Consider the following 134573-nt stretch of genomic DNA (forward strand, 5'->3'; position numbering starts at 1 on the left):
ATCACTTGAGGGTCTGAAGTTAAGGAGTCATCATCTTTAAATAATTTCCGAATTGAACTTTTCTTACCTCTGGAATTTTCCAAATTTAAGAAATATTTACTATTTTTTTCACCTTGTTCATACCTGCACTTGCCACAAATGACAAGAACCCGACGAGCAGGTATGATCACGTGATAATGCCACTTATGACCGGCAGGGGGAGGGGTTACAATTAATTAGACTAAAAAAGGAAATGTTTAGTGACGAGGCAAAATGTAGGAGTGAAACACGATCGCCCCTAAGAACGACTGCGTGGGAGGCTAGGCAAAATGATGAGTCATCTAACATTAATATTTAGAAAGCCGGATGAATTTTCGTCAGATCCTGTTAGAACGAACTCCCTTGTTTAAACTTTACACAGAGCAGTCGCTGGTGTGTTTTTTTATGACAGATAGGATGCAGTGCAAAAATAGCGAGCTCTCTTTAGGAACTGAGATGCTTTGTGTTTTCCTAAGAGTATTATTTTATTTGCTTGTTATATTTTTGATTGATAATATACTTTCACTTAGTTTGCATTAAGTTCATCACGGAATTTTATACTACTGTCTTCCTGTTTTGATCAAAGGTCGTGTTATTGTAAAGTTTGCAACGTCACAAGAGGGGCACAAGAAGATAATTGAAGGGAACCAAATTTAGAACAATCTCGTGAACTGCACCTGTGCACTGTTATGCCAAATATGTTATTTAGTTATCTATCAAAGCAGGTGTTTTCAAGGATTATTAAGACGCTTTCTCCCCAGTGGTATCTCTAGCTATCTATGACTCGATTTTTTTTTCTCGGTAGTTCTGTTTCACCCCTGGGCCCGAAAAACTGATGAACCGGGACAAATTACGTTGCTTATTTGTTTCCCAATGAAACCCGCTTCTCTGATCAAGTACTATAAAATAACGTGGTCAAGGTTTTCACCATACGATTCTCCATTAGGATTTTTGTAAATTGTTTTTTAGGGTGTTTCCCTTAGGAATATTTTGTACAGACTTCCAGAAATACGTTTGATCAAGCATATTGTTACTTGTCTCATCAGGAGAGGTGATATAGGGGTCTGTAAGTGCATACAATCTACGCGGTTGAAGTGCGAATCTTTACCGGAAAGCGATCAATATATATTGTGTGGATAAAGCAGTAGAGAATGAAACAAGGAGCGGCGTGTAGAAAACTACTTGAATTATTTACCCACAAGTGTGATTGCATGGCATCACTCGGACAGGGAAAGTGGTTATACCATTGTAGTTTTTTAATGAGTGGGAACAAATGGTCGTTGAGACCCCATTAACTACGTGTATGACTCGTGTTACCTATTGTGTCCTCCAATTTTTCTTTCCGGTTACCGAAAAGGAAAACATTTTTAAGATTTCATAAAGCAGTCGCTTTTATACCACTTTTTGGTTGATAATGAACTTTTACTTAGTTTGCATCAAGTTAAGTCTTTACTGTTAACACGAAATTATACTACTGACTTCCTGCTTTGATCAACGTTCGTGCTATTGTAATGTGTCTTTGGCTACATGAACTGCACTTTGGCTACATGAACTGCACCTGTGCATACGTACGTTAAGAAAACCCGTTTATTAGTTTATTTGTAAAGGTGTCTTAAAGGTATTTTAAAGAAAGCTTTCTTCTCCATGATATTTCTAGCTATCCCCCAGGGCCGGATCAAGAGTTGGAACGTTTTCCCCATACCAGGCCCCCAATACCAGGCCCCCCATATCAGGCCCCCCATACCAGGCCCCCCATATCAGGCCCCCCATTTCAGGCCCCCCATACCAGGCCCCCCATAACATACAATATCCAGCCTTGAACAACAATCTACGATATCAGGCTCCGAACGACAACATACGATATCAAGCCCCGAAGACAACGTACGATATCAGGCCCCAAACTATACATAACATACAATATCAAGCCCCGAACTGAAACATACAATATCAAGCCCCGAACGACAACATACGATATCAGTTTCCGAACGACAACATACGATATCAGCCCCCGAACGACAACATACGATATCAGTTTCCGAACGACAACATACGATATCAGCCCCCGAACGACAACATACGATATCAGCCCCCGAACGACAACATACGATATCAAGCCCCGAAGACAACATACGATATCAGGCCCCAAACTATACATAACATACAATATCAAGCCCCGAACTGAAACATACAATATCAAGCCCCGAACGACAACATACGATATCAGACTTGATCAATCGAGAAAGGGTAGCTGCGATATTTAAAATGCATATTGCTTTCTATTTCATCTTGAAAGTGCTTTAGCCACAATTACTGTCTTGATAGTACATTTTAAAAATACGAGTGGGTTAAAAAAATTGTAGGCCCGGGCCTACGGGCCTATAGGCTAGATACGCCCCTGGTTTTTATTTTATCGATGGATTTCAACAAACCTTAAGTATTAATGTACCTTTAAACTTCTAAGTATATTTTCTTCCATACACTGTATTGGAAAGGCAGCTTTGGGTAATCAAGTCGCCCAATGACTCCCCACGACCTTTGCACAAATTCTCGACATCACTCATGGCAGTTTCCACTCTTAGTCGTATTTCCCTCTTCTTTGTCGCTGGGGCATAACTTGTAATATGTTGTGTAATCGAACAAAATCGAACATCTATTTTCAAATATTTTCACATCGCAAAATTAAAAGTTTTGGATATCGCTGTAGGAATTTCTTATTCGTCCATAGCCACTGATAATATCGGAATTAAATGTTTGAGTCCGGAGTGCATAACATAAACTAATGGGTTCCCTATTCGGATCAATGGTCGTTTCTGGGAAACTGCCCACCTACCCCTCCCCTAACCTAACTTTAACACTGACTTCTTTCTTTGGGCAAAATGTTAGGGAAGTTGATTTGTGGGCACAGAGTGAGATTTTGAGTATGATTTTCAGTTTATTGTAACACCGAAGAAAAAACCTTCCGCTCCCCCATTAAAAATTTAAAAATCTGTAGTAGCTAAGACGCGTTGTAGAGACATGTCGCCCGTCGGAATTTAACAATGACAGGGCCTTGGTCTTTGGAACCACCAACTACAGTCAACTCTAGTTATAGCGGACATGTTCGGGAGTCGTTTTGCATGAGTCCGTAATAGCGAAAGTCCGTAATAGCGGGGTGTGAGGGGAAAAAGTGCCGTTAACATGCGTTAAACAGTATAGACCCCGCTTAATACGGACAATTTGGATTGTCCCTTTAGTGTCCGTATAACGGGGTTCCACTGTACCTTTCGCCGGGGATCTGGATTTTGTCTGTAATCAGGTAATAGCGATTGTCCGTAATAGCGGGATGTCCGCAAGGCGAGAGTGGGCTGTAGGTATTATATTTCCGGTGTAATATTACTATTCTCGATACTATTCATTTTGCTTGAGCGAAAATTAAGACGTACAGTTCGTCAGACTCTAAGGCCAAACAAGATATCACAAAAAAAAGCTTTTAGTTTTTAAAGGCGAATATTTAGCTTGCTAACAGCATCAAACTAATTAAAATAACATATAAACAAACCTGTATTGTCCACGGGTAAACACTACTGCAGGGATCCGATTTAAAAAACGCGTTGCGTGAATCTCTCGGCTAGTTCTTATTTGCCGGCATTTATAGACTTAGGAGAAAGTTTAACGTGAATGATGTGTCAGAAAACCTTTGTCCGACTAATAGATAACATATAATACATAAAACTGTTCAGTACTTAAGTATACAAAGTGATAATTTGCCTCTTGTGACAGGGGCCTGATATGGTAGGTCGGGGCCTGGTATTGTAGGTCGGGGCCTGGTATTGTAGGTCGGGGCCTGGTATTGTAGGTCGGGGCCTGATATGGTAGGTCGGGGCCTGGTATTGTAGGTCGGGGCCTGGTATTGTAGGTCGGGGCCTGGTATTGTAGGTCGGGGCCTGGTATTGTAGGTCGGGGCCTGGTATTGTAGGTCGGGGCCTCATATGGGGGGGCCTGATATGGTAGGTTACGTTCCAACTTTATTAGCTGGCCCCAGTTGTTTGAAGGGTGGATAGCGCTATCCGCCGGATAAATCGCTGTCCAGTGGATAGCGTAGTATGTTTTAGCAACACTTATCCACTGAATAGTGATTTATCTGGCGGATAGTGTTATCCACCCTTTAAACAACTGAGGCCTGGTCATTAACGCGTTGGCGGGGCTGCAGATAATAGTTACATAAAACATTGGCAGGGAAATTTACACTTGATCACCCTTTGTCAGCAGTGTAATCATAGTTAGTAGAGGGAGAGTCCCCTCTACTAACTATGGTGTAATGGATTATTAAATCTAGATTTAGGTTTAATCAAACGTAGCATGTTACTCGCCAAATCAACAGCTCCCACCACGAAGCGATTCTTTCTACTGCAGAAAGCATTTCCGCTTTAATGGAATCTTTGTTTCACTTTCAATATATATATGGCTTCTCTTTGTCGTTTACACTTCCGCTTTCAGACAAGTTAATAAGATTTTCTTGCTGTCTATGCTCATAAGAAGTCACTGCTACTTTTGGATCCATAAATAATGAAATCAAATTTATCCACAGCAAATAATTTTAATCACAGATAAGCTTTTCCATATTTTGCTTGCGATGCCAACCAATTGTGATTACGTTTCATAATTTATAATTACACGCATCTACCAACCTTTTTGCTGAATGCAAAATTTCCCTTCGATTTGAAACGTTTTCTTTTGATCGCAGTCACCTAGAAGGTCCAACTGTGGACCTCAAAAGCGGGCGTGTTGCTGTAGAAAACGAACAACTTTCGTTAGATGGAGATAGAAATAATGTTCGTGCAAAGAACCATTCATCAAACATTTCGTCTAGACATGGCGTACAAGTCACGCGAAGTAAACAATTCCTTGTTCTTTTTACGACTGAATTTATTCAGGAGTATTGTAGCTAGCCCAATGGCACTCGCATGGTTGGTCGTTCCATCATCTGTAGACTTCTCATTGCAACTCCGCTGACCAGCAGATATACTTGTAGAAATAGTGTAGCAAGGCGGCCGTATAAAAGCGGCCGTATAAAGGCGGTCTTTTAAATTTAAAGGGGTTTACAAGAAAAACCAGAAGCAAAGAAACAAAATATGGCTGACAATTACGTGAAGAATTAAGTAATCGACCGCCAAAAAAGTGAACATTGAGAGCCAGTAATCTGCATTAATCGATCGATGACTTTCGTGTCTATCTTTCGAGCTAGCGTAGTACATGTAGTCGAATGTAGGAGCATTCGAAAACTAAATCGGGTTTCACATAAGCTTCATAAGCGATGGATCTATCTAGAAACCAGAGCGTTGGCTAAAATCGAGTGCGTGGCTGCTTGTTCCCAAGAAAAGGAAAAGCTTTTCAGATGAAACAGCACAATATTACATTTGTACCTGAATCAGTCTATTATATTTTTTTTTTACAGCGTTATTACTTAACAGCCTACATGTAAATTATTCTGCAATGCATACCTACGGAGCGATATAATAAACAAACCATTTTAGTGCTATGGGTTAAAAAAAGAAAAAAAAAAGGAAAAAAAAATAACCCCCCCTCTGGGACTCGAACTCGCGACCTTTCGATCCGCAGTCAGTTGCCTACCCGACTGCGCTACTTAGACGTACTTAGTCACGTGAGACGAAAATATCTTATATCAATGTAATCGACTTCCTCCGTTTATCTGTTATCATGTGCATCAAAGGAATGTTTGAATCACCTTGCTGCTCATAAATTTTCAAGGAATGAAAACTAAACTTTTAAACTTGGCAAAAAATTCAGTCGTGGCTCGAAGAGCTCTTTGATTCTTACCTTTGTTGTCAGTAACGTAAATGTTTCTTGTAAACGTTTTCTTCTGTTAAGGACTTCTAAAACTTCAGCAATCTGTTTCATTCACGTTCGCTGGAACACTGAAAAGCCACTCCCGATCAAACCGAGGGTGTTTACTGTAAATTTGCTTTTGATCACGAGATCAAAAGCACTTATCCGGTTTCAATGTGACCAAACAACTCCATATGTCACGCCACCTTAAAATGGATAAACTCGGAAATCTTTCCTACTCAAAATGTAAAACTACATGTATATTTACACCTTTTTTTTCGAAAAGAGGCAGCATTACAGGTCGGGGATTGAAGAGAAAGGCGAGCGACCGAAGAGGAGGTGTGGGGAGGGAGGGGGAGGGTGGGGGTAGCACACAAAAAACGGGAAGGGTAGGGTGCTAATTGTCCTGACTTTCCATGGCCTGTTAATTTCCCCTTTTCCGCCACCAAGGAGCTTGTTCACTGGTTGAAACAAGAGATATTGCTGGTGCAGCCAAACGTCATCAATAGCATTGATACTTGTGTAATTATAGCGTGACGAGTCCAGCGTGACGTGTGTTGTACAAACCAAGTCACGCATGATCTACGAGAACCGCACACATGACATGACACCGCATATGACAATCGCATATGACAATCTCATTTGAGGAAACTCCTTGATGTTTGTGGCTTTGTTCTGACGAGTCAGATCCGAATAATGCAACAAATGTTAGAAAATAAGAAAAACGAATCAGTGCAACATGCCAACGAAATTTTGTGTTTATGTTCAGTTATGTACACACTCTACAATAATTTGTTTAGAATACGTAAATTACATATGACCTGTAATCAGGTAATAGCGATTGTCCGTAATAGCGGGGTGTCCGCAAGGCGAGAGTGGACTGTAGGTATTATATTTCCGGTGTAATATTACTATTCTCGATACTATTCATTTTGCTTGAGCGAAAATTAAGACGTACAGTTCGTCAGACTCTAAGGCCAAACAAGATATCACAAAAAAAAGCTTTTAGTTTTTAAAGGCGAATATTTAGCTTGCTAACAGCATCAAACTAATTAAAATAATATATAAACAAACCTGTATTGTCCACGGGTAAACACTACTGCAGGGATCCGATTTAAAAAACGCGTTGCGTGACTCTCTCGGCTAGTTCTTATTTGCCGGCATTTATAGACTTAAGAGAAAGTTTAACGTGAATGACGTGTCAGAAAACCTTTGTCCGACTAATAGATAACATATAATACATAAAACTGTTCAGTACTTAAGTATACAAAGTGATAATTTGCCTCTTGTGACAGGGGCCTGATATGGTAGGTCGGGGCCTGGTATTGTAGGTCGGGGCCTGGTATTGTAGGTCGGGGCCTCATATGGGGGGCCTGATATGGTAGGTTACGTTCCAACTTTATAAGCCCAGGGCTCTCTGACAGCTTCTGACTTGAAGATTTCACGGTAATTCTGTTTTACTTTAAGACCGTACCCGTCCTGTTGTAAGCGTTGTTGTGAAAGAGAGGGTTAAGTTTAATATACCGAGGTAAAAGGTAGGCCAACGCTTATAAACTTATCAGCGGTTGAACTTTAGTTATAAGCTTTAACAGGGGGGCTAGTTGTTATTTATTATTTCCAACTGGAAATGTTGCTATAGCATGGATAGTGTCAAAGTTATACCGGTGCACGTCACGTCTGTAATTTGCACGTCCTGTCGCTGGAGAGGCTATCGTCAAATTTCGTTTTCATGTCCAATACTTTCAGTTTTTGTAATTGGGCCGAGTTGGGGGGGGGGGGGGGGGGGGGGGTTGAACTTTAGTTATTAACTTGAACAAGGTGGATGAGTTGTTATTTCAGCCTTTGTACAGGGGGTTAAAGTTAACTCTAAGTCGTATTGTACTCGTTTTAGAGCCCCCCACCCCCCTCCCGATAATTATTGCACAGTATCTTATGTGTTCTGACAGAATTCGAACAATACACAGAACTTGGGTCCAACAGCCACTTTAATAAATTTACACTCAAGTTTTAACGGGATTTACATCCAATGGAACTGAAAGGCTGTTACGAAATATATGTACTTTACATGTGACAAAACATAGCCTTCGCTCGTACCGAAGAAAAATAACAAAGGCGCGCAAAAAAACATCTAGATGTATTCCTCCGCTTCAAAATACTGCGGTTTTGCAACGACAGGTATAATAGACTACAGGTAGAAAAAAAGTATCAAGTTAAAAAAAAATAATTTGCTGTTGGCTTTTCTAATAGAATCAAATGCGTAAATGGTTACAAGCAGAAATTAAATAAAAGCGCCTCATTATAATTTCTCGCCTTGCCTTCTTCTTCACGGTGCTCGGTCGTGCCAAGAAATCATGTACAATTCTTTTATCATGTTAAGGCTTTTTTAAGTTATCGTATACCGTGCGTGGTATGCCCGTGCCTTGAACCGCGGCATATTACCGAGCAACCTTTGTATAGCGGTCTCGGGGGTTCAAAATCATCTCTTTTAGCTGATACATTACGCTAATGTCTCCCAGCATACTCCGCGGGATAGACGTCTGAGTCTCAACTGTCTCAAGCCTTAAAATTGATACTGATGGCATAGAAATCCGTGGTCACATGACACTTGACAGATCTGTGCCCTACTACATCTGGGGCTAGTGCTAAATTCTTCTGCTTGAATGTAAGCCGTCTCTTACAGGGGATGTTGCACCTATGTCTATTTTCTGGAGCTAATTTACTTTATCTATTTGAATCACCACTCTAGAATATATAAACAGTACTGTAGCGATGCTATCATTAAGCATTTTCTACTGTTTTAAAGTTTTCTAGCTACTATTTGAGTGTTAAACTCAAGACTACAAATAATGATACTGAAAAAAAAAACTGCCTATCGTTAAAACTTAGTTAACGGCAGAAAGTCACTCATCGCACTCAAAAGTCACTACAGTGGAACCCCGATATAACGATCTTCGATAACGATATTCCCGATATAACGATGAATATGTTATGTCCCGGCAATAGTAAAATGTATGCGACGGAACCCCGATATAACGATTCCTCGATATAACGATATAATTTTACTGCCCCCTTGGCATATCGTTATATCGGGGTTCCACTGTAATAGCAATCAGGTCACTCCGGCGAAAGGTAGATAGAAGTTTGCGTTTGTCACCGAACTCTAGCTCGTGAAGGCTTCTCTATGTTCAACCTTCCTGGAGTTCTTTATAAAGTTTTATCAGTTTGGCAGACTCCGCTTTCAAATCTTTGGCTGAATTGCGGAACTCCTCAGCTAATTCGCTACCGTTTTCTATCTTCTTTGCGCCCTCATAGATATCCCAGATGCCGAAAGCTATTCCAAAAACCGCCATAGAACTAGATATAACTTGCGCACTCGTTGTTCCGGCAGCCACGAGAGTATTCCCCAGAATTGGAATAGAGACTGCTGGCGAAGCGGTTTGTGTGGCAGTGCCGATTTTGGCTCCGTGAACCAAGTAATAATCGGCCTGAATAAAGTCGACGAGCCCTTTTATTTGTTTGGCTTTTCTGAACTTTTGTACTCCTTTATATACGGTGTTGCCGATTTTGAAGGTACTCGAAGCAGCTAACCCGGTATCCTTAGTCGCCTCTGCAATTGCGTATGCATCTTCTGCTACAGCTTCTCCCTTGGGTGTTTTCAGAAATTCAGCTGCTTCTTTTAAGTTGTTGATATACTCATCAAGGAATCCTTGCAGACTCAAGGTTGCACGGAGAAGAGGTGCTGTGGCTTTAGTAATTTTCTTTGCTTCGCTCTTTTCCCATACTTTGTTGACCAGAGAACAAGTTAACGATGTAACTCCCGTTGCGGCACCAGTAGCAACTCCGGCCATGGTGAGGCCTATGCTGACGCCACCCGTGAATGGAGCTAACGCAAGACCAGCTATAGCCATCCCACCTGCAACGATCGATACGCTCCCGCCAACTGTCCCTACAATGCCAGTATCTTTCGCCAGCTTGTCCAGCTTGCTGGAACATCCATCCATGATTTTAGAAGCTTTGCGAACTTTGTCCTCATAATCGTCAATCTTGTAGCCAATAATGACGTCAAGGTGGTTGTCAGCCAGGGTTTTCCAAAACTGTGCCTTGTTTAGGGGGTTTGGGTCAGCTTGTACGAGTTTGAAGTCGTCCCATGCGTTTTCAGGAACGAAGTACCACTTCTGTGTTGGGGTGTCGTTAACTTCATGCATGGAGACCGGCAGGCTCGCGGCATCAATAACAAGGTTATTCAAGTTGCTCTTTATCGCTCCTTCTTCAACCCGCCACTTCTGATCAAGGCCATCGTGGGCATTCCAGGCGTGACACCGGGGTGACGCAGTTTCTGAGTTCTTGATTACGATAGCAGCTTTATAGAGAAGTGTGGAAAGGGTAGGGTTCTGGATATCAGCTACCAGGCCAAGTTTGCTGACAAGCCTGCAATCTTCATCCCATCTCCACAGTTGACTGAACCTTCCATCAGCTTCACTCAGGACGAGATCTCCCCCTTTCTTACCAGTAGAAATATCAAGAACCAATCCTTTATCCTGGTTGACAATGAAGAAATACCGAGCTGAAGGTATAACCAGCCCTCCATCGGGCCTCATGTTTTCGGTAACAAAGTACCACTTCTGAGTTAGAGTGCCATTAACTTCCTGCATGGACACTGGTTGTGTTACGGCGTCGATAACAAGGTTGCTAAAGTTGCTCTTTATTCCGTCGTCTTCAACCCGCCACTTTTGATTAAGGCCATCGCAAGTATTCCAGGCAATGCAGACAGTTCCTGCCTTCTTTTTCTTGCCTTGGATATCAGCTACCAGGCCAAGTTTGCTGACAAGCCTGCAATCTTCATCCCATCTCCACAGTTGACTGAACCTTCCATCCGCTTCACTCAGGACAAGATTTCCACCTTTCTTACCAGTAGAAATATCAAGAACTAATCCTTTATCCTGGCTGACTATGAAAAAATACTGAACCGAAGGAATAATCAGCCGGCCATCCGGCCATGCGTTTTCGGGAACAAAGTACCACATCTGAGTCAGAGTGCCATTAACCTCCTGCATGGAAACCAGCTGTGTTACAGCATCGATAACAAGGCCATTCAAGTTGCTCTTTATTGCTCCTTCTTCAAACCGCCACTTTTGATTTAGGCCATCATGAGCATTCCAGGCATGGCACACAGCTCCAGCTTTCTTACTCTTGCCTTCGATGTCAGCTACCAGGTCCAACTTGCTGACAAGCCTGCAATCTTCATCCCATCGCCACAGTTGACTGGGCCCGCCATCCGCTTCACTCAAGACGAGTTTTCCGCCTTTCTTACCAGCAGAAATATCAAGAACTAAACCATTATGCTGGCTGGCTATAAAGAAATACTGAGATTCACACATTTTTAAAATTTGTTTGGCGTCTTTTTCAATCGATTTGTCGCCTACGTGCAGTACTGTTCTCTTTGTAAATGGGTTGACGGTTAGGTCCGATCTTCTTCCTCAGTTCTCAAGGCTCCTTTGACAGAAATCTTCACTGCCTAATTGGTCTGAAAGAACAAAACTTTGTCGTAAGCGAAAAGGGAGCAACTGAAGAATACCCAACAAACCTTAGCTTGACCAAGGCGCTGCTCGTGACAGAAATCAGGGGAACTATAATTGGGCCATAATTACGCAAAGAGTTTTACAAGCGATTACACACTGTCAGTCTAAATCGCGGCTGCATCGTCGGTAAATTTATCAGCATCCAGAAACGTTTAAATTTGAACCATTCACTTTAGCGTCGTGAGATTAAATAAAAGGGGAAAAAGCAAAGTGTGAAATACAACAAAAAAAGGTTCTTCATCGATATCAAGGAACAACTTAATCTTAGGCTGTGTTCACACTTGGTGCCTGGGCACGGTTCCCGAGTACGATTCTCGCTGGGCACTAATGTGAACACATTCGTGCACAAGGTCGAGACCTTGTTCTCAGGCACTTAATGGTACTTGGGTACTTTGTTTTTCTGTGTGTGAACACGACGCTATTTTCTGCCGGTGCTCAGGTATCAGTGCTCGGGCACTAAGTGTGAACACGGCCTTACAATACAATACAATACAATACTTTATTTAAAGTGGGAAACATGCTTAGCTTAGAATAGCTAGTTTACAGATGTTCCACTAAAATAACAGATAAAAGAAAACTAAAATAGAATCTATAAGAATGTAAAAATATATAATCTAAAATCTAAAATGTTTAAATGCACTACCTAAAAATATTATTGTGTCTACTATGTTAAAAATTCTATATATAAAAAACAATTTACATCTACTCGGCTAAAAAGTTTAAAAGTTTACAGTGCGTATCCTTCGGACAAATTCATTTTTACCAACAGTGGCCCTGATTTCATTTGGTAGCTCGTTCCATATTTTTGTGGCAAAGTAGCGCCATGACTTTAGTGCGTACTTGGTGGTATTTACTTTCGGCAAGGCCAACATATTTTCACCCCTAAGATTGTAACTACAACTTCTTAATGAGACTACGTTCTTAATGCTAGGTGGGGCTTTGTTACTTAGGCAGTTATTTATAGTATACAACATGTCCTGAATTCGTCTATTTTGCAGTGTGATCTGGGAACTCATTCGTTTCAACAGTTGTTCGTATGACGATATCTTATCTTTAAAAACATAACGTAATGCCCGTTCATTGACTTTTTCCAGTTTTCTGGTGTTTCTTTTCCCGCAATGGTGCCAGACTTGAGAACAGTATAAAAATGTGGTAAAATAAAAGAACGATACAGCGACTGTTTTGTTTTTAACGGTAAAATGTTCTTCAGTCTATTAAGAGCATTAACTTGACTGCTGACTTTTCGACATACGATGGCAACATGGGCGTCGAACTTTAATTTACTATCTAATGTCACCCCTAATAGGCTGATCTGGTCCTTAATAGGAATGTTAATATCGCCGGATTTAAGGCTGATTTCTTGAGAGTTTTTGCCGAGTACTATGGCTTGATACTTGTCCGGGTTTGCTTTCATACCATTTTCTTTGAACTACGTAGCTGCATTGTTTAGGTCTTGGTTAACAGCTAATTCGACAGCCTTAAAGCATGTTTCATGGCATACGCATGTACTTTTAATCGACACTGACTGAATATGTTTTAAGCATCGCAGTGTTCTCGAGGCTACAAGTAATTACAAAGTACACGTTTCTGGTGATAATTTATTTTTCTACCATAGAAAATGATCTGTACTCATTTCATGGAAATAATTTGATCGCTACTCTCAAATGCGGAAGGCCTATCCTGGGTGCCCGGAGGGTTTTTTCATACGGAAGTCCCAGTTGGAAATCTGAAGCGAACGACTTTAGAAAAGTATATATATTTATCAACGTTCTAAGCTGAAGCCAAAGCAGCTAGTGTATTTGTTTGAACCTTCATGAATATCCATCAGCGAACTGTCTGAAACTTTGCAATTGACACAAATCGAAAACTTCGCTCATAATCTTAGTTCACATTCGAACATGAAATAAAGATTAAAATGATTTATCTTTTAATTTAGATATCTGTTGCCTATTAAGAGTCAGAAGAAGAAGATTGGCCAAAACACAATGCTACACACTAAACTAGCTTATTTAAAGTCTACCACCTTTTTGCTTGGGTTGATTCAGTTTAAGGCTCCAGATGACATGGATAATGTCATAATTTTACCACTTGAACTCTTGCATATGCACTTCACGAAGTCCTACTAGTACTTAGCCCTATACCACTTTAAAACGGTCTCCGCGATTCCTACCTCCGATCTGTTGTACCTAAATGTTAGGGTACACTAAACTCACTCAATGTATCGACAATTCCAGGTTTAAACCTTCACTCGCCCATCGTGTTTACACCTCATTCAAAACCTCGTGTCCCTCTAAAAATCTCTGACGATTACACTGGGGGGGGGGGGGACAGGGGGGTCTGAACCTCCCGCCTCCCGTACCTTTTACTCCCGCTTCCCGTACCTTTTACTCCCGCCTCCCGCCCTTTTCCGTGGCGGTTCTCTCCTGTTTGTTCCATGTCCATTGCGAAATATAATGAAATGTTACAAAATTTCACTCGTTTTCTCCCGGTTCCCGCCACCTTAAAAATCCCGCTTCCCGCCCCATCTCCTCCCGCTTCCCGCGCCTTTTCTCCCGGGCTTCCGCCCCCTGTCCCCCTCCACATTACAGCTGTCAATTTTACGCTTTCACAAAGTCTCGTCCGATTAAAATATGGTCACACAATTTCCTGTCACTGTTTAATATATCGACCTGGTCAAGTACTGTACATGTTCCGATTAACAGTCGTATAAAAACAAAAAAAATATATACCAAAGACTTTTCAAGGCGAGATAGACGACTAGTTTTGCCAGCGAAGAGAACCGAGGAATACATTCCACTTCTGATTTTATGCAGATCACAGGTAAAGGGCAACATCTTCGACAATAATACTGATAATATTGAATCGCTTTCGATTTAGTTTCTTTATATCAAGCAAGATACATTTAACAAATGTAAATCAACGAGTAATGAGGGTGGTGAATAGGGGTATGCAAATCCGCCGATCCGGCACAATTTAATGACCGAATCCGTCGATCCGTTGTAATTTAATGACCAAATTCGATTGAAGGATCCGAAAATCCGTTTAAAAATATGCTCTGAATCCGAAATCCGGGCCAAAATATAGTCAAAATCCGTCGATCCGTTTTCCTATTCACCCCCCTCAGTAATGGTAATCTGAGATGTACATGCAATCCTTTCGAGTAGTATACTACAAAATGTCACACGCACGAGCAAGTACACTGAGCGCTATTACGGAATGTATTCTTTACGAGTTAGTTTGCAATCCTTTTATCAGTCTACGCAATCGCTATCAGCTAACGAACAAAAACGGGCAACTACATCGAAAATGATATCTGTATGAGCGTATAACACAATACTTGCCTGAACGGATTCTCTGACTCCACTTAGTGTTAGCACTGCTTAGTGTTGGCACAGTCTGAGACTGAAAGGCCGCCTGATTTAGAGCGTAATTCTCGGGGGTATTTTACAGCAATCGCTCTCTTCATGCAGTCGTACGTAAGATATCATACTGAAACAAAAGACTTTATACGCGCGCGAACACGTTGGCACTGCAGGCTAACCAGGCGAACCGGAGTAAATAGTAGGCTGACTGGTGTGGATGGGGGGTAGGCTAACCGGAATGCTTTTAATAACTAATCATAATCGGAGGTCGGAGGTCGGAGCTATTCCTGTATTTAGACTAAGCGCTCGTTTAATATGCATGTCACTTTATACTGAAAGCGGCATTGTGCTTCAATGATCTTGAAATGGAATTCCATGAAATCAATACTGATATTCCTAGTGACCTTACTGTGGAAAGTTATGATAGTAGAGCATCCTAGATTAGTAAAACAGTGGTTTTTCCACAGACTTCTCGCCTTTTCGATCGATGCAGTAGAGATTTCTAGACTGACACGTCTGTTACAGTTGTTGTTTAGTTATTTGAGCGTTCTGGCATTGCGTGACGTAGAGATTTAGCAGTGATGTAATTTACTGAATGCAGACTGTTGACAAGTTGTTCGATGTGGCTGTTGTAGTTGAAGCTAATGTAGTAGCCGAGTCTGATCAAGATGTAGTGTAGGATCATTGTAGTAAAAATAAAGAAGTCTGGTGAGATTATATTGTGGAGTCAATATAATTGGAGTCAAAACACGTAATTTTATCACCTGACAGTCTCGATATTGGTTGAGATCACATAAACATGATAAACACCGCTAACTACAGTTTGTTCTGGATAGTCCTGTAATTCTGGTTAGTCTGCCAGGAGTGCAGGGACGAAATATTCACGTGCGAAATGCGCCTTTTGACGTAGAAAGTCGCGTTGGGTGTCGCAGGCTTTTTAAAAAGCCCTGACGAAAGGATCAAACGTTTTTGTCGAATATCGTGTTGGTTGAACATGTCTTACCGACAAAAGCTTAGATTGTTGTAAGATTTTACAAGATGAAGTTGTAAACTACAGAAGAAAAGATGAGATCAACGCGAAAAACGTCTCATGAAACTCGCTGCGGTTGACACATTTTAATTTCGGATCGGGGGGAAGGGGGGTAAAAAATTTTCGGTGCAGTATTTTTTTTAAAGGCCTACTCGTCTGCAGGATTTTTATTTCTCCGTTGCACGAATATTGTTTTTAGGCACAACCGCTTGCAAGATTTTTTTTAGACATGGTTCCCTGGCAGGAATTTTTTTTTGAATTTTTTTTGAATTTTTTTTGAATTTTTTTATTTCTTATTTGTGGATAACTCGTGTGGGTTTCAATTTTTTAAAATAATGTTTTGGGACATTGCATATCAACTAGAAACAGGAGCCCATTAGTAATGGGCTCCTGCTAGAAATCATTGATTTGACTTATTTTTTTCAAAAAAAAAAGTCCACTCCCAACAAGCTAATGTGCAGGGTTAAGGTAATGTGGGCACTATTTGTGTTCCGATCAGGACCCTCTGTCCCACTTTAAACGGTTGCAAATGAAAATTTTTGGTTTATGACAGAAAAAGACTGGAGCCAAGAGTGTTGCCATGGTTACATCAAGATATGAACCATCTTGCATCTTTGAGGAAGGCCATTGCCGATGCCAAGTTTAAAAAATATCACTCCTATATTTTCAGAGAATATCCTTGGTTTTGTGATCTGTCATTTATTGGAACGATTTATGACGCCATCACTTTCCTCATTTGCATAACACAAAAACTTGAATATCTCTTACACTAAAAGAAGATTTTTCAAAACGGAAAAAGCCATTCTCCTTTATTTCTAAAAGAGTATCACATAAGCAGCAGTTAATTTTAACTTCATAGGCACTTTAAAAAGTGCTAGGAACGACATCAGCTTCACAGTGCGGGACTGCAGGAGAAGTCGTTTTATAGTCTTAATTTTAATTATTCTGCGACTTCGGAAGTGCGGGACTGTTCTGCAGGCCAGGAGTGGTTTCGCTTCTCTTATTTTAATTATTTTTCGACTTTGGGAGTGTATGCAGAACTGCAACGTTAGAGCCCTCAATTTGCCGACCACGTGACCAAAAAAACGAGAGCTCTTGGAGAAGAATGGATATTTTCATGTCAAATGTATTCGAAAGATACAGTAATCGGGCAAATGTTGTTGACCAGTTATGCTTAGCAGAATTCGCAGCTTGCTACTATAAGAACTACAAACAAAATCCTGATAAATCCCGACTTCTCGAACCCTCGGTTTCTCGAAACTCCCGATTTCTCAAAACAACTTTAGTTTCCCTTGGATAGTACTTCTTTGTAATTTTACCCCCGGTTTCTCGAACCTCTCGATTACTCGAAGCAATTTCCATTTCGAGAATTCGGGAATCTACTGTAGATGAATTTGATCAATGCGACGAGGAATTACCTGGACTGTTGCTAACACTTCCAGAAACATGCCAAACATCTCCAGAAGTTTCATTTTACAATCAGCCATCTGCTATAACAGATGAAGTAATTTCAATGTAAAGCAGCGTTTTACTAATGACATTGTCCTGTCTTGGTACAGAAACGTGATTAAAATGTAAATTACTTAAATAAACAAGTGTTAAACAATAAAAATGCAAGCAAGTGATGAATCCCCTACGTACGATACTTAAATTTGCATTCAAAATAATAAAAGGAAAAAGCGTAGTTGTTGTCTTTAAAATATTAAATATCGGGCTGTTTAAACATCGCTAGAAATCGCGGACATTGAAGTCGGCGAATTTTGATGCATCTTACATTAACCGCTCGCGAAACTTGGTAATAGCCGCTGATTCGAAAGCCTGACTTTGGGCTCATATACATCTACGATGATACACAAAAATGCAGCCTACACAGAGTAATATTTTGTGAAGTAGGAAAACCACTGGTCATAAATATTGCCTGATAATAAAAATGGAGCAAAAGATCTTTCAAACGATGGCTTTTGCGGCAAAATTGGAGCAAAGACGGCTGAAATATCGTAGCTCAAAGACAGCGGATTTTGGGATTTCAATGTGAACTGCCGCCCGGTGTTTACAGTATGCGATTTTTTGTGGTTTTCTAACGGCAAAGATACAAATGAAATCTAATCGGAAGGAGATGTAAATCATTTGGTGAGTTAGATTCATGTATAGTTTTATCAAATCTGCTTTCACATTTTTTCGATCACATTCAGTTTGCCGATAATCCCCGTTTATAAACTTTAAGTTTTCGGTTTTCGCCATACATTTCTCCTCTACGCCTTATAATTTTGGTCTCAAAAACTGTTCGCAGAAAACGTTCATGAATACAAATGAAATTCAAAGTCTGCACTTCAATTCTTGTACAATGTGGTTCTTAATACATCAATCTATTGTGTTCCGCTTTCACATTTTTACATTTGTTAATTTGTCAAGAAATATTTAATAAAACATTTCATTCTCCATACATTTTCTTTGTAATTCTTGCGTTCGCTTCTACGGTCAATGTACCGCAGGACATACTATTCGCGGACTCGGAGGTCCGCGATTTCTAGAGATGTATAATCTTTTTAAGTACTCCAAACATTAGTTGTGAATAGCGTTACTGACTCGCTCTCTTAATTTAGTTGATCAAGTAATATCTTCTCCCTTTTCGATGTTTTATACACACAGATGTTGCGTTTCCTAGTAACTAGTTCTTCGGTGAAAAACGTGCAATTAACTTTACTATTTTGTTACGCTAGATATCATGATATGTAACTTGATTATTATATCTCGGAAAAACTTGGGTTCATTCATGTTCTCTGAGCATCGTTGCTACACTGACATATTTTCAATTTCTAGCTGTGTTACCTAGTAAATTTTTATTTATCCACGGATGCGGAAGAAAATAATAAGATAAAAATTAAAACTCACTTTTTGAAAGCGCTCTTCCCTGAAATAGTGGTTTTGGGTTTGATAGTTTGTTAGGAAATTTCTATCTAATTTTTCAGTCAAACCTTGCTCATTTTGATGACCTTTTCAGACGTTTAAGTAGCGACGTTTAATAACTTATGTATTTCGTTTGCACTTTGCACATTAGGTGAAGAAACTCTATTTTTAGATTCAAAGGATTCATAAGAAAAGCAATGGACGGCCGATTAATAGTTCGGGGTTGGTTGGAATAAAATAGCGCGAGCGAGATCTTGGAATCAGAGTTGTAAAATCCAAGTTAGAGATTTAAACAGATGTACAGAGTCAGGAGCTCCTGACAGAGTTGAATTAAGCTGAGTTGCAGTAAGTTGTAATCGATGTAAAAAACTGATGTAACCGGGTAGAAGAAACACGGAAGCACAGGTTGGAGAAGCACGAGGCTCAGTTTTAGCGACCTGAATAAATAATTGATGAAATTTCAATGGTTTCAAACAATGTGCAATTGCATCCCAACAAAGTTTAAAATAAATTTTTGGAAGTCCAAGCGCAAAGATATTTGCTGTTCTATAAGCAATATTGCTGTGGGCGATTCGCACCAACACCACCTATCAAACAAAAACCTATTTTTTCTAATGCTAATGACACATACAATTCATTACACCCGTAGCATGCATTCAAGATAGTAGAGTTGAATCAAATTACGAGGCAGGAGGGCGATCAAGCTTTTATTGAGCTCTAAACAGATTGGGGATCGGAAAACACTCAGTAACCGACATATACACTATGTTTTCGTTCGTATTCTGAGAAGTATTAAATGAGATATTTCGTGGAAATTCTATAAACATTTCAAACTGCCGGGTCTGTCTGTTTCTTTTATAGCGGAGCTCCCAGCGGCCCGAAGGGCCGCAGAGCAGAGCCCCATACCCATAGAAAATTAACAGAACCATGAATTTGAGTTTTCATGGTCATCATGGCTAGCGGCACGGTTCGCGGGCGCGTACGACGTACGTCGTGCAACATGGCGGCCATAGTCATCCGGGATTTTTAAAAGTCTTAAACCGAAACGAGGCTTCGTTTTTCGCGCGCTTTCCGCGGCTCCCCGCGGCGACACAACCGATATGTCACGTATAAAACTACAGCAGTCTACAGTGTTTAGATGAAGAAACGTTTTGGGAAACCTTTCTTTCTGCATTTTTCAAGCGTTTTTGGAGGAAAACTTTTTCCCTACAATTTTACAAGCATTTTTGGAGGGACATTTAAGCATAAAGCTGAGTATCTATTTTTCATTGTTGAAGAGCTGCAAGCTGCTTTTAAATTCTTAAATTCTGCTTCTAAATTTGAATAACTAGTATATTGCCGTAAGTCAATTTTCTTTGGCCGTCAATAAAGTCGAATCCTAATCCTTTGCCGTGAGAGTTTTATATTTCTTATTGCTGTGAGTTTATCCCGACTTTTAGCCTTACATTTTCTCGGCGGAAGAAATTCATACAGTATAAGTGACGTTATTCGAAGTGCTAAACGACGACAAAGCAAAAAGCTCGAACAACATAAATTTAAACTTCGCACACGGTAAGAAATAAAAGATAAGTTTTTATATTTGCGTACGTGACTGAGCAACCCATTTCAGTGCGCCGATGTTGAGACAAATAAAGGAAAGAAAAGTAAGACGAAAATATGCCCACAAAATAAACTGAAGTCATTTTGAATAAAGCAAAATGATAAGAGGATCGTAAAACTATTTTCTATTCTTAGAAAGCAGAGAATAAACTCTTAATTTTTATTTTGGCCATGAGTTGTATCAAGCAAAACAATAAGTGGATCGCAAAACTATTTTCTATTCTTTAGAAAGGGCTCGAGAGAATAAACTCTTAATTAATTTTTAGGCCATTAGTTGTTCTGTCTCGAGATTTTGATGGATTTATATTTGTCTTGCAACTGTGGTCCAGCGTATACATTAAAGCTTTGACCGCATATTTATCAAAATGAAAACATTGTTACTCCAGCAAAAAATAAATAAATAAAGGGGAGCTTCGCTTTTAGGCTTGCCTAAATCTATATATTGAACACTTCCCGGCTGCCGCGTATCTAGACACAACGTTTATAATTGCCCGATTTTAATCGAATTTGAACACGCTGAACACGCGCTGTTAGCGATCGCTAGCGCATTCTTGCATGCTTCCGCAATGTTCGCTTTCAAACCTTTTGAGTCCAGATGGCTGATTTGGCGGTGGAATTTCTAAATGTCGAACACTAACAATCGCAAAGAGCTCTTCAAGTTACCTAGGCTATATAGTTAAAAGTAATCCTTCAGGGAGAATTTTTAGGCAACCCCCCGTTCCTCTCAGATTTCCAGGGTGTCCCCCCGCTCCCAAGATAAAAATTCCCAAATCCCATCCGTCGGGGTACTGTTGATTTTTTTTCTGGAATAATCCAATGATTCCAATCGGAGAACTTTCATGAGAGAATACACGAAAGAGAACGAAAAAACACACTCGGAACGAGAGACCAAGGCTGTATGTTGCGGGACAAAGTGTATTTCCCAGCAAAGACTGTACTAAATATAGAATTTGTCGGATCGATGATTTGATGTAAACGGGCTTGGTAGTTCTCATTTCTAACTATATTTAAAAAAGCGGATATTTTTTAGTGTTAAAATTATAATTTTGTCCCCGAAACTTGTCATAGTTTGACAACATATTCGCCTTTCTTTACTTATAGTATCATTTATAGTAGACAGCTTCGATATATTTGTTATAACGACAATAAAATATTCTGCCCAAAAAAATAGTGGAACATTAGCATATGGAGTGCCTTACAAAATAGTGGAACATTGGCATATGGAGTGCCTTATGCGAAACATCTCTAATAATTTTAAAAGGGTTGACAATGATATGATATGAAATCGCCTGTCAAAAAGAAAAACAAATTTATGCAAATTTAATTTCTGTTGAAATTTGACCCGTGCTTTGAGAAGTGAATTTTGGTTGAAGTTCTAGAAAGAGCTGGCCGCTTCATGATGATTACAATACTACTATGACCACCTCCTCATCATTCATCTGCAGCACTTAATTTGCTGGATCGAATAATCTTCATAGACTACATAATATGAATGTTTATTGCGCCAACATAATAGCGGAGCTCGCAAGGCGCCGAAGGCGCCTTGTGCGGAGCCCCATAGACAGGCAAATGGTATGAAAGAAGGAACACTATGGAAATGAGTTTTCATGGTCAACATGGATAGCGGCATGGTTCGCGGGCGCGTACGTACGGCGTACGGAGTCGCGCAAGATGGCCGCCATAGTTTGATGGTAGAAATAGTGAAGCAAGAAGGCCGTATAAAGGCGGCCGTATAAAGGCGGCCTTTAAAATTTAAAGAGGTTTGAAAAGAAAAACAAGAAGCAATGAAACAAAATGTGCCTGAAAATTACGTGTAGAAAGTAATCGACCGCCAAAAAAAAGTGGACATTGAGAGCCATAATCGATCGATGACTTTCGTGTCTATTTGTAAGGCCAGCATCGTACATAAAGGAGCATTCGAAAGCTAAATCGGGTTGATAGAATAAACAAACCATTTTATTGCTACAGGGTAAAAAAAAAAAGAAAAAAGAAAAAGGAAAAAAGAAAAAAAAAAACTTGACCCTCTGGAATTTGAACTCACGACCTCCGGATCCGCAGACTGGCACCTTTTTTTTTTTTTTTTTTTTTTTTTTATTTCTGCTAAGACAGCTCTTTTGTGAGCTGTTTATTTACAATTTTAATACTTAACTAGATAGTTTTCAGAGCGAGTACATTAAGTTTGTATTCGTTATTGCTATTTCTACAGATAACTTACAGCAGTGTTTTTCGTTGTTTTACAGGTTGAACAGAAAGTCAGCTTATTGGTAACCACTAAGGACTACTAAAGAGAGATTCTTACATTAAATGTTAAAACATAGCTTATCATTAACTACAGTCACGATTGTGTTATTGACACACCATTTGAAAGGGAAAAGATACTGTGTTCCTTTCGCGTTGTGTAATTTAAAATCTTGAGCTATAATTTGTTTAATCATAGACTTAAAAATTGCTGAGATAGGAAGAATGTTGCTATGAATACGGTATTCTACCGCAGATTTTTGAATGGCATACCTTGCTATATGTAATAGAAAGTTGATTAAATGGATCTTATTCCTTAAAATATATCCTATATCAATGTAATAGATATTGTGGAGTCTACTAAACTGCTGCGAAACTATAACAGGATCGCGAAACTATTTTCTATTGCTAGAAAGCAGATAATTTACTGTACTCTAAAGTAATTTTTCGTGCCATGAGTAATGATTTTGCCCCGCTTTAAGATTATTATTTCTGTCGTACTGCTGACATTCGGTTTAACCATGAGCTATTTAAATTTGTCTTGAACCTATAAACCGCCATAAACATTAGTACTTTGGCCGCTTATTCACTAGAATGAAAACATTGTAAGCTCCAGTGAAAATTAAGGAGGTTTGAAAAGAAAAACAAGAAGCAATGAAACAAAATGTGCCTGAAAATTACGTGTAGACTGAGTAATCGACCGCCAAAAAAGTGGACATTGAGAGCCATAATCGATCGATGACTTTCGTGTCTATCTGTAAAGCCAGCATCGTACATGAAGGAGCATTCGAAAGCTAAATCGGGTTGATATAATAAACAAACCATTTTATTGCTACGGGGTAAAAAAAAAAGAAACAAAAAAGAAAAAAAAACTCGACCCTCTGGGACTTGAACTCACGACCTCCGGATCCGCAGACTGGCACCTTACCGATTGAGCTAATCCGACAGACTCTGCGTTACTCGTTGAATATATCTTATATCAATGTAACAGATATTGTGGAGTCTACTAAACTGCTGCGAAACTATTTTCTATTGCTAGAAAGCAGATAATTTACTGTACTCTAAAGTAATTTTTCGTGCCATGAGTAATGATTTTGCCCCGCTTTAAGATTATTATTTCTGTCGTACTGCTGACATTCGGTTTAACCGTGAGCTATTTAAATTTGTCTTGAACCTATAAACCGCCATAAACATTAGTACTTTGGCCGCTTATTCACTAGAATGAAAACATTGTAAGCTCCAGTGAAAATTAAATAAATGGGGAGATCCGCTTTTAGGCTTGCCTAAATCTATATATTTATGCATGTTCAAATGAGTTGCATGGCCATACTAATTTCAAACAGAATAGCTACTTGAAAGATTTTGTAGCCCTTGACAGTAATGGCTGATGTCCTTTTAGGCATAGAACAACTCCATAGTTTTGTTCAGTCAGTTTTTGCCATATTCTGGCAGTTTGCGGACATAAAATTCGGCGTTACCAAGCGTTTTCTCCCGAAATTTGAGCGGTGCCATTTTCTTCCTTGGTAACCAGAAAAAGCACATTCGACAAACATAGCTAGTAATAACAATTCATAACTGACATGGATGTTTTCCTGCTTTAGAAATCCGTCGAGTTGTAATCCATGTAGTCGAACAGTTTCGCCAGCGAAGAGAACTGAGGAAAATATTCTATTTCTGATTTTATGCAGATTACAGGTGCTAAATTAAAGGGCAACATCATCGACACTGAATAATATTATGTTGAATCACGTTTTACAAATCAAATTACAGTTAGTTTGCAATCCTTTTATCCTTCTACGCAATCATTGTCGTCAACAAACGGGTAACGACATCGAAAATGATATCTGCATGTGCGCATAACACTGACTACTTGCCTGAATTGAACGGATTCACTGACTCCGTAGCCTGCGTACCCAATTCCCCCGCGGCTTCGCAGCTCGACTCCGCTGTTCGCCGTATTAAAACAAAGCACTCGGTCGCGAACGATCAATCCCGCCAGCCACGCGGACTACTGACTTCGTTGAGTGGTGATACAGTCTGAGAATAAGTAGGCCGCCTCTCTTCGATTAGATATCAAACTGAAACAAAAGGCTTATGCGAACACGTTGGCATGCACTGAAGGCAAACCGAAGTGAATGGTAGGCTAATTAATAACAATAATAATAATTTATGTGAAAATATTGAGGGGCCGCAGCCAGGATAAAACATGTTATAAAATTTGAAAACGATCTCTGGCTAAAAAACCTTAAAAATACGAGCTTTCGGCTGTTTGAACTACAGCCTTCGACGGGTAAAATGTTAAAAAGGGTAAAAAATGCAGTGTGTGAAGTTGGGAAATAAAAATGCTAATAATAATAATAAAAAGTATATATTAGTCGGCTAACCGGAGTGAATTGTAGGCTAAACGGAGTGCGTTACCCCGCGTAGTAGGCTGACCGGAGTGAACAGTAGGCTAACCGGAGTGAACAGTAGGCTAACCGGAGTGTAACCTGCGATCAAGAACGCCTGATCGCAAATTAAGACTATTAATAGCTAACCATACTCGTTCCCAGTGCAATCGGAGGTTGGAGTCATTCCTGCATTTGGACGCATTACTGAAATTGCGGCAGTGTGCTTGAATGACCTTGAAATGGAATTCTATAAAACCAATTTGCAATACTGTGCTGAATACTGATATTCCTCGTGATCAAACTGTTGAAAGCTGAGATAGTGGAACAAATTTCTAGAGTAGTAAAACAGTGGTTTTTTTTTCAGAGACTTCTTGATCGATGCAGCAGAGATTTCTGGATACGTCTGTTAATACAGTTGTTGTTAACACAGGGAGCCCACACAAATGGAGCGACTGTTGATATTCAAAAGTTATAAAGAAATGTATGGGAAACGTTCGAACGTTCCTATTAGCATGAACTATAGCGAGTAATATTCACGTTTATGTTCCAAATAAACGTGACAAACGTAAAGTAAGCTCAATCGTTGTGCCTCGTCATCCTTGTAGCTCAAAACGGCGAATTTTGGCGATTAAGTGGGTTATTGCGATGCTGTCTACTGTTCCTCTGACTGAAGATGGCGCATGTTTCGCGCAAACATGTTATTGTCCACATTTATGTCCATAACTGCAATTTTAACGAGCAATTTGTCTGTGAGGCTACTTCTTTGGGCTAAACAGGAAATCATCACATCTGTGGCCTCTGTATGCGGTTTCTTGAGATGCAGTTTCATCTCGGAACGAAATTCGTTTTGTGTTTACATGATACCTCAGAGATACCGGAATGAGATGTCATTGCAGAACGGAACTTTCATTCCGGATTGAAAACCCAAATGAAGTCATTCCGGAATGACTTGTGCGGAAACAAAATTTCGTCTCGGTATCATGTAAGCATAAACAGAGAAATATATATGGGGATGGAATGAACTCGTTCCGGAACGAAAGTCATTTTGGAATCATGGAAACAGGCCCTAACATAGATGAATTTAAACAATGCGATGAGTAATTACCTGAACAGTTGCTAACACTTCTCTAGAAACATGCCAAACATCCTCAGAAGTTTCTTCTTACAACCAGCCATCTGCTATTGCGGATGATTACAGATGATGTAATGCGAAACTCCGTAAGAACTTTAAATGTAAATTAGCTTTTACGTATGACATTGTACTGTCTTGGTGCAGAAACATGATTAAAATGTAAATTGCTCATGAAACATAGTGTTTTTTAAGCAATAAAAATGCAAGCAAGTTATTTATTTTTTCGATATTTATTATGGAAAAACGTAAAACCGTAGCTGTGGCTTTGGAAATAAATCTTTTTAAGTTCTCGAAACATTAGTCGTGAATAACGTTACTGACTTCCTGACTTTTTTTTAGCTGATCAAGTTATATATTCTTCCTTTTCGATGCTGTATACACAGGTGTTGCGTTTCCTAGGAAGTAGTTCTTCGGTGAAAAATGTGTAATTTACTTAACCATTTTGTTACTGTAGAAATAATATGAAGTAATTTGTTTGTTTATCCACAGGTGTCGATGAAAATAATGAGATAAAATTGAAACTCACTTTTTTGGAAGCGCTCTTTCTGGAAATAGTGGTTTTGGGTTTGTTAGTTTATTGGGAATTTTCTGTCTAATTTTTCAGTCAAACCTTGCTCATTTTGATGAGCTTTTCCGACATTTAAGTAGCGACGTTTAATTACTTATGTATTTCGTTCGAACTTCGCGCATATGATGAAGAAACTCTATTTTTAGTTTACAAAGGATCTATAACAAAAGCAATGGTGTCTTACATAAAATGTTTGTACACATGCAAGAACACGTACATTATTGATATGGATAACTTTTTACTTGAAGTTACGTTCACGAATCTGGAATTTCGCAACCTATTTTTATAGCACCTTCGAACAAAAATTTCAACAACTTTTGTTAGAAGTCTCAGCGCAACTCTTAAGTTTTATTTCGTAAAAATGTTCTCTGAAACTTTTATATTGCTCATGCTGTTTTGTTTGGATCAGGCATGTTCGGGATGGCAGTGAAAATTCAAAAAGAAAAAGAATTTGGCAAAATAAATTGTGCGAAGGCATATGCATGGGGTGATCTACTGCGCACCCGCGCTTGTGCGAAGAGTGCACTACGCATAAGTTAACGTAAGAATAAATTTAATTTACAAATTTGCACTTTTGGCGGCTGATTGACAGTTCGGATTTGGTTGGAATGGAGCGCAGGCAAGTTCTTGCAATCAGAGTTATAAAATCCATGTTAGAGAAAGGGATTAAAAGAGTTAAATGCCCCGGATTCCCTCTATGTGGCGCGCGCCTGCGCATGCAGGGAATTATGGTAGTTGTATTAATCCCGCTACTAAGTCCGTCGCTTGGTTTGATGAATACAATTACCAAAAATGTTCTCTGTAACTTTTTTATTGCCCGTGCTGTGACTTGCATGTCACTCTGTACTTGCTCCAAGTTGATCACGTGTTCTATGCCAGGAGCATGAGCGCTACGCGAAAGTATGATAGCAGAACCATACGGTTAACCAGCCATTTTGACTCGCGCTTCACACACATAAACTGGCCCTTAGAAAGTATCGAAAGAGTACCAAGAAACCATGTCGGTTGTTCAGTGGCCATCAGAAACCCCTTATTAGTAAAAATCAAAACGACCAAGTTGGAACAAATATTATATTTTACCGAGTCTGCACCGTACGCGCTGTGATCTTACGCGCTTATGTGTCCTACTATACTTCAAACAATACACAGAACTTAGGTTCAACAGTAAATTTAATAACTTTACACTGAAATTTTTTATCTCATTTACATCTAACGGAACTGAAAAGTTGAAATTTTGAAACGAAGTAACGTACTTTACATGTAAAAGTGTTCAGAACATAGCCTTCGCTCGAACAGATGAAAAATAACAACAGACCGCACTAATAATAATCGTCGAAAAGTATTTCTTCAAAATACTTCGGTTTCGCAACGACAGGTACTAAGGTAACAGTATCAAGTTAAAAAATCTTGCTGTTGGCTTTTCTATTAAGATCAAACACGTAATTATTTACAAGCAGAAATAAAATAAAAAAGCCTCATAATTTCTTGCCTTGGCTCTCTTTACGGTGGTTGGTCGCGCCAAACAATATTGCACAATTCTTTCATCATGTGTAGGCTTTTTTAGATTATTGTATACCGTGCGTGGTATGCCCGTGCCTTGAACCGCGGCATATCACCGAGCAACCTTTGTATAGCGGTCTCGGGGGTTCAAAATCTTTCCTTTTAGCTGATATATGAATACATGACGGTAACCTAAAAAATCACCCAACATCCCCCGCGGGATGGCCGAAAAAGCCGAAAAATTGATACTGATGACGTAGAACGCCGCGGTCACATGACACTTCATGCACAGATGTCTGTGTGCTACTACATTCGAGACAAGTACTAAATTTTTCTGCCTGAATCTAAGCCGCCTCTCTTACAGGGGATGTTGCACATATGTCTATTTGCTCTGAAATATATAAACATTACTGTAGCGATGCTATTACAAGCATTTGCTACTTTTTCAAACTTTCCTAGCTACCTGGCTACTATTTGAATGTTCCACCGAGGATACATGGAGTACAGTTATAAAAGGTTATAGGTCTTATAATACTGAAAAGAACAACCCGATCGATACACACAAACTTTATCATCGCGCTTATAAGTCACTTATCTTGCACACTCAAAAGTCACTCATCACGCTCAAAAGTCACTCATAGCACTCAAAAGTCACTCATCGCACTCAAAAGTCACTCATCGCACTCAAAAGTCACTCATAGCACTCAAAAGTCACTCATCGCACTCAAAAGTCACTCATAGCACTCAAAAGTCACTCATTGCACTCAAAAGTCACTCATAGCACTCAAAAGTCACTCATCGCACTCAAAAGTCACTCATAGCACTCAAAAGTCACTCATCGGACTCAAAAGTCACTCATAGCACTCAAAAGTCACTCATCGCACTCAAAAGTCACTCATAGCACTCAAAAGTCACTCAAAGCACTCAAAAGTCACTCATAGCACTCAAAAGTCACTCATCGCACTCAAAAGTCACTCATCGCACTCAAACGTCACTTATACATACAATTTATTGAGCATTCCTGCCAGGGATGCTCAATAAATTGTATGTATAAGTGAAAAGGGATTTTTTTCTTATCGCACTCGAAAGTCACTTATTACACTCAAAAGTTCTTTTTTACACTCAAACGTCACTCATCCCACTCAAAAGTCACTCATCACACTCAACAGTCATTTATCACAGTCAAAAACTACTGTAATTTGTAGTCCTGCTCATCGCACTAAAGTCACTTTTCACACTAAAAACTGAGTCGTTCATCGCACTCAAAAGTCACTCTCTGCGTTTGCCATCGATCTTTTGTGAACACTTCCCTCAGTTCGACTGACCTTACTGGAGGTCTTTATAAAGTTTAATAAGCCTGCAAGACTCCGCTCTCAAATCTTCGGAAGACTTGCAGAAGTCCTTGGCTAATTCACTGCCGTTCGTTATCTTCTTTGCCCCTCCAACGACATCCCAGATGCCGAAAACTATTCCAAACCCGGCCAACGAACCCGATAGAGCTTTTGCACCCGTTGTTCCAGCAGCCACGATAGTTTTTCCAAAAAGTCTGACTCCTGGTGCTGCGGCATTTGTGGCAAGGCCGATTCTTGCCTCGTTTACGACATGATAATCGGCCTGAATGAAGTCGACGAGCGCTGCTATTCGCTTGGCCTCTTTCAGGTGTTTTACTCCTGCGTATACGGTGTCGCCGCCTCTGAGGGTATGCCAAACACCTAACGCGGCTTGCCGAGCCATCCTTTCACGAGCGTATGCATCTTTTGCTACAGCTACTCCACGGGGTGTTCTCAAAAATTCGGCGGCTTCTCTCAAGTTGTTTATGTACTCGTTGAGGAATCCTTGAAGGCTAAAGGTTGCACGGAAGAGAGGTGCAGTGACTTTATAAACTTGCTGTCTTTTGTTTTTATCCAAGACATGGTTTACGAAAGAACTTGCAGACGATGTAACACCCCCTGTAGCACCAGTCGCAGCCCCAGCTATAGTGAGGCCTAAGCTGACACCACTTGTAATTGGAGCTAATGCAAGACCAGCTATAGCCAACCCCCACCAACGATCGCAGCTCCTCCACCCACCGCTCTTCCAACACCGGTACCTGTCGCCACCTGGTTCAGCTTGCTGGAACACTCCTCCATGATATTACAAGGTTTGTGAACTTTGTATTCATATTCATCAATATTGTAACCTATGATGACGTCAAGGTAGTTGTCAGCCAGATTTTTCCAAAACTGTGCCTTGTTAAGGGGGTTTGGGTCAGCTTGTACGAGTTGGAAGTCACCCCATGCGTTTTCGGGAATGAAATACCACTTCTGAAATGAAGTGCCATCAACTTCATACATGGACACCGGCTGAGTTGCGGCATCGATAACAAGGTTATTCAAGTTGCTTTTAATTGCTCCTTCTTCAACCCGCCACTTCTGATTAAGGCCATCGTGAGGGTTCCAGGCATGACACGCAGCTCCCACTTTCTTTCTTTTGCCTTCGATATCAGCTACCAGGCCCAACTTGCTGATAAGCCTGCAATCTTCATCCCATCTCCACAGTTGACTGAACCTTCCATCCGCTTCACTTAAGACGAGATTTCCACCTCTATAACCAGTAGAAATATCAAGCACAAATCCATTGTAGCGGCTGACTATAAAGAAGAACTGATTCATTTGAATACTTTGCCTGTACTCTTTTTCAATTGATTTGTGTATGGTCAGCACCGCGTAGTGTGATATGAGTGGAAGGTAAGATGCGAGGATATTTTCCCTTAGATTTCAAGGCTCCTTTAGTCTTCACCAACTGCCCTGAAAAAAAAAAGAAAGAAAGGAAAAAAGAAACGATGTCGTAAACGAAAATTTAAAGGGAGCAACTAAACAAACAAACAAATCTCAGCTTGGCCAGTCCGGGCCACAGGCATTTTTGTTTATGTAATTTCCCGCCTTCTACGATAGATCATTAAAAGTGTACTTATAAGGTAAGCTGTTAATTAAAGAATGATCTACTTGCAGAGTTCCCATCAAAAGAACATCCGGTTTCATTCGAAACAAATTTGACGGCTAAAACTTGTCAGACAACAGTTGAGTAGTCATTAAAAAATTTTTGACGTCTTTAAAACAAATACCGACTCTTCGCGATCGACGAAAGCGTAAAATGGCTTATAAAAAGTGGTTTTTATATCGCTGAACGTATCCAAAATCTAGCTGTGTGAGAAAGATCGTTCCATGGCAAGGAAAATACGTAACAAATTCTTGCACTGAGAATTTGATGTTCGACTAGCCGTCATCCGTATGAGAAAATCTTATCTTCTTCTGTCTACTTTGTCTTGCTCGAGCTTCAAAAACATTTTTTTACTAGAATTTTTACTATATTTACAAGGATTTTACACTATAATAAAATCAATTGTATTTACTTTCCTAAGATAATAATTAAATTATGTATTTTTTAAACATATATTATTATTTTTAGGTCTTTTATCCCCCCTTTTTAGTTTGTAATGTCTTGCTGTGATGGATGCCCCAAAACAAGATCCCCGCTCCCCCCGTATAGATGTAGAGTGCGAGTCTTCCCACAACAAAACTACCAGTTGCAAAGACATTGGCTGGTCGAGAATGCCACGTAACTGACTACCTTGTGCCAGGAAGTTTTCAATGCATTGGCCATCGACTGGAGCAAGGTCCCGAGAGATATGTTCGCTTGAGCCTAGCGACGCAAGCGCAAGCGCAAGGAGCTCGAGAACGGCTCTCATTTCACCACGAAAACGGCTTCGACGGAAGCATAAGCACAAGCGCATTGCATTTTGATCCTTGTTTGTGCTTGCCGCACACGGATAAAAAATTTCTCTTTTTCTCGTGCTTGCGCTTGTGCTTGCGTCGCTAGTGAAACCCTGGCTTTACGGCTTTGGAGGTCGATTGGCATCTGTCATGAGAGTTGGACTTTATAACTCGGGTTTGTGTTTAACCGTTCAGCTGCAAAATGTTGTGAAATGCAAACAAGAAACCTAGCTAAATACAATAATTCAGAAAAACTTAAATTTGGCGACTTCGCAACATTTTGACGCAAAAGGCCAGATTCTAATAGCAATTTTATTCATAAAGTTGTGTTCAACAAAAGTAACATCGCGCAAAACTAACGAACATTACATCTACATATTGACAAGCATATTATTCCTCGATAAATTACGTTTAAGGGCCCATTACAGTATCTTTTGGGGCCGTTGCTAGGGAAAATTCAAGTGGCTGTAACTTGATATATCTTTGCTTTTATTTAATCAAATTTAGACAGGAGTTTTAAAGTGCGAGTGCAAGTCAGTTGATGACGTCATCTGGGCACGTTTAATGTCACGTGACTCAGAACAAAAAACTGAGTTTTACGCAAGAAACTTACGGTCTTATTCATAGTTTATAGTATTATGTCAATCCACACGTTGATCTTAAAAAAATGTAAGCATGCGTTTTCCGTTTGCACAAAAACTTGAAAAAATAAGGACAGAAAATGTGTTCTGTTGACCACGTTTTTGAACACAACTTTTACGTTGTTTTGATTTTCCGAAAACGCATGCTTACGTTTCAAGAAAAATGTATTTTCTTTCGATTTACTGCAAAAAACAGAAGGTACGCTTTTTTCGTTCCGAGAAAAGTACGCATCTTCCTCCGTACAATTTTGCGGTGACTGATTGGTTGAAATCATCGTAATTGACATTGCCGCACTAAGTTGGCTTTCCCCCCGCTCATGTACGCTTCAAAAACTATAATTTTTTCGACACGGCAAACTTTACTCCTTACTTGTATTCGTACAGCTTTAACGACGTTTACTGTCGCTCAACTAACATGTACAGGCTGTGACAAATGTAAACAGAGTCGGTCGTAAGTATTAAAAAGAGTTAAGTGTGAGTTTCTTTATTTTCGGCTCGTATATTTGCGAATACAATGTACATCGATTCGGAAAAAACTGGAAGTTGCATGGAAGCGAGGCTAAGTGGCCCTCGCCAGCTAAAAAAGATGAAGTTTACATGAGCGTGTGGGGCATTTCAAGTCGGAAAAAACATTTCCTTCACAAATTCGCCACAAATCTTGATCCTTATACGTTCAAAAGTGTAAGAGAAGAAATTCATTTAAGGTCTAACAGGCGAGAGGTGAAATTTCACTTTTAGCCGAGCAGTAAGATGTTGTTGTCGACTTCTCTGTAATCGAATAATTTAATACTTCCTCGTCAGCATAACCTCAATTTTAGTCGTTCTTTGCTCAATTTTGGATTTTGTTGATCAATAAAACCCTTGTGATTCACAAGAACTTTAAAAAAACAGATTTTGTTTTGAGAGGCTCTTCGGTTTTCAGTCCGACTGAAATTACGGTATAAACAGATAATCTATAAAGAGTAACTATCGCTTGTGTAGGCGATGTCTCGCAAATATTTTGAAGATTCTAATTCTGTTGCTTGTAAACATGCGCGGCAGATTTTTTAGTAGAATTTCTGATGGGCATGAACTGTTTCAGGTGTAAATTGAATTGTATCTGTTTTTGAGTAGCAAGGATAGTTAGTTTAATATCAATTAAATAAAGCTGCCTTTCATATAAAAAGAAATATTTACAAATAGAGCGGTTTGTTTTAACAGAGAAACTCGCATGTCATGCGGTTTGTTGTGACATGTTTCAGTCAGGAAAATCGCTCAACAATCGAAACATTCAGCCGGTTTTTTATTAGTAACATTTTGCACAGACGTGAATTGCTTCATTTGTGAACTGGATGGAATTTAAGAGCAAGCGAAGATTGCATGGTGAGGCAACAACTCAACATTTGCGTCGAAAACTACACTGTAGATCAATTTTAATTATAATGTCTTACCGCATTTCGGTTACACAAATTGAAGAGACAGCTAGATATATATACCTCCACTTATATTTTAACAGTAACAGAATGTAGAAACTGTAAGATTGCGATACATGTTAATGCGAGCTTCTCTGTCTAAACAAAACAACTCTGCTTCGTTTTTTTTATTGAATTTAAATATTTTTTGGATACGAAAGGCGACTTTATTTTATCGATATTAACCTGAAGTAATTTTCTCTTGTTACACAAATGCATGCACAAAAATTCTCAAAAATATATGCTGTATTTTATCAGTCACATAATTACGGAAATGTCTGGCAAACAATTTGCCAGACATAGCTAGACATGTTTACACAAGTTTCTTTGTGAATACTGAAAAGTTTTTATTCATATCGAAAACCAAAGGACCTCCCAAAGAAAAATCTGTTCTTTTAAAGTTCTTGTGAATTATAAGGTTATTATTTTACCGATCAACAAAATCTAAAATTGACTGTAATCTACCTCCAGCCAGCAGCTGAAATTCATCCTTTGTTGGCGAACTTGGGAATATTCATTCGAGCTAAGAAGCTCAGAAGTTGGCAGCAAAATCTATCCGCCAAGCTGTTAAAATTTCACCTGTCGCCTGCTAGACCATAAATAACTTCTCTTGTACTTTTGAACGTATAAGGATCACGATTTGTGGCGAATTTGTGAAGGAAATGCTTTTTTCCGCCTTGAAATGACCCACACGCTCATGTAAACTTTATATTTTTTAGTTGGCGAGGGCCACTTAGCCTCGCTTCCATGCAACTTCCGGTTTTTTTCCGAACCGATGTATTAGCGTTATTAAACGGCGTTATTAAGCTTATGTTTTGAGCAAGAAGGCTACAATTCGTAGTTCGGTTGAATAAAAAGTTAACGTTTGTAAGCTGAAATGTTTTTATACAGGTGTTTTATATAGTTTATTTTTCGCAGTTTTGTACCTTTGTGAGTTTGTCATGTGGTAGGAGTAAGGACTGCTGTACGAATCATTTCAGCAGTTTCTGCAAGCAATTTACGGCAGATAAATCGAGTTCATTCCTAAATATATTTATTCAGTAACTGCGTAAAACTTACCTTATCTTCGTTTCACGGACAAAATGAATCGCCGTTTTTCTGTAAGCTTCGTTTAGTTCTAGTGACAATGCTTTAATTTTTGCCGGTGGCTTCCACAGATTTCTTCAGTGAGCTGAATAGGAAACCGATGAAAACACGGTAGCGCCGCACATTCGCATGTTTTCTAATGCATCGCCACTTCTCTTAAAAAAATATTTCATTTATGTTTTGCAATCATTTAGAACGACAAACGTTTTTTTAAATTTCCATTCACCCAGTTCGCTTTTACTGCAAAACATGTTTCTGTGATTGGAAAACGATTCTAACCGAAAAAGAACTAAACTTTCGTAAAATTTAGCCGCTAAGCTGATCACGAAATGCGGGAAAACCGGAAATAAAATTGCACTTACGTGGCAACCACGTAGCTTGGCAACGAGATACTGTAATGGGCCCTTAAAATTCGAATTCTTAGGGAAATCGAGCCAGAAAGCGGTTTATAGAGTTTTTAGACAGGCATACGGCGCGCCATTTGAATTCCATGCACTGCTTATTTATCCTTAGCTAGCGCTTTTACATTTAGAACGGATTATTTTTATTCGTAAGAGAAAAACCTCCAACAGCAAAATGCAAATGAAATTCAAAGATTTCGGTTTTCTAGAAAGTTGATCTCCTGTGGAGTGATGAGACGCTGTCTAAGCGTATCACGTGATTTCTAGGAAATTCCACTCTCCGTGAATTGAACCATGCTATGATAATGTGAATTTATCTACGAAAACAGTCTTATAACGAAATTGTCCGTTTGTAGACGTTTTCTACAGGCCCGCCTGGGCCGACAATTGACACCGTTTCCGTATATAAGGGAAACGTTTAGCAAAAAGAATACACATAAGAGATGTCTATGCAAGGAGTAGCTGAAATTAATAATAAATAAGTCACAGAATGTTTACCCATTTCGGATTGTGAACTTAACAAACTCTGATCAAAGTTCTGTAAGCCTAGTACATCCCCGAAACGCACTTACAAGACAAATCTCAACCACGTTTGCGTTGATTTCCAGAAGTGATTTATTTTGATCTGTTCGATGGGGGTTTGCGAATGTAACCTGGACTAAGCCGGGTCTACGCACGGCACATTACTACCAATAATTCATTCACCTGCATCTTAAGTATTAGAAGAGTCTCATTTTCTTAACGTCTGGGTATGTCAAAAAGTCGCAGTAAAGGCTTTTATCTGATACAGTAAAGAGCGTCTAAAATTAGTGACCTGCAGACACCTGCACTTAGCTTGCGGGAAGAATATTGTGAATTACGACACGAAACCACTTTCAAGTAAAAAACCTAACTTAATTGCTACTTGATTTAGACAATTTAAGCGAACAGTACTTGCCTTTTGGAGAATTTCAAGACCTTAAATTAATTACAGTTCCACAGCTTATTAATTTACCTTTTCAACTCCTTCTTCTCCTGTCAGAGAACAAAACATTCTCACCTCCAGAACCCGCGATTTATATTGTCTGCACCAAGGATCGAGACGTTTTAATCCTTGGCACCGACCAAATGAATCGCGGGCTTTGGGGGCGAGAACCGCCAACCCCGTGAAGAATGCCAAAGTGGAAGAGCCAATCCGATACGATGATACTGAAAACAAAGCCACCGGAAAACTCGTCAACAGCCAATCAAATTAAAGGATCTGAATCAGAGTGCACTGCGTGATTTCTAGGAAAAATTAAATCAGCTAAACATCACAGTTATAATGTCCAATTATGAATATATCTGAGATCGAATACAACCCTTGAAAAAAAAAATTGTATGCATTTTCTAGAGGCCAAAAAAGGAAAAAAACTGGCCTGGAAAATAGCTTTTTCTTATTTTTCTTAAATAGTTTGCCGTTGTTTGTTTAGCAAAGAAAGGTAGCTTCGCAAAATCTTTGTTGTGATACACACGCGTAACGTTCAACGTTGAGTCAGTTGGTAAACAAGAGTGTGATTGATCTGTCTGGTATACATAATAATAAAAGTGAGTCCGCAATGCGTACATGTGTGGACTTTCATTATTAATAATGGTAATAGGACTGAGTGGAGTCCAATTCGGTCTGTAATCATACGAGTGATTAACAAAATCGGACGACCGCGAAGCGGGAGTCCGATTTGTTTAATAATCACGAGTATGATTACAGACAGAATTGGACGACACGAAGTCCAGTTACCAATTAATCAAAACTATGACAAGATTTGAGAAACAAATTAAACTAATCTTCGGTTAAATGATTAAACGCCTTTAAAAATATTGAAAAACATAACAGTTTACTCCACGAAATGCACAACAACAGCGCGCGCAAAATGACGCGTACTGTCCAATTACACAGGCATGACGCGTACACTGTCCTATTACACTGTCCAATTACAAGTATGACGCGTACACTGTCCTATTAGTGCTCAAATCGGGCTGCTGATAACCAATCACGTTCAAGAATTTTGTTATAGTTTTGATTAATTAATTAACGAGTCACTGTAATACCAGTCAAATGTAAGTCGTTAGTCACTTGGAGTATCGACTCACAAGTCAACAACTTCAAGTTTCGAGTCAAGCAATTCGAGATACGACTTGTAGGCTTTTTTTACATTATGTTAGCATTTTTTTCGAGCATTTTAGGGAAGCAAAAGCATTGAGCATTATTCAAGCATTTTAGTGGCATTTTCCCGGAAAATTATTTTTTTTCCGGGAAAATAAAGAAAAAAATAAGTTGTTTTGGAGAAAACTCAAAATTCAACATCGATCAACAACAAAAAACTTTCTAGAGATAGTCAACTACTTTCTGTACTTAGCCTTGTAGATGATTTCGAGGATCATGGTTTTTGGCTGTATTTATGAACTTGTATACGTTGTTGTTACTTGTAACACTTGTATGTTTTTGTAAGTGTTAACAGTTAACACCATGTTAGAAACTATGAAATTAATTTAAAAAAACGTTTGTATAACGAGCATTATCCGAGCATTTTAGTGTCTTTTTTGTGGGGAGATCGAGCGTTTTAGCGGGAAAATGGAGCATTAAGGTGGAGCATTTAAGTTTTGCCTTACGCTTGCATAAACAATCATCGACAAACTTTAATTTCTCTCAATGCGTTGTTTTCATAACCTTTCTGGAATAAGTACGTCTCAATAAGCTTTCACTACTGAATAGTTTCTTAGTAGCTTGCCTAGAAAGGCAGAGGAATATTTTTCTCTTCAAGAAATAATCACTGTTCTTTAATTTTCGAGTCAGTGGTTTGAGAAGCGGCGAATGACTCAATTTCAACCAACAATTAAATAACTTTGTCGCGCACTAGTTTGATATGCATATTCTACGGTTCGATGTTATTTTTATACTTTTTAGGACAATGTTTTTGGACAGTTCTGAATTCGCCATCGGTCTTGCGTTATTCATGACTTGAGAGAAATAGAGCGCGTGAATTATATTCTGGAGTCCAAGACATTTTTAACAACATGATCAGCGAACTTGTTTATGACTTCTTGTGCATTCATGCTGTGTGTATTTTCGACAACAGATGGTATTACTTTTTGCCGAAAAATTTAGTTTCACCCTTCTCTCATTTGAACACGTGAAAATATTCTGCTTCCTGAAAGAGTTTCATCCTTTTAACATGATATACGAGTTTCTTCTTTTTCAAAAGGAAATTAATTTTAAACTCTTCGCGAACAAGTCTCTTGGGCAGTTCATTTCAAAACTCACGGCGCCGCTTATATGATACAATCGAGACTTGAACCCGCTTGTTACACAAGCCACCACACGCTCTACGAAAGCTGTGCCAAATAATTATGGCTTCTAGATTTACGAATAAAGTGCGACTTACTCGATGCTGATCGAGTGGTTCACTACTAGGCTTTTGCACATTATGCTAGCATTTTTTCGAGCATTTTAGTGAGGCAAAAGCATTGAGCATTATTATCTTTTTTTAGAGGAAATGAAGACTAAAACTCAAAATTCACAAAAACTTTTTGTATACGTTGTTGTTGTTGTTACTTGCAACACTTGTACGTTTTTGTAAGTGTTAACAGTTAACATTTTGTTTAAAACTTTGAAATTAATTTAAAAATACCGTTTGTACAATGAGCATTGTCCGAGCATTTTAGTGGCTTTTTTGGGGTAGACCGAGCATTTTAGTGGAAAAAAAAAATGGAGCATTAAGGTTATGCTTTTGTTCCCCACTAAAATGCTCCATGTACAAAAGCCTATTCACTACCCATTACATCTCACCAAATCTTCGGATTCCCCGAACACTATCGAATACTTCCGAAAGCACTTAATCGAGTTAATACGGAACGTGTCCCCCCAATCGGAAAAAAAAAACTGCATCACAACAATGTGTGGAAAGTCCACACAAAAAAGGAAAAACGAGCTAGCTTCGCCAAAATTAACCGTGGTCATGAAAACATTTATAAGGTAAAGATTGAGCTATGCATAAGGGGCAACCGAGTAATATAAAACAAACTCGTGACAAAATTGATTAAAAAATAATAACATGTTAAAATTTTCAACATTGCCAATTTTGAGACCACTGATGAGATTTTATGGCAGTTTGAAAAAAAATGAAAAATTTGTAGGCATTATTTAAATACAAATCTTATTTCTTAAAACAATGCAAATCACCAAAAACAGTATATTTTAACACCATCACTACAACATTGGTATAATAAAGTTTTCAAATTTAATCACGCTCATTTCAATTCTGACATCCATTTTGTATCAGGACCATTTTATATTGTCGGCAAGATCAGATTTCTTTGATTCATTCATTACGTACATTCATTTGCTGCGATTGTTAAAACTGATTATTGTGGACTTTGATTTTCAGCCAGTAGTTTGTTGAACTTAACTGAGTAAAACCTGGGGCGTTGTGGTACGAATCACTATTGCGGTGACAATGATTAATGCTTTCACTTGGATTAAAAGAAGATGAAAACCATTGTGGAGAATTGCACTTTATTGTTTTCTTTTTTTTTTTATTAACATTTTCTATTTAACAAATTATGTACAAAACAAAAATAACTGGCTTTTGACCAATGGATGGCGGCCTACATAAGTTAAAAAAAACACGGCACTACATATTTTCATTAAAACATTTACAGCAAAATACAATCCGAACACCAGCTGTGGCAGTTCTAAAGTACAGGAATTGCTTTGGCTGAATCCAACCATATGAATGCTTCCTTCGCATGCTACAAGGTCGATGTATCTCTCACATATCACAGTCACGTGTCCGTGGTAACATTCACCAGTCGCTCGTGTCTCTGATCATACGATGCTCGTCCTCTTAGTACCAGTCTCTGCTCCTCTTCCTGCAGTTGACCGCTGACTATCACAACACACTCGTACTCGACATTGTGTCTGCAAAGGTGGCAAAGAAATGAATGATTAGAAGATTAATTCATTTAGGTCACAACCAAAGAAGCTTGGTTTAGTTTTCCCTTGGTACAATACATCGATTCGCGAAAAAAACCGGAGGTTGCATAGAAGCGAGGCTAAGTGGCCCTCGCCAGCTAAAAAATATAAAGTTAACATGAGCGCGTGGGGCGTTTCAAGTCGGAAAAACATGTCCTTCACAAATTCGCCACAAATCTTGATCCTTATAAGTTCAAAAGCATAAGAGAAGTAATTTATGGTCTAGCAGGTGACAGGTGAAATTTTAACAGCTTGGCGGATAGATTTTGCTGCCGACTACTGAGCGCTAGCTCGAATGAATATTCCTTCGCCAACAAAGGATGAATTTTTTCGCCGCTCGCTTGAGGTAGATAACAGTCAATTTTAGATTTTGTTGATCGATAAAATGACAACCTTATAATTCACAAGAACTTTTAAAAAACAGATTTTGCTCTGGGAGGTCCTTTGGTTTTCGATATGAACGAAAACTTTCCAGTATTGACAGAGAAACTTGTATAAACATGTCAGTGGCAAACATGTCAAGTTTCCAAAATTCTGTGACTGATAAAATGCAGCATATATTTTTGAGAATTTGTGATAGGCATTAACTTTTTCAAGTTAAAATCAAATTAAATTTAACATGCATTTGTGTTACAAGAGAAAATTACTTCAGGTTAATATCGATAAAATAAAGCCGCCTTTCGTATCCAAAAAATATTTTTAGGAACCGAAGCAGAGTTGTTTTGTTTTATATAGAACTGTTATAGACAGAGAAGCTCGTATTAACATGTCTCACAATCTTATCGTTCACATTCTGTTACTGTTAAAATATAAGTGGAGGTATATAGCTGTCGCTCCAACTTGTGTGACCGAAATGCGGTAAGACATTAAAATTAATCTACGGTAAATGTATACATAGATCAGTTAGACGCAAATGTTGAGTTGTTGCCTGCCTGCCTTTCATCGCTCCCGCTACTAGTCTACTACGCACAGACCATACCTTCGCGTGCTGTTAAAATTCGATCCAGTTCACAAATGAAGCAATTCACGTCTGTGCAAAATTTATTAATAAAAAACCGGCTGAATGTTTCGATTGTTGAGGGATTTTCCTGACTGAAACATGTCACAACAAACCACATGCGAGTTTCTCTGTCAAAACAAACCGCTCTATTTGTAAATATTTCTTTTGATATGAAAGGCAGCTTTATTTAATTGATATTAAACTGACTTTCCTTGCTACTCAAAAACATATACAACTCAATTTACACCTGAAACAGTTCATGTCCATCAGAAATTCTACTAAAAAATCTGCCGCGCATGTTTAAAAGTGACGGAATTAGAATCTTCAAAATATTTGCGAGACATCGCCTACTGCTAGTTGCTCTTTTTTATAGATTATCTGTTTAGACCGGAATTTCAGTCGGACTGAAAACCGAAGAGCCTCCCAAACCAAAATCTGTTTTATAAAGTTCTTGTGAATCACAAGGTGTTTTATTGATCAACAAAATCCAAAATTGAGCAAAGAAGGACTAAAATTGAGGTTATGAGTATTAAATTATTCGATTACAGAGAAGTCAACAACATCTTACCGCTTAACTGTATGTAAAAGTAAAATTTCACCTCTTGCCTGTTAGACCTTAACTGAATTTCTTCTTTTATACTTTTGAGCATATAAGAATCAAGATTTGTGGCGAATTTGTGAATGAAATGCTTTTTCCGACTTGAAATGCCCCACGCGCTCATGTAAACTTTATATTTTTTAGCTGGCGAGGGCCACTTAGCCTCGCTTCCATGAAACTTCCGGTTTTTTCGCGAATCGGTGTATTAAGAATTTTTCTTTGTTCTGTTGTGTGGTATTATGTGATAATGAATATAAAATAAAGGGGAATACCAAATTGTACCAAGGGTAAAATTGAACCACAATAAAACAGAAAGCTAGTTATGTTATCAAACCTTTAATATATAAATTTAGGCAAGCCTAAAAGCGGAGCTCCCCAGTTAATTATTTTGCACTTTATTGAACTCTGAATTCTGGCCATTGTAAAACTTTAAGGCTAAGAATTTTATATTCGTTTTATTTTTTTAATAAATAATAATTAATATTTTTCCTTATTTCTTTTTTACCGTGTCCGGGGGGGGGGTACTCCCTAAAATTTACTATGGGGGTGTGCCGTTGAGTTGCTGAGACTCTGGACCTGTTCCAGAGACAAAAGGTTCAATTTGCGACCCTGTTCCAGACAAACACTGCAAAGTAGGTACCCTGTTCCAGCAATACCGTATTTATTCGATTAAGCGCCCAACCTCTAATAAGCGCCCACCTCGAATAAGCGCCCACCCTGAAGGTAGAAAAAGTTAATAAGCGCCCAGCCTCGAATAAGCGCCCACCCCCACCCTGCTTAAAAGAGGAATTTTGATTGTTGTTGAAGTTAAGATTAAAATTGACTTATTACTACTAAAATACTATCCCGAAGACCGAAATTTTTTATTGTTTTACTGAAACTTTTAATGAAAATTTAAAATTCAGCTTTGCTACACCTTCACGTTTAATTGTTATACATTGTTTTCTTGCAAAATAAACGTACTGCTTGCTTAAAAATGGTGAAAATTTAATAAGCGCCCAGCCTCGAATAAGCGCCCACCTCGAATAAGCGCCCACCCTCAAGGTCCAAAAATTTAATAAGCGCCCAGGGCGCTTAATCGAATAAATACGGTATCCACAATGGAAATATATGAAGATAGATATAAAAACACTACCGTACATCACAAAGCTCTCACTTGACTTCGTCTGTGGCTTGGAGATAAAGCGATGAAAGGAGCGGAGTTTCATAGCTATATACTTGATAGTGTTTAATCAGGATTCTGGGAAAACAATCAACCCTGTTCCAGAGTCAAAAGGGTGATTTGTATACCCTGTTTCAGAGTCAGAGAGGCAAAAAGCATACCATGTTGAGCGGCACATACCCGTATAGCTCTTATTTGGGAGTACCATCCCCCCCTCCGGGTACCGTGTACAGCAACACCAAATAAGAGAACAAACAAAATCAATCAAAATGTTATAATTCCACCGAAAGCATTATCATAAAGAAGTCTGGATGGGAAATTATGTTGCAAAACGGGCAATTATGTTACCTTCATGTAGAAAAAAAGGAGGGAGGAGTAGGGCTGCATGTCGGGGTAGATAGGCATATCACATGGCAAATTAGGCATTTTTGTTGTTGCTTTACCAGCTTTAAAAGAAAGAAAAAATCACTTTACATTTAGAGTATAAAGGAAATAACAAACATCTACATTTATAATAAGGTTGATTTTAATTTTTTTCATTCACTCATTTATTCATTTTCATTTTCACTATTTGCCTATATTTTAATTTTGAATGGAAATGGCAGAGGTTATAGCTAATGGTTTACAGCATGTTGCCCAAACCAAGCTAACTCCAAGCAAACCGGAGTGAAAGCTAACCACAAGCAACTAACTAACTCCGGAAACAAAGAAGTGACATTCTGTCATTCCACCGAACAGGGTCACCCCATCCCCAACCCCCCCCCCCCCGCCCCAAAAAAAAAAAAAGAAAAGAAGATAGCACCTTGTTCACTTTTACATGTCTTTTGACTCCCCTTCCTCTTAAGGGGTTTCACTTCACTTACAGAAAAAAAGCAAAAATTCTGGGAAGCTAGAATATTGTTTGTGAGTCTCAAACTCAGTTTTGTTATTTGATTACCCAGAAAAAAAATAGAATCATGTCTGCTTGTGTATAAAACTATGCAAGAAAAAATATAACATCAATACTTTGACTACTCTTTTAAAAATTTGTTTGTATTATTGTCCACATCTTTATGGAGTCATGTTGCCCATTTGTCATGGAGTTCACAAAGTAAGCAAGTGAGTCACAATTTGGTTGCTACATGGTACCTTATGGATACTGCAAATTTTATCTGGCTTTAGAATATTTCACTTATTTTAAAAATATAGCTGTTCTTATAAATTGTACACAGCATACAATACATAAGAATGAAATTGGTAATGCATATTGCTTGCAATAACGGTTTTAAACTCACCTATACTTTAGAATTACAGTACCACCAGTTTCAGCATAACTAATCCAAATTCAAATAATTACATTGCTTTGTAACTCCACTACCTCCCCCAAAGTCAACCAAAGATCTTATCATATAATTAGACAACTACATGTAAGTCCTGTGTAGTTGAGGGCTCAAAACATTTGGACACTTGCAGGTCATGTTAACTGGCCAAACAGATTTTAGCTTGGTCACATGTGGTTTCTTACCAGTCAAAACATTGAAAATAGCAATTTTAAACTACCACCATTTCTGCTGTTACTGTTTTCGCTGCATATTTTTGAAAAGATCACTTCATAATGCCCTTGTTACATCTAACAAGATGTGAAAGTGACAGGTCAATCAAGAAGTCGTTTTCTGAAGTACACTGTAAATAGGTTAACATTTAAAATCTAAATTTTGCTTATTTGCAGCTTTTCTTGATTTTAATTTACATGTAATTTACTAGTCTCTTAAAAATAGCATCATGACGACACCCAAACATCGAGCTGGATTTAATCTTTCCTGTTTTCTATTTATGTCCTTGTCCTTGTCTGTTTTTGTGTCTGTGGCACTGCAAACTCTGCAACTCATGTTAACCCTGAAAAAAGTCAAATGCCACAGATTAAATTAAAATTGATTAATTGTCATCAATATCAATAATTTATAAAACAAAACACTTAACTTGAGCTTGTTTAACTGAAGCCAAACCACTGGATGCAAAAGGATCCATTAGATATTTAACAGAGATGGATCAGCACAGACTGTTTTTTTTACTGATAACTGCAAAGTCAACTAAATATTTTAATAAACTCAAAGCATCACTGCAAACCCTAACACCCCCTCTTACCGGTAATTAAAAGGTTTGGCCTTTAATCAACCCCCCTCCCCCTCTCCCTCCCGCTAGCCCTTTTGGAACTTCCATTGACCTTACATGGGATGGATCTGAATATTTGGGTTTTCCTTGGTATAAGAACCTGTGAAAAATGTCTGTTTTGAAGCTATTGTTTTCCTGCTCCATGTTGTTTTGAGGCTCTTTGATGCCTTGTTTCACTGGTTCATACACTGAGGATGAGCTGGCCATGGATTTCTGCCATAACCACACATTGGAATTTGTGAGGAGTTTGTGAGGGGATGTGACATTCAAACCATTTAACCTTCCACAGTGAGGATAGGGTATAGATATTTTCTGGTACAAGATCTAGGCATTTCATGAAAACATACTTTTAGTGAAATATTAAGAGGCTCCGACTGAGAATATGAAGAATCGTTGGACAGGCTGGGGAAATCGAAAATCTTGAAACTTTGCCTGAATAACACCTTTGGGGAACTATGTTCGAAAATATTATTCTCATCTTCTAGGAATTTATGGTTTTCGAGAAATTAAGAAAAAACGAAAATAACGGTTTTAGCTCATTAAATATGCAAAAAATATGCGTAAAAATGGCAAAGTTCTCGATATTCCTATAAAAGCAATTTTCAATGCTCTGAATCGAAATAAACTTAGAATAATAGCTTGACCTTTCTTCTTTCAGGCAACATACATCTTTAATTTTTTCCGGCTATTTTGAGGTTTCCTTCGCCTTTTAAAATATTGCTTTATCAAGCACTTCGGGAAAGGGCAAAAATTGAAAAACTTTTGAGGCCAAAAAAGCACCTTGATATGTCCGATATCGAGTCAAACTAAACACTGTGCAAAAGCGCAATGTCTCTTCTGTTATAATATTAAATAAAAAATCTGGGTATCAAGATTCACACAAATGAGAAACGAAAGTTTACGACCTCCTCGTGTCTAATTTGCATAAAGCTAATTTTTGAATTCGTCCTCCGCTAAGTGATCTGGTCCGCTAAATTTAAATTTGGGAGCTATGATTTGCACAAAGAAAGCAAGTTTAAACTTTATTTGATTTTGTTGACGACTTATGCTTATCAACAGGTTATATAAACGCGAAGAAAGAAGAAAAAACAGTAAAATCATCGACTGAGCTCATTGCGTGACCTGCGTCACGTTATAAATTTTCTTGTCAACAATTGAATTTGATTTGTTTGTTAGTACTCAGTTGCATTTTAAATTTAAGATTAAAGAATGAGATAATAATATCATTCACTTACCTGAAATTGGGAATGATTTGTACTTTTTATTTACTCTGGCGGGTAACTCACGTCAAAGCCGTAACTTGCGTAGTATTATTAATTTGGAAGTTGACTTCAGTTATAAACATAAACGTACATAAATATTATGAACATATATCGCTGTTAGTTTCCGTTCAGTTGTCATTTATAATGGAAATAAAATACGAAAAGTTTCTCATCTTGTTTTAAAACAACTATATAAAAGGTTAAAAAAAAACCATTCATTCATTTATTCAGATGCACATCACAAAATTAAATTAATTTATAATTCAATTTAAAGAGACCGAACACGTACACAGCGACAGAACTCGGCGCCAGGACATTTAACACAAAGCACAAAATTATTCGGCTGAAATTTAAAAATAGAATGACCCTTTACAGTTGTGCCTCTCTTGTTGGTGGGGCTTCAGGAGTCCAAGCCCAGAAAATCCAGAATTTGTCCAGTTTGTAAATTACAAAAGCACACTTCAAATTTTGTTACATCTTGTCTGACAGATACTGAAAGCATCGATAGCGAAGGAAAATTGTTAGTTGCCCGTACAGGTAAGGTAATTTTGTTTTCTTTGAACCACATCTATGTTTGGGTAACTGAATTAATGCAAGCTTTACTATCCAATACCTTGGGATTTTTGTAGCTCAAGAATGCCAAGAACATACGACAGTTTGTCATAAATACAAGAACACGCTCTTTCGCTGGCGGACTGGAGAGCATGATGTTCTATACCAATGGAAATTGAGAGCCATAAGCCTTCTTTCACTCGGGAGGATCGCGGAATAGCAAGCAACCCTGCTCTGTTTTACAAGAGACGGGTATAGTTTGAGCTAGATCACATAAGCTAAAGCATTAACTTTCTGTTACTTAATTTAGGTTTAAGCCCACAGTAACAACTTCCAAGTAAAAATTTAATGAATAATAGCCTACATGATTACTATAGTATTTCCTAGACTTTTAAGTTAAAACACTTTCTTTAATATTGTAAATTTAATATTGGTTTTAAGTTATAAAATGACAGTTGACCTTACCCTACTAGCCTTCAGTACAAGCGCTTGCTGTTGGGCACTTTTAAAAAAGCCCAACAATACCGCAGGCTAATCAAAGTTTTGCGGTTTCGCGACGTCTCGGGTTTCAAGTTACAAGCAAATAAGTAAAATTTTATCACAAGTATTAAATGCGCCTTCAAAGGCAGAGTATTAGTTTTTATTGACTGTTCTCCTAACTATGCTTTAACTTAACACACATTCTACAACCCAAGATTTCACTTGTTTTGAAATCGTGCCCGGACGCTTGATTTTAAGCCTGGTTCTCATATGATCGTCCCGATCGTCTCTGTCGCTTCTGTCGCTTCAAAAAGTTTGCTTCCTCCAATCACCGCAGACTTTACAAACGACAGAAGCGACAGAGACGATCGGGGCGATCATATGAGAACCAGCCTTTAAAGAGCACAGGCGATGGAAAAATCACACGCAAAATTTAACTCATGCCTGCTGAAAATTTTGTGACAAACTGGACAAATTCTGGATTTTCTGGGCTTGGACCAAGCCCCATCAACAAGAGAGGCACAACTGTAAAGGGTCATTCTATTTTTAAATTTCAGCCGAATAGTTTCGTGCTTTGTGTTAAATGTCCTGGCGCCGGGTCCTGTAGCTGTGTACATGTTCGGTCTCTTTAATCTAATTTTGTGATGTACATCTGAATGAATGAATGGATTTTGCACGATCGAAACCTTTTATATAGTTGTTTTAAAACAAGATGAGAAACTTTTCGTATTTTATTTCCATTAATGACAACTGAACGGATCTAACAGCGATATATGTCCATCATAGTTTTAATAATTATTTACGTTTATGTTCGTAAAAAGTAAACTTCCAAATTAATAATAACTACACGATTTATATTTTTGACGTAAGTTTGCGAGTAAATAAAAAAAAGGTATACAAATCATTCCTAATTTCAGGTAAGTGAATGAAATTATTATCTTAATCTTTAATCTTAAATTTGAAATGTAAGAGTCCTAACAAACAAATCTTTCCTCCGATCTTTTTAATTCAATTATTGACAAGAAAATTCATACCGTGACGCAGGTCACGCAATGAGCTCAGTCGATAATTTTACTGTTTTTTCTTCTTTCTTCGCGTCTATATAACCTGTTGATAGGCATAAGACGTCAACAAAATCAAATAAAGTTTAAAATTACTTTCTTTGTGCAAATCATAGCTTCCAAATTTAAATTTAGCGGACCAGATCACTTAGCGGAGAACGAATTCAAAAATTAGCTTTATGCAAATTAGACACGAGGAGGTCGTAAACTTTCGTTTCTCATTTGTGTGAATCTTGAGTACCCAGATTTTTTATTTGATATTATAACAGAAGAGACATTGCGCTTTTGCACAGTGTTTAGTTTGACTCGATATCGGACATATCAAGGTGCTTTTTCGGCCTCCAAAGTTTCTCATTTTTTGCCCTTTCCCGAAGTGCTTGATAAAGCAATATTTTAAAAGGCGAAGGAAACCTCAAAATAGCCGGAAAAAATTGAAAGTTTATGTTGCCTGGTAGAAGAAAGGTCAAGCTATTATTTTAAGTTTATTTCGATTCAAAGCATTGAAAATTGCTCTTATAGGAATATCGAGAACTTTGCCATTTTTACGCATATTTTTTGCATATTTAATGAGCTAAAACCGTTATTTTCGTTTTTTCTTAATTTCTCGAAAACCATAAATTCCTAGAAGATGAGAATAATATTTTCGAACATAGTTCCCCAAAGGTGTTATTCAGGCAAAGTTTCAAGATTTTCGATTTCCCCAGCCTGTCCAACTATTCTTCATATTCTCAGTCGGAGCCTCTTAATTATTTGAATTGTCTACTAATACATTGTTGTTGTTTTGAATGTCATTGAAGAGAGACACACTAACTCCCGAGTTAGGATTTCGAGTTAGGATTTCGAGTTGGATTTTTGAGTTGGATTTTCGAGTTGGATTTTTGAGTTAGGATTACAAGTTGGATTTTCGAGTTGGATTTTCGAGTTGGATTTTTGAGTTAGGATTACGAGTTGGATTTTCGAGTTGGATTTCGAGTAAGGATTTCGAGTTGGATTTCGAGTTGGATTTTCGAGTTGGATTTTCGAGTTAGGATTTCGAGTTTTATTTTCGAGTTAGAATTTCGAGTTGGATTTTTTTTGACAAAGCAAAACCCATTACAATTATTGAAAGCTAACCATAAACAGGCTAACTGGAGTGCATAGTAGGCTAACCAAAGTGAATAGTAGGCTAACAGGAGTGTGTAGTAGGCTAACCGGAGTGCATAGTAAGCTAACTGGCGTGTATAGTAGGCTAACCGGAGTGCTTAGTACGGTAAGCAACTTGAAAATCCAACTCGAAATCCTAACTCGAAATCTAACTCGAAATCCAACTCGAAAATCCAACTCGAAATCCTAACTTGAAATCCAACTCGAAATCTTAACTCGAAATCCAACTCGAAATCCAACTGGAAAATTGAACTCGTAAATCCAACTCAAAATCCTAACTCGAAATCCAACTCGAAATCCTAACTCGGTGAATAGGCAACCTCCATTGAGGAGTTGAATAATGAATGCAAATATTTCACAAAGTAAGAAGATCAGCAGCAACCAAATGCAGATTAAAGCAGCTGGGTGAAAAAGAACGAAACTGAATAAAAACATATTTCAATTATAACTAATATAAACTAGATACCTGATTTACTTTGCTGTTGTCCACTTTGCACAGAGCATTCTATACCAAGTTCAACAAAACTTGACTGTAGCCAGTAGGTATTCTTCATTCATTGCGGCTTAATGGCAGAATATAACACTACCTAAAAGAAGGATTGACATAATAATCTATTAAAAACCACCACACTAGCTGTAATTAATGGCCCTGTTTATAAAAAGAATTTATAAAAAATTCTGTCTTATTTAATGGATCTCATCAAATATAATAATATTAGCCTCTTTCGTTTATACACTCAGTGTAGTGACCCTTCCTTCCTACAATGGGATATTTAGCTTTTCTACTTGGAGATTTCTTGTTAACTTACTTGTATAGAAAAAACATTGCCATTGCAAAGATACACATTCAACACTGTCATTAAGTGATAGTCAATGTAAGGTTGCATACACAGCTGCATACAGTGTCTAAAATGGCATGAATTACAAGTAGAGCGAACAATTGTGTTTTATAAAATTACTCAAAATAATTAACTAAGATAGTTTTATGTGGAAACAAACTGAGTTTTTTGTTTGTTTCTGCTAAGGTGTGGTAAAAACGTGTCAACGCAAGAAATTCGCAACGTAACGATCTCTTAGCGTATTCGTCCACGACCCTAAAATAGTTCGTTCAAACGAATTCCAACAGCGAGTAAATAAGAATAAATAGATGAATTAAAAAAACTAAAACACTAAGTTTAGCTGGGAGTTTAAATAAAAACATTAAGTCATTAACAGCTCATGAATTAATCGGAGGCGAAGCGGCCGCAGTTTTTCGTATTATTATCCAACCGCGTAGTACATGTGTAAGCATATAATTACAGATTTTCACAAAAAACATGGACTTAGTGTATTCAGTAAAGTCAAAGTTTGTTACCTCATATTTGAAGTCGGAGAATGCTTGTCAATTCACAGCAATTCAGCAGGGCAAAGCTTTCAACCAGCTCATGAATTAATCGGAGGCGAAGCGGCCGCAGTTTTTCGTATTGTTATCCAACCGCGTAGTACATGTGTAAGCTATAAATTATAACTTACTCCAGCACCACCGACCTTTGAATTATCTGCGAAGGTCTATTTCAGCCTTTTCCATCCGTGTAGCTATTGACACTTCTTTTTTCCTTCACTTAGCCCTTCACTTCAGTTAATTGCGTTTAGCTCAATTACTAGAGCTGGTCAGCCGCCGAAACGGTAGAAACTCGCTCGCTCTCCACCTGTGCCATTTTTTCGGATCTCCCCGTAAGCCCTTATCGTTTGCCATAACTTCCATGATGTGTAAAGCCTTTAGACGGGGTAGACCGAGAAATATTTACGTAGACATTTCTTTTTCCTGCTCGGTTTCTCCTTGTGCTTCGTTCAGCTTTCAAACTGACCGGGTTGTTCACTTTGTCCTTCATGTAAATCTAAATGGACTGACCATGGAAAAGTACTTGCGCCCGCGGACCAATAGCAATGCTATCACTTGGTCAGCGGTCAACTTCAAAAAAACACGCGACCTTGACTAGTTCTAAACCTGAGCCCGCGATATGGTCATGTGATACTGGTCAGCGGATACGTTGTTTTGACAGCTGTCAATTAACCATAAAATGGATGGATGTCCAATATCAAAGATCTTAGTCGATTACCTCACTCATTTCTGGTTAACGAAGGAGGCAGAAGATTGTCTCCCCTCCCCCTCTGCTTGGGTTGCCTTGGGACTCCCCTCCCCCTCCCCGAGAGTCTGTACGCGCGCGCGGTCGGGCGTACGCACCAAATTTTTTCGGCCTCCTGGGTTTACATCAATTCTCTCGTACCCGCATTACCCATGGTGCTCCGCTCCGCGCGCTGGCGCGCGCTGAGGAGCTCCGCTATAAAAAAAAAAGAGACATGCTTACTTGGCTGTGAAGGTAATTTTAAGCAGAGTTTTCGTCTTTGCAGTAAAACTCGTGTTCGCCTCGAGATATCCTTCGGTCGGATTCACAACGAAAACATCCCGACTAACGGAAGGATAGCGTGGATCTGCCAAAAAAATAAAATGGAAAAGAAAGATAATGTAGTTTTCAAGTAATACATGATTGCTCCTCCAGCCTAAAGAGTGAAATTTCTCTTCTAACAATGTACAACCAAGCTATTAAAATCGAATGACATTATATTTGCTACCACCACATTTAAAAATGGATGTGTTATTGTCGTGTTAATCCCACAATAACTCATTGCTGAGCAGCCTTATGCCTCTCACAAAAAACCCCTTCATTTAAAGATGACTTTTATTTGCATTAAAATGAACCTGTATTCGCTGTTTTCACCGGTCCCATAATACATCTTGTTTACCCCCCCCCCCCCAAAAAAAAAGGTTTGCATGAGCATTGTTTTCAATTTCTCTTGTATTTACAATGACGTACAATCGTCCCAAGAGAAATTGAAAACAATACTTATGCAAATATTTTGGGGGTAAACAAGATGTATTATGGGATCGTGAAAAAAAGCGAATAAGTATTTTTCATGCATATGAAGGTTCGTATAAGCCTCGTTATGAAACTGAGGCGAAAGGCAACTCTGAAAGAGCCTACTGACGTAACAAGAACATTTGAAACATAAAATTTACATTGCTAGAAAAAATGAGAGAAAAAAGGTCTCAACTTCTTAACGATTGCTATGTGTCTTGTGCATTCACCATTTGTGATAGCTGCAGTAGCCTGTTGACAAGTGTGTGGGGTCACTGTGTTGTGTTCTCTTGTAGTGCCTCCCTCCACCCAAGTGTATAAATGAGTGCTAATAAATTGTTATGGCAACCCAACTTAACTGTCGAGGGAAAACGATAGACTAGCTCCTCTCCAGGAAGGGGAGGGGAGGGGGGGGGGGGGCAATGTTCCTAGTCACTTCATGCTGCACAGTCGGAACTGATTTGCACTACCTTTATTGACGACCCAGGCGGAGGCAGACTGGGAAGGATTGTACAGAGTCACGTGCTTTTCAACTGATTGGCCAACCAGGCACGTGCCAAAGTCCACAACATCTTGAGACAGACGGAGGGTGGGTACCGCTATAGAGGCCATCAGAGGAATCAACTAACAAAACGAACAAAGAAATACTGATAAGCTACAATCTCCGAGCCTGTTAACATGATTCCAGGATGACGTAATAGCATTGAGAAGCAGCCTTATGGTCAAACTGTTCGTTAAAATTGCACATGTGGCATTAATGAGCACATGATAACATGTTTGCGCGAAACCTGCGCTATCTTTGTTTTTGATCTCGCGCAAAAGTCACGCACGTGAAAACGCGAAAGGTTGAGCCGGTCGACACCGTCGACCGTCATTTCGGAATCATGTTATCAGGCCCTTATACACAAAACGACAAAAATTAATGAACCAGAATGAAAGGTATTGCCCACTGTAACGAGAAAAATGGTCGCGCGAAAACTTTTCTCTCGCGTTTTGCTTCTCGCTCGAACATCAATGATCGCTTCTCCTTCTTTTCACTGCTTGTCTCTCTATCTAAGTAACATTTCATTTAATCATCACTATTTCATTTATTTATCAAAAAAATTATGGTATCATAAATCAAATATCGCACAAAAAGGGGTAGTTAAAAAAAAAGGCGGCTGTAAATTACTAAAATCACATGAAAACCCCAATGTCTTCTTCAACCTGAGTTTTTATAACGCAGTTATCAAATCAACATCCTATGCTCTTCACTCTCACATTGGACAAGCGGCGGATAATCGAAGGCATTTTGAATGACATCTCTCATTACCTGTGTAGTTTTGTTCGAAAATTCAACTTTAAGGTCTCGTTGAAAGACAAGTTTTCTGTCACCGTCTTCTGAGGAAATGAGAACCGTTCCATCGCCTTGTTCCTGTGCTGCAGTGATGTCGTTCACTTTACGAACAAGCTCGTCAGACAATGAAAACCCAACCTTTAACTGAAATGTAAGAGAAAAAAAATTATTTTTTTTTCAGCGCGCGAGCGGGCAAGATGAACCGAAAATCCTGCAATCTGATTGGTTCCGGGAGCGGGCGGAATTTTCCGATCTTGACCGCGGTCAACGGAACGGGATGCAGTTCCGCTCAGTTCCGCGCGAAATCATTTTGCAGCGCGAGACGAACGAACACATGAAAGTTTTGCTCTGCAAAATCGAAATAACTGTTCATCAACCGTTTTAAATTTGAAAGGACTAAAAAGCAGTGAAAATAAAGGCCTCAAAGTTCTTCAAAAGGCGAGTATTATAATTATTTCTTTCTCAACAAAATCGAGTTGTAGTTTACCGTTCGTAGTTTGCCGTCGCGTTGTTTGTGCATTTTGTAATAATTTTCACGCCATTGCGGTAAACTTTCCGCGGTTTTTAGACTCTATCTATGAGTTAAACTGCCTTGTTTATCTGTCAAGTTTTGCTAAAACAGAACACTATTTGCCATCATTCAAGGAAATGAGATTCTTTATTTAAAAACGGATAATTTAATTATCACAATATTGTGCCGTACGTAGACACTGCGCATTTCATTCAGTTTGGCACTGTTTATCAGAATAAAAATCTGCTGAGAAAAGTGCAGAGATTATTAATTTGTTAAATACAAGTGTGAATAGCTTAAAATACTGCTTTCCAGTCAAAGAGTATTTTTTAGCCAGAGAAATAGGCTTTTTAACACCCTGCGAGCAAAGATTCTTTCAAGACTTTTCAAAACATTTATCGAGAATTGTTCGGGAAGCCGACTGAAATCAATTTAAATGTGCTAAGTTTTGCGGCATGTTTGCGCTATATTTATGACTTCATTTGCTTTTCTTGATTCTCTGCAGTGTAAATTAAATATGCTGAACCTTTTTTGAGTACGGTTCATTTTAAGTGAAGCTATTTTATTTGGAATTAAATAGCAAACAGCATTCTTCATTCTTGCTCGTCGATCGAGTCGGACTCAAATCAAATCAAATCCGCGCGTATACAAACAAAGATTTTGCGACGCATTTTTCCTTGGTTTCTTTTCCAAACAAATTAAAGTAGAAAAAAATAAAAACGTTATTTGCCGGCCTAGGTTGGTCCGTATTGGGAAAAACTGTACCCTCGGTCTTGAGCACGGCCGACCTCGGGTACAGTTTTTCCCAATACGGACCTCCCGGCCGGCAAATAACATATATATATATATATATATTTATACCATGCCATAGAAAATACAGCCAATCAGAATACAGGAAAGCCGTTGTATATTCGACGGTATTCAACCTAACCTTCCCATCATGCGCTGCGAATTGTATTCTCGACGAAATTTAGTAAGCGTATTTTCTATGGCATGGTATAAAATAGTTACACAACACTTTCTCGTGGTATACTATGGAATATCCCACTTGTCACTTGTATTTTCTTGGTATACACACTCGCCTAAAGGCTCGTGTGTATACCGAGAAAATACAAGTGACTCGTGGGATATTCCATAGTATACCACTCGAAAGCGTTGCATAACTAGTATATACAAGTGATAATATAAAGTGTGACAGGCCAAACACGACTCCCGCTGGTTGCTAAATGTTAGCCTTCAGTCTGCTAACGGAGGATTTAATTATTGCTCTCTAGAGCCGTTTCAGTGATGATCTTTATGCCATTGTGTTTGCTAGCTCTGTGGCATATTACGTTAGGTTTATCGGCTCATGTTTGTTGAAAGATTCTTAATAGCCTTTAAAGGAATGTATTGTGTATCGGATCAGTGGATTTCTAACCCGTCAACTCGTAAAGCGGGGTTCCACTGTATATCACAATTATTTTCCACAAAACTATTTTCATTTAGCGCGGAATTCCAGTAATGCTAGCTTTTTCAGAGCGTTTTCGTTGAGAATTCACGGCGTTACACGACGCACAAATGTAACAGATTTTCTGTCGCTTTTAAATTGGCTTTCTGTTCTTACATTAGCTTGCAAATGCATTTGTTTGTGACCTTTCTATTTCTTACTTTCTTTGCACTTAAGCCAAATCATTATCGAAGTTGACTAGATGATTGAATTCACCTAGCCAAAACCATAAGAAATGTATGGAACCCAGTTCGGAGAATTCACAACTTGACATTGCGAAGTCAGTGAAACATGTCACCAGGTAATTACAAAAGTGTAAAGATAAAATAGCCATTCTTACAATAGCCGAGGAAAGTTCACTAACCTCTAATGTTTTAGCGGGTTTGACCGTGATGCTGCCTGGGGTTTGGGTCTTAGATGTCTTGGCTGATGGAGGCGGCTCGGTGGAGATGATCTTAAAAGGCGCCTTCGCTTCAAACTTCATGGTCAGCGGTGTTTCTGTAGTGTTTCCCAGCACAAACCGATGGACCAGCGGTGTCGCCCCATGCAACTGGTGACGATTTAAGAGCAGTGTTAGGCACACAGCGGTCAAACGCAGCGCGCGTGCGCAGTTCATGTGTAATTGCCGCCAAAATTTTCCATACAAATTCTTAAATTTTCCGTAAACTTTTGCTTTAAAGCCAAAAGTTAACGCCGTCCCTGGAAAGTTAAGGTTTATACGTCGCTTATGGATTGAAAATTTGATAATTCATCTCCATTGAGTGTCCCAGCTTGAACTGTTCTTTCACCGTACTATTTCTTTAACAATTTCTTGCAAAAGTTTGCCCACTTTCGAGTCAAAAGTTCGAGGCGGCGAAGGCAGGACGTGACGTCATTTTTTGCGTTTGACGGCTGTGTGAGTGTTAGGACAGTTGAATCGAATTGTTACAGAGGACAGTTTTTGTGCTGTTCATTTTTAATGACACAACAAACAACTGCAACTTATTTCTACACAGGTTTTGAGACAATTGGAAAAATGTCAAAAGCATAGCTCCTTCAGTAGAGCAATCTCGTTCCCAGAGCCCGCGTCCCCCTTGACCAGCGGTCGGAAAACTCAATGGCTCTGGACGAACCCAAAACCAGAACCAGGAAATCCTGGTTCCGGTTTGATTGTGTGCGTGCACTGGAGATTGTGGATGAAACGAACAAGGTTTCAACAGCCAATCGGATTAGGCAGTCTTTTTGGCGGGCTTTCAGACAAGCCCAGAGGTCCCGGTCCCTGGCGCAGACCAGAAGGATCGCAGTCTCGGGGGACGACATTGTGGGCAGAGCTGAAAGGGTGGACAAAAACTGAAGAAGAAAAATTTCTTATTCTTCCTAACCCAATATCAATACATTTTTACGGATTGAAGAGGTGACTTTTCTTGCTTAAAAAAAAGAGGGGGAGTGAACTCGACAAAAAGGGTGTGAATCGCGCCACTATTCGCCCCAACCCCCATCTCCCCCCCCCCCCCCCCCCCCCGACACACACACACCACACACACACGGATCCTCTTCTAGTTGGGACTGATATCGATAATAAGGTGAGTTGGACGTTTTTGCAACAAACAAAAATTAAAAAATAAATAAATAAATAATAACCAGTTAACACACGAAAACAACTTACCAAATCAGACGCTGCTGTAATGAATTCAGTTCCTTTATCTTCTTCTGTTTCGAGGGAAAGTCTGTAACAGAGAAAACAAAGAAACATATGAACACGTTTATTAGAGCGGTAAACATCAGAAATAAGATTACTTTGCTGAAAGAGTAAACGTAAGGGTGAAGAGCCCGGTCGAACCGGTTTGTAATTCCTGTCGTAAAACTAGACTAAGTAAACAACAACAACAACAACAACAAATGACATTTATTAACCCTCGATAACTGATTTAGCACAAGTGCCAATGGGGGCAGCACTCATTAGAAACAAATATTACAAATTAACGTGGCTTTTAATAGCTTAGTCAGAATTAGACATGCCCGTCTTTGGTATTTTATCACAGCTATACAAAAAACGCTACGGGAAATCTTTTAGCACAAACGTATGCTCAATTCCCTCTGCATGTATGTGACATGCTTGCGTGTATTCAGCAAAGCCAAATTATAGAATACATAAATCACATGAAATAACATTGCAGCTCTGAACGCAACTTAAGCAGTTGCGAAAAGCAAGCCTGAAAATAATAATAAAAAAAATTGGGATTCGATTCAAATCGGATTCCAAACCGTAACCTCTGCAATACCGTGCAGAGGTCAACGTGAATTTTAATTTTTAGGCTTTCTTTCGCAACTACATAAGTTTCGCACACAACTGCGACGATCTTTGTTGTGTTTTAAAAATCTTTCTCCAGCAGTTCAAATTTATGGAATTTACAATACTTTAATTTGACACTCCCCTTACGGGGCTTTTCAGTGACAAAAAATTACAGTAGAAATTACAATTTTAAAATTATAAAAAATTACAATGATAAACATTAAAATGATAAAAAATTGCAATGATAAAATTTGGATAAAATGAATTACTCTTAACGGGCATGTCTAATTCTGCTGATCTAAACTCATTTCATATACAGTATTCACAGTATTCACAGTATTCACAGTATTTTCTCGTGCCTAGGCCCCGTCGGCTAAGTGAAACGAAAAGGGCTATGGTGACGAGAATGTGTCTTCCCTTACGCTGTAAAACTTACAAAGCAGGATCGATGTTAGCTGTTATGTCCAAGCGGAAAGGTTGTAACTCCACTCCGTGTGATCGGCTCACGCGTCCAGGTACTTCAAGGAGCTGCAACATACAGGGAAAAAACAACCACAAATCCAATAAATTATGGTACAATCAATATAAGTAAGCACGTAAGCCTTTATTTAAATAGGGTAACTCCATCAAATTTACATTTAAACCTGTTATCAACAGAGGCCCTAGTAAAATTAAAATTACTAAGTCACAAAAAAACCTTTCATTGTACCTAAAATAATAATAATAATAATAATAATAAATTATTTTCTCCTCTTAACTGCAATAAAGTTGTTATAAATAAATTTAAATATAAATAAATTATAAATAATAATGATGATGATGATGATGATGATGATGATGATAATGGTTTATTAACAGAAAAATGGAAGTAAAAAACAATCGAGGTGGTCCGTGTCACCTACCTGCTGATCTAAACTCATGTAAGCGGCAGCATAAGCCGTGCATACTTCTCCAGACGCGTTTTCCGTGTAAGGATAGAACGATATCTTGGCAGACGAATGAGCCTTTGCAGGAATCACCTGAAAAGAACCAAAGGAATTTATTTGCGGGATTGTAACAGCGCTTTGTCACAATAATTATATTAAGTCTAGATTTAGATGTATAAAACTACCGGTAAAATAGCTTTTTGATCGTAATATCTCTCTAAAGTAAAGAACGACATTCCTTTCTAAAGACTTCCAGTTCTAAGAAGTTCGAGCCAAACTTTGTCCAATGGTTTGTCAATATTGCAACCTGTTTCTACTCCATTCACTTCTTAAGAAACGGGTTTGTTTTTTTTTAAGGCCGTTTTTTTCTGTTTCTGTAATTTTATATTATTATTAGGAGAAGTCACGAGAAAATTCCTGGATTAGCTTAACCTTAAGTTGAGCAGCCTTCAGCATCTAGTCCTACAAAATCCAACCTGGCATTATCGTTTGGTTTTCGACAACCTTAGTATGTTTTGGACGTTCTCAAAATCTTTTGTAACATGCCACCGACAGCCAGTATTTTAAACCTTCAAACGACTCCAGACTAACAGCACTCACGCATTATTGTACCAATCACAGATAGAGCAGTTTTCAATTGAGTGTCGTAAAACCAAAACCAAAGTAATTACTCTGGCCAATCACAAAGGACACAGACAATCCAGTGAACCAATCAAAACTCGAAGCAAATACTAGCTGGCACGAAGCGCAGGAAAACGTGCGCGAGCTAGTCACGATTGGTTTTGGTTTTACTCCTGATTGGCTGAGAAAGTGGCGCGAGATTTTTAAGCCAATCAATAAGCGTAGTAATGCAAAACCAAAGCAAACGCAATTTACTTTCGACACTTAAGTGAAAACCGCTCTAATCCAAAAGAATACACAGTATTGTGTGACGCAAGCTATGACGTAGGTAGAGAACTGTCCATCAAACCTGCTGACTAGGCGTGACTTCAAATGGTTTGTTTGCACGTGCTCCTTCGTGCTCCCTCAGTTTAACTTGTATAAAAGGTTTCTCCTCACATGGATAACAGTCCTGTTCCTGGACAGTTGGTACAACTTCCTGGCCGTCCTTTATCACTGGTAGCGGCTGTCCAATGAATACCAACATGTCCAGGAGTTGGGTGTCCTGTGGTACGATGTTGTATGTCTCCCAGTCCAGGCGTATGTCTGCGGGGAGGAATTCAAACGAACTTTATTCATTCGATACTTTTTAGTATTTATATTTTTTCAGTTCTACTTTTTCATTCAAACCACTCAAAATTAGCGCATCCTGGTTTTTTAAATTGGGCGAACTTATTAATACATACTAGTTATGCAACGCTTTCGAGTGGTATACTATGGAATATCCCACGAGTCACTTGTATTTTCTCGGTATACACACGAGCCTTTAGGCGAGTGTGTATACGAAGAAAATACAAGTGACAAGTGGGATATTCCATAGTATACCACGAGAAAGTGTTGTGTAACTATTTTATACCATGCCATAGAAAATACGCTCACTAAATTTCATCGAGAATAAGATCGCAGCGCACGATGGGAAGGTTGGGTTGAATACCGTCGAATATACAACGGCTTTCCTGTATTCTGATTGGCTGTATTTTCTATGGCATGGTATAAAGCAATGTTCATCCCACACTTGTCCAGTCAGGAAATCGAAACACTGTTTATCCGCATTTATTCGTTCTTTCCGCATTTATTCGTCCGTCCGTCCGTCCGTCCGTCCGTCCGTCCGTCCGTCCGTCCGTCCGTCCGTTTGTTTGTTTATTTATTTATTTGTTCCTTACATGTGATGCAATACATGTTACACATGTTCGTTGCAGGAGAGTCCTGTACGCATGTAAAATCAAATGGGATTCACTCACGCGCTGTTCCCATCGTGGCTTTGTAGCTCAGATGGTAGAGCAGTGGACATGCAACCCAAAAGTCGTGGGTTCGAATCCCACTTGAGCCACTGAATTTTTTCAGTGGTCAGGATTTACAGTGTAGCATTGTCATTTATTTGAAACAAACAAGGATCTTTCAGTTTTGGCCCATCTGGTGGAGGCCGTCGTGAGCTCTCCCATCACGCGTAAGTCACTCGCGTGTTGTACCTGCCACGTGATCCACCGTGCGCGAATCCCATGAAACAGCCCACTACGCTAGTTATGATCAGAATATACGATAAACTCACCATATGGACTCGTGTTGTTGATTCTGAGAGATCTTTGGACTGAAGGAGCCCCAGATACATGCGTTCCAAACCTACAGAAAGGAAATCAAGTATTGGCACTTTGTTCAAAGATGTTAAAAAGTGGTTTCATTTCGTTGCTAAAAGCTTACCGAAGAATTGGTGACTGGTCTTTTGTCATCTGGAAATTCAGCGGACAGCCTACAACATCCATTTTGACAGGAATGTACATAGGATCAATACCTTCAATCTGGAACAGAAAGTGCAAAAGTGTGTCACGCGCGACTACGTTACAATGTCATAGCATACAGTGTTGCGTTACATAAATCATAGTAACTTGGCTATGGTAGCGTGAAACATACCTTACAGACAAGCAAGTCTCTGTACTCGCCCCACATGTCACTGTGGCCAGAGATTTCTATCACTTGGTAACCGTATGGTAACAATTCACCCGACGCTGGATTCGGCACAAATGCCGCTCCTCTTCTGTCACGCAAGATGGCTTGACAGTAATCTAAAAAGGAAAGAAATAAGTAAGGGTTAACGCCACTTACCTGACGTGCTCTTCAGCTGTTTCAAGTTTGTGTAAACACAAAGAAAACAAATTGGCCAGGATTTTTTAACGTTATCTGATTAGACAAAAACAATTGGTCACTCTGGGTAACTTACTCGCAGGGTTATTTATTTAATTTCTTTAACCAGTGTAAAATTAATTAAAGGGAAGGAGAGAGGGAGAGAGGAGGTAATAAAAGAAGGAAGCAAGCAAGCAATGATGGATTGAAAGGTTTGACGTGGGAGGCAAGGAAAGAACCAAGCAAGCACGTTAGCATGTAACAGGGTTCGTACGGGTCATGGAAAACCTGGAAAGTCATGTAATTTTAGAATTTCATTTTCCAGGCCTGGAGAGTGTGGGTCATGGAAAGTCATGGAAAATGGTATTGATTTTACAAAATAAATAAGGCAGGTTATTTTTTGCGAGGAAAAGGGTGAAAACGTACCCGAAATCAAGATAATTTTCGAAAATGTCCAAGAAAAATGGTCAAATTTAGGTCAGGGAAAACTTTGAAAAGTCCTGGAAAAGGTCATGGAAAGTCATGGAATTTTAAAAGCTCAAAAGAGGACGAACCCTGTGTAAAGAACAAAGAAAGGGAGGGATGGTGCATGTATTCTGACCTGCGTGAGCTTTAATAGCCGTCTTGCTGATTGGATCAGCAATGTTTGGAGTCCTTCCCAGAAGTCGTGTCCTAAAGACAAACCAACAGAAAGGCCAATTAACAAAATACGGTAGTTTACCGTCAAATAAACTAATTTAAAAAGTCTCCTTAAAAAGCTGAAAAGGAATTCATATGGCTAACGACCTTTTGATAACAAGCAGTCTCAATAATACACATAAGTAATAAAACAATAAGCTAATCACGGTTAATAACTGTTTAAGAATAAAGTGATAACGAACCTTTTGCCCTGCGGAGCGCCTAAGAAAAGAGACAACAACAAATAGATTAACTAAAGCACAAAAAGACAAAGTCTTAGTCATTCATGTTTTTTTATTTTGAGTCGTAATATTCACCTGGCGTTTTTCCAGGTTACTACAATGGTTTAGTTAAGAGATGTGATTAGATCTGCATATAACAAATTGGTGTGCCTCAGAAGTGCGCCACAGTTTATTTGCCAACCAGCGATCGGGAAAGTGACCGCGCGAAAACTGGAAGCTGGGCTTATCGGTCTATCGTTTCCAGTTTCCTCGCGCATTTTTTTTATTGCTCGCTGCTGACCTTACTGCTTCGCTTCTTACTTGACGCCCGCGATCTTCAAAGAAAAGTAACGACTGCTCTCATGTCAGGCATCTACGACACACATCTATCCACTTACCGTCAGGCGGAGTTGGCGGTTTAGCCGCTTTAAAATGATCCATCTCCAAACTAAACCGCGCTCTAATGGCTGAAGTATTGGTGAGAACAAGGGTCGTGCGAGGGCAACTGGCCAGCGGTACTGTTTCAAAATCTAGCAGCAACTCCCGGTCGTCAAGGGAAGTTTCCTTAATTTCTTCAGGTCTGGATAGAAAAGAAGCAAAATTTGTGGAGGACTATAGCGGCAAAATGGAAAATGTTTTTTTATTTTATTTAGTGAAAGACAAACTATCGGCGAAATTCAATTTCTATAAGAGGATTCAGAAAACGTCTCGACAAAAGTTTTCAGCAAAACTGTTCTTCATGGATACGTTTTAAAGGAAAGAATAAAAAGGTGTAGAACACGAAGGACGTGTTTAAGGATTCGTCAATAAGAAATGAAGTAACCTCAAGTATTTTGTCAGGTGCGCCGACAGTTTGCAGTATCTATTTGTACTCCTAGATGGATAAATGCTATCTCAAGAGTAAAGCGTTTTGCACAAGAACAGAGGGTCTGAATGGGGGGGTCCACATGTCGGTAGTCGGTTAAAAATTCCTTACTTTGTCGGTTGTCGGTTAAAATTTTCGACCTTTGTCGGTTGTCGGTAAATCTCAGTTAATGATTAAAAGTACAAGTTAATTATTAATATTTGTTATTTAATTTACGCAGTATTAAGACTTTAAACTCTATAGACGATATGAAAATTTGTAATAATTCATTATTTGGTTGCACTTAAACCTCGTTGACTCTGTTTTTCTAAGCAGCGTGTTCGTCTAGTACCGATAAAATCAGTTTGCATCAGCAAATGCTCGTCAAATATTACTTACACATCGAGCGAAACTGAAATTTGGACCGTTCTCAGAAAAGAATAAATTTAAAGGCAGTGTTATTCATTTACCAATAAAACAGAAAGATACTTATAAACTCTTTTACTCTTTTACCCATTTTTCTTTTTAATTTTTCGATTTTTGCTTTCCTGAAAAATGGACGGTGTATACAAACATTCCGTTCAACAAAACAGCAAATAAAAATCGTCAGTGGAACCAAAGGTTAACCACGTTAATGTTTGAGCTTAATGCTGTAACTACAGAACTACATGTGAAACATTTAACTTCGCTGCACACTAAAACTAATACGGCTAATAGAACGTTCCACACACCGTTGAGCTCACTGCTGCTTTCATCCGATATTAAATTTGGAAGCTCAAGCAGCCACTGTTACAATTGCAAATTTTCGCATTTTTCCCGTAAGCGTTTTCGCCAGGCGAAATAACTTCAGCGAGAACCCACCAATGCCAAATTAGCTTGGAAACACCTTTATGAGACAGATGAGATGAGATTTTTTTTTCCACCGGAACCCGGCTTCGATGGCGTTCGATGGTAACCTCCTCGCCTTACAATCACTTAAACCTGTCACCACGGTCAACGCGCAGTGAAAATACTACAGCGGGACGCCTTGTGGCCTCGATTACCAACCACTGTTCTACAAATGAACCTCCGCTGCTGCTCGAAAAGCAACCCTCGTTCCCAGGGTCTCTCTCTTCCCGACCCTGGGAACGAGGTTGCTCGAAAAGGTGACAGGAAACTTTATAATTGACTAAATTTTGAATTGGTGTGGTTACTACTGAACTAGAAATTTCCTTAGCTAGACATAAATTCAAAATGCTGTTCTTTCTGAATACAAACGTCCGTATAACATCGGACCATGTCGGTTGTCGGTTAGAATTTATTTGTCGCTAATCGGTAATTTTTTCGTCGTTTTGTCGGTAGTCGGTAATATTTTTCGCCCTTTGTCGCTAGTCGGTTAACCCCATTCAGACCCTCAAGAACACAGTATACATATAAATGGAGCCGGCCAGGGGGCCCGTTTCTCGAAAGTCGCGAAAACTTTTTGGGCCCGTAAAGCCATTTTAAATCATCTGTATTTGAAAAACAAAGAAGTGTATATGCCTGAAACTTTGTATTAAGCAAACCTCTGTTCATATGAAAAATATCATGGAATTAAACAGCTCTGTAATCATGAGGTTTGAGATTTTGCTATGGCTTTTCGGGTGCGAAAACTTTTCGGGGACTTCGAGAAATGGGCCCCAGGGCTCGAACACGGACCGCTAAATCTGGCGTGCACTGTGCAACTAGCTCACCTGTCAAGATCAAAGAACTTCGGAGTCTCAAACGTAACACTCAATCCCTGCACATCAGCTGCGATTGACAGCCACAAAGGGTCTGGCATCCGCACCACCTCACAACACGTGATCAGATCGCTTACAGGGCCCTGTGAGACAGTTCAAACAAAAAACATGAAGTACCGGACGACTTAAGAGAAAGGCCTGGACGCAACACAATGAAGGGACAACTAGGGATTTCATATACGCTACCTTTTTATGTCCCGTAAATGTAAGTTTGATGGACAACTCCTCTCTGGGCTCCAGCCATCCATCTTTAGGTTCGAAAGTTAAAGTGTAGTCTCCTTCAAGGACCTACAGCGGATGAGTTGAAGCGTTACAATTTTGAACGGGTTTTCACGTACAATTGGCATGCCAAACATTGTCAAAATCAATGTTTTGGTCTAAGAGGTGACCCGTAATGCACTAGCTTCCCATTAGAAAGGAAAAAGAAAAATATGAGAGAAGAGGGTGAAATATTAATTTTTAAGGGGGTTATACGAGCTTGACTTCTTCAAAGTGTTATGTTGTTAGCTTCTAAAGAAACTGTTGTGCAGCGTCGGCGGGCAAGTGAAACATTTAGTTGGTTATCAACTGAAGGTTGAAAACGGTAAATAAACCGCCGGAGCGTTTTTTTAAAAGCTGACGGGCGCCCTTCGTCGGTGCAAAGTTCGAAACGTCAGATTTTCAAAATTCTCTACGGTGGCTATTTATCTTTATCAACTTTCAGTTGATAATCATAGATAATCAATTAAGTGTTCTGCAAAGCGCGCAAGCTTTTTAGGTTTGTTTCGACAGGTTTTTGTTCAAAATTGTAGCTACAACAGACGTGCATTTTCTCGGGAAAAAAAAAGTCTACTCTTTAGATTAGTAAACATCACATAAAAAACAAAAAGATCGTTTGGTGCTCACTTCTTTCCACGCAAACTTTGCTCGCAGCAGTGACTGATTATGGAGCACAACTTCTCTGCTGACAGGGACACCTAAATAGACCTTCTCGATGTACATGTCACACGACAACAGACAAACTTGAGGTCTTTGTACTTCAGCAAATACTGATAAATAGCTAAAAGAAAATAAACGACGAAAAACAATAAGGGTAAATCTCATAGGCAATTACTTGGCAGATGCTTTTTCGCTACAAATAACAGTTACTGAAAAACTGGAATTTTTTTTTGTTATTTGCGAAATATTAACGAACAGAAAGTTTGCAAAGCCCTTTTTTGCAAGCCATACAAAGCCAATCCGGGGCGTGAAATAAATTTGCACCAATCAGTGCACGATACGCGCTGCAATTATCCAATCAAAGAAGACTTAAAGCTGGCGCGCGTTCTGAAATGGCGGGAAATTTTCAAAATTTGACTTCTAGATTATTTGGGACCTATGTTGATAAAACGTGGCTTTTACCTCAAGATGCCTATTTGATGATCACTATGATAAAATGACGTGTGGTTAGTTAGGTATAATTAGGAGCTCTGTGTACCTTGATTTTCCATTCTTGACGTCACACTGTAACACAGTCCTCACTCGGCCCTCTATGCCTGCCTCACATGGTTTAAACAATACTTCGATATCCTGGCTCTCTTGTGGACCCAGGACTCCGCCGGCGGGATTAAAGGAGAATACAGAGATGGCCTTGTCGCCATCTGCGGACTGCTAGAGAAGGAAAAGTATGCATTCTTATCAAAGAGGAAAAGACTCCGGGTAATGAAGACGACTTATAATTGAGTGACAAACCTAAAACTAAACAATAAAAAACACTTTGCCTTTGAACATAAAGGTAAAGTCTGTGTCCGAGCCAGTGGCCCATACAGTCGGAGCTTATCCCAGTTTCTACTCTCCCTGGATGGTATGCTAGTCCATCGCAGGGTTACCCCAGCAGTATATTCGCCAATACCCTTTTTAGTGCAGAATGCACTATTGTGATGGTTTGGTGGGTTGTCGTTTGCTAAACCCCTCAGGCGCTAAAGCACTATGGTGTAAACTTTTAATCACCAATTAATTAATTAATATCAATTAATTAATTATTCCTTGTGGAGGGGGTGGGGGTGGGGAGCACCTGACCGTACCCCTAGGTAAAACCTGGAGCATATCTACGTTACTTTCATATGAAGATCTCAAACGTATATATTTGTTTCAGAAAACCCTTTGCTCTCCTTGTGGTACTACTCAACGTAATTTACACCAAACGCATGCGCAGATTAGTCTACGTTGTTTTCTGGAACTATCATGAACATCGCTTGTATTGCGTGTTTGCGGTAGGCTTCCTGCAGACTTCTTGGCGCCAAGTAAAAACCGCAAATTAATTAAATTAGATTTTGAGACTTTCACGGCGCTTTCGTAATTAGGTATGCAAAAACTTGCACCGGGATTTTCGGCGTGAACACCTGATAACCAGGAAACAAATATCCTAGCTGTACTGCGTTTTAAAAAACCTGTCGAAAAATATGTTTTTTGATTAGATTTGTTTCTTTAGTTTTTGAGAATCGTCTTTCGTGCAGTCTAAACCGTAACTTAATTAAATTAAACAAATGTCATCGATGCCGCCGTAAAACAAACAAAAAACAAAAGTTTCATGTTATCGCATTTTCAAGGAAGACAAAAGTATTTTGTTACAAACGAACAAAAGTGTCGTGTTACGTTTGCAAAGATTAGCGTAAGGAACACCTGGGAAAGAATACAAGTAGCCTGTGAACAGTTTTTCCGAAAGTAAAATAAAGCAAATAAACACGAACATATATAAAACAACATACTTTCAATTGTTCCATATTGCATTCTGCACTTACCAAATCATCGAGATTTTTATATACACCTGGGTGAAGACAGGAACTATAAGAGTAAAGTGTCTTGCCCAAGAACACAACGCAGCGCCCCGGCCAGGGCTCGAACCCAGGCCGTTCGACTCAGAGTCGAGCGCGCTAATAATTAAGCCACCGCGGAGGGTGCCTCTCATGAACATAAAGGACTCCCACTAAAGCTTAAACTTTTAAGATAAGACAAATATTTCTTAAATATCTCCATCTCTTATAAAACCACAACCAACACAAACTAAATCACTTAGTTCCTATTTTCAACAAAACATACTTGCTTTAACCGGCGAAACTTAGCAACGATTTTTGCGATGTCAAAACTTCTGCTTTCACAAATGAACTACCTTCAGTTATCGAACAAGCAAGGACTGACATGTTAAATGGCCTGTGAAAGCAACTAGAGTATAGCAGGACTTTCAAGACGGTGTTCAACGAAAGGTGGAAGAAAACGATTGACCAATTGGCGTCTTAAATTGGAGGGAAGTTGCGAAATCTTTCTAATCTCAGCTGGGAATTAAATACAATGTATATTCACTTCGCCAAGTTAGCAGAAACGGTTTACAGAAATAATCAATTATCGCGCAGTACCTCTAGACACTCAGAAGATTCCTGGATGCTCCACTCAGCTGAAATACTTGATATGTTTTGGATAGTGATATGCTTATAGCCATGTAGTTCTTTGTAGCGAACAAGATTGAAATTCAGGTCTGGAGATGTGAAAACAACCTCTGGTCCCTGGCAAAAAAAAAAAAAAAAAAATCAGTTTACTCACTACTAAATGTTTTTTTTTTTAACTATTAACTGTATTCTTCAAGTAAAACGTTCAAATTACCTCCCAAACTCATTAGTAATCCATCAATTAGGCAATTCTAACCGTCAAGTCGCCTTTCGGCGCCATTCCGGTTTGCCACTTTAAATTTATGAAAAAATTAAGCAATTCGGAACCCTATCCACCGATCTTTTTTTTAAGTTGCAAAAATGTTTTTTTTTTGCTGGTTAGACAAAACATAGAAACAAAAAAGGTTTCACCAAGTATTTTTAAGTTATAAACCCCAAAGCTAAAAAATACGGATCTTTATTGGATTTTGACATCACAGCGACCACGATTGGCTCATTGGTAAACCCTATACAAATTTGTTATTATTTTTTGTGGTATAGCTGTGATAGAATGCCAAAGATTGGACCACTACGAGCTATGCAGGGCTTCATTTAAAGGCAAGATTTACCCGACATGCAGACAAACTCATTTTTGATAACTTAAAAAACTCAATTCGAAGTTCAACTTTTCTTTGGATAATCACGGTGCGCCGTCCCCGTTTACTTACTTTAAAGTTGGCCTTGACATAGACATACACCGGAGCCGAGGAGTGTTTCAAGTCACAAAAGATCGTCTCCTCGATATGGACTGGTTCATCAGCCACCATAACTAACTCCAAATTGACTTCCTGACCCGCACCTGGTCAGCAAACAGACAACAGATTAACAAACCTACATGTACATACTAGTTATGCAACGCTTTCTGTGGTATTCTTGGTTTCCCGTCCTTTTTTTCTCGTCCCCGGGGGTTAACAAATTCTTTTTTTTTCCAGTGGCCTTTGTTTTTAAAGACGATATCGACAGTCAAATCCTAAGATGACAAATAAACTGGGTGACAAAAACTGACAAATGTATGGCACATGTCAGATTTGTTTTCGATCTACTGTCAAAAGAAAACTTCGTGTACTTTGGCCTTTCTTCCGCTTAGCTCTGTGACTGGATGAAATGCTCATGCAACCTATTCTAACCAATCAGACCAAACGAATCTTTTTCTTAACCAATCAAGGGCAAAGTAAAGCTAATCATTGGTTAGGTTCCTGCGTTTTCCCGCGCTTGGCGCCAATTGCCAGGTTTTTCTTTCGACTTCTGATTGGTTCATTCTGATATTTAACCGCATCGTGATTGGCCAGATGCAATCACAGCAGTCACAAGACAACTGCTGTGGGTTTGGTAAAACTCAACAAGGAAGATATTTTATGAGGAATTTAAATTTCTTATTTTTATAATTTTTGATTAGCTTGCAGCGTTGACTGATCAGAACACAATCATAGAGATCATGTTTCGCCTCAAACTTGTTCCAGGCGCACGGTCGGTCGAAGAGCAGTACGAAGAAGGGCGAATGAAAAAAGAGGGGGAGGGGAGGGTTAGTCGCCACCTCCGGCCCAAACCAATCGCCTCTTTCTTCACTTGCCGTTCCCTTTGCGCTATGATTCCCAAACAAAGCGAACGCCTGGACAGGCTACTTCCACTCCTGTTTGAAAATGAAAACTAGTACCTTGCGTTGAATTGACTGATGAACATCTTTCTCGTTGCTTCTCGGAAGTTCATCACTAAGTCTTGGAGCGGCTACTAGTCATTAATACTTCTACAATACACAGACACTCCTATCTGTTCGTGTTAGCGGCCATGTGTATAATTATTCAGCTTAATATCAATTTACCGATAACAGATGATTGTGGTTCCACTGAAACTCTCCAAGATGTTCCTTCCACGTTTCTCCACGCAACACTTGCTTCAGAGACGCTGTTGTTGGACATCTAAATCAGTAAAAGATTCAAGGGTTAGAACGTAGACATTCTAAACACCCTCGTTCAGTAGAACTCGCCGCATTCAAAAGCCACAGTTGAAAGTGTGACCAAGTGGCCGGTTTAGGGTGGTTTCCCGACCTGCGGAACTGCAATTTGCCTGTGCCTGTGCTTTTACTTTTAATTATTAGTGTAATTAAAATAACATAGGAATAAAAGTAAATATGAATTTTACACTGAGCGGCACATCCACGGTGTGGCTATTCATCCACTGTTTCCAGATCGAATTGGAATTAAAAAGTGTTGATTTTCGTGGAGGAAGGAAAACCGGAGAACCCGGAGAAAAACAAAACGCTCGGAGCAAGGACGAGAACCAACAACAAAATCAAACCACACATGACGCCGGGTCCGGAGGCGACATTCTTACCAATACGCCATCCCTGCCTCCTAAAACCACGAGCGGCCCTTTTTCCCTTTAGTTTTATAGTCTTTCGAGCGCGAAGCGCAAAACAGATGCCTCTATCTCTCAAAAAATCCACGTGCTCTGCCATTTTCCCACACGTGCCTTTTTTTCGCTGTTTGTAAACATTGCTTCTCATTTTCAAACAAAGACCAGTAAAAGCAATATATTTACAGGATTCGAGACTAACTTTTTTGCTAACTAGCCTAGTGACAAGTGACATCTTTGATTTCACTAGCCAAAACCAATCTTCTACTTGCCAGAACTTTCAAGCATGATTTTCATTTTTTTTCTCTTACTATATTTTTACCAAGCCACTTAAGGCAAAAGCTGATGACAAATCGGACAAAAATGCTTTCTTTCACAAAGCGTTTTCTTTCACCCGCCGCTTTCGTCACCAGAAAAGTCAAAAAGTTGTCTGTTTTCTTTTTATTGATTTTAGCTTGCCTATTTTCTTTGATTACCGTATGTCAAAGTGTACTTGTTAGGACTGTTCTCTCAGAGTCGATTTCAATTTGTGTTTTTTTTTTTTTTCACATAGCTTGCTTAAATCTCCACTACCCGTTTCGGCAAGTTTAAGCCCAAAACCTACTACAACCGAAGCTCTCGTAAGCGAACTCTCTCGGGACGCGAAAAAAGTGTCCGTAACTGGAGCTGGCCGCTTACGAGAATGGTTCTCCTAAACGGCCACTAGAGGTGTAGGGGATAGATGGCCGCTTACGGGAGCTTGCCTAGCTAACAATAACCGGACGGACGTGAATGACGACAAAACAAACACTGAAATGTGGTACTGAAATTACTGCTAAATCATTGTGACGAACGGCGATGTAAAGTTGACTGATAAAAACAAGATACCGAGGTCTTTTATAGGATTTTCTTTGGGTGTCCGCTTACGGGAGCTTAAAAACAAAAAAAAAAGGTCTAAGTCGTAATCTGTGAAAGTGTCCCTGGCCGCTAACGGGAATGTCCGCTTACGAGAATGTAAAAATACAGAGTTTGTATGGGAGTTACATGTAAAACGGGGTTTCACACAAGGCGGCCGTAAGTAGAGCTGTCCGCTTACGAGAGCTACGACTGTAGCAAACACAGCTTTTCTTCAAACCTGTGGCTTGTTGGCTACTGTTAACCTCGAGCCCTGATTTATATATGCAGTTTAAAAGTGTTAATACTGACCTTTAGAGGAAACCTGTACTGGACACCTATTGTGAGTGTCCCAGGGCACACAACCAGTGGAGGGGAGACAGACACATCAAACGGCTGAAAAAACATACATGCTGGCAGTTATATTGCATCACATTCAACAAGTTTTGCTGTTTCAGTAATTTTCATCCAAAGTTATTAATCTGGCCAGTCACAAAGGACTCGGACAGTCCAGTGAACCAATTAAAACTCAAGGTAAATACATGTAGCCAGTGCGAAGCGCGGGAAAACGTTTGTGGTCTTTGTGAGCAAGGCATCTTCAAATGCTTTCGGTTTTACTTCTGTTTGGCTGAGAAAATGGTGCGTGTTTTTTAAACTAATCAATGAGCGTAGTAGTAAAAATCCAAAGCAAACACGAACTTTTTTCGACACTCAAGTTAGAAACGCTCTAAAGTGATTTTTATGTTTTACCTTGCTAACAGCTTTCATTTCAATTTGCACAGCCGTCACATCTCTAACATCATTTGCGGTGGAATTGTTGTCCTCATGATTTGGAATCTCCTCCAGGATCAAATGTCCAACAGCGTGAAAACTACCAACCTGCGTCACGCACAAGAAAGAAAGAAAAACAAAAAAACAACAACCAGTTTTTGTGATTTCTTTTCCGACACTCGCTTTTATCCCAAGAGAGCGTAGTTTGAATTCAGATTCCTGTTTGATCCTTAGGTGTCCGGAAAGATAACTCGACATTTATGAATAAGGCGATTGTAAAACATGTGCTGTTCAAAAAAAATTCCGTCTCATTTCCCGCGAAACGCAGAAAAGGACGTAACCTTTTCTGTCTCGTTTCTCGGGTGGCGCGAGACGTTCAGAATGAAATTACCAATCCTGTTTCGTTTCCCGCGAAACGCGAGAAGAGACATTTAAAAAAAGTTAGCAATGGCATCTTGTTTCCCGCGAGGGAGCTCAAAAGAAATCACTAATCCCGTCTCGTTTCCCGCGAAACACGGAACATTCCAAACAAAGTTACCAATCCCGTGCTCGTTTCACGCGAGACGGAATTCCAATACCGAGGAACGCGACTGCCGTTTCACGAGACCGAATTCCCACCGCGCGAAAAGGATTGAGACGAGGGGTACGACGGCACAAGCAGTTGGCTCGTTCTTTTACGTATGCAACGAATTCTGACCCAGCATAAACAATAAACCAATCATACGGTCCCCGGGTGCGCTCAAATCGCAGCGAGTCTCAATACCTCTCTTGGTGCGAATTCCAGCATGAAGTCCACGGATTGATTAGGCGGCAAAATGCCCATATTTGGCGTGATCATAAACACTCCGTGATCATCCCTAGTCCGTGCCACGTGCAATGACGTCATCGACGGCTGCGTAGGGACCCCAGGAGGGACAGGGCACTTGAAGAATGGCTTGTAAAGTTTCCAGCGGAAAGGTAGAGCAACATTCCTGGGCATAGAAAAAATGAAAATTATTAACCTAATAGATATTTTTCCGGACAGGCGATGAAAAATTACAAAGAAAAGGTATCACACGGAAACAAAATCAAAGTGTTTACAAATCTTTTACCAGAACAAGATTGTTACGTTTACTACAGTTTACAGCAAGAAAAGATTTGTAAGCTATATGAAGGTGAAGAAAACCTTAAAAACAATAAATAAGTAAAACCCTTGAGGAGTACCCTCTTTTTGTTTTTAAAAATGCTGCAATGTGAAAGCAATAAATAACGAGCCCACACGACAAACGTTCTGTAACTTCACTAATTGTATTCGACCATTTCCTTTCTAAAAAGGCACTATCCCCGGTAAATAGCGAAGCGCGCGAGGTCTAAAAATAGAATGCAAATGAGTATAACCGCCACGAGGCTAAAAAAACATCAGCGTTTCCTAAAAGAAAAAAAGGAACCTTGGCGAAGTTTTCGTTTCACGTACGTGTTTTAGGAATACCGCCTGCTTTAAAAAGTGTTTTGGGAAAATCGTCCGCCATTTCGGTTTGTTTATCTGAGTCTTGTCTGAGTCGTGACGTCACTTGTGCGCGTCGCTATTGAAAGAAACCGGTTACATTTACGTCTTTTACTGTTACAAGGAATAAAGTTCATTAACAAGTACATTTGAAGCAAAACAAAGAGTCTCTCAAACTACAGAACTTCGAAAATGCGTTGGTGGTGTAGGTCACTAAAGAAAGAGCGAAGAGACTTAACGTTTTTTTCCCGCTGGAATTTCAATACTCACGTAGTGTTTTTAATAACCAGTGTCTTTTCTGTAGTTGTTTCAGGGTTCTGCGAAACGAATCTTATAAAATGTTGTGCTGAAATATCTCTCATCTCCCCAAGTTCTGATTCACTAAGTCCTCCTGATACAGAATCAAGTTCTACCCCCGCCATTTGACCTGTGCCTATAAAAAACACAATGCAACAAACATGTATACATTTAAGACGTATTAAGTGCTTCTGTGGCTATGAAAATACAAGACAACTAAAAGACAGTGCCAAGATGGTTATTTGGTTTACACAATTTAGCTACATGCAACCCTGAAACAAAGGTAAAAATAATGGTGCCTTCACGATATATGGGTGGCGCGGTGGCCTAATGGTTAGCGCGCCGGACTCCGGAGCGAGCGTTCCGGGTTCGAGCCCTGGCCGGGGTCTCTGTGTTGTGTTCTTGGGCAAGACACTTTACTCTCATAGTGCCTCTCTCCACCCAGGTGTATAAATAAGTACCGGCGAAATAATGCTTGGGGGTTCCCTGCGATGGACTAGCATCCCATCCAGGGGGAGTAGAAATACTCCTAGCTGCTTAATGCTAAGGAAACCGGGATAAGCTCCGGCAGTATGCGCCACTTTGGCTTGAAGCTGACCCTTCACGACATTAGTAACCTATTCAGTAAAACATTGCCCAATGTGCTAGTTACAGTATTTAGCGCAAGGCTATTGTGCTACAATTAAAGAACTAGCATTCGACTCTTTCTTTCTTTAAATATAGGAGAAAAACATTGCTTTACAAACACATTTAATTGACCTTTTTAAATGATTTTAAAGGACGTCAGCGTTTTGAAAACTTTTACCTTCAAGTGAAAACTCCTTTACATGACAATTATCGCAAACAAAGACCACCTCCTCTTTGAAGTACTTTGCTGATGTAGGACAAAACGTAATCTACACAACAACAATACAAAAAGATAGTAAAGAAATTACTTCTACATGACACGAGCGTGGGAAAAAAGAAAAGTCTTAAGAAGGTTAAAGTACATGCAAACCTTATCAGTTGTTGTACTTATTTTTGCAGGAATAAATTTCGCGAACATGGAACGGTCATGTTTTGCGGGACTTAATTTTCGCGATTTATGAACCAACCTGAAACGTCAATTTTAACTAAAATATGGTGAACTTCAAATTTATTTTTCTCGCGCGGGGTCAGCTGAAAAGTTTAAATTTCCATAAGTTCTTCTTGTGTATTAAAAACTGTGACCATACCATGAGTTTGCTTTGGTAGCTTTATTTTTGCCATTATTGCCTGATTGTTCAGCAGAAACCGTCTTAATTAATAAGGAAAATAAGTTACCTCCAACGTAATGACTTGTCCAGCATCCAATTTGAACATGGCTGGTTTTAGTTCAAATGGTTCCGCGGAAACTGATCCAGGATCCTCAAGATTCCACTGTAATACCAAAACAAACATACAACAATTTATAAATATTTTTTTTACCAAATGATACAATATGTATATGTTTCCTTAGATTATTCCAGGAAAAGGGATTTGCTAATCCACTTTCTTTTGGGTGGTCGAAAAACCTGGTAGCTTTCAAAAGTTTACTGTGTGGCCCTAAGTAGGAGGTTTTTTTAGGGAATGTGATGATCACAGTGGCAAAAACATTAACCCTTGATCGGTTTTCACAAAACCACTACACTTTTTATTTCATACCTCAAAGGTGGTTGAAGGCCAGCAAGATTTCCTCATGATGCAAAACTTGCCATCTCCTCCTTTGTTTTCACAAACCATCTGAACAACTTTCTGGCCTCCCACCAGAGTATGACCACAGTCAAGTACTGGAGACACTGATGAACACAACATACAAACATGAACTTCAGACATTATAAGAACAATACGCCATGGCAGACAGTGGGAGGGAACCCGGGGGGAGGGGGAGGGGTACATGTAGGTCACGAAAGCCACAAGAGGTAGGGGAGGAAAGGATGGGAAGTGGGATTTTAAAGAAGGAGGAAAATGCTATAAATATACAATAAACTAACAGAATTCTTGGAACAGGTTAGCATTAAACAAATGTTATTAAACCCTGAATTACCTTCAGGCTTTCTTTTTTGTGTTGTTTGAGTTGTGTACTTTATTCTTTGTGTGTTACAGCAGGGCCCCAAAGTGTGACCACCTCTAATTAATTCACATTCTTTCATGCAACCACCATCCAATCAGAAGCCAAGGACAGGCTCTAGTTGACTTCTGATTGGATTAAATCTGCACTGAAGAATGTGAATAAATTAAAAGTGGTCACACTTTTGGGCGCCTTGCTGTAATTTACAACATTTAATTAAATTAGTTAAGCATGTCAGTCTCAGGGAAGGAAAGGATAGGGGAAGCAAGGAAACTAAAGTACTGCATGCCAACAGAAACTTCTCCCCCACCCCCTGTCTCTCCACTTACAACACATTTCATTTACATTTCATAAACAGGCTCGCATTTATTGCAGTAAAAAAAAGCTCTCCAGATAAAAAAAAAATGACTATAAATGTCGCTTCACGCCACCTCATCTACTGTTAACATTAAACAAAAAACATCTGCGAGTATACATTTACATTAGTAACTGAGAGTTTTGTTATTTTACTTACAAGAGAGCACAGGAGGAGGCCTTCTGCCTTGAATAGCGATAATCATTGGAGGGTCTGCCTGGGTTTTTACCTAAAATCATGTCCAAACCGATTTTTGAGTGAGAACTTTAATTTGTAATCAATGAAAAAAGTATCAGCATAAGGTTCTATATAAAATATTCTAAAGCTGTACATCAGGGTTGTAACCAAGTATATTTTTTCATCGCTGATCCCAAATTTTAGCTCTAAATTTTATTCCTGATAACTGATTATATTCTGATTCCATCTGATTGGTCGATCCGGATCCCATGAAGTGCCATGACTGTGACCCGGGATCCTGTGTCCATGTTCCCGATCCCGAGGCTGTGATCCCTGATCCCATATACCTGGTTATGACCCTGGTACATGTAGATTCCATGAAAATTGGCCACAATGAGTAAAATAGATCAGCATTATTTTAATGGACTACATTTCAGTAGCAGGTTCAACTTAAAAACCATGTAGATTTACAACTTAAAAACCAATAAGTGGATAGAGTGATGTTTACAGCATTAAGTCAAGTTAAATGCCTGACACTCGTAAAATCGAGAAGAATGAAACACGATTGACTTTGTGCAAGTTTAATCAATGACTTGAAAATTTTATGTTCTGAGTCTCTCTGAGTCACAATTTACACATCATATGATCATATTGCTACCTTGATGAAATCGTCATAGTCTGCAAGAGAATCAGGAGCGAATTTGATTGGATACTGACAACATAGACCAGGTGCTACTACGCCATGCTCTCCGGGAAATCTCCCTGAAATGACAACACAAACATCAGTTTGGTACTACAGTTAACATTTTATGTAATCTGACCATTGGATGCACCAAAAAAGAACCAATTTGGAACCATGAGTTCCATCTAAACCTAGTACATATAAATCTAGATGTGCAATTGTAAGTGCACTGTAAGAAAAAAGATGGTGGCTGTGCATTTTACCACATTAGCTTGCAAACCTAACAAAGCCAATAGAAACATTAAGAATGCCATATTTTTTTCAGAAATTTGTCCCTGTACTAACAGCATAATTTGTGTGTGCCAAGTTTGAAGTTTTTGAACTTTTATGTGCGTATCTATAAGCATTTTAAGGTTTTTTGTACGCTACGAATTATGGTTAAATGTACCAGTCACCATCTCTTTGCATACTGTGGATTAAACTGCATAATTTATTCAGTTGTTCCAGAGAATATCCAAACCAATCCCACGGAAGTCTCTTGGGTGAAACACTCCCTCCCCAGCCCCTCTGGAAAATCCAGAGGGATTTATAGGTATGAGTATATATCTCCCGCTGGAGGTTTTTGGGGTGTACCACCATCCTTCAAACCCCATTTGACTCATGATTTCTTTTAAAACACCCTTCCCCTCAAAATTTTCAAATGAATATCCTTCCTTGTGGTGGGTATAGATATTTAGACAGTATATTTGAATTACTTCCTGAATAGAAACATTCTGGAGGCATTTAGCCTGGGCACTTTTCCTAACAAAAGCATAAGAGTTGTATGAGCTAAAGCATGGGGCATTAGATGGAGCAAAAAAAAAAAATTTCTTTGCCCCAAGCATTCAAGTTCGTCTGCCAAAAGGAAATGGCTGCTTCACAGGGCACAAGCAGTCGATAAATAGGTGTACTGTATTATTTTTGACGTGCATTGCTGATGATGATAGGTAAATTTGATGGGTGTGATGTATCCACCTACCTAGCCCAACAGAGAAGTATTTTGTACTCGGTGGAGTTATTCTCAGTTGGCGACTTGATGATGAAACATTCTTGAGTTCCAGAAGTAACTGAAGAAAAAAACAAAAATATATATAAATACATGCGCATTTCTTGAGTGCTACAAAGATGAAGAACATCTGCAACCACAAGGCAATAGTGCCCAATAATGCATTGTTTTAATGTCATAGTATTGTCAACATGCATTCAGAAGGGCTAATCTGAGATTCAAGCTGTAAAAACTACAGCCGAGGGTTCACGTGTACTTCCAGTGGTTATAGTGTGATTATTTTTCTGAACAATTGTTAATCATAAAATTAATATTTTAATTATTTTCCTTGTTGGTGTACCTATACCATTAACATACCTCATACACCTGTCCAACTTCATAAGCTGTAAACATGACTGGAGATGGTGACGCAATGAATACTTCAACAGGATCAGCAGTTCTGAAAAAGTGTTGACATTAATGAAACACGAAGAATGTGTTTCTTCTTACTAAGAATTTTCATCATTGCTGTTTAACCCTTAAACTACCAACAACGCATATTTGCGTAGAAAATACCAGCAGTGATTAAAAAATCTGCAGCCTTCGCATATCTGGACACATGATAGTAATGATCCCTTGTTATGGCAAAGTGATAATTTTCATAGCTTTAAAAGCCAACTAACTGACTACAGTTCTAGATTTCCGTTGTATATGGCTGTTTTTTTTTTCTGAAGCAAATCCGAAAATGCCCGTTTTTTACTCCATAGAACAACAACAAAAACATACATCTTTGCCTCCAGTTTTTTAATGAAAAATGAATTCTGAATCCAAAAGTGTACATTTGCAGCAAACTTCGAGCCTATTCCTTTCCGCTCACCAAGAAAAATTCTCAAAAATCTTTCAGCAGACTGAGCAATCACCATTCGATTACAGCAATGCTTGCAAACCTGCAATTTCCTTATTGGTGACCGAAAGGAATGCCTGGGTAAAACTGCCTTGTCGGCGAAATGCAAGTCCACCTACCTCTATTTCATAGGTTTTTTATAAGTGTCGAGCCACCCAATCCTACCGGCAAAATACTGCACCGACTGCATTCTTTGGAAGTCAAAAGTTGTCCAAATTGCCTTGGCAGGTCTCGGAATCCATCCACAGAACGGCCAGAGAGACAATTTCATTCACGAATCGCCATGTTCCAATACAAATGTTTTTGGCGTTCTAATCATCGTCAAATCATCTCTCACTTCTGGTTTCTTTCAGAAGTTTGCCTCTACCCACCATTCTAGCTTAATGATGCCAGCCTGGGGGCTTCTGCAGTGGAAAATGACTCGGAAAAACACTTATAAACGAAAATTTTGCCAGATTCGAGCCTGTGTGCTCGCTTATCAAAGAAGCAAGGGCTGAATACTGACGTCACAATGAAAGTTTGAGCCCTCAGTGTTTTGAAACAGCACATATTAATTACTTAAGCTTCTTATATGCCATCATGAAATTCAAAAGATTGCCTAAGCCCAGAAAACGGCTGAAAAAATCCCAGAAGCATGGTATTTTAAGGGTTAAGGTGGTTCCATCTTTAAAGACTGAGGATGACACCTGATGAAACCTGCTTAGTGTATGAACACCAAGCATTAGCAATGTACAGGATTTTTATTCAATTGCATTACTCTTGAAAAAATCTTTACCTTAGGTTTTTGCTTTAACTATCCCCCCCCCCCCCTCCAATACCCAACCCCTCGCTGGAAATTTCAGTTTTTGTTCATAAGTTACATGTAAGTCTGCATTCAAGTTCGAGTGGCCTATCTTCATAGTGTCTTGATGAGGAAAGAAAATTACTCAAGGGAGCTGAAACTATATTAATATACATCATGGTCCCAAAAGGGTTTAGGGCTGCTGGACTCCAGGCCCAAATCAACCGGACTCCAAAAAGGGCTCTGGACACCCAAAAATCAGCACTCTGGGCTCTGTGGAAAACATTCTCAGGGCTCTGTGTTCTGCAGCAAAGGACTACAAGCAAAACAATGGAGCTCAAGGCTCCACTGAGAAACTTTTAGGGGTCCTGGGCTCCGTCACCCACCTATGGGACCTCAATACAACAATAAACTTACTTGCTTTCTTTGTCAGTCTCGAGTTTCTTTTTCTTTTTCTCCTTGTGTGGTTTCGTGAGGCCTCCTTTGAGGGGAGGCACGAATCGAGGGTTCCTCTTGTACTCTGCTTTGCTCTGTAACCTTTTAAGATCTTCCCGCTCCACTTGTCGCTGATCAGGTTTCATAGATTCTCTCCACACTGAAGATTTTGAGAGCCTGCTTTTGGCCTGAAGGGAACAAACAACTCGTAAGTTTATTGCGTGCAGTCATGACAACTATTTGACCTAATGTAATGATTCAAAGACTGTTTCCAGCTAGAACATACATGTACACACCAACATAAACAGTGCAGCTAAGAAATAAGCAAACATCACATAGGCATGCAGATACCTTATAATAAGAAATTAACGCCTGTGTTAATTAAGGTATTGGAAATTAATGCGACTTAAATTAACGCGAATTGAAGGAAATTAACGCGAAAGAGGGGGTAACATTTCAAAATTAAGGAAATTAACGCGACATACACAACACAAACAAGTTTATTTCAACACTTGTTGGCGTATAATCTTAAATGCAAACAATGTTCATGGTACTTTTCCCACTTCGAGTGTTCTTCGCAGTATCAGTGATAGCGGCTGATATCCACCCTAATAAAATAAGGATTTTTCCTTTGAGCCAAGAACGTCTGGACTGTAACGAAAAATTGGGGCCAAAATAATGGAAATTAAGGTCATGGAAATTAATGCTCCACTTAATTAGCGGTGCGGAAATTAATGTTTACAAAAATTAACGCGAATTTTTGAAATTCGCATTAATTTCATGACGCATTAATTTCCTATAATAAGGTACTACCAGTAATACCATTTTTGCATACCATATGTACATGTAATACACATTATGCATGTTTTTGTTATTCAGTGCCACAAGTTTGCTTTATCCCCATTGTTGGGCAAAATAAAAGAAATCTGTGTGTGAAAAAGTGGCAGCGAACTAGCGAAAAAATTTGCACGTTGGGAAAACATCTCTAACAAAGCTACGTGTTGCATTTTAAATCATGCTCGCTTTGCAAATTTACCACCGGATAAACAATCTGCCAAGTAAAGTACATGAACCGATAGTTATCACAGCCTACTTTCTCTCGTTTAGGAAATGAAAGTGATCTGGCAAACACACATGCACTGTATACATGCAACATGATCTTCACATTTTACTGTGAAGATCATGGGACACCCTCCAAAAATTAATTACATGTAAGTCCAGTGTAAAAATAGTGTAAATTGTGTGACCTTTTGGAAGTAGTGATACATTACTGGAAAAGGCTAATTATTTATAAATTAATCTGAAAGTCAAAGTAGCGACAGTTGTTTGACAAATTTTCAGACATGCGGCATATACTCACAAGATCAATCGATAAGAATAAACTTGGATTCGAGATTTCGAAGTTGTCCGCAAACTTTAATTTTTATTAGGAACAGATCCTTGGATAACGCTTGTTTTCGAGAATACACAGACCACGGAGATGCGAAGAAGAAGGTGACCAAAAAAGTCGGCTTTGTTTAGGCCTGTTGTTATGCAAAATGGTTTTAAAGCGTGATCTACAGTACCGCTCAAATGTAAGTTGACAGTCCCTCGAGCCTCGATCCTCGAGACTCGATCCTCGAGCCTCGAGACTGACACTCGATCCTCGAAACTCGAAAATTTTGAGCCTCAAGTCTCGAGGCTCGAGGATCGACTCTCGAGTCTCGAGGATCGAGTCTCGAGTCGAGAAAAATAATGAGCTTGTCGCTTGAATGAGCTTTAACACGTTTGTTGAAACGCAAACGTGTTAAGTTCTAAACGCAAACGCGTTGGCTCCGCTTTGAGAACGCGTTGAGTGGTTAGCTTATCTTCGAGTGGTACTGTAGCACAGGAACATTTCTACATGTAACTTTGGAAGTTTGATATGAGCTTACACTTGGTGGTGGAGACATGTCTAAATCCCTCTTCTCTTTTGCCTGGGTAGGTGGAAGTGATGCCCATGGCCACGTTGATGTCGACAGGGCAGTATCGTCCAAATAGTCTGTTAATGGTGGGGTTTTTCTGTATCGCTGTTGAGATGACGTGGTGGGTCTGGCATAACTTGGTATTTCATCAGCTATATCAAGGTATAAATAAATATGTACAAAAGATTCAGTTTTTTATATTTTATCATAATAAATTGTGGCTACAAATATATGTTCAACCATTCAAATCTTTGCTTTGCCCAGACTTACAAAGTGAAAGTTGATCCTGACTTAAAGCTGCTACGTTGTCGGCAGAAAAATAATTTGTCAATTGGTAAAACATGCCTGAGACAACTGGCATCCCTTTCCACATAAGGGCATATTATTTAAATATTACTGTACAAAAATTGTTCCAAGGATGTTACCGGTATAAATGTAAGAAAAGTGGCTCAAAAGGACTTTGTAGTTACAGTCTTAAATACATCACAGGCCGGGGGAAGAGAATGAGTGAGGGATCGAAGTGAGATGTTATTATTAAAGGATTACAATTACCGGTACCAGAAATACATGCAGGAGGACATTGCATATTATTGCCATGGCAACTAACCTTTGGGTGCTTTAGTTTGAGACGCCTCTTCTGAAGAGAAATCCTCTGGAACAATAAGGTTGTAACGTCGAAGTAACTGAGTATCTAGACAGTTTCTGAGGCTTGATTTTGCTGAAAAAATAATTAATTAATGTTAAAAGTATGCAGACTGTATTAACAATTACCTTTTTTGAAAAAAAAGTTACAAGATACAGTCAACTCTCGCCTTGCGGACACCCCGCTATTGGGGACACTTGCTATTACGGACAAAATCCAGATCCCTGGCGAATAAGGTTTGACTGGAAATGACTCCCGCTATTACGGACTCTCGCTATTATGGACACTTAAAACGGCGCCCCGAGCGTGTCCTCTTTAACGAGAGTTGACTGTATACATGTACAAAAACTTAAAAAACTAATACTGGGAAAATTTTACAGGGTGATTGCATTCCCTGGAAAAATAAATTTTATACTCAATAAAAATAAAATTGTTTTAAACTAATTGATTGGTACAATTTTTTTGGACCATGAAGCAGGTTAAGAGAGTACTTTCCTTTTTAACTTGAAAGTTACCTTAGTTAATAGCATTGGCAAAACCAGTGTATTTATAAAAATTCAGTAACATACATGTATTTTTTTATCTCTTTTCATCTTAAGAATTTTTTACTTAGTAGCCCAATGTGTAGTTCCATAAATCATCCATCCCTTCCCCATGGAAAGGATATTTCTTAACTTTTTTTGGCCTTCATGAGACCCCTACCCCCAGGAATTGCCAATCTCTTCTGTGGGGAAGTATAGACATTATCTGGAACCACACATTGCAATATAATTTCATACTAAGAATAATGCTGCCATTTGCATGTTTCCAAGCCCAAATACCTGGTGGTAAGCCCAGTGCTTGGTAATTTTCATATCCTTCAGATATTCTCTGGAGTTCCCTCTCATCAGCTGCCATAGCCGCAGCTTGAGCCTGCATTATATGAGCTTCTAACATATCTGCCTCTCTGTGCCGACGATCGCGCTCCTCTTGTATCTAAAAGAAATGATGTAGATAACAGTATGTCCTTTTCAAAGTCTAGTTCAAAATTGAAACTCTCCTTAAAATTTGATATAATTATGTTTCTTTTAATATGAATCGGAGAATTTGGTGATACAAGGAAAAATCCTTGATTTTATGATTTTCTTTATTTTCAGCGTCTGCCTACTTGGCAATGTATTTTTACTGTATGGTCTCAGAATCTGGATGTTTATAATGCACCTATCAATGTTAAGCCCGAGGGGGGGGGGTCGAGCTGATCACGGGATTTTGATCGTGAGCGCTGTCCCCAGGGTGGGGATTTTGATCGTACGTGATGCCCCCAGGGTAGGGATTTTGGTCATTTATAGAAGGTTTGAAGGACATCTGACCACCTTTCATGGGGATTTTGACCAATTATTTTGTCCCGGGGGTGGGGAATTTGACATTTTTTTATAGAAAATGTCAAAATCCCCACCCCTTGCCCGACCCCCCCCCCCCCTCGGGCTTAACATTGATAGGTGCATAACCTCTGGAAGTTTTGAAGGGTTTTGAGCCCTGCACTTATGTTATGATTAAAGTTTGTAGTAGATGATATATATGTAACACAGGTAATGCAAACAGTAAAATGCAAGCAGAAGTCCATGCGTTTACGCTCAACGGTAACCTTTCTAACACCCTCATTCACACAGGCCATTATTTATCTTTGCTGTGTTTATGCTTGCTCCTATACTTGCCATTATAAGCACAAATTATCAACTCTTTGCATGCGATTGTGAATAGCGGAACGTTAAGCATATAATCTACCTCTCTAGATGTGATTACAACTCAACGTACGTGTATTTCTGAGCATGATATCGTACTTTCTCTTTGTGTTTCTCGAGGACAATAATTATTTGTTTCAACATGAACACGCAGCGAGCTTTAATTATGTATTTATACGTGTACATTTTTGCATTTTTAAACGCTTCCTTACCTTCCTTAATTGCTCCACATATTTATCATGGTAGCCAGCGTCGCCGCTTTTTGAAACAGCGAGGTTTTTCACGGTGTCCTCTCCGATAACATCACGAGTAAAAACCTCCCGAAACACACTTGCGAGCAAATGCGACACATCTTGTGAGCGACCAGACGACGGCCGTTGAAGATGCATAGGAGGTTCTACCTCCACATCCTTTGCATGTGCCATTTTGATGACAATTTATTACTTTCTTTAGGTTATGCAGCAAGATCCAAACAGAGAATTTGAGTTGAGACTTTGTCGTATCTTTTGACCGCCATTTTGAATCAGTTGCCATGGACCCTGCGTACGATTGTACTGCAGGCTCAGGGAGCGATGGGTGCCAGTTTGGGAGGAGGGAGAGGGGGAGTAGCAGCGTAGTAATTATCGGATAATTATAAAGCCCGTTTTTCAAGAACAATTTTTTTTTTTTGCTTCACAATATACCCAAAAGTTGCTCTAAAGTTGCTCAAATATCAAAAAGTTGCCACCAAAATTTTGAAAAGTTGCTTGCTCTCTAGAGTCGTCTTGTTCCTCGCGAAGCGAGGCCGAAGGCCGAGCGTAGCGGGGTGTATAATTTTGTCCCTCAAAGGGCTCAGGCGGGATGAAATCTCGTGTGGAGTTTACGGTCATATATATATACTAGTTATGCAACGCTTTCGAGTGGTATACTATGGAATATCCCACGAGTCACTTGTATTTTCTCGGTATACACACGAGCCTTTAGGCGAGTGTGTATACGAAGAAAATACAAGTGACAAGTGGGATATTCCATATTATTATTCAACACATGCGCGCGCTGCCCATATATGGTCAAAATGTTAACGATATCTGTCATCCGTACATAACAGATATCCTGCGGTATACGTAGGTTGCGAAGATTCGTCCGAAATCTTGTAAAGCGCTGCATAATTACAGTTTTTCTTTCTGCAAAATGTGTTTCGTTGACATTTTGTCGAATAATAAAACAATTATCCTGCTCAATCTTGCGGAATATCGTCTGATTTTAGCCAACTCGGCCTACGGCCTCGTCGGCTAAGTATCAGGCGATATTCCGCGCGATTTCGCAGGATAATTGTTAAGTATACCACGAGAAAGTGTTGTGTAACTATTTTATACCATGCCATAGAAAATACGCTCACTAAATTTCATCGAGAATAAGATCGCAGCGCACGATGGGAAGGTTGGGTTGAATACCGTCGAATATACAATGGCTTTCCTGTATTCTGATTGGCTGTATTTTCTATAAATATATATATATTTATTTATTTGTGAGCTTGGTGTGTGGCGGAAATGACGTCACACGGCCGCCGCGTGCTGGTGGCCTAATGGTAAGGCGTCGAACTTGAAATCAGATCTTCGGGACTGAGGGCGCGGGTTCGAATCCGGCTAGGGTTTTTTTTTTTTTTTCCTTATTTTTTTTGTGGGTTTGAATCCTGAGCCTTTCATTTTTATCGTTTTTCTTTTCGGATTAAAATAACACTGATTTCCACATAATACTCCCTCAACGCCTATTCAGGCTATAAACCTTTCATCGCCATCAGGGGCGCGCGGGCGGAGGGTTCGAATCCTCCTGCCGTTCGTTCTTCTTTTTTTTTAATGCCCTCAAATAAATGTCCAAAATGCGACTATCCAATAATTTGTCGATGATTTTGAAAATAGCCTGCGCTTCACAACGCTTTATACCTCTTTACGAACCTGAAAGAGCCGCCATCTTCAAAGCGGAGTAGACCCTGGGAACGAGGGTGTCGCGGCCATGCCCGTTACTAATTTTTAACAAATATATCTTCCTGCCTACTGTGGAAAGTTGAATATGTACAATGTTCAACTTCAAATAATCAACTCCAGAGCTTCGCGAGGCCCTGCGAGTCACGTATTACTAGTTTTAGATAAATCCCAAAACGTGTTTGTTTGTTTGTTGTCGTTTAAACAAACAGACAAAAGTCATTTTCAGTAAATATTCTAGCCTGCGTTGCAGACGAACAAAACCCCGGTATAGTGCGTCTGCGAATTACTCATTCTCGTACCTCGAGTCTTTGTCCCTTCTGCGCAGGCTTGAAGAAACGAGCGACTCTCGAAACTTCCGCTGGAGGGCCGATGTTGATTGGTTTTCGAAAGACAATGAAAATCACCGGAAGTAAACCAGATTTCCAATATGGCGGAAAGAACACAAGAGAAGTGGTGAACTCCAAATCTTCTGTAGATGCTGCAACGATTTAAGAAAACATTTGATTGATCTTAACAGAACAAAAACCAGTAACGAATCAGTTTTAATTCTACTGGAGAGGCTTAGGAGAAGGTAGATGAATCATAAATTATGTTTCGTGCTTTCGAGCCGACAGGCCTAGCATCGCAGACTGCACACGTGAGAGTTTATGTAATCTCTTAGCTTCTCTTCTACGGCGAGGCCGTTTAATATAACCTGCTTCATCGGTTGCTGCAACCGAGCTGCTAGAAGAAGGAGTGCCCAAATTACTTGTCCTAACATGGGGAATATTAATCAACTGTAGCCGCAACCCAAAACTGTGGACTCAGATTTTGATTTGATCTTCACAAATTTATTATATATCCAGCGGTAGGTTTCTATGCCGTACCTGGCCGTAGTATTTATTTAAAGTTTTATGGACGTAATTTTATTTACAGAGCGAATGGAATAGAATATTGCTCAATGTTACTTTTAGCATTTGCTGTGTGAACGTACATTTTTCTCTACTACCTTGCAAATCACAATGAAAACTGAGTTTACATAATCAGTTATATAAAATTACTGGATTGGTCAGCTAGCTTGACACTGCCAGGCAGTCAAAATCCTTTAACTTACATTGTAAGTGACCCTCTTGGTGACACCTTTCATTAGGAAACATTAATTCGTTATTTTACCTTGATATTTTGACCATCATTGAAAATGAAAGGACACTATCATATTTCTCTGATGCCTAACAATCAGTATTTTTGTTTGTGTTGAATCCAAGGGACTACCTGCAGAAAATGTTTAAAAAAAATACCTTTGTACCCTGGTGCTTATGACAATGTGATGTTGAAATTCCCATTACCCTATTTATGATGTTCAATTAGGTTAAAGAACTATACCCTATTGGGTGACACCCCTTGTTAGCTTTATGTGGGGGGATCAAGTATACCCCTCCACTCTGGATCCCCATAGGAGAATGCCTTTTTACAAACACTTCCAGATTAGTTTCAGGGACCTGAGATACCATTCTTAAGCTACTTATGACTGAGGTCACATAATTTTAGTTCACTCCAAGTTCATGTTCGAACCAGTGGCGCGAGTGCTCATCCTCCACCAATGTTACCCAGGTTCGATTCCCACACCAAGCCTAATATGTGGGTTTGTTGTTGGTTCTGGTCCTTGCTAGCCTGCGAATACAGCCGCCTCTCACACTCTGATCTGCTTGCTGCGTGAGAGGTGGCTTTATACGCAGGCTAGGCCCTTGCTCCAAGGATTTTTCTCTGGGTTCTCGAGTATTCGTCCCTCCACAAAAAAAAAAAAAAAAAAAAAAAAAAAAAAAAACTTTTGCTGCGCTCCGAACGCAGCAAGCGGATTGGAGCGCGAGAGTTGGCTGTATTCACAGGCTACAACACTGCTAAATTCCACTTCAATCTGGAATCAGTGGGATTGGAAGAGCCACTATGTAGATGATTTTTCATTTTCATGTTTTCATATTACTGTATTTATTAATTCCATTCCAAAATTACAAAGATAAATATTAAGCAAAACAAGTAGAAAAAGAGAAATGGAAAAGGGCAAAATATAGCTAGCTAATTTGATGCCCTGGTTAAAATAACAATAATAATTTACGAAAAAAAAAATAACTTAACATAGGAGAGGAAGAGGTATGAATTCATTAATACTGAGCAAAATAAATATACCGGTAGAGTGCATTTTTAAAATGTTTTCTGGTTGGCAAGTTATGTATAGATAAAGGAAGGTCATTTCAATAGTAACATCCAATAAAAGTGGGGCAAAATTCCCTTATATTTATTGTGGAGAAACCGAGATTTAAATATTGTAAGGATGCACTTCAAGTATCATAAATTATTATGTTGCTCAGATACCAGAGATAAGGTGTAGAGGATTCCACTGTAAATTCCCATTTTACATGTATGTTGCCATTTGGCTTTTTAAAAATGCCTCCACAAGTATTTTTGGAGTGCACAATATTAACTCAATATTAACTCCTGGTTCAGGGACTGCTGATAAAATACTTCTTTCCATCCCCCCCGGCTCCCAGTCCTCACTGCCTCCTGGAAGTACCCTTTTAATGACACATATAAAAACAAACAGCCCAATATCTATAAAGTCCAATCTGATGCCAGAGGCCACACTGGATCTAGAGAAGGCCCCAGGTCCCTTATGGTTAAAAAAAAGCCCCAAAGGGCCCAAAATTTCCACCCCTCTTCCATTATGATTACCTGTGAATCTGCTGTATAAGGCAGATATTTATATAACAAGGTTGCCACAGCTCAGGAGAGGTTTTCAGGATATGATATGGCTGGAAAAATAATGTCTTGGAAAAGTTGGGGAATTTTTATCAGAATTAGAGAAAACTGATATTACAAAGAAAAGTCTGGGAAATTTATCCTTAGATAAAATCTACATTCAAGCCTAGTGGCTGATTAGGCCAGAGCTTCTACCCCCCCTGGAAGGGATTCTAATCCATCCCAGGGTTACCTCCAGCAGTAAATTCGCTGGTACTCATTTATACACCCAGGTGGAGAGAGTCACTACAAGAGTAAAGTGCCTTGTCCAAGAATACAATGCAGTACCTTGGCCAGTGCTTGAACCTAGACCGCTCAATCTGGAGTCCAGCTCCTTAATTATTAGGCTACCCTGCCACCCTAAATTTATCCTTAGTCAACTTCAATTTTGACAGTTTGACTTGTCAACAACAAATGAAACAAAACAAAAAAGGAAAGAAAAGAAAAGAAACAGGCTATCTTTGTGATAGGTGGAAAGGATGGCTGTAGGGGATGGTCAGAGGCTGCAATTTTACCTGATTTCTAAATTTTCTTGGTCAGGGAAAATAAGTCTTACCAGGGAATTTGAAAACTATGTCTAAGGTCAAAAGCTAGAGCTGGTCCCAAGGGTGTCCAGCTTGTAACAAAACAATTTAGAGATTTAGTTGAATGGGTGCATCAATGCTTAGTTTGACTCGTTTTCACAGCCTTTTGGACCAAAGTTAAGCCTATTAATGGTTGTACATGTTTAAGTATGCTTGTGGATTTGTTTCCCTATTTAATTAAAACACAAAGTAAGCCCTTTTAATTTAAATAAGACAAACAGTTTTACTGTTGGCAAATTACAAATTAACCACCACTCGTCTGCACTGCTTTAGTTTGTCAATATAATTATTAGGTTTTCAAACAATCTTACAATTTAATTTATAGAAACAGATTTACAGGATTTCCCAAACAAGACAGCTATTAAAAATTGTGATACATAGTATGACCATTAAAAACTATAGCTATCTTTAATATCGCCTGTTAAAATAGCAATCCACATTTTACATACCATGCCAGTCAAAGAAATCTATATGTGTTTCGTCTACAATGTGCAACAGTTAAACCCTCGTATGATTTAAAAACTTATTCTGCCGTTTTCAGGAGCTCTATATAACAGATTTTGTTTCTGTACCAGGGTTTCGAGGTGAGCAAAGATGAGTTGAAAATTCTTCAGGTTCCCCAGTGGCTTTATAGTGTTGATGAGTTAAAATTCGTAGAAGTCTGCGAGTGACTGCGAACACAATCCATAAATCCGCAAAAGATGCGGTCATTTGGAAGACAAGAACTTGCCGAAAACGGCTGACATGCCCAGGACAGGCAGAACATTTCTTTCCAACAGTAACGATCTAAAGGATCTCCAGTTGCTTGCCGTTCAGTAGAATCTCTCCTAAGGTTTTATCTTTCCTCCACTTCAGACGCCATCTTTGTTTTTAGCGGTCAGGCATGCGCAATTCAACCGGAAGTCCGATATTTTCGGACTTCCAATCGGAACATTCCAGGGTCGCTCGTTTCCTGACCGCGGGTCAAAGGGAACGAAGACCCTGGGTACGAGGATGCGAATTACTGCACAAAAGCTTGTTCCGGCCCCCCGCGTGTTACCAGGGATTTCTATAATAACCTCTGATTGGCTTTTGAATAGGGCCGTACTTTCGTGTGTCGTAATTGGTCGAGTGCATCATGAGAAACCATAGTTACGCTTTCGACGAAGACCAGGTACAAAACAAACTTGGCGGCGATCACGGCAGATCGGACCAGATCGGTGAGAATTAGCGTTTGAAGCGGTAAAAAAGCAGCCGGTTCGAACTATCTGATAAAAAAAGAAAACAACGATAACGACAAGAAGCAAACACAACTGACAAGCAAAAAGGTCATGGTATAAATGTTGAATAATCTACATTTGTCTTGTGGTGAAAGAATGTCACACAACGAACATCAGTCATCCGTGATGAGAAGCAACACACCTTGCAACACAATAAACAGCCGGACCCGGCATTACAAATGCAGAATGCAAGTAGTCGACATCTTCACGGAAAATTTAGGACCAGAGGGAATATTTCAAAAGCTCAAAAAATATCTTGCAAATATGAATGTTCCAAGACTAACCGCGATAGTAATTACATATGACAAATGTAAAACAGAGGTGTCAAAATATCCGGGCAAAATATACAAACGGAAAGCCGTGCAGACCAATGTCTTATGGCTCTACTCAACTTTAAACGCCTCCAAATAATACAACTGACAGCATATCGTGCCCTTTCTAAACAAGTGAAAAGCTAAATAGATTGGATGACCAATTCCAATACAGAACGGCAAATTTACAAATTATATGACAAGACCGTTTTACAGTATCTGGTATTCATCGAACGCGTAACTATGGTTTCTCATGATGCACTCGACCAATTACGACGCACGAAAGAACGGCCCTATTCAAAAGCCAATCAGAGGTTATTATAGAAATCCCTGGTAACACGCGGGGGGCCGGAACAAGCTTTTGTGCAGTAATTCGCAGACGCACTATACCGGGGTTTTGTTCGTCTGCAACGCAGGCTATAAATATTCTAACAATCATTAAAAGAGGCCAAAAGCCATTGTTATATGAGAAATATAAATACTTTGTTGTAATCAATATACTCTTTCAACTCAACATAACTTCAATAATAGAAGAAAAATAAAAATAAAAAATAAAAAAAGATAAAAATCCTTCGAAATGAAACGACCTTTTATGGTTTGGATCGGTTTTATATCAATTTGTTGCTCAAAAGTTGCCAAGGAAGGCAAAAGTTGCCCTAGGTTGCTGGTACTACAAAAAGTTGCTCAAAAGTTGCCAAGTACAATCTATTTATGCCCGCAGTACGCGGTGTTGTGTTACAATTTAGGCCGTTGGAGATTTGAGCGCTCTATAGAGTCTATAAGACTTTGTATGGAGTTTAAAATACCGTGGAATAAAAGCGCTAGACGAAATAAAATTTTACCCTCTTTTCAATAAAATAAAGAAAATGTAGTCACCTTTCTTGATTTCTGTTGTCTTTTTGGGCTATTTCACCTCAAAAACCCCCCAAAACGATGAAATAGCCCAAAGGACAACAGAAATCAAGAAAGGTGAGTGCATTTTCTTTATTTTATTGAAAAGAAGGTAAAATTTTATTTCGTCTAGCGCTTTTATTTCACGGTATTTTAAACTCCATACAAAGTCTTATAGAGCGCTCAAATCTCCAACGGCCTAAATTGTAACACAACACCGCGCATGTCAAGCAGTCACGTCCCACTCGATGCGCTTAAATAGATCACTCATCAGTGTGACTCATATGCTTACATAAATCATTCATATGCTCGCATAAATCATTCATACGCTTACATAAATCGTTTATTCGATCGATTTCTCGAATTGTGAGTTTGGGACGCCTGTGGTGGAGTACTTCCGTTGAAAATGCCGTTTTAGTGGATCCTTTTTCTTTGGGTGGGGGTAGGGGGGTGATGGAGAGATCGAAAAAAAAAAACGACTAAGATATTTTAAACGTACAGTCATTAATTATGATACCCTGCGAGCAGAACTAAATTGTATTACGACGAAATTCGCCAGGACTTCCAGTATTAATTGGACAAAACTATGAACCAAAATTATTTACATCTTATTGTAAACTTCTGTGTTACTGTTTCAAATATCTTATCATATTAAAATAAATAATTTCTAACAACACCAAACATCAAAAGCAAATTTCGAAGTTCCACTTAATTCCACAGAATCGCTTCAAAGACGATTTTACAAAATAGCTACACGTGGTGAGATTATACCTATAGTTTACATGGTTCTTGTGAACTTTGAAATTCATTTTCTCAAGCTCTGATGAGAAATTGTTGTTAGTGTTATCACGGATACTTACTTACATCTAAAGCTTTATATTATAAAGGGTAGAAAGTGTACTCGAATTTTGTCGAAGTAAAATTAATATTACTCGATTTCCTGATGAATTCTGTCTTTATTACATTTTTTGAACACACCGTTTAGCCCTGACCGTTCGTTGCTTTATCGCCTTTTCTTATTTTGTGCTTTCGTATATTTATGTAACTTATCAATACACTTTTCTTTCCGCACTTTTGGACTGTCTACGAACATTACATATCGACGATAATGGCCGGACGCAATTTCGGGTCAATTTCGAATGAATGTTACAAGGTAATCTCCTGGACACTTTTACATGTAAAAAGAGATACAAAATAAATATCAAGCTTTAAAATTATGACTTATAGCGAAGCAAAACAATATCGTTCACAGCTGTACAATCACACGAAGACAAATAACAGACCACACAACTACTGACACAACTAGAAAAATAAAGAAACTGTTCAGAAAACTATCGCTGAAACTATTGCTATTTAACAATTCAGAAGACTACGGGCCCGAGTTTCCTATGAGCAAATAGTCAACGATCATAGAAAACGAGGGCGAGTAGTCTAATTGTTTTAGTAGAAACTCTAAAGGATTGCAGTCCAAGACCTACAATATTGTGCACTTTGAAGACAAAAATCAAGAAAATTTACCGCTTAAAGAGCTACGCGCGCGCGACTGTTTCTATCGGCGATTATAAAATGGTCGAGGAATTGCGCGCGCTGTGATTGGTCAATTCGAATTCATTATAATCCCATAAAGCACGCTGCATACGTCACGCGCGTGCTTTATTGAGTTATAATGCACGCTGCTTACGTCACGAGTTTAAGCGCGCACAATTTCTTTAACTTTTCATAAAAGAAATAAAAAACTTTCTCCTCCTGCATTATTGAGTTATATAAGCACTTGGGAATTTTTAAGAACACTCGAGAAGTGCGAGAAGCACTCGGCTGCGCCTCGTGCTTCTCTATGCACTTCTCTCGTGTTCTTAAAAATTCCCGCGTGCTTATATAACTCAATAATGCACTCGGGCAAGTTTTATATTTCTTTAATAGAAAACAGTGGGAAAACCAATTTGATTCGCGGATTTCCAATAGAACACAGCTGAGTTTCTACTAATTGATATAAGTGAACAGGAGTAAACGGACTTGTTATCACAATTTTTACCTAAGACATAAGACCAGTTCAACCTTCAGTCAATAGACGGATACAGCATTTTTCTATTGAAATTTTCAAAACTCAATTTGATGTTTCCTCTCTTTAGTCAGTTGATTTTTCGTTCAAAGCTTTACGTGCCACTTGGGGTAAAGTTATTAAAGTAAAAACGTATTTAATTAGCTATTCATCTGTGCAAAGAAAATACGAATTAATCCCGACCAACTGTGTTTACCGACTCCAAATGCTTCTGTGCTTTTTTTCTCCCATGCAGATTATTTTTTTAATAATCAATTTTGTTTTACCTTATTACATGAAATTTTCGCGTCACGTTAATTTCGCGAATTTCGCGATTCAAAAATAATCGCAAATTAAAGTGACGCGAACAGTAAGTGTGCGAACATAAACGCGAAAATAAAGGGACTCGCATTATGTCAATAATCAAGAAAGAACTAGTTGAGTACCACTGAAGGAAGTAATTTTCAATGTAAATGGATGTTGTGGTCAATTGACTCAAGAACAATAATTAACGTACAAGCGTGAACAGAGGACTGCGCTGTTGTTGCTGTTAACATTTATTCCCGACGTTGCGTTTTTGTTAATTTTGAGGTTTTTTTTTGATAAATTAAAGTCGTTATATTAAATTCAAGGACATGTTGAATGATATTGCAGCCAAGGAAATGTAAATTGTTTCTTACTCAAAAACGCGAAATTAAAGTGAATCAAACTACAAAATTTTCGCAAAATCGCGAAATTTAAATGTTGCGACTGATATGCACACCTTAAAATCGTAAAGATAAAGTGTCGCGAAAACTTTCATGTAATAAGGTAAATTAAATGTGAGGACTTCAGGCGAGAAGTAAAGCATATATAAACGTATATACAGTAACTGTAATAAATAACTTTTTTGTCGTGTTCAAGTATTGGGATAAAGTGTTGATTCATTAATTTGAGTTGCCGCGTGGATAAAGTTTCTGTTGCCGTTTTGAAAGGACATTCATAACGTCAACTAAATGGTAAAATGTTAAGGTTTATACGATTTAGCGGAGTTCAATTCACGAATAGAAGTAAACATATCAATTACAAAACTTCCATTTCTAATTGCTTAAAATAACAGTTATTAAATCCCCGACCAACTGTGTTCACCGTCTCCAAATGCTTCTGTGTTTTTTTTCTCCCATGCAGATTATTTTTTAATAATCAATTTAGTTTTAGTGCTAAATTACAGGAATATAGTATTCTTTCAGTGTAGGAAAAAGTGATTAAATGTAGGAAAATTAATTAGAGCTTGTACATTGCGTTTATTTGCTGGAAATTCATTTTAGTTGCCGCGTGGATAAAGTTTCTGTTGCCGTTTTGAAAAGACATTCATAACGTCGACATAATGAAAAAATAAAAAAGTTTATACGATTAAGCGGAGTTCAAGTCATGAATAGAAGTAATCATATCAATAACAAAACTCCCTTTTCTGAATTGCTTAAAATACGAATTGAATTATTCCCGACCGACTGTGTTCACCGACTCAAAAATGCTGCTATGTTTTTTTCTCCCATGCAGATTATATTTTAATAATAATCAATTTAGTTTTAGTATTAAAGTACAAGGATATAGTATCTTTCAGTGTAGGAAAAAGTGATTAAATGTAGAGGAAAATTAATTAGAGCTTGTACATTGCGTTTACTTACTGGAAATTCATTTTAGTTGCCGCGTGGATAAAGTTTCTGTTGCCGTTTTGAAAAGACATTCATAACGTCAACAAAATGAAAAAAATATAAAAGTTTATACGATTAAGCGGAGTTCAATTCATGGATAGTAGTAATCCTATCAATAACAAAATTTCCTTTTCTAGTTACTTTTTAGCGCCTAGCTATTTCTTATGCGATTGGGATACAGTTATAATATAAGGGGGGCCGACTATTAACATCGGTTAGTCAGTTCAACTTCTTGTAACAGGACGCTCACCACAGCACGTCAATTAGGTAGGTCCTTTTATCGCTGTTTCTAAAACGTACTGATCACAACTATTTAAGTGACATTTTCATTGACCATACTCAAGAAATTCTTGCAGTGAGTCGTAAAGAGCGATGAGAATTTGCACAGTCAAGGGCCCAGGTTAATATTTTTTTCATTTTCACAGCATTTTCAGAGACAGTCAACTTCAGCTCTCGATATCAGCATCGTTATCAATCATGGTCAACAACTCCAGTTCAAGCTTTACAAACATCACCAACAAGTTGGTAAATATTAGCAAGGAAGGAGAAACACGAAATGATCTTTACGAGGTTAATTCCATCATCAACGTCATCATTAACTGCATCACTTGTCCCTTGACAGTTCTGCTCAACGTGCTGGTGATAATGGCCGTGAAAAGACGACCAAGACTCCAGAGCAACGCCAACATCTTGCTGGCCTGTTTAGCGGCAACTGATGTCTTAACTGGTCTTGAGACTCAGCCATCGTTTCTCCTCTACAAAACATTCGAGTTACTTGGTATAACCGAATCTGAAACGGAATTTTTTTTTCGTTCTTTGGATCGCTTCTACACGTGGTCTGACTCTGTGTTCCATCCTTCATCTGACGTTAGTTACTTGCGAGAGGCTTATAGCGATCAAATTCACTATGCGTTATCCTTACCTTGTCACAGGACGAAACATTAAGGTGGCAGTGATCACAATTTGGATCGTTTCTTTCGTAAGCGGGCTATCCAGGTTAACAAAAAGCGATGCAATAAATAAATTTTCCATATTTTTAGTATCTTGTTCTATTTTTTTGTGCGTTCTTTTCATTGTATGTTCTTACTTGATTTTATATCGTGAAACTCTTCGCCACCAGAAGAAGATCAAAATTCAACAGCTGCCCCAAGAGGAAGTGGAACGATTCGCCAAAGAAAGCAAAGCGCTTAAGACAACTGTGCTTGTAGTTGGTGCTGTTGTGTTGTGCTTTGTACCAGTAGTTTTCTTTCTCCTGTTACTCAGTTTTGGATTACGTTTCCCTTCCTTCCTTACTTGGATAAGCACGATTGTCATGTTTAACTCGCTTCTTAATCCATTTATTTACTGCTGGCGACAGAGTGAAATGAGAAAGTTCGTATTTAGATTTAAAACCCAAGCCGTGCATCCTGCTAACTGAAAAACCTTCGAAAAGGTATTAAAAGACAGTAGATGCGCAAAACTACTTTGTGTTAAATAAGAAATAATAAGTAATATATGTAAATAGAAATAAAAATCAGTTTAAACGCAAGTACCATTTGTAAATGATCTCTATTTGATGTGACAAATAAAATTTCAAGAAATTGCATCGTAGTGATACAGCTTTGCCTTCCCACGTCTTGCATTTTCAGAAAACTGATGACCCCCTTTGGTTATACTGCACTCCATACATTCCCACACCCACCTAGGCTCGATTTCCAGCCGTTTTGTAAGCCCGCGTTCCTTGCCCCACACCGCGTTCGTTGGGAGGAGGATTACGCACCGGACTCCCAGAACGGCTGGAAATCGAGCCTAACACCCACCCACCCCTTTGAAAAACGTTTACATCAGAATGGAACTTCAAGTGGAACTTCATTTTATAAGGAAAAGGGCTGGGGAGTTATGTGTAAGGTAGGGACTGAACGGAAGTTCACAAGTTCGTCCCAATTTTCCCGCTCGGTTTACTTCGTGTGCGCTCCGCCTTGGGTCTCGTGGTTGGGGGGTTTTCGCCCCTCGGAAGTCCTAGAATCTAGGACTGGAAATCCTGTGTCTCCAGAGCCCTTCGTTTCTCTTGCCAAGGTCCCGCCGGTTAAGAGAAACGAAAAGAGTTATGGGGACGAGAATGGGCGCACTGCACTTAAGTCAATGAGGGACACCTGGGCAGTACACAGAACATGAAATGTGTCTATTGCTTTATCGCATGCTCATTGAGCGCAAGAATAGATTTCTGTTTCTCAAGAAGCGTTTTATACAAAGTGCAGTTTCCACATTAGAAAATGGGGCTTTGCCCCCTTAATCGGGATTTCTCGATCGATTCGCGCAGCCTGCATTTCAGACGTCTTCCCACAGGGTGCCCAGACAAACTCTTCGTGTGTACATTTACATTTTTATGATGAATGTATGAATTTTCCAAACAGTTCGTAGAATTGTGTATGATAGCGCAAAATATGAACAAATGCACGCTGAATATCAAAGCGTAAGTTGTGTAGTGTCGTTCTTTTGCCTCGAAATGGGGAATTTGAGCAGATTGAAGGATTTTGCGTTCGCTGTTTACTATACATCTAATTATGAAGAAAGGGTGTAAAGTCCAACAGCTCCAGCTTGGAACAGTTCCAAAGCCGAGGCTATTTTCGACCTAAGAATTCCTTCGCATAGTTTTCAAAACAGGCAGTAGAAACGAGGAAGGCTTGACGAATCGTTTCATATATAATTCAATCGAAAACTCATCCAAACGACCCAGAGCTACAATTGTAGCTCTCAAACAAAAACGAGTAGCTACCGAAGGATGGCCATCAGTTTTAACCTGGGTTTCTAATCATTCTAAAGGTGGGAATGCCCAGCCGCTTACGTCATTCCCTTATTTATACATTACTCTCCTCCTCCCCCCCCCCCCCCCCTCCTAAATGGAACGGTGTTGGGAGCTGGGAAGCTGGGGAGTGCAGTGTAACCGAGGTGGGCCAGGGGGGGGGGGGGGGAGGCCCGGTTTGGTGGATGGATCATCAGTTTTCTGAACATGCTAGGGGTGAGAAGGCACAGCTGTGTCACTACGATATAATTTCTTAAAATTTTATTTGTCACTACCAGTAGAGATGAACCGACTTTTATTTTTATTTACATGTATATATTTCTTATTTCTTAAATATTAGCAAGGAAGTTGAAACACGAAATGTTATTTACGATGTTAATTCCATCATCAACGTCATCATTAACAGCATCGCTTGTCCCTTGACAGTTCTGCTCAACGTGCTGGTGATAATGGCCGTGAAAAGAAGACCAAGACTCCAGAGCAACACCAACATCTTGCTGGCCTGTTTAGCGGCAACTGATGTCTTAACTGCTCTTGTGACTCAGCCATCGTTTCTCCTCTACAAAACATTCGAGTTTCTTGGTATGACTGAATCTGAAACAGAAATTTTATTTTTTCACAACTTTTCTATACACGTCCTTACTCTTTGTTCGTGTCTTCATCTGGCGTTAGTTACTTGCGAGAGGCTTATAGCGATCAAATTCACTATGCGCTATCCTTACCTTGTCACAGGACGAAACATTAAGGTGGCAGTGATCACGGCTTGGATCGTTGCTCTCTTTTCTGGGGTAACCAGGGCAATAAACAGCGACGTAATATTGCCATTTTTCAACTTCTTCGTAGTTTTTACCTTTAGTTCGTGCATTCTTTTTATTTTATGTTCTTACTTGATTTTATATCGTGAAACTCTTCGCCACCAGAAGAAAATCAAAACTCAACAGCTGCCCCAAGAGGAAGCGAAAAGATTCGCCAAAGAAAGCAAAGCGCTTAAGACAACTGTGTTTGTAGTTGGTGCTGTTGTGTTGTGCTTTGTACCAGTGGTTTTCATTCACCCGTTACTTAGTTTAGGACTGTTGGACGATGCAGACCTCCTTATCATCCTTACGTGGATTGGCACGATTGTCATGTTAAACTCACTTCTTAAGCCCCGGTCAAACGGTCATGATAGTTGATGATAGTTGATGAGAGTTCCAACTATCACGCGCGTTTGAACACGAGCTATCATGCACTATCATCAACTATCATCAACTATCATGCAGTTTGGACGTGCTCAAATTCGACATGATAGTTGATGATAGTTTTTACCGTTTGATCGCGGGGATGATAGTTTATCGGTCAGTGGTTCAGTCAAAGACGGGCTCAATCCAAGATTCATGGCTTCCGCAAAGGAAATTCTATCGTTCGTCGTAGAAGAAAACCGAAATTTAGATTAATATTTGGACTATAGTGAAGCTGAAAACGAGAAAGTAAGTGGGAAGAAGGAGAGTAAAAACAGCGTCGAGAAAGCACTGAAAATATCACTGCCAAAAGCAAGAGATGGCGTGAAAGCATCGGAAACAAGGAAAAAACATGAAAACATTTCTGCACCGAGTGATAGTGGAGTAGAGAACGACAAAAGCAAATATGAAATGCGCGAGCGCATTGCGTGATTTCGACAAACTATCATCAGCTATTATGGAGCGTTTGATCGCAAACATGATAGTCAATATGATAGTGAATGATAGTTGGAAGCAGCGAACTATCATCAACTATCATGACCGTTTGATCGAGGCTTTAATCCATTTATTTACTGCTGGCGACAAAGAAAAATGCGAAAGTTTGTATTTAGATTTCAAACCCAAGCCGTGTATCCTGATAACTGATAAACCTTCGAAAAACTCTTAAAAGACAGTCAGATTCGAAATTCGTTGGCTGTCTCTGAAATTGTATTTATTGCTGTAAAAATAAAATGAATATTAAAATGGGCCGATACAATGTTTTCTGTGCAATGTTTCCGTACTTTACGACTCAATAATTTCTTGAGTTTGGTCTATGAAAAAGTCAGTGATATAGTTTCGATTAGGAAGTTTTAGAAACAGCGATAAAAGGACCTACCTAACTGACGTGCTGTGGCGTAGCGTCCAGTTACAAGAAGTTGAACTGACTGCACAGTTAAACAGTCGGTCGCTTTTATAACTGTATTCCAATCGCATGAGAAACAGCTAGGTGCTGAAAAGCAATTAGAACATGAATTTTTTTTTATTGATATGAATTGATCTTGGCTTAATCGTATAAACCTTAACATTTTACCATTTTGTTATGAATGTCTTTTCAAAACGGCAATCCCTGTACTTTAACACTAAAACTAAATTGATTATTAAAAAATAATCTGCATGGGAGAAAAAACACAGAAGCATTTGAAGTCGGTGAGCACAGTTGGTCGGGGATTAACTCGCTTTTTAAGCAATTAGAACAGTCATGAAAATGTTATTATTGATATGATTACTTCTATCCATGTAAAACTTAATATTTTACCATGTTGTTGACGTTATGAATGTCTTTTCAAAACGGTAACACTATATCCCTGTACTTTATCGAACTTTAACGCTAAAACTAAATTAATTATTAAAAAATAATCTGCATGGGAGAAAAAACACAGAAGCATTTGAAGTCGGTGAACACAGTTGGTCGAGGATTAACTCGTATTTTAGGTAATAAGAAATGGAAACTTTGTTATTGATATGATTACATCTTTACATGAATTGAACCCCGCTTAATCGTATAAAAGTTATTAAGATATACTCGAACAGTGGATAGCGTTTTTGGCGCGTTCTGATTGGCTACTCAAACTTCGGATCTCCTTTGCTATTCACCTGTGAGCAATTCGCGCACGAAAACTGTACTCGTTGACAGGAATAAACTTGTCAAAAATCATTCTTTCGGGCTATATTATGTCACTGTTTGAGTATACTATTCTACTCAGTGTCGGTGAATATCCACCACTAGCCACCTCCACTTCGGGGAATAGTTGTTAGATATTTTACTATTTTGTTGACGTTATGAATGTCTTTTAATGTGAGAAAAAAAAAAGAAGCATTTGGAGTCGCTGAACACAGTCGGTTGGGGATTAATTCGTATTTTCTTTGAACATGTGAGGTAATTTAATATGTATTCTCATGTTCGTACGTAGAAACAAATGTAAAACGTTAGCTTTCGGTATCACCATAAATCATAGTTATCATCTCCAGTCCAGATTGCACACAAATTGCAAAGTTTTAGCAAATTTTATCAAGGAGGCTAAAACTGTACATCGTAAATAAAAATCGTAAATTGTAAAGCGAAATTGTACATCGTAAAGTTTGTTATTGAGGGGTATACGAAATAGACAACGGATGAGCGAATGCGAACTAGAAATTTAGAATTAGCAGAGCTCCAGCGCGCCAAGCGCGTCATAGCCTGTGTACAGCCGTCCCGCTCCCCTCAAAAAAAATCGAGGGGAGCGGGACGGCTGTACACAGGCTAAGCGCGCCAGCGGAGCACCATGGGTAAGGAATGTTGGTAAACCCATGGCGCCCCTACTCCCCGGGCTGCAATATTCTCCCTTTTCTTTTATTATTATTTTCAGTAGTTTCTAGCTTTAACTGTTTGATTCTGCGTTTCTACGTGTCGCATTTCTGATGTCTTCACGGAGGAAGGTGTTGTGCCGAGATGGTTAGAATATACGGGGAAAATCAACCAGTTGTTTCTTGCTAAAGGCTGCCGAATCAGCAGCTAGCGATCGTGGTTTCTTTTTTCAAGCGAAACAAGCTTTAGTTTTGGCAGCAATAGTGATGTTTCTAGAAGAAACGCCTTGAAAAGATTGGAATAAATATTAATCAAAACTCTACAAGCGGATGTTCTGTGCTGTTAACGTTTTTCAATAACCTGTTTAATTTCAGAACTCAAGGACCACCAGAAGGAAGGAAAGAAGCAAAGGTAGAGCCTGGTTCCAGGGCCAGCGGGCCAAAAAGGAGAGAAAAGAGAAAGGTGACTTTCCCGGACTGCCCCTGGTCGCCTTTGGCCACCTTATGTCCATCACGGCCAAGGTGTGTTGTACAAACTTCAAATTTAACTCAAACGTTTGATAATCAATCATGCAACTTTTGATATTCACTCAAATCGCGTTTTTTTCACGATGTGTTCACGCTTAGATGCAACTGTCGGTAATCTACTGATTTTGGAACATCAAGTCGAATGCATATTAATGTTAATAGCCCGAGGGTTATTAAACGCCCTCGGGTGATCACGTAGGGGCATCTCAAAGTTGCCCAACCTATTATTTTATTTACAAGCTACCCGAAAGACAACCCAGAACGTCTGATCTCGGGCTATCGGAGTTTCTGCCGTACACGGATTTCTGTTAAATGCAGATTGTCATCAATGCCATCGCTACAATTAGCCAGTCCTTGGAGATATCTGTCAATACTGTTTACATAATCAGTTTTTGTGACAAAAATGAAATACAGTCAACTTTCTCTAAAACGGACACCGTTGGGACCGGCTCCATCTGGCCGTTTTAGAGAGGTTCCCGTCTTAGAGGGAGTTTAGTTACAGTAAAATGACTGAAAAACGGAAGGGATGGGAACAACACCATGTGTCCATCTTAAAGAGGTGTCCGTCTTATAGAGGGGTCCGTTAAGAGAGAGTTGAATGTAGCTCTTACCATCCCTATCTCGAAAATAAATTTGAATTGCCGTAATCGCACACACGTCTAAGTTTGCTTACGCTGCATTTCGATTGAATTAACTGAAATTTTGTTAAATGTTCCCAAATAACTGCACGACAAAAGGGTGCCTCCAATTTTTCAATTTCGACCTGGTTAAAAGTTATAGCTTCCGAACAAGCATTCGAACATCAAACTTTAGAGTTGTACTGAAAAAGGAAACAAAGCGATCTTTAAAAATCGGAGACACCCTTTTAAGGGCCAAGTCTAACGAATCATTCGCGATGTTAAACTAGTTGATGCAAACATGATAAAGGGGAAAGGATAAATATAGCTTCGCTACGCAAAATTTCTCAACCCCTGGCCTGGCCCAAAAAAATCGAATTCCTCATTTATAAGCCTTTCAGGACATGTATACTTTATTGGGGTATTTTTTTAAAAGCCTCGCCATGAAAACGTGTTAACTTTAGGTTGTCAATTCATGTTTTACTTAAACAAAGAAAATATGAATCAAGACCAACTGTGTTCACCGACTCCAAATGCTTCTGTGTATTTTTTAATAAGCAATATAAATTTAGTTTAAATGCGAGGCTTTCGTTTCCTGTATATTTCCAATCATTAACTGTATTTTCGATATCCTCGACGTTTAATTAATAAAGTCCACAAGAGGAGTATCAATGAGATTGAAATCGACTTAGTATTACTAACAGATTTCAGCGAAGACCGAGTTTTGTTAGTATATTTTACAGTAATTGCAATTTGTTGTATGTAGTCTATTTTAGTTATAGCTCATTGTAAGTAGTGTAATTTATTGTGTTGTATTGTACGTATAATAACGTACAATTAAAAAAAGAGTATATTTTACAGAAAGCTTCAAAGAATAGTTAAAATGCTGCTTTGGTACATAATCAAGGTTTGTTATTATTTCTTGTTTGTTGCAAAATAAACTTGCTATGTGCTGAAAATGGTGAACATTTAATAAGCGCCCAGCCTCGAATAAGCGCCCACTCCCAAACTCCAAAAATTTAATAAGCGTCCAGGGTGCTTAATGGAATAAATACGGTATTTCCGCTTAGTTTTGCCGTTGTATACAGCCCCAACTTTTCCCTGAAGATTTTTTCATAACTAAGCATGCTAAGTGTGCGGAATATAAGTGATGAACTATACTTTTAACATGGGAAAGCAGTACAACATTCAATGATCTGCGGGGGAAAAGGTGCACTAAACGGAATATGAAACTGAGAGTGAGTCTTTCGACGAGAAGTAAATTTAAAACTAATAGTACAGTGGCTAATAAAATAAATAATGTTTTTCCCGTAATCTTCAGTATTTTAAAGTTTTGTTTCAAAAGTACCAAAAAGTGATTAAATGAAGGAAGGTTTTATATATTGTGTGTACTTACTATAAATTCATTTTAGTTGCGGTTTAGAAAAGACAAATTAATCCCCAACCGACTGTGTTCATCGACTGCAAAAGCTTCTTTGGTTTTTTCTCCTATGCAGATTATTATTTAATAATCAGTTCAGTTTTAGTTTGAGTGCGAAAATAACATTTTCAATCATTAATTTTTTTCCGATATCCAGGACATTAAGAACAGCCCCACTCATCCCCTAAAGATTTTCTCATAATTTAGCATGCTAATTTGTGGAGTAGAAGAAATGAATAATGACATTAAGACAAGACAAGTCCCTTTGACTTGAAGCCACTTTTCAGTCATTTTTACTCGGTTAATTCGAACTGGTTTTTGTGTTTCCGACCGAGGCTGAATATTCTTATTTTTCCTCCGATTTTAGACTGAAAATATTCTTATGAACATTCTTAGATAATACCGTTTGACATTTCTGGTTTAGCATGTATTGGCGCATAAATTACAAGTGTTTGGTGTCCAGATCTGTATCGTGTTTATATATTGTGCACATGTACCATTGCTTTTCTTTGCAGCCAACAAAACCAACTTTGGTTTTTCTCCCATGCAGATTATTTTTTAATAATCAATTTAGTTTTAGTTTGAATGGGAAGATTTAATTTCCTGTATATATATTTCCAATCATTAACTTTACTTTTGATATCCTCGACGTTTAATTAATATTTTCGCTTTGGTTTGCCGTTGCAGACCGCCCACAAGCCCTGACAATTTTCTAATGGCTAATTAACGGGAAAGCGAATATGCGGTGGAAAACGTGTACTAAACGGAATTTAGAACTGATAATAAGACTTTCAGCGAGAAGTAAATTATAAAATAATATAACAGTGACTGTAACAAATAACTATTTAAAAGACAGGGACAAAGTGTCGTTTCAAATGTAGGAATCAAGGGAAGAGTGATTAAATGTAGGAAAATTAATTAGAACATGTATATTGCGTTTACAGCCTGGAAATTTGTTTTAGTTGCCGCGTGGATAAAGTTTCTGTTGCCGTTTTGAAAAGACATTCATAACGTCGACTAAATGGTAAAATATTAAGGTTTATACGATTAAGCGGAGTTCAATTCACGAATAGAAGTAAACATATCAATCACAAAATTTCAATTTCTGATTGCTTAAAATACGAGTTATTAAATCTCCGACCAACTGTGTTCACGGTCTCCAAATGCTTCTGTGTTTTTTTTTCTCCCATGCAGATTATGTTTTAATAATCAATTTAGTTTTAGTGCTAAAATACAGGGATATAGTATTCTTTCAGTGTAGGAAAGAGTGATTAAATGTAGGAAAATTAATTAGAGCTTGTATATTGCGTTTACTTACTGGAAATTTACTTTAGTTGCCGCGTGGATAAAGTTTCTGTTGCCGTTTTGAAAAGACTTTTGTAACGTCAACAAAATGAAAAAATATGAAAGATTATACGATTAAGTGGAGTTCAATTCATGAATAAAAGTAATCATATCAATCACAAAATTTTCATGTTCTAATTGCTTTTTTGCGCCAAGCTATTTCTTATGCCATTGAGATACAGTTATAAGAGTGACCGGCTATTATATATTAAACTGTCCAGTCAGTTCAACTCCTTGTAACTGGACGCTACGCCATAGCCCGTCAATTAGGTAGGTCCTTTTATCGCTGTTTCTAAAACTTACTAATCGCAACTATATCACTGACTTTTTCATTGGCCAAACTCAAGAAATTTTTGAGTCGTAAAATACGAAAAACATTTGCACACTCGCGAGGGCCCAGGTTAATATTCTTTTTATTTCTACAGAAATTTCTGAGACAATCAACTTCAGCTTTCGACATCGTAGTCAATCATGACCAACATCTCCAGTTCAAGTTTTACAAACATCACCAACAAGTTGGTAAATATTAGCAAGGAAGGCGAAACACGAAATGATCTTTACGAGGTTAATTCCCTCATCAACGTCATCATTAACTGCATCACTTGTCCCTTGACAGTTCTGCTCAACGTGCTGGTGATAATGGCCGTGAAAAGAAGACCAAGACTCCAGAGCAACACCAACATCTTGCTGGCCTGTTTAGCGGCAACTGATGTCTTAACTGGTCTTGTGACTCAGCCATCATTTCTCCTCTACAAAACATTCGAGCTTCTTGGCATAACCGAATCTAAAACGGATTTTTTTTTCGTTCTTTGGATCGCTTCTACACGCGGTCTAACTCTTTGTTCCATCATTCATCTGACGTTAGTTACTTGCGAGAGGCTTATAGCGATCAAATTCACTATGCGCTATCCTTACCTTGTCACAGGACGAAACATTAAGGTGGCAGTGATCACAATTTGGATCGTTTCTTTCGTAGGCGGGCTATCCTGGTTAACAAAAAGCGATGCAATGAATAAATTTTCCATGTTTTTAGTATCTTGTTCTATTTTTTCCTGCGTTCTTTTCATTGTATGTTCTTACTTGATTTTATATCGTGAAACTCTTCGCCACCAGAAGAAGATCAAAACTCAACAGCTGCCCCAAGAGGAAGTGGAACGATTCGCCAAAGAAAGCAAAGCGCTCAAGACAACTGTGTTTGTAGTTGGTGCTGTTGTGTTGTGTTTTGTACCAGTAGTTTTCTTTCTCCTGTTACTCGGTTTTGGACTACGTTTCCCTTCCTCCCTTTATACTTGGATATTCACGATTGTCATGTTGAACTCACTTCTTAATCCATTTATTTACTGCTGGCGACAGAGTGAAATGAGAAAGTTCGTATTTAGATTTAAAACCCAAGCCGTTCATCCTGCTCACTGAAAAAAAAAAAACATCGAAAATCCGAAAGACAGTAGATGCGAAAAAAACTACTTCGTGTAATAATAAGAAAAAATAAGTAATAAATGTAAATAGAAATTAAAGTCGGTTCAAATGCAAGTGTCATTTGATGTAAATGATCTCTATTGGTTGTGACAAATAAAATTTACAGGAATTGTATCGTTTTGATATTACTGTGCCTTCCCACCTCTAGCATTAAAAAAAAAAACTGGTAACCAGCCCCCCCCCCCCCCCCCCCCCACCCACTTCGATTACACTCCAAATGCTTCTTTGGCTTTTTCTTCCATGCAGATTATTTTTAATTATCAATTTAGTTTTAGTTTAAATCAGTCTCAATATAAGCTACCCTTGCGCAACAGTCAAAAGAACCGGGAACCTAAACACAACTTTTATCATCATCATCATCATCATCATCATCATCATCATCATCATCATCATCATCATCATCGTCGTCGTTGTCGTCGTCGTCGTCGTCGTCGTCGTCGTCATCATCATCATCATTTTGGGTTAAATCATTCGTGATCATTTGTCTTAAATAAACGAGTTTCTGTACCCTTTAAATGTCTCCAATCCGAAACAAACAAGCTTTGTTAATGAAGCCAAAAGTCAGCAATTCCTCGTTTTGAATCACTTAATGAATTTATTTATTTTCTGTAAGAAATTTACAGCGCTTAGGTCGGCATTCAAGTAACTTACGGCAAAACCGAAAATGTTGTTGGGTGTGTCATTGCGCGTATAAAGTATTCATGTACAAACTCTTCGTGTTTCCAAATATGGTACTTGGCAAAACTGAATATTCAAACGCTGTGAACGCGCGTTACACGTTTCAACCCTTTATGAGTTTCGAAGGCTAACGATTACTGTCTCTGAATTTGCATTTATGATTACGGAAATGAGAATACAGGAGAAGTCGAAAAACCCCGGTAACTCGAACTGCCCCCGCTAACCCGAACTAAGACTCATTTCCCTTTGACTTGAAGCCCCTTTTCAGTCATTTTTACTCGGTTAATTCGAACTGGTATAACTGTCATAACTCGAACTCCCTTGATCAAAATTTACCCCGATAACTCGAATTCTGGATCTTGCAACTCGCCACGGATACCCAAATATCCCATTAGCTCTTCTTGCCGTGTAATTTCAATGAACGCTTAAATTAACACTACAGCAATTTAATTTTAATTATTGCAACGAACAGATCACGTATTTGATAGTCATTTCCCGGTATTATCATTTCAATTCTTAATCATGTTACAGTATCTGACGAGATAAGTTTTCGTTTGCACGTATTCACTCTTTTTATTTTATAAGAATATTGTGTTTCCGACCGAGGCTGAATATTCTTATTTTTCCTCCGATTTTAGACTGAAAATATTCTTATGAACATTCTTAGATAATACCGTTTGATATTTCTGGTTTAGCATGTATTGGCGCATCAATTACAAGTGTTTGGCGTCCAGATCTGTATCGTGTTATATTGTGCACATGTACCATTGCTTTTCTTTGCAGCCAGCAAGACCAAGATGTCGCGTCAGACGACATTTGGCCGTTTTGGTTTTAAGCAAAGGATTACCCACAGAGATACAATGACGGAAATGAAAATACCTGATTTTGTAATTGTATTGTATTTACAAATTTTCAACTTAAAGCTATATTCCTTTCAAAATCTCAGCCTCGGGTTTATTCTTAAAATATTCTTAAAAACTCGCAAATTTCAGCCTCGATATTCCTATAAAATAAAAAGAGTTTGTACTAAAGTGCTTAAAATCAGTAAATTAACTATCTATTTTAATTTTTTAGTTGGATATTCAATAGACCCCGATAACTCGAGCCCCACTACTTGAACTCGAATTGTTTTTCGTTTTCCTTCAGAGTTGAAAGTTTTCGGGTTTCTACTGTGCATTAATGTTAATACATATAAATTTTAATATTCACCTGTTCAAAGAAAACACGAACTAATGCGCCACCGACTGGTTAACCGACTCCAAATGCCTCTTTGGTTTTTCTCCCATGCAGATTATTTTTTTATTAATCAATTTAGTTTTAGTTTGAATGCAAAGATTTAATTTCCTGTATATATATTTCCAATCATTAACTTTACTTTTAATATCCTCGACGTTTAATTAATATTTTCGCTTTGGATTGCCGTTGTATACCGCCCACAAGCCAAGACGATTTTCTAATGGCTAATTAATAATATTATTAAGACGGGAAAGCAAATATGCGGTATAAAACGTGTACTAAACGGAATTTAGAACTGATAATAAGACTTTCAGCAAGAAATAAACTGCAAAATAATATAACAGTGACTGTAATAAATAACTATTTTTAAAGGATGTAGGAATGAAGGAAAGAGTGATTAAATGTAGGAAAATTAATTAAAGCTTGTATATTGCGTTTACAGCCTGGAAATTCGTTTTAGTGCCGCGTGGATATAGTTTCTGTTGCCGTTTTGAAAAGACATTCATAACGTCAACTAAATGGTAAATTAAAATATTAAGGTTTATACGATTACGCGGAGTTCAATTCACGAATAGAAGTAAACATATCAATCACAAAATTTCCATTTCTAATTGCTTAAAATAAGAGTTATTAAATCCCCGACCAACTGTGTTCACCGTCTCCAAATGCTTCTGTGTTTTTTTTTCTCCCATGCAGATTATTTTTTAATAATCAATTTAGTTTTAGTGTTAATGTACAGGAATATAGTATTTTTCAGTGTAGGAAAAGTGATTAAATGTGGGAAAATCAATTAGAGCTTTTATATTGCGTTTACTTACTGGAAATTCACTTTAGTTGCCTCGTGGATAAAGTTTCTGTTGCCGTTTTGAAAAGACATTCATAACGTCGACAAAATGAAAAAATAAAAAAGTTTATACGATTAAGCGGAGTTCAAGTCATGAATAGAAGTAATCATATCAATAACAAAACTTCCTTTTCTGAATTGCTTAAAATACGAATTGAATTATTCCCGACCGACTGTGTTCACCGACTCAAAAATGCTTCTGTGTTTTTTTTCTCCCATGCAGATTATTTTTTAATAATAATCAATTTAGTTTTAGTGCTAAATTACAGGAATATAGTATTCTTTCAGTGTAGGAAAAAGTGATTAAATGTAGGAAAATTAATTAGAGCTTGTACATTGCGTTTATTTGCTGGAAATTCATTTTAGTTGCCGCGTGGATAAAGTTTCTATTGCCGTTTTGAAAAGACATTCATAACGTCGACATAATGAAAAAATAAAAAAGTTTATACGATTAAGCGGAGTTCAAGTCATGAATAGAAGTAATCATATCAATAACAAAACTTCCTTTTCTGAATTGCTTAAAATACGAATTGAATTATTCCCGACCGACTGTGTTCACCGACTCAAAAATGCTGCTATGTTTTTTTCTCCCATGCAGATTATATTTTAATAATAATCAATTTAGTTTTAGTATTAAAGTACAAGGATATAGTATCTTTCAGTGTAGGAAAAAGTGATTAAATGTAGGAAAATTAATTAGAGCTTGTATATTGCGTTTATTTTCAGTTGGAAATTCATTTTAGTTGCCGCGTGGATAAAGTTTCTGTTGCCGTTTTGAAAAGACATTCATAACGTCAACAAAATGAAAACGATTAAGCGGAGTTCAATTCATGAATAAAAGTAATCATATCAATCACAAAATGTCCTTTTCTAATTACTTTTCAGCGCCTAGCTATTTCTTATGCGATTGGGATACAGTTATAATATAAGGGGGGTCGACTATTAACATCGGTTAGTCAGTTCAACTTCTTGTAACAGGACGCTCACCACAGCACGTCAATTAGGTAGGTCCTTTCATCGCTGTTTCTAAAACTTACTAATCGCAACTATAAACTAACTACTTTATTGACCAAACTCAAGAAATTCTTGTGTCGTAAAGTACGAAAAGTTAAGGGCAAAGGTTATTAATAATATTCTTTTCATTTTTACAGCAATTTCAGAGACAGTCAACTATTGCTTACGATATCGTTGTCAATCATGGACAACATCTCCAGTTCAAGCTTTACGAACATCACCAACAAGCTGGTAAATATTAGCAAGGAAGTTAAAGCACGTAATGTTATTTACGAGGTGACTTTCATCATCAACGTCATCATTAACAGCATCGCTTGTCCCTTGACAGTTCTGCTCAACGTGTTGGTGATAATGGCCGTGAAAAGACGACCAAGACTCCAGAGCAACACTAACATCTTGCTGGCCTGTTTAGCTGCAACTGATGTCTTTACTGGTCTTGTGACTCAGCCATTGTTTCTCCTCGACAAAATGTTCGAGTTTCTTGGTATGACCAAATTTGAAACGCAATTTTACTTTTTTTGGGCCTTTTCTCTTCGTGTTCTGACTGTTTGTTCGTGTCTGCATCTGACGTTAGTTACTTGCGAGAGGCTCATAGCGATCAAATTCACTATGCGCTATCCTTACCTTGTCACAGGACGAAACATTAAGGTGGCAGTGATTGCGGCTTGGATCTTTTCTCTTTTTAACGGGACATCCAGGTTAATAAACAGCGACGCAATGAATGCATTTGCCAAATTTTTTGTACCTCCTACTATTTTTTCGTGCGTTCTTTTTATTTTCTGTTCTTACTTGATTTTATATCGTGAAACTCTTCGCCACCAGAAGAAGATCAAAACTCAACAGCTACCCCAAGAGGAAGTGGAAAGATTCGCCAAAGAAAGCAAAGCGCTTAACACAACTGTGTTTGTAGTTGGTGCTGTTGCGTTGTGCTTTGTACCAGTGGTTTTCATGCACCTGTTTCGTAGTCTCGGACTCTTCCACGATTCAGACTTCGCCACTATCCTTACTTGGGTAGGCACGGATGCCATGTTAAATTCGCTTTTTAATCCACTGATTAATTGCTGGCGTCAGAAAGAAATGAGAAAGTTCGTATTTCGATTTAAAACCCAAGCCGTGCATCCTGCTAACTAAATAACCTTCGAAAAAGTATTAAACGACAGTAGATGGTCTCCAAAGATGAGCAGAAAGAAATGAGAAAGTTTTTATTTAGATTTCAAATCCAGGTCGTGCATCCTGCTAACTGATAAACATTTAAAAACTATTAAAGACAGCAGATACGAAAAAATTACTTTATGTTATAATAAGAAATAATAAGTAATACATGTAAAAAGAAATTGAAGTCGGTTCATTTGTTGTAATGATCTCTATTGGTTGTGACAAATAATTTTTTATGGGGGCAGAGCCCGCACGTTGGCATCGACTGAGGGATTTATTTATTTATTTATTTGTGTGTGGGTTTGCTTGTGTCACGTGGTCTTCTGCGAAAGAGCCTGAGCCCGGAGCCTGGGGATGAGTATGTATCGAGTAGAAATCGGCCATATTGGATATTGGCGTGTTTCTTTTTGTACTGTTTTGATTTCAGCTGTTCCTGTAGTTGCTAGTCATTACAGCAGCTCACGAAGTCATACTAGCCAACATTTCGTTTGGCTGGAAGTCTGTGCAGGTTGCACATCAATTCAAGAGGAGCTTTTACGCTTACCCAAGCCAATATTGAGAGCCGCAAAAAGCGATGTAATGATCGATCTCTTTCGTATCTGTCGAGCTAGCCTCGTACATGTAGGAATATTCGAAAACTAAATCGGGTTTCACATAAGCTTCATTGACGATGGATCTATCTAGAAACCAGAGCGTTGGCTAAAATCGAGTGCGTGGCTGCTTGTTCGGAACAAAAGGAAGAGCTTTTCAGATGAAACAGCGCAATTTAATACATTTGTGCTTGAATCAGTCTATATGGCTATATGTTCTGATATATGTAAATTATTCTGCAATGCATACCTACGGAGCGATATATTAAACAAACCATTTTAGTGCTACTGGTTAAAAAAGGAAAAAAAAAGGAAAAAAGGAAGAAATCGTCTCCTCTGGGATTCGAACTCGGGACCTATAGCGACCTCTCGTTTGCCAGTCAGAAGCGTACCCGACTGCGCTACTTTAACATACTTAATTACATAAGGTGAAAATATCTTATATCAATGTAATAGACATTCCGCTGTTTTGATCTTGCTTAAACTGCAAAACAGGGTAAATTTCGCGAATAGAAATTACTGCGGCTACTAAATTTAGCGATTTGAATGTACTAAATGAATTCACATAAAAGAAGATTCCAATTTGAAATTATCAAGCCCCCACACGTACGCATCGCGGACCGATTTTTTAGAAATTATGTCGTAGTGACACAGCTGTAACTTCTCACTTTTACCATGTTTTGAAAACTGATGAGCCCCTCCCCCTTCGGTTACTCTCAACTCTCCACCTCCCCACACTGTCCCAGAAAAAAACCACAAGTTGCTCGGCAACTTTTTATTATTTCGAGCAACTTTTTTCCTCTCGAGCAACTTGTTGCATTTTGAGCAATTTCCAGACCGAAGATCTCCGAGGATTATCCGAGTGTTGTTGAAAGGCCATACGAACGTTTCCGAAGATTTATGAAGTTTGTCGAAGATTTTCGGGGAACATCTAAAGACGTTTCAACTTTTGGCTCATTCTGCATAAACAAATTACAAAACTCGTCAGGAAACATGACGTCATTGATATTTTTTACGATTTTTTCAATCAAAGAAAACCTTGTTATATATCAAATTTTCCCCTTACTATGTTATTTAAATACTTCTTTTGCTGAAAAATTGCAGAAAACTGCTTAGAAATCTGACTCTCAAAGGGAAATTAGCATATATTTAGAGAAATTCTCTTGATTAGAAGAAGCGTTTTGGATTTTTTTGAGCAACTTTAATTGTCAGAAGCAACTTTTTTGGATTTTTGTAGCAACTTTTGAGCAACATATATTTTGAGAAATTGCGGGCAACTTTTTGGGAATTTTGAGCAACTTGTGGAAAGCCCTAATTACGTTTGCCCGAATTTTTGTAGAGGGGTGACTCTAGCATTTTTCCATTCATTCGGAAGTATACCAGTTCTCAATGACTGATTGCAATATTAGCGGTATTTGATGACAAATATATTTGTTGACAAAGCTGGCGTGTTAGCTTTTACGTAACAAATAAAAGTTGTCACAAATTGCTCGTGTAGACGACTCGTCACATAAAATGTGGCAAATATTGCGACAGCTGCATCATGGTCCCCAATCCTTCAATCTCCCACTGGGCACTCTGCGCGCGTATCTCTGCTGCCCAAGGTAATTACTGGCGCACTAAACTTTGGACCGCTGTGAAATAATTGTTGTGTCATCTACACGATCAAATATATTTGTCACATAAAAATTGTCACATAAAAATTGCCCTTGACAAAATGGCTTAACCCTTGTGCTATTCGTCCCCTGGAAAGAAAGTAAAACCTCGATTTTTAAAAGTTTTTCGTTTGTAATTCAGACATCGTTCTGAGCTGAAGGTGCCACATCTGGCGAAGTTCGAAAAACAAATCGTCTCATTTCTTTCTGTCGCCAGCAGTAAATCAGAGGATTGAGAAGAGAGTTTAACATACCAAACGTGCGGATCCACGAAGCAGCGAATGAATTCGTAAGTCCAAGGTTCAACTCAAATGCATAGGACAAAACAGTCAAAGCCATGGGTAGAAAGCACAGCACAACAGCACCGACTACAAACACAGTTGTCTTGAGCGCTTTGCTCTCTCTAGTGAATCTTTTCACTTCTTCTTGCGGTAGCTGTTGAATAATGATCTTTTTTCGGTGACGAATTGTTTCACGATACAATATGATGTAAGCGGCCGCAATAAAGAGAATACATGAAATAAGACCAAGGCTAAGTAAAAAATTTAAAATTTTTGCACTGTTTTTCAACGGCAGCAAAGGTTTAAACGCCACGCGCAAAATAGCATAGAGCCAAACTGCGATCACTGCCACCTTAATGTTTCTTTTTGTCGCAATGTGAGAATAGCGCATAGTGAATTTTATCACAATAAGCCTCTCGCAAGTAACTAACATCAGATGAAGACACGAACAAAGAGTCAGAACGCGTAAACAAGAATTGTGAATCTTGTAACAGCGAAAGTGATCCATACGAAGTAACTCGAATATTTTCCACAGGATAAACGACGGCTGTACTGTGAGACCAGTAAAGACATCAGTAGCTGCTAAACAGGCCAGCAAGATGTTGGTGTTGCTCTGGAGTCTTGGTCTTCTTTACACGGCCATTATCACCAGCACGTTGAGCAGAACTGTCAAGGGACAAGTGATGCAGTTAATGACGATGGTGATGATAACATTTACCTTGAGTGGGACAGTTCTTGCGTCTTCTTCCATGGAAGACTTGTTGGTAATAATAGTAAAATTTGAACATGTATTGTTGCAATTGGCCATGTTTTGGGACGACCGGTTAAAGTGTATAAAACTGTCCTTAGGGGTTATTATTAATAAGGTAATCATGGTTTTTAATATTCACGTCAGTTCTACGAGTCAATCTCTAACCGACTGTGTTAGCCCACTCCAAATGCTTTTTAGCATTTGTTTCCATGCCGAAAAGTCCCATTCTTACCGCTTTAGGTAATCATGGTTTTTAATATCTTCTTCAGTTAGTACTACGAATAAATCCCTGACCGACTGTGTTCGCCCACTCCAAATGCTTTTTCAGCATTATTGTTTCCATGCCGAGAAGTCCCAGTGATACAAAGATAAGTCTCAGGGATACGAATTAATTCCAAATCGATTATGTTTGCCGACTCCAAATGCTTTTTTCAGCATGTGTTCCGTTTTGGTTTGAATGTTAGAATATTGTTTATTCTATTTTAATCACGTACTATACACTTTCGATATCCTGGACGTTTAATTGATATTTCCTTTCAGACAAATTCGTCGATTATTTTTTGCCTTTCCAGCCACTAAAGATTTTCTTATCAAGCTGAAAAAAGCATTAAAGAGGCATTCAACACCGCAGTGGAAAACATTTTGCCGAACATTATTTGGAACAAAACAAGACTTTTCTGCGAGACGTTAATTATGCTAATGAAACGTAATAGTCTGTGTATTTTCCAAGTCCCAGTCTTACCGTTAAAGTGCAGTAATAAAGTGCTGCTTGAACGGAAGAAAAAAATAACTTAATGTAAAGAAAAAAAGAAGCTTGTATGTTGCGTTTACGAACTAAAATTGTGTCAACTCAAAGTTCTCCATTGTTACTTATGCTAATGGGGAATATTTTACTAGTCTCGTTGTTTTTGCATAAGTGCAGGGATAAAGTGATGTTTCACATGTAGGAATTAAAAAGTGTAAATGAAAGAAAATTAATTAGATGTTGTACAATATGCATATTTACTAAAAAATAATAATTTTCGTTGCGGCGCGGATAAATTAAACTCCCATTTGCTGTTTTGACAAGACATTCGTTACTTCAAAAAATGGTTAAGATTAATGGTTATAGGATTAAGTAGAGTAAAATTCACAAAATTTCCTTTTCTAATTGCTTTTTCACGAGCTTATTTCTACGCGATTTTAAAAGTGCATCATGTGGATTATATTATATTTTTAATATGTAGTTTCTATGAACGTAAATAATTTTTTATTGTCAAACACTATTACTGCCATGAGCCTCTAGCTCAAGAGATTGGGAAACCACTCCCTGTGTTTTTGGCGTAAAATAAATTACCTTAACCTTTTATAAGTCCAGTAAGTAAAACTCCTCGTTATTGGACAGCTACGCCACAGCGAGTCAATTGTGGTCTTTTTCTGTTTGTAAAACTGATCAAGACAAAGCTGTTTTTCTGTTTAATTGTTGAGCAAAGGATTAGTTCCAACGCTGAGGGGCTCTGCTTCCTAGGGTTCTGCTGCTGGGCTGAGAGGTATTTTTTCTGGTGGGTGTGTTTGTGCTCGCCTGAACAAAAATCAACCTTTAACAGATGATGCTCTGACAAACCAGAATACCGAATTGAAATACTGAACTAACAAAATCTACCGAACGGATTTTCTTGGTACAGGAGAGCACTCAGCTACAACTCCGTGCTGCATGTCGCCTGATTTCACTGATGTTTTACAGGTTAGATTTGCCTCTTACAGTTGTAAACTCAGGTGTAAACTTTATTTTGCGCCTTTTGTTATTGAGCGTGCTTTAAGTAACAGGCTTACCTAATCTCTGAACATTCTCTCTTAAAAAATTAAATGCTTGCTATTTCTTTTTTTTTTAAAACTAAGAGGTAACCGGTTGCTAGATAGTCTGGTCAGTACTTCTTCGCGTTTCGATTCAGAGAAGTGAAGCAATGTTGCGGCGAGGATCAGTTGCTATCGGCCGTCGCGCGGCAGTGAGCTTAATTTCAAGTTTATGTCTTGTCCTCTTTGCCTTTTTGATAATTCCTTGTCTTTAACAATTCTCGATGGTTAGCAATGTTTGTACTTCTTTGATTAAAATTGCGGTTTGATATTCAACCCAGAAATCACCATCGCATTTTCAGTTCCATTCTTCGTTTCCTCTCAAATAATCCCACAATCGGCGCAGGCTGCCACTCTTTATCGAAGTGATCTATAGTCACTCCCGTTTTCAAAATGGCAGCTTTTTGCATCCGGCCGCCATCTTGAAAGCGGAGTAGACCCTGGGAACGAGGTTGATAGCAGTAGTCTGTTCCAGTCTCCCAGGCTTCGGGGCAAACCGAGGTAATGGGAGCCTGGGTAGGGCTAAAGTGGTGCGCCATGCCATATGCTGAAGCGTCATGGATCGTTCAATAGCATGATATCATATAGTCTTAAAGAGTCGACGTAATTCGATGATTGGAAATCATTCGACTAATCAATAGAAATCGATTTTTGTTGGTTCATTTATATCGATTATTATCGGTCAATCAATGATCAATTTATGCATAGTACAGCATGGAAACATAACTGTGGTGTAAAGCTCAAGTAAAGCTGGCGTAAATTGAAAATTTAGTCAGCTTTACGTTATCGATTTAAAGCTGACCTTTATGCCAGCCTTACACTCACTTTTAAAGGCAGATAAAGAGACTTAATTCTTTACACCGTCTTTAAATCACAGTTACAACGACCTTTAACAACATTTATTTGATGGTTTAAAGTTGGATAATTCAGATTTTACCACCTTTAATTCCACGTAAATCCGAATGTTCATGCTGTGATAGTCACAATCTCAATATAACCTAAATTATATCATTTTTTATGGATTGCTATCGGTTGTCATCAATTCCTATCGATCATTCGGTGGGTACTTTGCGAAATTTAATTGAAATTTGACGGCACTTGAATGGCACTTGGTGAAATGCTGGGAACTTTGCAAATTATACCAGATGCAATGAAAGCTAAAATGCAAATAGTCGGTCCTTGGTCAAATGGAACTTGGAGCAAGTGTTGAAATTGGGAACTTTCGCGAAATGGAAATGGAAAATTAAAACTGCAAATTTGGTAAAATGGCACTTAGCGAACTGAAATCCGTAAAATCAGGAACTTTCGCGAAATGGTACTCGGCATGGCGAAATGAAAATAATTTGCAAAATTGTACATTAATTTGTCAAGTTTCTTATCGGTACTTTGCACAAGTGGTACTTGGCGTAGGTGTTGAGATCAAGAACTTTTGCGAAATGGAAAATTTAAATATGCGCCCATTTGGTGAAATGGTACTTGGCGAAATTAAATCTGTATTTGAAATCAGGAACTATTGCAAAGTGGGACTTAGCATAGCAAAATGAAACGTATTTGCGAAATTGTACATTGTCAAGTTTCTAATGGAGGGGTATTAAAGAACGACGGATGAGCGAACGCGAGGAAATTAGGTGTTACCCGATCACTCATTTTCGGCGTTTATATTCTAAGTATATGCGTTTTTCGATACCAGACTGATGTCTCTATTTATCAAAAGTACCATTTCTATTTTTGTCGACAACTTTATAAATTTAGCGATTTGATTTTCCCGAAGTGCAGCGTCTATTCAGCATTTCTTCGATTTTTAGACTGATCTGCATGCTTTTAGTCTCGCGTTAAACTTTGCAGAATTTGCTTCATTAATGTGTCGTTAAATCATCACTCGCCAAATCGGAAGTAGACTGATGGTAAACACTTGTATGGGAAAAAAATCAAAGAAACATTTGTGATGGGAAATTAGCTTTAGATAAAAAAAGGTAATCAGTCGTATTCAGTGCAACTCAATAAGCTTACAGCTCATCTTCATAACAATTTAAACTGGTCGGAAAAATACACTGCATGGGAAAATGTAGTATGGTTACATTTGCACACTCAAGAGCCGATGTTAATTAATCTTCTTATTTTTACAGTATTTAATGCAATTTAAGAAGACAGTTAACTTTACCTTTCGATATCGTCGTCAAATATGGCCAACATCTCCAGCTCAAATTTTACAAACATTGGCTTGACAAAAATTGGCAAGGAAGGCGAAGCACCAAATAATCTCTACGTGACTAATTGCATCATCACCGTCATCATTAACAGCATCACTTGCCCCTTGACAGTTCTGCTCAACGTGTTCGTGATAATGGCCGTGAAAAGACGACCAAGACTACAGAGCAACACCAACATCTTGCTGGCCTGTTTAGCGACAACTGATGTATTTACTGGTCTCGCAGTGCAGCCATCGTTTATCGTGTGGAAAATATACGTCGAGTTACTTGGTATGACCGAATCTGAAACGTTATTCATTTTTCACAGGACTTGTATACGTACTGCGTCTGTTTGTTCTTCTCTTCATCTGATGTTAGTAACTTGCGAAAGACTTATTGCAATCAAATTTACCATGAACTATCCTTACCTTGTCACAAAACCGAACATTAAGGTGGCAGTGATCGCAGTTTGGATCGTTGCTCTCTTATGTGGGGTATCCAGGGCAATAAACAGCGACGCAATATTAACATTTTTCAACTTCGTTGCAGTTTTTACCATTGTTTCGTGCGTTCTTTTTATTTTATGTTCTTACGTGATTTTATATCGTGAAACTCTTCGCCACAAGAAGAAGATCAAAACTCAACAGCTGCCCCAAGAAGAAGTGGAACGATTCGCCAAAGAAAGTAAAGCGCTTAAGACAACTGTGTATATAGTTGGTGCTGTTGTGTTGTGCTTTGCACCACTGGTTTTTGTTCTCATGTTAATGATTTTGGGACTGTCCCAAACCTCAGTCTTGTTATCCGTGTTCAAACTGTGGGCCCGCACGTTTTTTATGTTAAACTCAATTCTTAATCCACTGATTTACTGCTGGCGACAGAAAGAAATGAGAAAGTTCGTATTTCGATTTCCAACCCAAGTTGTCCATCCCGCTAATTAAAAAAAAATCAATGAAAAACGAAGACTTTGGATACGAAAAATTGTTTCGTGTAATAAGAAATAATAAGATACAAATGTTAATAGATCCAAGTCACTACAAATGCAAGTATCATAGTTCGTTAATTTTGTTGTAAATAATCACTACTGGTTGTGACAAATAGCCTGAAAATGATTAAGGGACACTGTCACAGGGATTTTAATGCTTTTCGGTAAAAGTACTAAAATTGACAAATAGATCTTCTCGTACATGAAATGCACCTAGTACATCAAGATGGAGATATAAAGTAAATTGTTGTTGAAGGAAAAAGGGAGCTATTATAAATTTTAGGTGTTTTTCCAGTCCACAAGGACAAATCTTGAAAAAAATCAGCCTGATTTTTTCAAGTTGAGATCTAAAATTCCTGATGACATTACAATAATATGACTTGTTTATCGCTTCAGTACACTTGCATGGTGGTTTTTAACAAATTTGGACCACTATTCGTAGTTTCCATATGTCTTTAGCCTCTTGAGTTTTTGAAGTGAAACTGGTGACAGTGTCTCTTTAACAAATTATGCTGTAAGAAATTGTGCCCAGTGTCAGAATGAATAAAGCGTTTAAAAGTGAAACGATTATCTTTTTTTTGGTGGTGGTGGTTATGCGGGGGTTGGGTGGGGGGGGGGGGGGGGTGGGGGGGTGGAGTGGATTATAAGAGGGGAGGCGAGGAGCGCAACACACTGCCTACCCACCTTTCATATGTTTAGAAACCCAAATCGTGGTTATTTTTGTGGTCCAGGAAATCCAGCACACCAAACATTAGGTCGTTGCGCCGCCTATAAGTTAATTGGTAACAAGTATGCACAAAATAGATTAAGTCTAGATTCTGGCGGCAAATCCCCATTCATGTGATGTGGATATTATACCTGTGTGAAATGCTTTCTGAGAAGCCAGTCAGAAGTCGCTTTTTGCCATTAGTGAGCCTGTGAAATGGCTATAGACGTTTTTTATAATCACCTGGTAACATATGCTTTGCTCTGCATTGTCCCTATGTGTCCCTCCTTGGTTGAAGCGCGGTTCGCAAAGGGAACTAGCTGTACAGTTGTCATGAACAAAACTGACTATCATAACCAGGTCCAGGAGATGTTGCAAGATCAGAACGTCTATATGCCAATCACCGACATTTGAAAGGCGCAATCCGAATTCGAAAACGGAGCTTGAGCTACAGAGAAAATTCTCGGACCTCAAGAAACTTGGGAACCTCAGTGAAACAGAGTACTGGAAACTACGCCCCTCTGATTCCACACCAGCGTCGTTTTACGGTTTGCCTAAGATCCACAAAGTGGAACTTAAACAAATGGACGATCATTTCACTCTCCCGGAAAACACAGAAACGCGAATACCATTGAGGCCCATTAACAGCTGTACATGTATTGGCGCGCCGACCTACGAACTATCAAAGTATCTGGCCTCCCTTCTGAAGCACCTCGTGAATGAAACCGAGTATTCTGTCAAGAACGCTAAACAGTTTTGCAGAGTTTGTAAGTGACCAGGAAGTGGCTGATTTTCTGAAAACACAACTACTAGAAACACAGCTCGCCATCGCTCAAACTGAAGCTTCTTTGCTCGCCAAAAATCTCCGCGCAGCAGAAGAAAACCTTGTTGCCTTAGAAAGCTACACAAGGAGGGAAAACCTTAGGTTTGTAAACATCCCGGAGGAACCAAGAGAAGATTGCACCGAGGTTGTTCTTGATATCATCCAAAACGAGTTAAAAATCGACACTGATGGCTTACGTTTTCATGCTGTCCACCGTGTGGGAAAACGACAAACACATAACAACACCGCGCCATTACGACCGCGACCCATTATCGCACGGTTTGTGGTAAGAGAGGATAAAGACGCAGTGATGGCAGTCAAAAACCGACTCAGAAACTCCCAGAAATACAAAGATGCGTACATCACTCAAGACTACGCAAAAGCAATCCAAGAAGAACGAAAAGTTCTTATCAAAGCTATGTTCGCCGCGAGAGATCTCGGTCAAGATGCAAAGGTAATTAATCGTACCCTGTACATAAACAACAAAGATTACAACGCTCAAAACATTCCTAAGGATTTACTCTCTGCCCTTGAAGCTTAATATAGCTCTTGTTGCTTGAATTACCTGTAGCTTAATAGAACTCTAGCGTAATTTAAACGGACATCGTCTTGCTATGTATACATTCTTCGCATAAATAGAGCCCTTCGCGGCTACATTTCAGCGAACAACTAACCCTACCATAGAGGTTAAATTTTTTATGTTTTTCCTTCGTTGTTTGGCCCGGTCTATGTCTATGTTTCGGTCGTATGTACTTATGTGTAACTCATGTTCTTTTCGCCCATTTGCTTTGCAAAATCAATTACTACAATCACTTGCTTTGCTTTACATTAGTTGGGACATAAAACAACGCAAAATGCGATTGCGATATTTCATCTTGGACCAAATGTGCAGATCATTTCTCTTTTCCTATCCTTTATTAAGGAAAAATGAATGAAATTAACGATTTAAATTTAAAATGCCTGTCTTTAAACGTAAGAGGCCTGAATAAAACTTTTAAACGCCGGTTAATATTTCGATGGCTGCACAGACATAAACAACATTTTATTTTTCTGCAAGAATGCTATAGCTCAAATTTATGCACATCGAAGTGGCAAAATGAATGGGGCGGCAATGTGTTTTTTAGTCACGGCACAAATCACAGCAAAGGCGTGATGATACTGATAAACCCTTCACTGGAATGTAAAATTGAAAAATGTATTACGGATAAAAACGGCAGGTTCATTATACTAAAACTATCATTTGATGAACAATCTATTGTTCTCGTAAACATTTACGCTCCTAATGATGTTCAACAACAATTAAAGTTCTTTTCAACACTAAATCAACTGTTACAAGAATTCGCTGAAGAAAAAATACTAATTGCAGGTGATTTCAATTGCGCGCTCTCTCCAAAAGACAAAATGGGCGGCAAACCGGTCACAAAAAAAGCTTCTGTCATAAAACAAATCGAAACGCTCTGCGCGTCGCACAATTTACGTAACATTTGGCGAAATCTAAATCCTGAACTTTCCCGCTTTACATGGCGAAACAAATCTCTAAAAATACAATGTCGATTGGACTATTTCCTAATTTCAGAAGAACTCTGCAACCTAACAAAAACATGTGACATCCTGCTTGCACCTGAAAGTGATCATTCAGCCATATCCATCCACATTCAATCAGATATCTCAGCCCAAAAGAAAGGTCCAGGTTTTTGGAAGTTCAATACTGCGCTTCTTGAAGATGAATCTAATATCCCCACATTTAAAGCAAAATACGCTGATTTAACGGATTCTGGCCTAAAGTGGGATCTGATTAAAATGGAAATAAGGGGCTTTACGGTGAAATACTCTAAGCGAAAAGCAAAAAGAACCAAAGACAATGAAAAGGCTTTACAAGAAAAAATTAATACCTTACAGGCACAAGCCGAGAAACATCCACACAATAGAAGCATAATACTTGAACTTCAAGTAGAAAAATCACGCCTCAAAAAAATAATGGCATATAAAACAAAAGGCGCGATTCTCAGGAGCAAGGCGAGATGGCACGAGCAAGGTGAACGAAACACAAATTACTTTTATGGCCTGGAAAAACGAAATTATAATAATAAGACAGTAACAAGATTAAAAATTGGTGAAAACAAATTTACAAGTAATCAATTCGAGATTTTAGAGAAAGAAAGACTTTTCTACGAATCGCTTTACAAATCAAAAAACTTAAATTCAGAAATATTCAAGGATTCAGTTTTCTTTAATCAAGAAAATATTTCTCCTTTATCTGAGGAAAAAAGGGCAGCCTGCGAAGGTAATGTTACCGCGAACGAATGCTTTAAAGCACTTAAGGACTTCCAACCTGGAAAAACACCGGGCACAGATGGATTTCCAGCAGAATTCTACCGCTTTTTCTGGTCCGAAATCAACAAAGAAATGACAGAAAGCTTTAATCATGCCTTCCAATCTGGGACGCTTTCTATAACGCAAAGAAGAGGGATCATTTCACTCATTCCAAAAAAATTTAAGGACAAAACTATTCTAGAAAACCTGCGGCCTATATCGCTCCTAAACGTAGACTACAAAATCCTCACCAAAGCCATTGCAAAAAGAGTTGAAAAAGTGCTACCTGATATTATAAATGTTGGTCAAACCGGTTATGTGAAAGGTCGGTATATCGGCGAAAATATCCGCTTGATACAAGATGTAATACACTTTACAAGCCAAATGAATGAAAAAGGAATTGCTATTTTCCTCGATTTCAAAAAAGCCTTTGACACGATCGAATGGACGTACCTTAACGCCGCCCTCGAACTATTTACTTTCGGACCTGATATTATGAGCTGGATTAAAATAGTATATAAAGATGTCTCCAGCTGTGTTGTTAACAACGGCCATGCTTCTACCTTCTTCCCTTTACAACGAGGCGTTCGTCAAGGATGCCCTTTATCGGGAATCCTATTTGTCTTAGGAATCGAACTATTTGCAAGAGCGTTAAAAAACAAAACTTCCATTAAAGGGATCGAAGTCGACAATCATGAAATAAAAGTGGCACAATATGCTGATGACACCACCGTCTTTGTCCGTGACAGAGAATCGGTCCACGAGCTTCTTGATTTTCTCAAAGAATTTAGTGCACAATCTGAGCTAGAAATAAACACAGCTAAAACTGAGGCGATGTGGCTAGGACAATGGAAAAATAACCAGGACACTCCCTTTGGTTTCAGGTGGCCAAAAGAGCCAATACTTTCTCTCGGTATCTTCTTCTCGCACAATCAGGCACATGCGGACGATCTTAACTTCGGTGCCAAAGTTCGTGACTTAGAGAAAACTCTTCTCGCTTGGCAGAAGAGAAAACTAACACTATACGGGAAAATCAATATCGTTAAAACACTAGGCCTTTCCAAACTGATTTTCAATGCTTCAGTTTTACACATTCCGGATCACTTCATAAAGCAAATTAATAAGATTACGTTCAATTTCATTTGGGGCGGTAAACCTCCCAAAATCAAAAGAACCACGATGATAGTTGAGAAAAAAGACGGCGGACTTAAAATGTGTGATTTTTCAATTATGTACAAAGCATTAAAGATCGCCTGGATTAACAGAATTCAAACTCAATCTTCGGCCGCATGGAAAATTATTCCAGGCTACTTCTCACGACTTAATGGCAACCTTGCTTTTTTAACAAAATGTAATTACGAAACTAAAATGCTGAAGCTCAATAACCTCCCGGACTTTTATCGGTCAATACTAGAATACTGGCAGTATTTTAAAACATTAGATTCTAAAGAAACAGACCTTAGACATGAAATTCTATGGAACAACCGCAACATTTTAATTGACAAGAAGCCAGTTTTTTATAATAATTGGTTCACTCAAAACATTGTTCACGTGCATGATCTATTGGACGAACAAGGTAATTTCTACGATCTCGCAGAATTTAAAACCAAATATAACCTGAATGTGCCGTTTACTACCTTCTACGGTCTCATCGACGCCATTCCTAACGCATGGAAAAATAAAATAAAACAGCGTTTCCAAATCGAGAGTAACTCAACAAACGGTAACACAGCCCTGTCCACAAGTTCAATTTATTCTGCTATCTTGACAAGCCTCTTCAAACCACCAACCTCTCAAAGTAAAATTCTGCGTCACGGCTTTACTGAAAACAATGTTCAGAAAGTTTACTTACTACCTTTTAAGATTACAAAAGAAATTAAAATCATAATGTTTCAATTTAAAATTATACACAACATACTACCTACCCAAATGAGTTTATATCGTGAAGGTATCTCAGAAAACGATACCTGTCCTCTTTGCAAAAACGAAATACAAACCTTGAACAATTTATTAGTTACTTGCATCAAAACGACCTCCTTTTGGAAAACTTTTCATAGCTGGTGGTACGAGAAAACGCACGAAACGATACGCTTAGATCAAAGTAAAATATTGTACGGCTTTTTTGAAAAGACATCGCACTGGCAGCCTCTAAATTACCTTATTCTACTAGCGAAATATTACATTTTCTGCACAAATGGTCTACAAGATGAACTTTGTTTCCAAAGCTTTCTCCTACGGGTAAAAGACAAATTGCAAATACTTAGGGAGATCGCAATTGCAAAAAAATCATTAGAAAATTTTCAGCTAACATGGGCCTTTATTTTGTAAATCTTAAAATTATAAATATAGTGTAAACATAAATAACCGTTTAAACAACTGTTATAGCTTTTAGAATTGAATGTGGCGACTATGATTAGTAAGTACATATAGGGAAAAGACAATGTTATGTCAAAATGCTGTAATTAAATGTTTGTAAGTGATGTAATAATATATTGTAGTCTATTGAAAGTAATGTAAATAATATACTGTAAGCATTATCCCGTAAATCTACGTAAGTACTGTTCTGTAAGTTTTGTTGTGTATTATTAATAAAATAAAAAAAAAATAGTAATAACAATAAAAAAAAAAATAAAAAAAAAAAAGGAAGTGGCTGATGACGAGCTGGTTGTATCGTTTGACGTGGTTTCACTATTCACCTCCATACCAATCGACATGCACAGTAATTTTCAAAGAGTTATTTTAACTCCGGTAAAGGGGTTAAACTAACTCCTCAAGATGGAGTTATTTTTTATGGAGTTATTTTAACTCCTAAAGGAGTAATTTTAACTCCAAAAAAGAGTAATTCGCACCAATAGGGGAGTTAATTAACCCCTAAATTGGAGTTACACTGTGGGGAGTTATTACAACTCTGATTCCGGAGTTAAATGTAACTCCTTCCTGGAGTTAAATTCCAATTTAACTCTGCAAGAGGAGTTAAATGAACTCCTCTTTTGGAGTCATTTTTAAGGTGTTATTATAACTCCCCTGAGGGAGTAATTGTGGAGTGATTTTAACTCTCTAGGAAGAATTAAAACTCTATTTTAAGAATTATTTTCGTGGAGTTACTTCAACTCCGCGTGCAGGGAGACTTTATTTATAAATCCCCAAAGCCTCTACTCATTTAGTTGAATCACTGACACGCAAATGTCGTCGGTATACCTAACTCCACACAATCGGCCGGGAGAGTCCTGAACAAGCTTAGAACATGCCCGGCGAGTCGCGTGCTCCGCGCATAATAGAATCTAAAGAGCCTTCTGTTTGGAATCCCAGTGTTTTGTCTAAAGGAACCTTTTGCTTGCAATCCAAGAATTTTTCAACCATGCTTCGTTCATAAGCGAAACACGACAAAATTGCAGAAAGTCGGGGCGCGACCTGGCGCGACCGGAAGTCTGCGTTCAATATTAATTTTTACAGACCACGTGATTCGTTCCGGGCCTACTCGGCAACGGATTGAAATGTTCGACCGCCATTTTGAGGTAACGTTTCATCGACGCACGGTTGAGTCATCGTAAGATAGTTTTTAATCGATAAGTCACCTTCAAAAAGATGCATTTTACAGCCTTATGGATTGATAACTTCGTGAAAGGTAAGCTTAATTGATTTTAGCGCTTAAAAGATCTAAAACGAGGCGGTTGTATTATTAAGTCAATCCAGTAGAATCCCTACTCGAACCTCCCGAAGGAACGAAAATTGCGTTAAATAATCGAGGGTTAAATAACAGAGATGTACTATACAAGGGAAAGAAAACAGGTTCGGAAAGTCGGGAGTTTCGATAAACCGAGGGTTCAAGAAATCGGGAATGTATGCTACGGACCAAAATCTGACTACTGTTGTATACAGGCGATATCAGATATTAAACGTTACTTGTACATGGCAAAATTTAGAATGATGTTTTCTGCTGATTCTGATTGTCTGATATGCGATAATTTTTGTCAGTTTGCATATTTTAGTAAATTGTTAACTGAAGATATCATGCAAAGGATTTGTTACTGACTAAATTTAAGGGCTAATAGAATAATCAAAGAAATCACTGGATGGAAAACATATACATGTAAACCTTACATGTTAGATGAGTATGCGAATTTGACTGTTGCACTAATAAAATTAATAGTTTGCAATTTTATGTTTTGCATTGATACATGTATCTCTGAATCCCAACAAAAAATTTGGATAGCTTCTCTTCCATAATTTGCAGTTTCATGTGCATACATGTATACATACATGTAAACACCTTGCACCACTTGAGCTGTAATATTAAGTTTCTTTATGTGAATAGTAGCCCACAGAACTGAGGCCCCATTTTAAATTAAAGGAGGATGTTCCTACATGAAAGTAGCACCAGGACCATCCTCTTGCTATGTAAAAATAAGATTATCCTAGTACATGGACTCGAATCATCTGAGCACAATATTATGCAATGTGGTTGTAGCTTTTAGTTTACAAATACCGGTAAAAGGTTGCATTTGGCCCTGGTGCTAGGATCATCCTTGCACACGTATCAACCTGTCTGAGAGGTAGGATGATCCTAGCACTTCGAACACCCGCTCTGATGATCCTAGTGCTAGGATCATCCTCTTTCCATGTCAGTGGGGCCTGAGTGGACCATCAATAATATTGTTCTGTAACCCAAAAACTTTATTTTTAATCTTTTTTCAGATACTCATTTGGCCTCCATTACATGTATTGGAGGGTAATGCAAGCAATCCTCATATTTATTTACCTGTTAGGGTAAGTTTCAACCTTCATCTAAAATTTAATTAACAGTTTGGTTTTAAAATGGCAGCTACAGGTATGGATGAATGAATGAAGCTTTTTTTAACATTCAAATCTTTTCAGACTGGAAGCTGCTCTGTTTTAATGAAAGCAGCATTCACTTTTTAACTAGAGGGCCTTCAGCCATTTTGACTATGCAGTGTAACATTAAAAATCCACACTTACAGTGGGTGAGATAAAATGTATATTAGAATTTATTCAGGGCTCCACGATGTGAGATCTTGATATTTGGTACACTAAGCGAGTGGCGGCATTTTTGCCAGATCTTAAAGCTTGTGTCCAAATGAGTGACCACATTGTTTTAAGTGTTTGAATATTATGGACTTTATTACTTAGGCTTCTGTTCTGTCAGACCTTGATGGCTGGTACATAACTGCAATTTATGTTAACTTTCTACAACTCTAAAAGTTCTGTTTTATCTTTACAGAAAAATACCAACACAAGCTGGCCAACAAGGGAAAAGCTGCAGATAAATAAGTTAGGAATGATAATTTTATGTTATGCCAATTTAATACTTTTTATTGATTGTGTTTTTAAAATGTACTTTAGATTTTGATTGCCAGTGGGTCTGATTTAGATGGAAGAGTTTGCTTCCTGAAAAATAAATGCATATAATATTTTCCTGTTAACCATGGTTTATACAATCTTGTTCCTGTTCATGAAAATTAAATTGTAAACCAGTTCAAATGAACAGATTGAATTTTGATGTATTATCATACATGTTGTATGAGCTCAAATTTTAAGAGAATTGTTAGTATTAAATAAAATGTTTTAATTATACATACTTGTAGATACTTGTACAAATTATGTACAGTGTATTAAACTCATGTCCAAATAAGAAAATGAACTATGACTGAATTAAAGATGTTAAAGTTAACAGTCAATTTGTGTGATGTTGCTTTACTAAATAGGGCGAATGCACCTGAGTTACTTTAACTCTGGTAACAGAGTAACTGTAACCCTGATTATGGAGTCAAAATAACTCTTTTCTTTGATGAAGTAGAGTTGAAGTGACTCCCTTGTCGGAGCTATTACAACTCCAAAATTGGAGTAAAATTTGGGAGTTAAAATGACCCTTAAAAAGGAGTTATTTTTAACCTAAATGTTTAACTCCACTTTTGGAGTTACAGTAACTCCCATATAGAGTTCAAATAACTCTTTTTGTAGAGTTAAAGTGACTCCCCACTAGAGTTACATTAACTCCCATATAGAGTTTAAATAACTCCTTTTGTAGAGTTAAAAAAACTCCTCTAGTAGAGTTATTTTAACACCAAAATGGGAGTTAAATGAAGGAGTTAAAATAACCCTTAAAAAGGGGTTATTTTTAACCTAAAATTTTAACTCCACTTTTGGAGTTGAAACAACTCTCTGAAAATTACTGTGTGGCTATAGATATCGTTCAGCGAAAACTCGAGGGATCTGACGATTGGAGAAGTCATACACAGCTGACTAAAGGCCAGGTCCTGGATCTACTCTCCTTTTTGCTGCACAACAGTTATTTTGTATTCGAGAGAACCCAATACCACCAGGTATCGGGATGTGCCATGGGATCGCCAGCTATGTCGATGCTTCGAATGCGTGCATTAAGAGGGACGGTGTTGAAGCTTTTCACAGCCACTACAACAACTATGGGCAAGAACAGCATAGCCTTCTTGGACACCAACAACACCGTTAATGAGGATGGTAGAATCGAGGTGGGTGTATACCGCAAACCACACATACGAGTAAGTATTTAGACTTCCATTCACACAGCCCAGCGCAAAGCAATAAAGCTGTCGTTAAGACTCTAATGGACCGAGCTAAGTGCATTCCATCAACAACTACGCAAAGACAAAACGAGAAACAGCGCGTTATTAATGACTTTTAAGTCATTAATAACGCGCTGTTTCTCGTTTTAAAAAAGCTAAAGGTTATCCCGAGAGCTTCATCAAGTACTATCAAGTCAGCTGGCGAATCAAACAAAACAAGCACGCAACCAAGAGCCAAGGAGAATCCGAAGGTATACACGTCCATCCCGTATGTGAAAGGAGTGTCGGAGCGCATTCGACGGATTTTGAGCCGCGAAAACATCAAGACAGTGTTTAAACCAGTACGAACGTTAGGAAATATCTTCAAAAAGCCCAAGGACCGACCGAATAAAGAGCAGTTGAAAGGAATCGTATACAAAGTGACTTGCAGGACATGCTCATTTGCATACGTTGGGGAAAGCAAAAGAAACTGGAAATCGCCATCACCCATAAATGTAATAAAAACCATAAATGTAATACCAACCATAAATGTAATAAAAATTGACCATAAATGTAATACTAACCATAAATGTAATAACTTTTAACCACAAATGTAATAAATCCACTAACCATAAATGTAATGAAATTTGCCCATAAATGTAATAAACTGAGCAACCACAAATGTAATAAGGCTTAACCGTAAATGTAATAAACTGGCTACGACTTCCAAGTAAGGGGCCACAAGTGATAATATAAAATGAGACAGGCCTAACGCGACTCCCGCTGGTTGCTGAATGTTAGCCTTCGATCTGTAAACGGAGGATTTAATTAACGCTCTCTCGAGCCATTTCAATGATGATCTTTATGCCATTGTGTTTGCTAGCTGATCGTCTTACATACTACTTATTAACCGAGAGTGAGGTCATTACAGGGGAATCTCAGACCGAGGCCTTGATGTATTGACCGAGCGACAGCGAGGTCAATACATCAAGGTCGAGGTCTGAGATTCCCCTGTAATGGCCGAACGGACGAGGTTAATAAGTTATTTATTATATTGCCTTTAAGCACTATTCAAAAAAGAGTATAATCAAGGAAAAACACTGGATGTAAAACTCGCTCTCTGTGGCTCTCTTCGTCGCTCATGCTAAAGAAGTATCGGCATGCTTTTATTTTTCTTTCAGTTATTGAAAAGATAGTTATATTTTGTCGGCATTTTATGTTGTTTTTGCCCCCTCGCTAGTAGCTTTTACTCAGAACTCAAAAAACCGTCGAGCCGAGAAAAATTTTCATAATGCCCGGTCATTACAAGAAAATAATGCCCGCTCAGCAGCCAATCAGAGCGCGCGTACTATTGTAGACATATAATAATTCCATTTAAGCAATTAAAACGTTTCTGATAAAAACTTGCTGCTTTAAAGCATCATTTAAACAACAAAAGAAGAGAATAGAGGCGAAGTCGACGAAGTCGTTCAGCGAAATTCGACAAACAATTCGAACATCCGGGGTACCGGGCTTCTATAGTTTTCAGCTATGTTCTATAAAAAATAATGCCCACTAGAATTCCATCGCGGGTATACAGCGGCTATATTCTAAAATTCGATAGTGCACGCTAAAGCATGCACCAATTGTTAAGTGTCGCGAACATAACATGACGCGAAAATTAAGTGACTCACATTATGTCAATAATCAAGAAAAAATGAGTTTAGTACCACTGAGGGAAGGAATTTTCAATGTAAATGGATGTTGTGGTCAATTGACTCAAAAACAATAATTCACGTTCAAGCATGAACTGCTTGTGGACATTGTGAGACCAGCTCTGTTGTTACTGTTGACATTTAGTCCCCGGCGTTGCGTTTTTGTTACTGTTTTGACGTTATTGTTCCTTTGATAAAGTCGTTTTATCTAATTCAAAGACATATTAAATAATATTGCCAAGGAAATGCCAATTGTGTCTTACTGAAAAACGCGAAATTTAAGTGATTCAAAATACAAAATTTTCGCAAAATCGCGAAATTTAAGTGTCGCGAAATATGCGCACCTCAAAATCGCGAAATTAACGTGTCGCGAAAATTTCATGTAATAAGGTAATCTGCGTGAGAGCAAATGCTAAAAAAGCATTTGGAGTCGGCTAACACAATCGATCTGGAATTAATTCGTAGCACTGAAGTAAATATTAAAAATGATGAATACCTAAAGCCGTAAGAATGGGACTAAAATGTTTCTTA

The 134573-nt window shown here is 38.6% G+C and overlaps 6 protein-coding genes, 2 long non-coding RNA genes and 1 pseudogene across 9 annotated transcripts; 6 read left to right on the forward strand and 3 right to left on the reverse strand.

Moving 5' to 3' along the window:
• Positions 1 to 7817: 7817 nt before the first annotated feature.
• LOC144659359 (uncharacterized) lies at positions 7818 to 11357 on the reverse strand. The gene has a single exon (XM_078519770.1). It carries the CDS (start codon positions 11220 to 11222, stop codon positions 9030 to 9032), a length of 2193 nt encoding a protein of 730 aa, XP_078375896.1. The 5' UTR covers positions 11223 to 11357; the 3' UTR covers positions 7818 to 9029.
• A 28647-nt stretch (positions 11358 to 40004) lies between these two features.
• On the reverse strand, positions 40005 to 86058 carry LOC144661696 (deleted in lung and esophageal cancer protein 1-like). 2 transcript variants are annotated; one of them, XM_078522504.1, is made up of 38 exons: positions 85750 to 86058; positions 84638 to 84791; positions 83781 to 83891; positions 83144 to 83325; positions 81213 to 81418; positions 79489 to 79570; positions 79105 to 79192; positions 78063 to 78166; positions 77387 to 77456; positions 76467 to 76600; positions 76107 to 76202; positions 75610 to 75700; positions 74778 to 74940; positions 73788 to 73995; positions 73004 to 73132; positions 72566 to 72649; positions 70848 to 70944; positions 69697 to 69827; positions 68960 to 69106; positions 67045 to 67214; positions 66474 to 66627; positions 65775 to 65876; positions 65541 to 65671; positions 63383 to 63564; positions 62967 to 62985; positions 62687 to 62757; positions 61876 to 62027; positions 61666 to 61763; positions 61517 to 61587; positions 60278 to 60513; positions 59284 to 59400; positions 58818 to 58909; positions 57755 to 57815; positions 56474 to 56659; positions 54089 to 54256; positions 53247 to 53400; positions 52228 to 52351; positions 40005 to 40416 (listed from the first exon to the last, which is right to left on the reverse strand). In XM_078522504.1, exons 1-38 carry the CDS (start codon positions 85960 to 85962, stop codon positions 40281 to 40283), a joined length of 4914 nt encoding a protein of 1637 aa, XP_078378630.1. In that variant the 5' UTR covers positions 85963 to 86058; the 3' UTR covers positions 40005 to 40280. The 2 variants fall into 2 exon arrangements, with proteins under 2 accessions (XP_078378630.1, XP_078378628.1); XM_078522502.1 differs by having other exon boundaries at positions 67045 to 67217.
• On the reverse strand, positions 44242 to 52039 carry LOC144661730 (uncharacterized). The gene is made up of 3 exons (XR_013572339.1): positions 51234 to 52039; positions 50346 to 50466; positions 44242 to 45105 (listed from the first exon to the last, which is right to left on the reverse strand). It is a non-coding gene; the product is annotated as an uncharacterized LOC144661730 (long non-coding RNA).
• Positions 86059 to 97342: 11284 nt separating the features above from the next.
• LOC144659893 (adenosine receptor A2a-like) lies at positions 97343 to 98498 on the forward strand (annotated as a pseudogene).
• A 380-nt stretch (positions 98499 to 98878) lies between these two features.
• Positions 98879 to 101694, forward strand: LOC144659360 (adenosine receptor A2a-like). Its single transcript, XM_078519771.1, has 4 exons — positions 98879 to 98932; positions 99444 to 99502; positions 100173 to 100990; positions 101603 to 101694. The coding sequence occupies exons 1-4, from the start codon at positions 98879 to 98881 to the stop codon at positions 101692 to 101694; spliced, it is 1023 nt and encodes a 340-aa protein (XP_078375897.1).
• Positions 101695 to 107754: 6060 nt separating this feature from the next.
• LOC144659361 (adenosine receptor A2a-like) lies at positions 107755 to 108696 on the forward strand. Its single transcript, XM_078519772.1, has one exon. The coding sequence runs from the start codon at positions 107755 to 107757 to the stop codon at positions 108694 to 108696; it is 942 nt and encodes a 313-aa protein (XP_078375898.1).
• A 4018-nt stretch (positions 108697 to 112714) lies between these two features.
• On the forward strand, positions 112715 to 113662 carry LOC144659362 (alpha-1A adrenergic receptor-like). Its single transcript, XM_078519773.1, has one exon. The coding sequence runs from the start codon at positions 112715 to 112717 to the stop codon at positions 113660 to 113662; it is 948 nt and encodes a 315-aa protein (XP_078375899.1).
• Positions 113663 to 120978: 7316 nt separating this feature from the next.
• On the forward strand, positions 120979 to 121923 carry LOC144660875 (adrenocorticotropic hormone receptor-like). The gene has a single exon (XM_078521604.1). It carries the CDS (start codon positions 120979 to 120981, stop codon positions 121921 to 121923), a length of 945 nt encoding a protein of 314 aa, XP_078377730.1.
• Positions 121924 to 129279: 7356 nt separating this feature from the next.
• Positions 129280 to 131250, forward strand: LOC144659833 (uncharacterized). Its single transcript, XR_013571969.1, has 3 exons — positions 129280 to 129434; positions 130505 to 130576; positions 131049 to 131250. It is a non-coding gene; the product is annotated as an uncharacterized LOC144659833 (long non-coding RNA).
• Positions 131251 to 134573: the final 3323 nt, after the last annotated feature.

This window comes from Oculina patagonica, chromosome 7 (genome assembly GCF_052425735.1).
Source record: "Oculina patagonica isolate OP01 chromosome 7, crgOcupat, whole genome shotgun sequence".
NCBI classification, from domain to species: domain Eukaryota; kingdom Metazoa; phylum Cnidaria; class Anthozoa; order Scleractinia; family Oculinidae; genus Oculina; species Oculina patagonica.

What these genes read in the sequence shown, in the direction of transcription:
- LOC144659362 (XM_078519773.1), top strand. Translation starts at nt 112,715, where the DNA reads ATGGACAACATCTCCAGTTCAAGCTTTACGAACATCACCAACAAGCTG.
- LOC144661696 (XM_078522502.1), bottom strand. Translation starts at nt 85,962, where the DNA reads ATGGCACATGCAAAGGATGTGGAGGTAGAACCTCCTATGCATCTTCAA. An exon ending in AAATGAAAGCTGTTAGCAAG is followed by an intron (nt 72,650 to 73,003) that starts GTAAAACATAAA and finishes ATGTTTTTTCAG; the next exon opens with CCGTTTGATGTGTCTGTCTC. An exon ending in CATTTACGGGACATAAAAAG is followed by an intron (nt 65,672 to 65,774) that starts GTAGCGTATATG and finishes ACTGTCTCACAG; the next exon opens with GGCCCTGTAAGCGATCTGAT.
- LOC144659359 (XM_078519770.1), bottom strand. Translation starts at nt 11,222, where the DNA reads ATGTGTGAATCTCAGTATTTCTTTATAGCCAGCCAGCATAATGGTTTA.
- LOC144659361 (XM_078519772.1), top strand. Translation starts at nt 107,755, where the DNA reads ATGACCAACATCTCCAGTTCAAGTTTTACAAACATCACCAACAAGTTG.
- LOC144659360 (XM_078519771.1), top strand. Translation starts at nt 98,879, where the DNA reads ATGGAACTTCAAGTGGAACTTCATTTTATAAGGAAAAGGGCTGGGGAG. An exon ending in TGCACGCTGAATATCAAAGC is followed by an intron (nt 99,503 to 100,172) that starts GTAAGTTGTGTA and finishes CTTAAATATTAG; the next exon opens with CAAGGAAGTTGAAACACGAA. An exon ending in TCTTAAGCCCCGGTCAAACG is followed by an intron (nt 100,991 to 101,602) that starts GTCATGATAGTT and finishes CGTTTGATCGAG; the next exon opens with GCTTTAATCCATTTATTTAC.
- LOC144660875 (XM_078521604.1), top strand. Translation starts at nt 120,979, where the DNA reads ATGGCCAACATCTCCAGCTCAAATTTTACAAACATTGGCTTGACAAAA.